At 39.5% G+C, this 125,959-nt stretch overlaps 2 protein-coding genes and 1 long non-coding RNA gene across 6 annotated transcripts; 1 reads left to right on the forward strand and 2 right to left on the reverse strand.

Moving 5' to 3' along the window:
- Window positions 1-9,989: 9,989 nt before the first annotated feature.
- On the reverse strand, window positions 9,990-15,406 carry LOC140518907 (uncharacterized). Its single transcript, XR_011972039.1, has 3 exons — window positions 15,312-15,406; window positions 13,596-13,718; window positions 9,990-10,266 (listed from the first exon to the last, which is right to left on the reverse strand). It is a non-coding gene; the product is annotated as an uncharacterized lncRNA (long non-coding RNA).
- Window positions 12,275-25,441, forward strand: TLDC2 (TBC/LysM-associated domain containing 2). 3 transcript variants are annotated; one of them, XM_072631454.1, is made up of 7 exons: window positions 12,275-12,480; window positions 14,846-14,945; window positions 17,703-17,840; window positions 18,233-18,385; window positions 20,076-20,171; window positions 22,237-22,310; window positions 23,272-25,441. In XM_072631454.1, the coding sequence occupies exons 2-7, from the start codon at window positions 14,913-14,915 to the stop codon at window positions 23,405-23,407; spliced, it is 630 nt and encodes a 209-aa protein (XP_072487555.1). In that variant the 5' UTR covers window positions 12,275-12,480; window positions 14,846-14,912; the 3' UTR covers window positions 23,408-25,441. The 3 variants fall into 3 exon arrangements, with proteins under 3 accessions (XP_072487555.1, XP_072487554.1, XP_072487556.1); XM_072631453.1 differs by lacking the exon at window positions 12,275-12,480 and having other exon boundaries at window positions 14,859-14,945; window positions 17,645-17,840; XM_072631455.1 differs by lacking the exon at window positions 12,275-12,480 and having other exon boundaries at window positions 14,859-14,945; window positions 17,645-17,840; window positions 23,985-25,441.
- SAMHD1 (SAM and HD domain containing deoxynucleoside triphosphate triphosphohydrolase 1) lies at window positions 24,584-76,844 on the reverse strand. Of its 2 annotated transcripts, XM_072631451.1 has the most exons (16): window positions 76,155-76,844; window positions 71,743-71,809; window positions 67,029-67,101; window positions 62,835-62,995; window positions 61,558-61,673; window positions 58,851-58,921; window positions 49,791-49,946; window positions 45,651-45,751; window positions 45,423-45,531; window positions 44,504-44,595; window positions 41,982-42,097; window positions 40,599-40,738; window positions 37,010-37,102; window positions 36,268-36,372; window positions 35,567-35,704; window positions 24,584-27,282 (listed from the first exon to the last, which is right to left on the reverse strand). In XM_072631451.1, exons 1-16 carry the CDS (start codon window positions 76,354-76,356, stop codon window positions 27,151-27,153), a joined length of 1,872 nt encoding a protein of 623 aa, XP_072487552.1. In that variant the 5' UTR covers window positions 76,357-76,844; the 3' UTR covers window positions 24,584-27,150. The 2 variants fall into 2 exon arrangements, with proteins under 2 accessions (XP_072487552.1, XP_072487553.1); XM_072631452.1 differs by lacking the exon at window positions 35,567-35,704.
- Between the last annotated feature and the right edge of the window lie 49,115 nt (window positions 76,845-125,959).

Consider the following 125,959-nt stretch of genomic DNA (forward strand, 5'->3'; position numbering starts at 1 on the left):
AAGCTCTAAAAACCTGATCTCACAATCAAAGCACTAAAGAGGTACAAAGTGCTATTCAAGATCTGATTAAGGAAAGTTTGTGTCCACTTAGGTAGGCGCAGGGAAGGCTTGATGGAAAAGATGCTATTTGAACTAACTAGATCTTGTGTCTTGAAGAATTTGTTCTGGGTCAGGGGAGATTCCATTAAACCAGGGGTGGAGAACCTACGTTAGACTGTAAATGCCTTAGGACAGCGACTGTCGTGTCCCTTTCTTTGTCTTTGCCAGAGTGTGGACCAAAGGTGTGGAGATGCGGGGCTTACCTGTGAGGGACAGGACAGGACAGGACAGGGAGGAAAAAGCACCAAAGAGACAAGAGCAATCCCAGGGCAGCTCCAGCAGGTGGCAGCAGCAGCTCAGTGGAGAAAGAGAGAGAGAGAAAGAGAGAGAGAGAGAGAGAGAGAGAGAGACAGACAGACAGACAGACAGAGACAGAGACAGAGAGACACAGAGAGAGATAGCGAGACAGACAGACAGAGACAGAGATAGAGAGACAGACAGAAAGAGACAGACAGACAGACAGAGGCACAGAGTGGCAGGGAGACAGAGAGAGACAGAGACAGAGAGAGGGAGAGGAGGGGAGAGGGAGAGGAGGGGAGAGGGTGAGGAGAGAGCAAGGGTGAGTGAGACAGAGGCAAAGAGACAGTGAGAGAGAAGAGAGGAGAGTCACACACCCAGAAATAGTAGCTGCAGAGGTGACATCTGTGACATGAAGCAGCAGTGAGACACAGATAGTTACATTGCCAGTGCTCGGACGAGAGCTAACATGGAAGTTTGGGAGAGAGCACATCTCTTTGAGCAGGTAGGTGGTGCTACAGAGTGCCAGGCTTAGAGTCAGGAAGACATCTTCCCGAGATCAGATCTGACTTCCAACAATACTAATTCAATAGAAGAATAGTAAGATCCTTCCATTATAACCTTAATTCTTCTTTCCAACCCCATGTAAGACTCTGACCTCACCTGGGAGCAACAGACAGGTCTTTAGAGATCACCTAATCTAAACCACTCCATTTTACAAATGACTGAGACCCAGATCCTTTCACCTAATTCATAATAATGAGATAATTTAAGTAAAGTTATTTGCAAACCTTAAGGCAGTATATAAATGCTTATTATTATCATACAGTACTTTGAAGTTTACAAAGTATGTTCCTCACAGCAGCCTTATGAAATAGATATCACAAATATTATTATCCCCATTTTCCATATAAGATACTAAAACTCAGAGAAGTCATGACTTTTAAAAGGTTTTTGAGTTTTGTTTTTTTCAACTAACAAGAATTTGTCTTCTCTTCTTCCCATCTCTCTGCCCAAGTTAAAAAGTGTATATATAATACACACACACACACACACACACACACACATATAAAGCCTTTGTAACAAATATAGAGTTTAGCAAAACTCAAAACCTATGTTTATTTTGACCATGTCCCATGTCAAGAACTCTGTCAGGAACTAGGAAACATGTTTCATCATCAGTCTTCTAGAATGATGAAGGGTTTGTTGAACTGATCAGGCTTCTTAAATATTAGCTGTTGTTCTTTATAATGTTGGTCTTGTATAATTGCTATCCAGTTTTCCCAAGTTTCTCTGGAATGGTCCTTTTCATCTTTTCTTATAATGCAATAATGTTCTATTATTTTTCATTCCATAATTTGTTCAGCTATTCTCCAGCTGATTTATTATCCCTATAGTTTCCAGTTCTTTGACATTACAAAAAAAAATTAGAAATTGAGGGGATGCTCTTTAACTTATATATTCATATATTGATATATATAATATCAATCTATATATAATTCTTATATATTGATATATGTTCATATATCAATGTGAATGTAATGGAACACTATTCTATCGTAAGAAATGATAAAGAGGATGGTTTCAGAAAATTCTGGGAAGACTCATATGAACTGACACAACGTGAAGTGAGCAGAACCAGGAGAACATTGTATACAGTAACAAAAACATTTCAATGATAATCACCTGTGCAAGACTTAGCTCCTCTAGTCAATATAATGACCTAAGACAGTTCCAAAGAACTCCCAAAGAAAAATGCTATCTACACCCAGAGAGAAAACTAATGAACTCTGAGTATAGATTGAAGCATACTTTTTTCAACTTATTTTTCTTGTTTTAATTTGCAACATGACTAATATGGAAATATGTTTTGCATGACTTTACATATATAACTGACAACAAATTGCTTACCTTTTCAATGGGTGGGGAAAGGGCTAGAAGGAGGGAGAGAACTGAGACTTCAAAAATTTCAAAAATGAATGTTAAAATAAATAATTAAAAAAATAAAAACAAAATTTAAAAATAGGTTCTCATTTTGTTTCTGATGTTTTGCTACATAGAGTGCCATTATGAAAAAATTGCTTGTATTATATGTATGATATGTATGTGTACATATTGTTAGGGAATTCTTCAAGCCAGAGATCTTCAGATCCCTTGAAGAAAAATTCTTCCCACCTTGGTCCATTTGACCAGAGGCGAATGAATCAAGAGGCAAGGCTAGATGATAAAATGTTTAATCAGTATTAGCTGCTAGGAAGCTTCCAGGTGGAGAGCAATGAACCCCAGGCAAAAACAACCTATCGTGTGAGGCTGCTCAGCGACTTTCCTTATTTGGGAAGTTGAACAATAAGGATGGGAAGTCAAATGATTGGGGTCTCAGGAATTACAAAGATCAGGTTTATTTCAGTGTAACAATGGATTTCTCTGAGGTTAGTCTTGTGAAAATATCCTGGTGAGGATAGGAAATCTCTAAGATAGTGGAGGCCTCCTTTAAGATCGAAATCCATAAGACTCATTCATTCTGTCCTTGACAGACTGAGAGTCTCTATTCATATAAACTTGGAGCTTTTTCTGGGGAGATGTTTCCCCTCAGATTCCCAGTCTGACTCCACCACACACACACACACACACACACACACCACATGCACGCACACACAACACACACACATGCACACACACGTATATGTGTGAAAAGATGTATATGTGTGTATTTCTACATTGATCTCCTTTGAGTATATACTTGGTAGCTGGATTGTTGTTTCAAAGATGAGGAAGTTTAGTATTATTTAGTTTTAGTTTAGTATTATTTCTTACATAAATACAAATTGCTTTCCAGAATAGTTGGACCAGTTCAGAATTCCATCAGCAGCGTCTAAGTGTTTCTGTTTTCCTCTCTCCAGCATTGACTGATAGACATGAAGTGAAGCCTTTGAGCTGTTTTAATTTTCATTTTTCTATTACAAATGCTTTGGAATATTTTCCCTATGTGACTATTGATTATTTATATTTCTCCTTTTGAAAACTGTTCATATCTTTTGACTACTTATTTATTGAGAAATGACTCCTGTTCTTATACACAGTGCCCCAAAAGTCTTGGTGTAATTTTAAGTTTAGCAGCTTAATAGTTTTAAGCTATTAATAGTGCTATCATAATATTTATAGTATATGCTATTAATGACTTAATAATCTTAAGATATTAAGCTTAATAGCTAAAAACTGCACTAAGACTTTTAGCTTCTTCTGCAGATACTGGACTTTTATCAGAGATATTTAACACAATTTCTCCCCTAAATTGATAGTTTCTTTTCTTATTGCATTGATTTTTAAAAAAGCTTTTAGATTTCTATCATTGTAATTGGTTACCTAATCTTTTTTTTATCACTTCTATTCCTTGCTTTGTTAAGAATTCTTCCTCTAATTAGAGTTCTGAAAGAAACTTCTTTCCAGTGACTGGTACATTTTAGGTGTTTAATAAATGATTATTAGTTGATGAATTCTCCCCTGACTTGTAATAATGTGACCATTTGTATTTAAGGCACACATCCATTTGGAGTTTTACTTTGGTATATAGGGTAAGATGCCAGTCTAAAATTAATTTCTTCAAGGTTGTCTTCTTGCTCTCCCACACAATTTTGTAGTATAGGGAGCCTTTTCCCTCAGTGTTCTGTGGTTTATGAGACATTGGGCAAATTAGTTCAATTGCTTGTGGATTTGGCACAACTAAGTTTGTTCCAAGGAGTTACTTTTGAGCCAATTGCAAATTTTTTTGATAATTACTAACTACTGATATTTACATAGTGCTAGAGTTTTGTCAAGGGCTATATTATCGTTTGATCTTCATAACCCTGAAAAGGGTAGAGGAAATATCGCAGGTGTTATTTTCCTCATTTTACAGAAGGGAAAACTGAGGATAAATTAATAGACTTGCCTATGGCCATATGGCTAGTAAGGGTCAGAGGCAGTGTTCTAACCTTCTATTCACTATATCATTCACTATGTCACTGTTCCTCAAACCCTCACCCCTATTTTTTCTACTACACATGGGTGTGCTGGAAGCAACTGAACAAGCTCATGGGAACCAATGATTAAATATTTAATGCAAACATTTACACTATGGAAATTAGTTCTTGGTTTATTATCCTGCTGATTGTCTAAACTCTAGAAAGAAACAGAGAAAATGTTAATAATGCAGATTAAACTTAAAAGTATGTCCTTCATACATTTTTTCTTTCGAGAGCCAGTTGTTAAACATTTACTATGAGAATCCACTACAAGAACTGTGACATAACATTTCTATAGCCTGAATTATTTCTTTTACTACAAGACTTGGAAGGTCACATATTATATGAGTTAATGGCAGAGCTAGGGCTAGGGCTAGGGCTAGGGTTCTCCCAAATTTCCTAATTTCTAGTCCAGTCTACACTGTAGTGCTCTGTCTTAAGGAGTCTTCCTAAATCTCCTGGAGTCCTGGACCTGCAGTCTTCCCAGCTAAGAACAGTGTTGACCACCCAGATGGAGTTGTGAGCTCCAGAGAAAAGCAACTGCTTTTCACAGAGCAGCTTACATTGTTTTGTAAGTTAGTTGACTTGAATTGCGAGTGTTTAGAACCCCAAGGTATCAGAGCTGAAAGGGATGGGGGTGGGGAATCTGCAGTCACATGTGGCTCAAGTGTGACTCTGGCTGAGTCCAAACTTCACAGAACAAATCCCCTTAATCAAAGGATTTGTTCTGCAAAACTTGGGCTGAGTCAAAAGGCCTCACTGAAGGACCTAGAAGGTCACATGTGGTTTTGAGACTGCAGGTTCCCCACCCCTGAAGACCACTCCTTTAGTTTTACAGAAGAAACTGAAGTCCAGAGAGAAGTGATGTCCAATGCCACTCAGGCTACTTTGTTTTAATTAATGACTGTAAGATGACATGTCACCTGCTTTGCCCTTTGTATCAACCTCATATCATCCCCTCCCAAAGAGCTGTCCTTTTTATATTAAAGAAAAAAATCAGTAAAACTAAGAACGTATGTCTAAAGTCTAATGTTCCATGCAGGGTTTTTCATCCATGGTCCCCCACCTCTGCAGGAAGCAGGGTGTAGTATCTTCTTGTATTTCCTTAGTGGGGTCAGACTTGGTCATGTACATGTTAAAACATTCAGCTTTGATTGTTTTATTATTATTCCTTCCATTGCTATGTTCATTACTTTTTTGGTCCTGCTTGCTTCACTTTGCATCAGTTCATTTAAGTCTTCAGTGTTTCTCCATAGTTATCATATTTGCTACCACAAAAAAATATTGCTATAAATTTTGTGGTGTATATGGGACCTTTCTTTTTGTCATGGTCACACAGTATATTAATAATCAGAGGGTCTTCAAACAAAACAAAATTTTTGCTGTAGCATCTTTGAAGTTATCTGGTCAAGCAGTCAATCAGTCAATAAGCATTCATTAAACACTTACTATATCCCAAGCTAAGTGTTGGGGATACAAAGAAAGACAAAAACAGTATTGCCTCAAGGAACTTACATTTTATTTTATTTTTTATTTATTTATTTTTAATTTTCAGCATTCATTTCCACAAGATTTTGAGTTCCAAATTTTCTCCCCATCTCTCCCCTCCACCCACCCCAAGACAGCATGCATTCTGATTGCCCCTTCCCCCAATCTGCCTTCCCTTCTAACATACCCCTCCCTTCTCTTATTCCTATCCCTTCTATTTTCTTGTAGGGCAAGATATATTTCTATACCCCATTGCCTGTATATCTTATTTCCCAGTTGCATGTCAAAATACTTCTCAACATTTGTTCCTAAAACTTTGAGTTCCAACTTCTTTCCCTTCCTCCCTCCCCACCCATCCCCACTGAGAAAGCAAGACTTCCATAGAAGTCATGCTGTGAAAGACTAACTTTATTTCCCTCCATCTTATCCTGACCCTCCCATTTATTCTATTCTCTCTTTTGACCCTATCCCTCCTCAAAAGTGTTTACTTCTAATTACCCCCTCTTCCCATGTGCCCTCCCTTCTACCATCTCCTTCCCCCTTCTCCCCTACTTTCCCATAGTGTAAGATAGATTTTCATACTCAATTGAGTGCGCATGTTATTCCCTCTTTAAGCCAAATGTGATGAGAGTAAGGTTCATTTTTTCCCTCTCATCTCCCTCCTCTTCTCTTCCACTGAAAAAGCTTTTTCTTGCCTCTTTTTTGTGAGAGATAATTTGTCCCATTTTATTTCTCCCTTTCTCCTCTCAATATATTCCTTTCTCACCCCTTAATTTTATTTTTTTGGATATCATCCCTTCCTATTCAACTCACCCAGTGCCCTCTGTCTATATGGATATAATCCCTCCAACTACCCAAATACTGAGAAAAGTCTCAATAGTTACAAATATTATCTTTCCATGTAGGAATGTAAACAGTTCCGCTTTAGTAAATCCCTTATGATTTCTCTTTCCTGTTTACCTTTTCATGCTTCTCTTGATTCTTGTATTTGAAAGTCAAATTTTCTATTCAGCTCTGGTCTTTTGATCAAGAATGCTGGAAAGTCCTCTATTTCATTGCGTGACCATTTTTTCTCCTGAAGTAATACACTCAGTTTTTCTGGGTAGGTGATTTGTGGTTTTAATCCTAGTTCTTTTGACTTCTGGAATATCATATTCCAAGCCCTGTGATCCCTTAGTGTAGAAGCTGCTAGATTTTGTGTTATCCTGATTGTATTTCCACAAGACTCAAATTGTTTCTTTCTGGTTGCTTTCAATATTTTCTCCTTGACCTGGGAGCTCAGGAATTTGGCTACAATATTCCTAGGAGTTTTCCTTTGAGGATCTTTTTCAAGAGGTCATTGGTGTATTCTTTCAATATTTATTTTACCCTCTGATTCTAGAATATCAGGGCAGTTTTCTTTGATAATTTCATGAAAGATGATCTCTAGGCTCTTTTTTGATCATGACTTTCAGATAGTCCCATAATTTTTAAATTGTCTCTTTTAGATCTATTTTCCAGGTCACTTGTTTTTTCAATGAAATATTCCATATTATTTGCTATTTTTCACTCCTTTGGTTTTGTTTTATAATTTCTTGATTTTTCATGAAGTCATTAACTTCCATCTGCTCCATTCTAATTTTTAAAGAACCATTTTCTTCAGTGAGCTTTTGGACCTCCTTTTCCATCTGGTCAATTCTGCTTTTTAGAGCATCCTTCTCTTCATTGGTTTTTTGGATCTTTTTTGTCATTTGAGTTAGTCTATTTTTTATTTTCTTCAGCATTTTTTTGGGACTCCTTCAGCAAGCAGTTGATTCATTTTTCATAATTTTTGTGCATCACTCTCTTTTCTCTTCCCAATTGTTGCTCAACTTCTCTTACTTGATTTTCAAAATCCTTTTTGAGCTCTTTCATGACCTGAGACCAATTCATATTTTTCTTGGAGGCTTTGGATGGAGGAGCTTTGACTTTGCTGTCTTCTGTTTGCATGTTTTGGGTTTTTTTTGTCACCAAAGTAAGATTCTATAGTCTAATTCTTTTTTCAGTTTTTGCTCATTTCCCCAGCCATTTACTTCACTTTTGAACTCTTTGTTAAGGTAGATTTCTGCTTTCACTGGGGGTGGGGGTTGTACTGTCAGCCACGGATTCCTCCACAGTCTGGGGGCCTAGAGTTCCAGAAACAGTCACTGCTGCTGCTCCTGCTGCTACTGTGGGTTCCTCTGCCCCCTTTCCCCTCCACTGCCCTGGGGCTGGGGCCAGACCACTCCACTGGTCCCACACTGGTCCCACAGGCTTTTTCCACTGACCTTCCAATTTATCTTCAGTGTTTTGGGGTTGTGAAATCTGGAAACCACAACAGGTACCTGAGATTCAGTCCCCCTGAAGCCTATTCAGGTCTCCTCTGTGCCGGCACAGACATTTGGCTGGGCTTGGTTGGGGGCAGTGCTCTAGAAAGTCTGTGCTGTTACTGCACTATCTTGGCTCCACATCAGGAACTTACATTTTAGTAGGGGATATAACCTAATTTTGTGTCCAACTCTTGTGACCCCATTTGGGGTTTTCTTGGCAGAGATACTGAAGTGGTTTGCCATTTCCTTCTCCAGCTCATTTTACAGATGAGGAATCTGAGGTAAACAGGCTTAAGTGACTAACCCAGGGTCATACAGATAGTGTCTGAGGCAAGATTTGAATTCGAGAAGATGTGTCTTCTTGACTCCAGACCCTGTGCTATACACACTGAGCCCTCTAGCTACAAGATACATATAGAGAAGATGGAAAATAGCTGGGTTAAGAGGAGGGAAGGCTTGAGAAAGGCCTCCGACAGAAGATGACATTAGAGCTGAAACCTGAGGAAGCCAGAGATTATGAGGCAGAGGTGAGGAGAGTCTAGTTTTCCTCTGTATTCTCCTGAAACTTCTAGGAAGTTAGTGGCAAATCCAGGACTGAACCCTGAGATCTGATTCCTAGTCCAAAGCATTTTCTGCTGAGCCCTGATACCTCTGAAGGATGGCAGAGAGAATGCCAAAGTGGAAGGGAGCTCAGAGGCCACTTTAGTCTAGACAGGGGTGGAGAACCTGTAGCTTTGAGGCCACAGGTGGCCCTCTAGGTCCTCAAGTGCGGCCCTGTGGCCCTTGATTTGAACAAATCAAGATTTGTTCTGTGAAGTTTGGGTTTGGTCAATGGGCCATACTTGAGGACCTAGAGAACCATGTGGGGCCTCGAGGCTACAGGCTCCCCACCCCTTGTCTAGAACCTCCATGTTACATATCAATGCAACCAAGAAACAGAAAAAGGAAGGGATTTATTCAAGGTCATGCAGAAAGTGAGTGACTGAACTAGAGACTCCAGGTCTTCTGACATCCAGTCCAGGCCACTTTACATTCCAGGGAAACAGCCTAGGACCACTGATTCAGCAACATCAAGAAGTTTCTAAAAGATGTTTTCTAGAAATGGAAATAAATGGGATAGCATGGGGTGGGGAGGGAAGAGGAGCATAGGGGCAGGTGCGTGATCCATGGGTTGTTTACAGACCAAACACCCATTGCAACAGCCATGTTATAACTGGCAACACAGCTTGTCACCCCACTGCTACTTCCATAATAGAGTCAGTTAAGATTTCCTGAGAGGGAACTCAGCCCTCCCTCTGGCCCTGCCTTATCTCTAGGCTTACCACCTCCCTGAAACCCACCTACTGGAGGCCTGGTCACTCACTGGGCAGAGGGTGAAGGGCTCCTGCTCCTTCCCCCTGGAACCCCAAAAAGGACTCTCAGGAGCAGGTCCTATGGTTGGTTCCTGGCTGCCAGGGAAGAAGTTTATTGGTCTTTCTTCCCCTGGATCTGCCAGCCCAGCTCTAGTTAGCCCCTCCTATTTTGTTCTGCGTGCACTTGGATCCATGCAGACCATTGGGGAAGAGGTCCTGTGAGGCTTAGCATACCTTGTACTTGACTCACCCTTCCTGGGTGAATAAGGAAGCTGGTTAGTTAATCATAACAATCCCTCCCTCATATCTACTCAATATTCTATACTTTTCAAAGCATTTTCAGACCCCTTATCTCCTTTGATCCTTACAACAACCTTGTGAGAAAGGGTCAGTCCGCCAACAAGCATTTATTAAGATCTTACCATGTACCAGGAATGGTGCCAAGTTCTGGGAATCAAATATGTGCAAAAAGAAAGATAGGGCAGGGAATCGTTTACTGTTGTGTTTTGTTTTGTTTTTAAACAGAAGTTCAGAGAGAGGATGTGTTTTTTCTGAGAGCACACAAGGTTAGAGGCAGAGCCCAGGTCAGGATTCTTTCGCCCTCCCTGTTGTTGGAAGCTTGAGGAAGGGACCTTTCTGCTTTCCCCCCCTGATGATGAAGATGTCTAATCCTCAGGCCTCCTTGTCCATGTTCTCACCTTATGCCAGTCCTCCAGTTTCAGGCCCCAAGTATCTTCAGGCTCTCCTCATAGTCCCCTTTGACTGTAAGGTATGTCATGTCAGTAACTCATGGCAGCTGATGATAATAATATATATTTACACTTTAAATATTGCTTTAAAGTTTGCCAAGCTCTTTATATCTAATTAGTCTATTTTATATGTATAAAATCTGATTTGAGCTTCACAACAGCCCTGTAAGGTAGGTGTTGTTTTTATACCCATTTTGTTGATAAGGAAACTGAGGCACAGGCAGGATAAGTGACTTGCCCAGAATCACACGTAAGTGTCTGAGGCTGGATCTGAACTCAAGGTCTTCCTGATTACAGACCTAGTACTCAATCCTCTGTGTCACCAGCTACCTCAAAGAGATGACCCTTTCCAGGTGTGATAATTAATATTTATATAACATTTTAAAGTTTACAAAACATGTTTCCCACAACAACCCTGTGAGGTAGGTGTTACAAGTTTTACTGTCTCATTTTAAAGATGAGGAAAATAAGGCCTTTGACCACATTTACATAGCTGATAAGTGCAAAACTAGGTGACAAATCTGTATCTCCTGAAACTCAAAAATCCTACACTTTCCACTATGCCAGGTTGCCTACCAGGGCAGCTAACACTTTATTAGTTTTTAATCTTATTTGTATTGGAGACTTTTTGTTTTCAACTCAGTCTAGTTTTCAAATATATCCTTCTCTTCTCTCTTATCCAGTAAGCCATCCCCAGTACAAGTATTGTTTCATCCCCAGGTAGATCAGAACCTTGGAGAAGGGGTTGGGAAAGCAGAGGAGAAAGAGAAAGATAAGAAGAAAAAGAAGAGATAGAGACAGACACAGAGACAGACAGAAAAAAATGGGAGAGAGAGTGAGTGTGAGAGAGAATGAGGAGGAGGAGGAGAAGGAAGAGGAAGAAGGAGAAGAAAAAGGAGAAGAAGGAGGAAGAGAAGGAGAAGAAGGAGGAGAAGAAGAATGAGGAGGAGGAGGAGGAGGAGGAAGAGGAAAAAGGAGAAGGAGAAGGAAGGAGAAGAAGGAGGAGGAGGAGGAGAAGAAGAAGCAGCCTGGAGGAACAGTGCCAGGGAGAAGCATTAGATGCCAGGGCAGGTCCTGCTACAGCTAAAGTCAATTTAGGCTAAACACAGAGCATGGTGATTTTTTAATTTCTTCCTCTCTGAAGGTACAGAGAGGTTTAACTTTTTAAAAAATTGTTTACCTGCTTATGTTTCAATGTGTACTTTGTGTCTCAAACTGGCAAATGAGTTATTTTGTCACAGCTAATAAGTATCCGAGGTAGAATTTGAACTCAGATCTTACCTGACTCCAAGTCCTATACTATAGCCACTATACCACCTAGTTGCCTCAAAGAGGTAATGCTTTCTGAATGTAATAATCATAATTTATATTTATATATGTAAGAGCAAGACTGATTGGTAATCCTGCTTGTCTGCTTACCAGCACAGTATAGCAACCACCCCTGATAGACTGGTAACAAATAAAAAGAAGGAAAAATAGTAGTTCAGAAAAACTAACTGATAAATAAAGATTGTCTCACAATATATGTTCTATTCCAAACCCATAGTCCGTCACCTCTGCCAAGAATGGAGGGGCCTTTTCTTCTTTAGGGCCAGGATGGTTATTTTAATCATACAGTTTTTAGCTTATTAACAGGAATTAAGGCCTTCGGTCAAAGAGAAGGTTCAAGGGTGGAATCTTAGACTTCTGGTAGATTTTGCTTTCCTGGGGGAAAGACGGGCTAGAGCCTAGTAGAATATATTATTCTTGAGGACAGGGCTTGTTTCATTCCTGTCTTTGTGTTCCATAACCTAGTACAGATCCTGGCACATAGTAATGGCTTATTAAGTGCTTACTGAATGGAGGCATGGATAAGTCGCTCCGAGACCCCCCTGGTTGCTCTTAGCCTGGGTGGGGGGAATATATTTGTATATGTTTATAGAGTTCAAGTTCGTTGTGTAAGGTGATGACTGCTTGAGCCTTTCCAGCTGGAACCAGAAGCTGCAGCAGGGGCTGGGCCTTGGAAAGGGCAGGCTAAGAATCTAAGCTAGTTCATATATGAGCCTTGGAAACGCACCAGGCTCTAAGGGCACAAAGGGGAGGAGAAGGGAGGAAGCCAGGCCATTCAAGTGAGGAAGTCAGTCTAGAAAAGCAACCTGCCCACCCTGAAGAACTGTCCTAACAAAGAAAACCTTTCCAGGGTCAAGACTTCTGGAGGCTGGAGGAAGAGGCTCAGAGGGCTTTGCGGGTGAGTGTCTCCTCTATAGAGTCATAATCTAACCCCATGGGAGCTTGGTCTTGAGTCTGCTGCTATCTACAAGCTGATTTTTGAGGAGATCTCGGGGTCCCTTGACCCAATGCCACCTTCAGGATGTCTGCGTGTCGTTCAACTCTAAATCCAGTGAACCTAAGATTCCAGATAGGGGAGAGTCTTCCTTTCCCCAGGAAGCCATCAGTACAACTGTGCAGACACGGTCATAGAAGGGTAATGGTGATGGGAGCAGGGTTAGCCACCATCTGGATATAAGCTATTATTATGATGAGTAAGACAATCTATAACATAAATTATATGTAATGATAATATAAATATTTAGAATAATATATTTAATATATTATACATAGAATTGCTATATAAATATATAACATGATATTATTATAATAATATAATGTAGTACTATAGAGATGCCACTTTATTAATAATAGCTGGTATTATTAAAATAGTAATAATAACAAGGCATTGTGTCATGGTACATAGAAAACTAGCCTTGAAATGTGTACACAACAGAAACAGAACTTGGGATTTCAGATTCAGGTGTGTGTGTGTGTGTATGTGTGTGTATGCATATGTGTATGTATGTATAAATATATATGTGTGTGTATATATATATGTATATGTATATATATTTATACTGGTTGTGTGATCCTGGGCAAATTACCTAACTTCTTGGGGTTCTTGTTGTTATTGTTCAGCCGTGTCTGACTCTTTGTGACCCCATTTGGGGTTTTCTTGGCAAAGATCCTGGTAGTGGTTTTATTTCTTTCTCCAGCTTATTTTAGATGAGGAAACTGAGACAAGCAGGGCTAAATGATTTGCTCAGAGTCACCCAGCTAGTAAGTGTCTGGGGCTGGATTTGACTCCAGGCTTATCACTCTATCCTCTGTGCCACCCAGCTGCCCCTCCTGTACTCTCGGCAGCTCTAAAGCTACACGTCATAGATAAAGTGTCAACCACATCCATAGGAGGGACTTTCTCATCCTGAAGTTCCCTATACCAGAGAAATCACAGTCCAATTCCTATCCATAATGACAATAAGAATTATAATCAATGGTAGTAATAAAATAAATGCTTTAAGGTATACTTACTTCAGTCAATGTGCCAAGAGGTTATGTAAGTGAAGGCCTCCGGCATGCATCTGGAGCTGTGAGAAGTGAACTAATTCAGGGCAAGGGTTAGCCCTAGGTATGTAGATTTGGGAACCATCTACACTGAGGGAAAGACAGCACAAATTCAATTTGTGACCACCATAAAGGAAGGCCTTACAATCAGAGGTTAGAGAAGGCTGAGGAAGGTGGTATTAAGGCTTAAGTTAGCAGCATAGGGATGGTATGAGAAATGATGAACTTCTCCAGGAAGGGGCATCTTGTTTAGTAGTGTTGAAACCCAGTAGGGCTATAGATGAAAAATAGAATGAGCTGGAAATTCAGTTTCTGCCCTCTATAAAGGAAGACTTTGGGAGGAGTTTGGTACTCTATCCTCCAGCCCTCTACTTAGCTGAAAAGCAAGGGGACAGCAGGGAAGGGGACATGATAGAGGAGTCCAGAGAAGGGAGAGCAATGCTGACCAGGGCAGGTCCCCACAAGAGTTCACTGATTGGAAGATGGTGAGCAAGAACACAGGTATCTTCCAGGAAGAGAGGGCTACTGGGAATAAGGTGAAGTCTCCAGAGTCAGGATTGGAAGGGAGGAGAGAAGGAAGTGTGGTAGGGGAGAAGTGGAGACAGAAAATGCAGACCATGCTTTGTAGGAACTTAGCAGGTAAGGGAAGGGTGGATGTGTGATGGTAGCCTGAGGGCATGACAAGGTCAAGGGAAGGCCATTTTTTTTTTTAAATTATTTTTTATTTTTTAATGTTTAACGGCCATTTTTTAAGGTAGGAGAAAACCTTGCTATGTTTGAAGGGGCCACTTGATGGGGTGACACTGAGGAAGAGACAGAAGGAAAAGATGACAGGGAGAGGATTTATGAGTTTACAGGGGAAAAAAACCAGGACTAAAAGTCAGGAAAATTGAGATGTCGTCCCAGCTTTGCTCTTAACTAGCTGGGAGTCTCTCTTCCCTCATGGTTTTCCCTCCATAAAATAAAGGGACTAGACTAGGTTCTTACTAAGGTTCAGATGTCAGTGAAGTTGCCACAGTGCCTAGGAAGCCAGAGTCCTGAGGGCAGGCTTCCTGAGGCATGAGGTCTGAGGCCTGTGCCCAACCCTGCCAGGATAGCAGGAGTGGGGCAGGGGTTGCCAATAACAGGGTGAGGCTGGGGAAGTCGCAAAGGGCATCTGGGCAAAGCTGAGAGTTCATCATTCACCAACCAGGTGCTTCCTTTCCTTTCTCCCTCAGATCCTTTCTGTCCCGCCCTAAGGGTGCCCATGAGATAGCCACAGCCAGCCTTGCTCCAGGCAGCAGGATGAGAGGGCTCCGATGCCGGTACACCCAGCTGGTAGGTGGTGACCCCCTCTCCTCGACTCCTCCCCAAGCCTCCACCTCCCTCCCCCCAGCTTTAAACTGTCTGTGCATATGCAGCTGCTCAGTGACTTGGGACTTGGGACTTGGGACTTGGGACAGCGCACCTGAGAGGGTGAAGCCTTTTCTGTTCCTCCTCACAAGGCCCAGCCTTGCCTGACTCTCCCTACCCTCAGCTGTCAGCGCCCCTGCCTTAACCTTGGCAAATATCCTTTAACCCTGCCATTGTCTGGCATGATTCCATAGAGATTGCAGTGGGTGAGGAGAAATCTGTTGGTATGATGCTCCCTGTCCTATTTGGGAGGGCGGGGAGGGGTGGGGGGGTCAAGACACTGAGCTATACCTGGGAAGTGTGGCTGTCCCCTATCGGGACAGTATCTACGAGATGGTATTCTTGCTGAAGCTCTATACTGTGCCCAGCCCCTGCCCTGGGCTGACACTGTAGGTGAGGTATGTGGGCCCATTGTGACTTGAGCTTGGCTTGGGGGAGGGGAAGAAAGTATCATCTGTTGCCAGAGGCCAGGTTAAGCAAGAGGAGCCTGGGAGGAGCTGTGAAGGGCTTTAGGGTAGGGAGCACGCTGGCAGGAGAGGCCCTGACTGATCCTCACTCCCAAGGTTGGGCCTTCTTCCCCTGAGCGGTGCTTAGAGCTCAACACACACACACATACACACACGTACACTCACACACATGCACACACACATGCACATACATGCACAGCACACACAACATACACAATGCACATCCACTTACACATACGCACATGTATACACATGCACACATGAGCATACACACATGCACTCACATACCTATACATACACACATGCACTCACACACCTATACACACACATGCATGGGCACACGCACATACATTAGAACAGGAAGGGACATTAGAGACCCTCTAGTTGGAGGGTTCTCAGTCTTTTTGGTGTTCTGGGCTCCTTTAGCAAACAGTAAAACCTACTGCAGCCTTCTCAGAATAATATTTCTAAATAAATAAAAAATGCATAGGATTACTAAGGAAACCAATTATACTGAAATTTCATTATCAAAATATTTTTCAGAAACAAAATTTGTGATATAGTCATCTCATGTGCCTCTCTATTAACACACAAATAATAATAGCTAACATTTACAAAGTTCTTTAAGGTCTGTAAAGAACTTTGTAAGCTTTCTGTAAACGTTATCTCACTTCACCTTCACAACAACCCTGTGAGGTAGGTGTTATCTCCATTTTACAGAAGAGAAAACTGAGGCATACAGAAGTGAAATGACTTACCCAGGATCACACAGCTAGTAAGTATCTGAGGTAGGATTGGAACTCAGATCTTTCCCATTCCAATTCTAGTTTTCTATTTACTGTACCATTTAACTGCCTTAAATGACAAGGTAATACATTTAAAATATAGGTAAATTAAAGGGTCTTACAACTATAGTAACTTCAAAGTAATGATATTTCAAGATATCTACAACAATTTTAATGTAATATAAAAATACCTAGGATTTTTCTTGGTGACATCACAGGTACTGCTAATACTCCTGCAGTTTGTGGCCTACATTCACAATGGAAGAAAATGCTAAATTGTTAGTGAAAATAAAGACGTAATTTTTTTTCCCCTTCCAAGTTCATGGACCCCCTGAAATCTATCTGTGGATCTTAGGTAAAGAGCCCCTAATCTAATCCAACTTCCTCATTTGATAGATGAGGAAACTGAGACCCAGAGAGGGAAAAAGAAATAAAATAGAAAGTGGTCTAGTCTGTATTTGAAATTAGTTGTCTGATTCTAAATCTAGGTCTCTTTCACGCTATGATGCATGAGCTTACATCTGGACACCTGTGTACACACACACACACACATACACACACATACACACATATATAGAAACATACACATACACACCCACAGACACACACACGCACACATACATAAACACATGAGTTATAAGGTCTTTGTTCCTGGCACCTGGATAGGAGGGACTGTGAGTAGATGTAAGGACAGGCATTCTGGATGTTCTGACACCTGTTTCTGCTCCCCCATCCTCCGAGCTGTGACCTGACCTCTACCCCAGGACAGGACAGACTCAGAAGGGCCAGGAGTACAGAAACCTTGATTGGAGGACCCCTAGCTGCCCAGAGGTCTCTGTCTCCTTACATCAGGACACCAGCCTTCGCCAGCCCAACTCCATGGGAAATGTCCCCATTTTCATCCCTAGGGAGTTAGGGAAATTTGTGTCCTTGGGACCAAAGAGTTGTTTTCCCCTCCCCAGAAGGAGGAGCTGAGCTGGAGGTAACTTGCTCCTGAGAAGAGAGCACTTCCTGGGTGCATGCGCGGCCGTAGTACTCAAAGGCCTCAGAAGATGATGTCATGGCCACCAGAATTGGGAGTGCACAGCTGAGGCTGCAAAGGGACATAGGAGGGGGGCTAAATGCTTGAGTGGAAATTTAGACCGTGTGGATTGGATTTCAGACCTGTCTATATTAGAGGCCCAGTTTTGCCACAAACTCCATATGTGTTATTAGGGAAATCTATACAATTTCCTCTCTATGCAATAAGGTTCAATAAGATGAGATGGTATCTAAAGTCTGTTCCAGATTCTATGTTTCTACAATTTAATGTATATCTTAGAGAGAAACAAGGGGGGCCACACCTAAGAAGGTCACCTTCTCCACTGCTCAGGCCCCTACAGCCCATGACTGAATCCACTGCTCTCCTGTCCACACTGTATCTCCCACAGCCTAGCCAGCCCGATGATCCACTGCCAGGAGAGGCTGAGGCCCAGACTGTGCCAACTGCTCAGGGACCAGGCATTGAGGAGGCTTGGGTCCCCACCCTGGAAGAGAGCAAAGTCCTTCACACAGAGGAATTCAGGCAGGTATGGATGGCTACTGAGTGGAACTTATGGACTTTGGATCTGAGCCTGAGACGGCTTTCTTTCTGGACAATGGCAGAGAGGCTAGCAGTAGGGAGATCTAGATTCTTCTCCTGGCTCTATTATTTCATTGATGTGGAAATAGGACTGGTTATTTCCCTGCCATGAACTCTTTCTATAAATGGTGATACTATATTGGCCCCATCTGTGTCACTAGTGGTTTAAAGGCTCTACGCTTTTCCATGGCTCTGTCCTGAGGCAGAGAACTGAAACCATAGGGCAAGTCTTCTCATCCTTAGTTATTATTACTGGCCTGAGTCCTCCTGGTCTCCCCATCCTTCCCTCACCTTGTCTGAGGAAGAACACCCCATTCATGCTCCTAGTTCTGTCTCCAGCTTCTTCCACACTTTCCGCTTCGGTTCACTGGCCACTCCTGGACTCTGGTTTACTGCACTGAAAGAGATGGTTTCAGCCTGAAGAGCCTGTATCGGAGGATGGAGGGCCAGAGCTCTCCCGTGCTACTGGTCCTCAGGGATAGGGATGGCCAGGTAAGTGGGGCCAAGTCTAATGGTGGGGGAGGGCTGGTTCAAGGCAAAGGCTTGAGTGCTGAAAGAGGTCGTGTTGGCACCTCCCTGCCCCAATGGGGCCCTAGGAGTTTCTCTTCTCTGGAGACAGTCTCTCTAGAAGCACATTCACCTGCATTCCCCAGAGGAAAGACACACAAAGAGCAGAGGAATGAGAATGCTCCCCCAAGAGGGCCCAAGGACAGGGTCCCCTCACCATATGCCAAGGTGCAGGCCCTATGGCTGAAGGTTCACATAGCTGGCCAGTCATGAGCTGAGTCAGACACTGGGAATCCCTAATAAAGAAATACTCATCCCTGTACTTCTCCCCCCTCAACTACCACAAAATATAGATGTCTGAATTCTGGTCCCCCAACAGTTTTATGATCTGGTCTTCCTCGAACATCTCCCTCTCTCTTTTTCTCTCTATCTCTTTCTGTCTCTGCCTCTCTGTCTCCTTCCCCTCTTCTCTCCTCTTTTGTTTCTCTGTTTCCTATCTCCCCTCCAGCAGGATTGGGGGAGTTGTCCTATAATTAATCCTTCCCAGCAACATCAGCTTTGATTCCCATCCCTACTCAGAACACCCACTTAGAAATTTTTGTGTCTGGGGCAAGTAAACAAATAGTACCTAGGAGAAGTGGCACTAGACATGCCATCACTTTGGCAATTTTCTTATCAGGGGCATTCGGAGACCCTGGGGAATTTGAAGTTGCTTCTGGGAAGGGGTTGGGATACAGAGCAGTCTGGAGTAGGGGAGAAGCTCACTCTAGCCTACCACATAAGAGCTTCCCATTTTAACTAATTGTTCTTGATAATAAGGTGCCAAGATCTGTTCTTCTATGCTGCTAAGAGATGCAATTTCAGGGCCTTCAAATTTGTCATCCTTGGGCAAAGCCCAAGTTGCCCTATTTAGTTATGGCCTTGTTTCTTCTAATCAGTCCATCAATAAGCATCTCTCTCTCTCTCCTTCCACTCTCCTCTCCTCTTCTGTTTCTCTTTTTCCTATCTCCCCTCCCTCTGCCCCCCCTTTCTTTTCAGGGTATATTTTTAATGAAATTTTTTTGAGCACCTCTCAAGAATCTACTGCCTGCTTAGCTCTGGGCTCACTCAGCTGCCCTGTTAGGAGGGAGAAAAGAGTGAACCATCTTTGTTCTTGGAGAGCTAGGTGGGGAGACAGAACTTGTCCACAGGAAACAATTAGAGAAAAAAGACAAGGCAGTATGGAATTTAAGGCTAAATGGCAGGTTTCAAACTCCAAATGTTGTAAATGTTCACTATGGACTGGAGCAGTTGGTGAAGGCTCCCCAGAGGAGAGACTACCCATCCTGGGCCTTGAAGGATGAGGACAATTTTAATAGAAGGAAGGGCATTTCAGGCTGGAAATCTGCATAGGTATAGGGATGCTCTATTTATGGGGTGATTGGCACTAGTTATAGATCCAGGACGTAGACCATCACTGAGAACCACACTTGAGTGGGGGAAGGGGCGGTGGTGATGATAGGGTGGTGGTGGTGGTGGTGGTGGTAGCGATGGTAGTAGTGATGGTCCTATGAAGACAAGGGTAGTTTGTTCCTTGGTGAAACTACAGAGAGCCAGAGAACTTCCTAAGGATACTCCCTCTTGTTCCCACAAGGCCTGTGACAGTTGCCAAGCATGCTTCTTCTTCCTGTTTCAGATATTTGGTGCCTTCTCCTCAACAGCCATCCGGGTCAGCAGCTGTTTTTATGGCACTGGAGAAACCTTCCTTTTCTCCTTCTCCCCACAGTTGAAGGTATGGTCTCCAGCCTGGAGCCAGGTCTGAGTGAACCTCTTGGGTTCCTCAGGCAGCACAACTCTGTCCCCACTGGGCACAACTTTTTTTTTTTTTTTTGAGGCAATCAGGATTAAGTGACTTGATCAGTGTTACACAGCTAGTAAGTATCTGAAGCTGGACTTGAACTCAGGTCCTCCTGTCTCCAGGGCAAATGTTCCAAGTTAATCCTTTATTGAGTCAACTATCCCTCTCTGTAATTTTTCCACTTCAGTTCTAATACTGTTCTTTAGGACCAAGCAGGATAAATCTGATCCTTCTTTCAGATAATGGTCCCTAAGATATTTGAACAGGGGTGCCTAAGTGGCACCATAGTGCACAGAGAGCTGGTCCTGAAGACTCCTGTTCCTGAGCTGAAATCTGGCCTCAGACACGTACCAGCTGTGTGACCCTGGAAGTCACTTAACCCTTTTTGCCTCAGTGTCTTCATCTATAAAATGATCTGGAGAAGGAAATGGCAAACACTCCAGTATCTCTGTCAGGAAAATCCCTAAATGGAGTCATGGAGAGTTGGACACAACTGAAAATGAATTGAACAAAGATATCTGAACACAGTAATCCTGAGAAGCAGTTTGTTTGCCATTAGCTTCATACATTTGTGAGTCTTAGGAAGTCATTTATTTTATCTCTGGTGCCATTCCCCACCCGTACCCCACTCCCAACTCTCCTAGCTAAGGTAAAAATGAGCTTTGGACTCAAGTCATCAAGAAATCTAGAATCAACGTCTGAAATATATCTTCCCTAGTAAAAGTTCTCGTTGGCACAAAATCAAGATTATTGCGGTAACCTCCTATAGATTTTCATGCTTCTTGCTACAAATACTTCTTATATCACCAAGCCTCTTATCTTATCCATCCCTGGTCCAGTCACTTTAGAAGAATCCAATTCTATTGTTTTAAAGATGATGAAACTGAGGCAGACTGATGGTGAAGTGTATAGAGTGCTGAGCCTGGAGTCAGTAAGACCTGAGTTCAGATCCTGCTTTAGACAATAGCTGTGTGACCCTAAGCAAGTCATCTGACTTTTGTCTGCCTCAGCTTCTTCACCCGTAAAATGGAGATAATACTTCCTACCTCACAAGGTTGTTGTAAAGATAAAAAGATAATATTTGGCTTTGCGGTCTTACAAATGCTGGCTGTGATTATGCTTATAATTATTGCCAAAATAACTTTGCAAGGCTCTGATGATGGGACACTCCTTGCTTGAAAAACAAACAAAAACAAAATAAACCTGCAGTTTCCCATTGCATCTATGGGTGAAATACAATTTCCTTAGCTTTGTCATTTAAGGCTTTTCACAATTTGGTTACCACCTAGCTTTCCAGCTAAATTCAAGCCACACCCTTTTGTGAACTCTATGTTACAGTAAAACTAAGCTATTTTTTGTTTAGTCACTTTTCAGTAATGTTTGACTCTTCTTAACCCCTTTTGGGGGTTTTCTTGGCAGAGATACTGGAGTGGTTTGCCATTTCCTCTCCAGCCCATTTCATAGATGAGGACATTGAGGCAAATGGGGTTTAAGTGAGTCGCTCAGGGTCATACAGCTAGGAAGTGTCTGAGACCAGATGTGAACTTAAGGAAGAGGAGTCTTCCTGACTCCAAGTCTGGCACCTTATCCACAGCGTCACTTAGCTGCCCCTATAATAGTCTGGCCATTAAAAAACAAAACAAAAAACCTTCTTGCACACCTTTGCTCTCTTTTAATCTGGCAAAAATGCTGTGAGATAGGCAGGGCAGAGATTATTCTTCTCATGTTTAAGATGAGAAAGCTGAGTCTCAGAGGAGGAAGTGACCAATTCAACATCACCCAGCTGGCAAATGACAGACCTGAGGTTTCGTGATCCTCAAGCTTTCCCCCCCACCACACCCTACTCTTCTCTCTCCCCATCACCTTCTCTTAGCTGGGATCAGGGAATGGAAAAATGGGAGAGTTCTGAATTCAGAGAATTCTGCCACCAAGTGGTGACCAGCAGTACTGCTAGATGCTCAGGTCCATATCACTAAAAATGTTTTTCTTCTTATTGCAGGTATTTAAGTGGACCGGAAGTAATACGTTCTTTGTGAAAGGAGACCTGGACTTGCTGGTAATGGGGAGTGGCAGGTATGCATTCCATAAGCCTTCCTGGGATTCAGGGGTCTCGTGTTCTCATCTCCTGCCTCTTTTAAGGGACATAGGTCTGGGACTCTCCCTCCTTAGAGCTTCTTTCCTGGTCAAACATGCAGTTAGAAATAAATCATTTTTTATAAGGTGCAATAACAGGGCAGTTTAGTACGTTTGGTCCTTTTCCCCTTTCCTGGTAGGGCAAACATTAGCACCACATGGCAGATATAAAGGCTGACTAGTGACTCCCTTCTCTAAGAGGGTAACACTCACCAAAGCAGCTGAGACCTCCCTCTAGACATAGGTAAGGCCAACTTGACCTACAGACTCAACAGACAAGATGTAAAGGGTGACAGGAATCTCCGACTCAAATGGGCCTCCTCCTATCTCTTTATTACTGATAGCTGAAGACTCAGCCATTACAGGGTCATTCCTTTGTAGAGTTAAGCATTGTCTATTAAAACATTGCAAATAAGAGGTAGGGTCTGAGTATAGAGATGTCAAATGTTTTTGACCTGTTGATCAGTTTCGCTGAACCGCTTTTTCCCCTTTAATTTTTTATTTAATATTTTCTAAAATAAAGGTTGGCTCTTTGGGAAGAAGAGGGAAAACAAACATTTGGGAAATGTAGGTGATGTAAAAACAAAACACAGCAATAAAGATTTATTTTAAAAAACCAAACATTGCAAATATGTCCTATAGGGTAAGCTCTCTAGTTCCTAAATTCACATGACTCAGCATATTTGATGGGTACATGACTTCTGGAGTGGCACCTGGCTGGCTGGCAGAAACAGGGAAAGGGTACAAGTAAGGGAGGTTCAGGGCCCTAAAACGTTTTCAACCAAATCAAAGCTTTGGCAGAGGATGACCCTAACTGTCAATCTGATATCTTTAACCCAAATGTGATTTGATGCTAAGAACCAGAAGCATTCCTGATGCTCAGGTTTCTTTTTGTCTCCAGTGGTCATTTTGGGCTGTGGTTGGATGGGGACCTGAACCATGGGGGAAGCCGCCCCTGTGATACCTTCAACAATGAAGTGCTGGCCAGCCAGGAAGAATTCTTCATACAGGATCTAGAGGCTTGGGCCTTGAGCTGATTTACCAAGACCGGCAAAGCCTGTTGTGACCTTCTCACTGGGGCCTTGCTCACTTCTCCTCCCCCAGGGTATCCGCATAAGGGGACAATTTAAGTTGTTGGCCTGACTTGCTTGGTTAGTTACATAAATTGCAGTTCCTTATCTATCAAAAGGCTTGTATAACTAGGGCAAGAATATGGGGGATAGATATTATCTTAAAACTATCTTCCAGTTGCAAATGACTGTTTGCTTTGAATAAACCTGGATCCCAGGCAATTCTCTTCAGAACTTCCAGATAATGTGCCATCAAATGGGGTCCAAATCCTACAGGCAAAGAGTATTTAAGTTCTTGATAAGGACTGCAACACACTGAGGGTCCAGGGAATTGGATATACCAGCCTTTCCCTTCCCTCAACACTACCTTATCCCTCCATTTTTTTCCTGGGATATTTACTATGGATATAGTGACTAGTTCATGGCTGGTGCACTCCTCTGCCCCAAACCACACAATGCTCAAATGCAGTTGTCTCTTAAGAGATGGCTTAGAAGGGCAGAGATCACACTCAGGTTCAATTATCTACCATATCTCTTTGTCCAGATTTTTCCAGCTCACCAGGGCTGGTCTAGCGTAGGGCTGCAAACTACCATATCAAATCCATGTCAGACTGAAATCAATGCCCTGGAGTAAACGCTCTGTTGGGGAAGTACCCTACAATGTGAAAGTGTCAAGAGGAATCAACATTCTGAGTGATTTCACATGCCTAGCCAAGTTATACCACCAAGCATAAGGACTCCTAAGGGAGATGGGAGGAAGACTTGAGACTCAATAAGGCCCCCGAGGAGGGGTGCAGCTCCTGTTGTTGTGTAGAAGTTGTTGGCCTTTGGACACAAGAAACAAGGGCGCTTTTCTCTCCTGGCCAGTACCTGCTTTCCCATCCTCCCATCCTTAAAAGACTGATCCCTTTCAAGGACGCTATTGCTTTCTGAAGCTGGGTCACAGAAATCAATAACAAAGATCCAGCTAAATGACTTCTGCACTCACAGGCTAAGGAGACTGGTGAGAGAGTGAAAAATTGTGGTCAAGATGAAACATGCCTCTTTTGTTCAATGACAGAAGGATCTCAGTTTAAGACAACGGGTCAAGTCTCCAATGGAGGATGACAAGCAGCCTGAAAGAAGTCCTGAGAGAGCAGGATGTTTGCTTGGAGATAAATTCACAAAGCTTTATTGCAGTATTTTTCCACACTTGTCACAGTCATCAATTTTTAAAAATGCAATGTTCTTATTAAGAAAATATTCTGTAATTCCAGCAGTGGAGACACCAAAGTCTGTTCATACACAAACATCAAAGATGTTTCTTAAGTCAAATTTGAACCTGATAACCAGAGCAGGGAGGCAAACATTATAAAATATAAAGTGCATCTGCCTTGACAGGACAAAAATGCAAACAGCAGACTTAGATCTTCTGCCCCACCTCCCCAATGTGTGCGCATTAATGATACAGTAGTAAGATAGAAAATTCCAGAGTCAAGCATGATTCAACAAGTGTTTTGCATAAATAAGACATTCTTCTCTTTTACACTCCTGCCCTTGATTCTGGATACATAATCTTAATAAAAAGCACTTATATAGCACAGTAATTCTGAGAACCTCCATTTTTTCTTTTTGCTAGCTCTCCCCCTCCCCCCATCTCATATCCTCTTGTCACTGAACAAAGTGATTTATCCAAGGTCACATAAGAAATCAGTGTTGTATAACATAAAAAGGAAAACGGGAGAAGTGATGGCAGGGGCTGCATGTTCTTATTCAGTTGATCAAATCAACCTAATGTCATCTATTCTGAGGGAAGATAATAATCCTCAAGTGATGTCTACTTGCCTTTTTTTTGGGGGGGAGGCAATTGGGGTTAAGTGACTTGCCCAGGGTCACACAACTAGCTTGAGGCTGCATTTGAACTCAGGTCCTCCTGATTCCACGGCCAGCGTTCTTTCCACTATGTCACCGAATTGCCCCATGTCCACTTGTTTTTGAAATATAATCCTATATTCACTTGGTGACTGTCTCCAATATCCTTCCAGTTTGACCCTAGAATCAGGAGCCCAAACACTCACTAGACTGAGAAAAGAAGGCTGCCCACCCAGGCCTTTGGAGGCAATTCACTTGAAGATCAAGGCCAGTGGATGATGTTGCATTATGATCTCATCCAATTTAACAAGCATTTTTAAAAGTGTTTTTTGTACATAATGCCCCATGTTAGGTACTGGGGGAGGTGTATAGATAAGAAGACATGGTCTCTCCTCCCAAGGACTTTATAATCTAGCAATTAAAATAACATAAACATGATGAGGTAACATGAGAGGTACATAAAGTGCCATAAAGAACCAAAAAAGGCAGAATGTTTCATGTGTGGGACCATAGAAGGTTTCATGAAGGTGGTTTTGGTCTTCAAAGGTGTGGAAGATTTTACCTCCCAAAGAACAGTCTGTAGATGTCTGGGGATGTGGCCTGCACTCCACTTTACCCTTGCCAGTCAAGCCTAGATAAGACAAGGTCTTGGACTAAGTAGACAGTATTAGCATGCACATAATCACGGCAAAGGATGAGCAGGGGTCCAGGGTTCTTTAATTATCCATTCCTACTCTGGGCACCTTGGGAAAAGGGAGGTTTTACACTGATCTAGGCCTGAAAGCCACCAAGGAAGTCACAAGGATGGCGGCAAAGTCTGGTCTTTTTGCTCAACAATATCTCGATGCGATCTATTTTGTTGAGGCAGTGGAAACTTACTCCCCGGTCACAGCAGTGCCTTGGAAAAGTTTTTTTTTTTTAATAGCAAAGCCTTCTTACAGTCTTGTTTGTTCAGAAATAAGAGTGAACGAAATCTGCCAAGAGAGAGGGAAGTATTTAGTTGAGGGTGTAGCTGCTATCAAGTGGCAATGTTGTCCTGTGTTAGAGCCCTTTCATGGTCTGCACAGGGACTGACCAGACACGGATCTACAAAGGTCATTTCACTCTGTCCACTGAGATCAGTTTGATTTGGAATAATGTGCCTTGAACCATATGCTTTTTCCCTAGAAACAACTTTTCTCCCAAGTGCTAACTCCAAGTATGCCTTGCCTCAGGTCTACAGAAGACTAGTAGGCATGCACTTACCTTGGAGGGCCAGGCTGGGCCCCATGACTCTATAGGATTCTACTGTTCTAACCAGGGATGGGCAGGCCAGCTTCAGTTTACCATCCCCCAATGAGGAGACAACACAGCAAGTCTATCAAGTCTGTCTCCCATAAATTTTTAAGACAGTTTCCTTCCCTCAGGAATTGAGCGTATTAAAGTGGTGCTTTTTTTTAAACAAAGAATTAAGAGTAGTAGATACCAAGCCAATTTTGAATTAGTAATAAAAAGGTTTATGCTTTTCCTGCAGTCTACAGATTATATACCTGATATAAGATTCTCCTGTCCCCTCATATAAAAAATGTTCTATTGCAACTAAAAACTTAAAATTGTCATGGAATTTGTTACAAATGTTGCTTGTAATAAAATTCCCTTATTTGAAGCTCTTAGGTCCCCAAGTTAATTTGGAGAAAAAGCCTGTGATTCATTTACATTCCGGTCAACTTCCAATTGAGAGATATGCAAAAACAGCTTTGTTTGAAGAAGCCAAGAAATAGATAGTAGATGTGTTTAAGCCTTCTTGCAGCATTGTGACTTGGGCAGATCCCTTCATAGCAAACATATAAGTGGACACAGTGAGAGACATTCTCATTCTACTAATCCTTATTCAAAAACAGTTTGGTTTTGGCTTTGGAACCCTCTCTTTTACGTTGTGGACCTTGGCATTCACGTTGAGAATTCCAACTTGCTTTCATAGGTGTTAGTGTTGGGGCCACAACATCACCATCCTATTTTCCAAGAAGAAAAAAAAACAACAAACACAGAAAAGATAGTTATACCATTTGATCTCAGAGTGAGGACAGATACAATTTTATTAGACTCAGAAAATGGCAGAGCAAAAGTAGAATCTGGAACTCAACTAACCCAGTGCCCTCCAATTTACAGGTTGGGAGCAAAAGGATCAGAGATGAAGCAGCTTGTCTACTTTGGCACCCTAGGAATATTGGCAAGTTAGTGGCAGAGTCCAGATGAGTACTTAGACCTCCAAGTCCCTTCCTCTCACTCACTGTGTTCAATTCCCTAAATTATGTGTATCATAGACGCACAATTGCCTGAGCTCAGTCCACCTTAGCACTGTCATGATAGCATGAGACCAAGAAGCCTTATCAAAATGGAAAGATTTAATTAAGCATTACTATCAAGCCTTACCATTCCCATTATCAAAGGGTGACTTTGATATAGGAAGATACTGTTGACCCACCAGCAAGGGTTCCCAATTTTATTTCTACTAAATGGGAGTGGGCTGCACTGTACCATTTTTATATCTGTGAGGTAATTAACTGGCTTAATACTATGGCCTGTGGGAGGGAACTGTTTTCCCACCAAGTGAACCACAGTGGAGAATCTTGGCTTCATTAGTATGGTGCTTAACCCAGACTGTTACCTAGTGCAGATTTCTACTCTATCCCTAAATTAATGATCCCTCCAAACAAAATATTGCTGGGACCTCCAGGAAGAGAACAGGGAGAACAAGCCCCACTACTTCCTTACTCAAGGAGCAGTACTAAGACTGGATATGTTTACTGAAAGGAGGTCTCTTCGAGATGTCTTAACATATGAGCCCTTGTTTGTGTCACATGAGAAAAGCAATCTTGCCATGTTTCATGATGACTAAGCACAGCCATCTACCTTTTAAGACATCTCCATGTCTATGGTGCATCATACCTTCTCATGCTGAAATTTGGTTATTCTGTGATTGGGCATGTCCAAAGTGGCCTGATTGTTTCTCACTCAAACCACCATGTAACTCTGGGGGTCTTCCTTTGTTATAGCTGATCAGATACCAAGACCCATCAAATTCTTCCTTAGAAAAATTCTTCACATAGATCCTTTCCTCTACAATATGGTTATCATTGCTCTAGTCTACAGTCTTCACAATATAGCACGACTACTTTAATGTCTTTCTTACTGGTCCCTAATTCCCAATCTTCCTTGGAGAAGTCTTCATTACTCAATGGACTCTCACCGCTTATAAAACAAAGCCCAAACTCCTTAGCTTCGCTTTCAGAGTTCCCTACAATCTCATTCTTCCCTACTTAGTCAACCTTAATTCCTACTACATTCCATTACTTCAATGAAATTGATTTTTACACAAATATGTTACATTCATTGTAGACTTTAAGACTTAGTCCATGTTCCTTCAAGGATACTATTCATGTATTAAGACTTAGCTCAGGCTCCACTATTTTCTTTTGTTTTAACTTCAAATTTAAAAAATATTCTATTAATTATCACAGCACTCACAAAATTACAAAAATAGTAATATGGGGTGGGGGCACGGATCCACGATGGTGGAGAAGGCAGTGACTTGCCTGAGCTCTCCCAAATTCCCCTCGAAACAACTTTAAAGTAATACCCCGAGATGAATTCTGGAGTAGCAGAACCAATAAGAGGACAGGGTGAAACAATTTTCTAGCCCAAGACAACTTGGAAGATTGACAGCAAATGTCTGTCTCACTAGGGTGAGAGTGGAGCATAGTTCAGTGCGAGTCACACCCTAGCAAGCCAGGAGCAGGTTTTGAGGATGACAGAATTGGCAGGGGCACTTGAATCAGCTGCAGTAGGTTCTGGAGCTCTCAGCTCAAAGACTGTAAGGAGGTCAAGACAAGAGGCCAGAAAGAGATTACAGGGAAGCTTTTGCCGGCAGTGGGTATAGGACTCTGTTGCACTGCCATACAAAGTTCCAGGTCACAGTCCCAGGAAGAGGAAGCTGAGTGCTAACACACTACAGTGTGTCACCACAGAGGAGCAAGGACACTGGTCACAGTTCCAGGGTTAAGAAGCATGCTTGCAATTGCTCACAGACCATAGCATAGGCCAGGAGAGCAGTGACCAAACTTCTCTTAAATCAAACTACCTTGGAAGAACTAAAAACTTACAGATGCTCAGAACTAGCTCTGAAAGTAGCAGCATGAAAATCCTGAAGCTTGAGACAGTGCCTCCTCCACCCCAGGAATAGAGTCCAACTTTCACATAAAGTTAAAAGTCAAGAAACAGGCTGGGGAAATGAGTAAAAAACAAAAAAAAGAATTTGACCACAAAAAGTTAACATGGTGATAGGGAAGATCAAAACACTCAGAAAAAAACAAAGTTAAAAAAGCTACATACAAAGAAAAATGTGAATTGGTCAAAGGCTCAAAAAAGAATTCCTGGGAGGGCTCCAAAAGGATTTTAAAAATCAAGTGAGAAAGTTAGAGGAAAAATTGGGAAAAGATATGAGAGTGATACAACAAAATCATGAAAAAAAGACTCAATAGCTTGGTAAAAGAGGCACCAAAAATACTGATGAAAGTAACATCTTAAAAAACAAAATAGTCCAAATGGTAAAAGAGAAACAAAAATTCACTTAAGACAGAAGAACTTTAAAAAAGCAGAACTGGCTAAATGGAAAAGGAGATACAAAAGCTCACTGAAGAATAATTTTTTAAAAATTATAATTGGTCAAGTAGAAGCTAATGACTCCACAAGATAGGAAGAAACAATCACAACAAAATCAAAAATCATAAAAAAAATAAGAAAATATGAAATAGCTCATTAGAAAAACAACTGACCTGGAAAACAGATTGAGAAGAGATAATTTAAAAATTATTATACTACCTGAAAGCCATAATTAAATTTTTTTAAAAAAGAGCCTAAACAAGATTTTTCAAGAAATTATCAAGGAAAACTGCCTTGATATCCTGGAATCAGAGGGCAAAACAGAAATAGAAAGAATCTATTGATCACCTCCTCAAAGAGATCCAAAAAATGAAACTTCCAGAAATATTAGAGCCAAATTCCAGAGCCATTATTATAGCCAAATTCTGGTCAAAGAGAAAGTACTGCAAGCAGTTAGAAAAAAACAATTCAAATACATGGAGCCACAGTCAGGATAACACAAAATTTAGCAGTTTCTACATTAAAGGATCAAAGGGCTGAGAACAGGATATTCCAGAAGACAAAGCAGCTAGAATAATAGCCAAGATTTACCTACCAAGAAAAACTAAGTATAATCCTTCAGAGGAAAAAAATGGGACATTTAATGAAATAATGCACTTTCAAGCATTCCTGATGAAAAGATGAGAGCTGAATTGAAAATGTGACTTTCAAATATGAGACTGAAGAGATACATAAAAAGAAATCATAAAGGATGGATTCAATCAGGTTAAACTGTTTACATTCCTACACAGGAAGATGATACTTGTAAGGCCTAAGAACTTTCTCATTATTAGGGCAGTTAGAAGCAGAATACATAGACAGAAGGTATATGGGTGTGAGCTGACTATGATGGAATGTTATATAAAAAATAATTTAAGAGGTGAGAAAGAGGAAATCCACTAAGAGAAGGGGAAAGGGAAAGGCAGAATGGTATAAAAAGGCTTTTAAAAAAGTAGAAAGGAAGATGGTCACAGAGTAGTGGTGGTAAACAACACTGGAAGTGCTGGAATTACCCTAGTTAGAATTGGATCAAAGAGGGAATAACATACACACTTAGTTGGGTATAGAAATCTATCTTACCCTACAGAGACACCGGAGGGGAAAGGGATATGAGGGAATGGTAGGGGAAAGGTAGAAAGTAGGACAGAATGGAGGAGACAGTAGATAGAAGCTAAACCATTTTGAGGAGGCACAGGGTGAAAGGAAAGAGAGAAGGATAAGAAGGGAAAATACAGGATGGAGGGAAATAACACAGTAATTATAACTGTGGAAAAATTTTTACAGCAAGTTTCTCTGACAAAGGCCTCATTTCTCAAATATATAATTGAGTCAAATTTATAAGAACACAAGTCATTCTCCAACTGATAAATGGTCAAAAGATATGAACAAGTAGTTTTCAGATGAAGAAGTCAAAAACATCTATAGTCATACAAAAATGATCTAAATCACTATAGAGAAATGTAAATTAAAATAACTGAGGTATCAGCTCACACCAATCAGACTGGCTCATATGACAGAAAAGGAAGATGACAAATGCTGAAGGGGATGTGGGAAAACTGGAACACTAAGGCACTGTCAGTAGAGTTGTGAACTGATTCAACCATTCTGGAGGGCAATTTGGAACTATGCGCAAAGGGTTACAAACTCTTTGACTCAACAATGCCACCACTACTTCTACATTCCAAAGAAATTAAGGAACAAAAAAAGGAAAAGGTCCTATAAGTACAATAATGTTTATAGCAGCTTTTTTAGTGATGGCAAAGAATTGGAAACTGAGGGGATGCCCATCAATTGAGAAATGGCTGAACAAGTTGTGGTATACGATTGTGAGGGAATACTGTTATGCTCTAAGAAACAATGAGCAGAACATTCTCAGAAAAACCTGAAAAGACTTACATGAACTGATGCAAAGTGAAGTGAGCAGAACCAGTAGTGTGTAGATAGTAACAGCAATATTGTATGAAAAACTTGGCTATACAATGATCTAAAATAATTTTGAAGGACTCATGATGAAAAATGTTATCCAACTCTAGAGAAAGAACTGATGAAGTCTGAATGCAAATTGAAGCAAACTTTAAAAATTTTCTTTCTTTTTTTGGTTGGGCAAGGGTCTATGTTTTCTTTCACAATAAAGCTAATACAGAAATATGCTTTGCATGACTACATATGTATAACCTGCCCTCTCAATAAGGGGATTGGGGAGGAAGGGAATTTGGAACTCAAAATGTTAAAAAGTGAATGTTAAATTTTTTTTTCACATGTAATTGGGAAAAGAGATAAATATTTTTTTAGAAAAGAAAAATGGTAATATGTATATGTTTGAGACTTTATTTCTTCAGTCTACAGAAGGTCTGTTTACTTATTTATGGAATTGCATACTGAATCAAAGACCCCTTGAGTAGCCAGGGGTCTGCAGCCTCCAGGTATGTCTTAGACCATACTTACATGCCTACTTAAAATAAATACATAAAACTTCCAATGATAAAAACTTTATTTTTTTTAACATTTATTTTCAAATTAAACTTTACTCTTTTCTAGATGGCCTGTATTACTCATTTTGTGACTCACAGTCACAAAGTGTAATATTACACGTTAATGTAATATGATGGAAAGATCAATGAATCAACTCAAGAGACCCCTATTGATATGGCTTGGAGCAAGCCACTTTTCTTCTCTGAAGTCAGTTTCTTCATCCTTTAACTGACCTGCTGTCAGTTTCAAATCACATCCTAGCCACTTCCTATGTGATACAAGGGAAGTCACTTAATATTTCAGATTCCTCATCTGTACAATGGAAATAATAATACTTACATTAAATTATGGGGTTATTTTGAGGAAACTGTCTCATAAACCATATATAGTTATTAGCATATCAGCACTTTAAAAAAATAGTATTTCACATCTATATGTAGAATTTCATTTCTAAATTTCTGAGTTGGGTATTGACAAGGTTGTTAATGGAAGAGAAGACAAAGCTTCATACAGGGAGTGAAGTTGAGTAGGCTTTAAAGACTATTTAAGAATTCAGTAGGCGAAGGGAGAAGTACGCAGAAACTCTGTATGAATAGGAAGACACGAAGCATATTTGGTGAAAAGGGAGTAGTCCAATTTGGCGAAAGACCACGTTGTAGGAAGATGACTGACAAGAGATAAGAAGAGAAAAAGCAGGCCAGCGCTAGAGTACAGAGAATCTTGAATGACAAGTAAAGGAACCTGAATTTCAATCAATAGGCAGTAAGGAACAGATGCCTTCTGGACAGAAAAATGGAATTAAAATGAAAAAAAAAATGAAAAAAAAATTTCTACAAACAAAACTAATGAAAAAAAGGAACCAATGAGAACCACTTATCTGGGGAAAAAAAAAACTTTGCAGTCAAGTTTCTCTGAAAAAGGCCTTATTTCCAAGATAACTCACTCAAGATACAGAACGAAATGTACATTTTTGGATGTGGCCAACATGGGAAATTTGTTTTGCTTACCTAAGTACATCTGTTACAAGGGTTTTTGGTTTTTTCTGTCTCCCCTGCCCCACACTGGGATTGAAGGGAGGGGCAAGAGGAAAAGAGAATAAAGGCTTGTTAAATGAAAAGTTTTTCTTAAAAACGAACAACCAAAGAAAAACAGCACAGCTGGATCAGAGTGTAACAATTCATCTGAAAGCACAAAGCACAGACTGGGCAGTGGGATTGAGTAATGGAGATGTAAAGACCTTTAGGAACTACTTCAATGAACTAGATGCACAGTGATGAAGGCCAGTGCTGAGGCAGCAGCCACGAGGACAGAGAAGAGGTGCCAGACTGGAGAGATGCTGTGCAGATGGATTTATCAGAACTGACTAATTATGGACGAGAGGTGAGAGAAAGGAAGAATCCAAGAGAACACCAAGGTTTCAGACGTGAAGAGTGATGTTACTGATGAACGTGAAATCAGGAAATGGTAAATATAACAGCAGAGATAATAAGCTTGATTTTGAAGATGTGGAAGGTCAGACACTGGGAAACAGGTAAATAGAGATGTGAGATTAAAGAAAATAGATTTGGGAATTATCTGAAGAACATCAGGAACCAAAGCAATAGAAGTGAAAGAGGCTGTTAGGGTTTAGAAGACAAAAGAAAAGAGGAACCAGAAGAGGAGATAAAGGAGAGTTCAGAGAAGCAGGAGAACCAGAGTACTGTATTTCTGAAGTGAGGATGAGAGAAGAGAAAGTATCTAGTGGGAAGGGCAGGCCAGTCAATCAACAAGCATTTATTCAGTGCCTACTATGTGCCAGGAATTGGCAACTGACTAGGCACCAGGTGGGGAGAAGGCTGAGTGAGAAAAAAGGGTCAAGTATGCGGACTCCTAGGATGCAACCCTAGGTAACTAGGATTATGATGTAAATGACAAAAATGGGGCAATTAGAAAGAGGGGAGAATTTAGGGGAAAAGATAAGTTTTGTTCTTAACATGCTGAGCTTGAGATGCCTATGGAACACATCTAGGTGAACATGTCCAGAGGCAGCTGCGGATTCCAGACAGAAGCTCATGAGAGATAAGAGCTAAATATATAGATATGGGAAATATCTGGAAAGAGATGTCAATTGAATCCATGTGAGCTACGGAGATTAAGAGAGAGGGTCCAGAACAGAAGACCCTTGGGGTGTACGTACACGTACACGTACACGTACACACACACACACACACACACACACACACACACACACACGACATGAGGAACTTGCAAAAATAAACAAGCAGGAAGTGATTCGCAAACAGCAAACAACAGCAAAATAAAACCTCAGGGAGGAGAGGGTACTTAGAAAGTCAGCAGTGTCGAACACTAAGATGTCAAGAAGGATAAGGACTGAGAAAAGGTTGTTGCTTTTATTGGTAACAAGATCACTGGTGACTTTGGGGAAAGCAGTTTTAGTGGCATGGCTGGGACAGAAGCCAGAATGCCATATGGGGTTAAGAAGTGAGTGGGAAGTTGAGGCCAGGAGTACAAACAACTTTTTCTAGGAATTTGGAAAAGGATGGAGTATGGGTTGGGTTGGAGAGGTTGTAATTTTAGTGTTTTAAATTATAGAGGTTTATAATAAGTGTTTTTATTTTTATTACAAACGTGACACTCTTGGCATGTCTGCAGGCAGGAGATGAGAAACTCAACAAAGTCAAATGTGACGAGTGGTTAAGGAGAATAAAGAATGAAAAAAAGGCACTAGATTTGATGATTAGGACCCTTCAAGAAGTCAGTTTCCAAAGACTGGTGAGGCAGAAGCCAAATCAAAGAAGGTGGAAGAGAAGGTAAGGAAAGATGTATCTAGCAAAGACAACTTTTAGTCTAGAAGTTTATCAGTGAAGAGGTTTAGAGATGGGCTTTTTGGTTGATGGTAGCTCATCATGTCTCCATTAGCACCCTCACTAAAGTAATACTCAGGTTTCTACATTTAAAAAACAAAAATTAAAAATTTTATATGTTTAAAAATGATAATCAAATTAATTTAATTTAAATAACAACTTTGTCAGATTCCAAAGGTAAGAGAAGAAGGTAAGAGAAAGACCCTGTCTTGGGACTTGTAGAAGGAAGTTACTTAAGAAAGAATAATAAACGACTTACTTGTGGTTTGGTGAAGTTTTTGTTTATGCACCACTGAACAAAATATTTACTGGCAGCATCTAAACTTTCCTTATCTGTTTTCTTACAGTATACTCGGATAAGCTGTTCAGCAAATTTTTCAGGTAGAAGCTGTGAAACCTTTTCAAAAGAAATATTCCATTGTTTCTTTCTTGAAAGAATCACAAAACAGACAAGATACCAAATCTCCCTGCCAACTATGCTCTCACTTTGATGTTGGTGTTCAGCCAATCAGTTGTGTCTGACTCTTTTGGGCCCCCCATGGACCCCATCACACCAATACTGTCCATGAGGTTTTCTTGTCAAAGATACTGGAGTGGTTTGCCATTTCCTACTACAGCAGATTAAGGCAAACAGAAGTTAAGTGATTTTCCCAAGGTCACATAGTTAGTAAGTACCTGAGGGTAGATTTAAACTCAGGTTTTCCTGACTCAAGGCACAGCACTCTAGCCACTGAGCCATCCAGCTGCCTCACACAGTATCACTAATGGTATTAAAAAAAAAACCACCCTACTTTTTCCTTTCTAAATATTATGTCCCACGATTAATAATAAAATATATCTCTATGAAAAGATGAAAAAAATTAAACTATTTTGATTTGCATTCAAAATGTCATAGAGAGGTGCACAGACTTGCCAGATGTCACACTAGCAAGTTTCTTTTTACCTAATTTGGGTGTTTACCTGATCCTTTGTAATCATGACTGCTTTACTTCGGTCACTCTTACAATAGAAACGAACATTATCAATAGGATTTTTGTCTTTCATCCCATAATCCATGTCAATAACCTTGACAGAATAAAAAAGAAAGAAGTTCAAAGTTACACACAGCAACAGGAATAATACTCTCTCAATTAACTGAGCTCAGTGCGGCAAGCCAAAGAATACCGCCCGTTGTATCACAAAAGCCAACAGAATAGCATGGCATAATTATAAACATAAACATAACACAGATATTCTGCTAAAAATGACCCAAAGGGATTTCTGTTTGTTTGTTTTAAGCCTGGTCAACAGGTTCCTAAAAGTGCAGTGGACACGACGGCTTGGTAGAGTAAGTATAAGTGTCCATCAATTCTACCATTTCCTTTGGCTATGAGATGAGAAGATATTTTCTCAAATACTGTCCTAGAGACGATGAACAATTTGTCATGAAAGTAAAGACAATTATTATAAACCCCTCTAAATGACAACCCATCCAGCCCAATCCACACTCTAAATATACTGCCTGGTATGGGCAGTAAAGCTTACAACCCTTTCATTTCAGGCAGAACAAAATTCAGTTATAAAATGGGAGGCTGGAACAGGTAAAAATGTCATACTTCTCCACTGTCTGACATGATGACAGGTGGACAATTGTAAGCAGCTTACAATTACACAAACTGTCTTGAGAAATGTTTGTTAATGTATCATAGTACCAGCAACTTACATCAACTATGAAATCTTCAGCCTTTAATTCAACTTTCAGGGCTATACCTTGTGGTATGGAAGCAGCAACATCTTTTGGAAGTTGATCACATCCCTCATAGGAAAGAAATTATTTTGAATGTATTATTTAGAAGACAACTCAACCTATAATAAATAGTTTATAAGACTAACAAGCACACTCACAGGTCTTTTGTCATAACTCTCCCACTTTGCCCCCCCGCCCACGCTCTACATCTGGTCTGGACTGTACTCCCTCAACCCTCTACCACATTAAAATCCCTCTCTTCCAAGAAATTTGGAATTATGAGAATAGAGTGACTAAAATATCTATACCCTTAGATGAAGAAATTCTGCTGCTTGGCATATACCCCCAAAAGAAAGACTTCAAATGCACAAAAATATTAAGACCAGTATTTTTTCACAGCGGCAGAAAAATGGAGACAAAGTAGAAGCCCACCAACTGGGGGATGATTAAACAAATGGTGATATATGAATGTAATACAACATTACTCTCCTATAAGAAACAATGAAAATAGTGAATAAGGAGAAATATGAAAAGACTTAAATGACATTGCTTGGATACAGACAATGTGGAAATTTGACTATAAATTTGTAATACTTTTCTGATGGAGGAGGGAGGCATAGGGAAAATGGGAAGATGAGGAGATACAGGGATAGGGAAGAAGAAAAAAAAGCAAAAGAGGGCATTGAGATATCTTTTTTTAAATGGAGAAAAAAGAACAGAAGGAAGGCAAAAAAGAAAAGTAAACAGAGAGGTCAGCTTTGAAAACTAAGTTTGATTGTATGATATACTCTCCGCTTAACAGAGCCTTGTAATTTCAAGTACAGTTCTATTTCTGTCCTACTATGTATATGCAATTCCCAGTCTATCTGGTATCTGTTAAAGTTCAGAACAAAAATAAATAAAAGGGGTTTTTTTTTGTTTTAAAGAAAAGACTTAAATGAAGGGGTGCAAAATGAAATGCACAGAACCAGGACAATACGTGCAATAACTACAATGTAAACAGAAAGAGCAATACACTATTTAAAGCTGAAAGCTATGAAATGAGGATAGGGTTAGGAAGATGTCATATGACACCTCCCCTCTGCAGAGGCGGGACCCAATCACCAGTTGAGTGCCCAACTTGTTAACATTAGAATTCTCCATCTGCCAGTTAGTTTGGCTGAACCTTTCTTTCTCTGGAAGACAATAGGAAAAGGGATACAGTGGAAAATGCAGATGATATAAAAAAATTAATAAAAATATATGTAAAAATCTCTTCTTTAAGGTCTTGTTCAGATGCTACTTCCTCCATAAAGCCATCTAAAATCAATCCCTCCTGCTCACCCCCCCATTCCTAGACCAAACTGGGCATGATCTTTCCTTCCCTAAATGTTTTAGAGCACTGTGAATGTCTCCCTTGCCCCTAAGGTTTCTTCTTCCCTTTTGATCTATTTTCTCAGACTTATTAGGGTATCTGTTCTATGAACTCCTAGAGGATGTAAGGTCATTAAAAAAAAAATCTTTGTAATTTCAACGCACCTTAACTGTAGTGGGCAGGAAATTTTTATGGAAATGAATTAGGCATAGTATCTCAAGATGTCCTAAGACACCATACAAGATAAAAAGGATAGTTACTTCTCTTGGCAGAGGCAGGAGCACACAACTGTTGCATATATAGTCAGATAAAATCACTGTACTAGCTGTTTTTAAGAGAGGGTTCAACTTGGGAAAGGAGGAAGGCACATTCAGAAATAACTGGGATGTAAAAGTCATCAATACATTTTTAAAAACAGATAATTGAGGGAACTGTGGGAATTGAGTGAACTTCAATGACTCGTCATCTTATGAATCAATTCTGGATCTGGTTCAGTTCCCTTATTATTCAATTATGGGTCTAGTCCAATTTCTGTCCTATGAGAAAACTGTATTCAATTATGATAATTGTGGGGGGAAATTTTTTATTGCATTGTTCGAACTTGGCCCTACATGGCTGGTATGCTGGATCACCTCTATCTGTTGCTTAGAGGCTCTTAATTAAGGACCTAGGTTATTTTGACCAGAAATCTATTCAGAATTGAAGGGCTAATCCAAGGAGTTTTCTCACAATTACACATCTTAAGCAATCCCTGCATTTTCTCTGAAAACTAGATCTGTACAGGTCAACCAGTTATTGTTTCCATGTTCCTTTGACTGTATACAGACACCTCTTTTTCTGATTTCAGAAAACTGAACCTATTCATTCTCCCTCTCCCAATCTGGAAAACTCCCCAATCTTTCCTTCAATTCTTAATCAATTCACCTAACTGTTTTCTTCTCATTAAGTAGTCTTATTTAATAGTCTTTAATACATAAGAATCTATCTCATTTTGTATTATTTGGGGTCTCTGCACTGACTGGGGAGTTCACTGACCCGTTTATTGTGCTGGTTTTTCTAGTAAACTATACAAATCAGAATCTTTCCCTCAGTTGTTGTTAATTTTCTGTTACATAACAAGCAAATGTGGCAAGGGAAGGAAGTTTCCTATGAAATGTAGGAATAAAAGAAACCTGGTGAAATGCAGGCCCAGCGCCTATGCAGCGAAGTATTAGTTACTGCATGAAGAAAAATAGGACAACAGATTATAAAGTCTTTTAAAACTGAGCGTGGGGATCTGGTAGCATAGCCCCCATGTTTCAAGATTTTGATTTACACAATGACTGGTGATATTGGACCACTTGTGAACTTCTGAAAGCTTCCACCAGCCATGACATTTAATTCAACTCAGATCTACCCGGCTGTTCCCCATGCAGAGAGAACAGTTTACTTAAGGTTTGTGATCACAGATGGTTGGAATAACCAAATAAAAACCAAGATGGCAGTGAAGGCTGAGGAGCTTAGCTTCAGACCTAGCTTGAAGAGAGCTGGGCTAAGATCTCACCAACAGCTTAAAATAGAGGAATAACAATATAAACCAGCTGTGACACAGATGTTTCATGACCTAGCTCACGATGCAAAGTTCAGAAGGGGAAAATGGCATTATAAATTCAGATTCTTCTTCAATATATTCTTACATGGACCTAAAAAGCCACAGAATAGACATAGAAAGGCATGAAAATTAAACAACAACAAAGAAAAAATTCTTATAGCATTTCAGAGAAAAATGTATTCAGTGACACTAGAGAATTCTGGCATCTACACATGGATTGGGCTGACCTTTGTTGGTACAAACCTAATAGCAAAACAAATTTTGGGAAAATCTGTCTCCAACTATTATGGTAGGCAGGGAGTCACTTCTGTTTAATTGAAAGAGAACTCTTTAAAGTCATCAGCTGGCAGAATGAAATGGGGACATTTAAACTGGAAAACACAGAAAGAGAATAGAACCAGACTGAGAAGGTTATCTAATTTAATATAGTTAAGATGTTCTTTGATCACATATTATCTGACACTAGAGACTTGGGATGGTAATAGCTACAGTAAGAGGACCACTATTAATTATCTATAAATCAGAAACATTGTCAAATTTAAAATTAAGGTTTGTGTGGGTAATTTGAAGGACTTTAAAGCATTCCACTAATGGTGAGAGTTACCACTATCTCCACTTACCACTCTAATCTTCTCTCCCCCTGTAGGCTGAGTCTCACCCACAAACTTGTATAGCTTACGACATTCAACTTTGTGTAAAATCTCTCGCGCCTCAGCCAATCTGGGATCACTAGAGTACAAAATCTCCAGAAAAATGTTATCTGCCAAAATCAAAACAACAATTCATATCCTACTGTAGAAAGCCCAACAACTCATCCAGATTTGTAGGAATGATGTATTAAGAAGGATTTTCTAGGAATTCCTAAAAATTGAAGCTTTGTGTTTTAACAACTGATGTTCAAATCAAGGTTCCTTAATTTATGCTCTACTGTTGGCACCAAAGCTCAGTGATGATACATTTCTCCTAAGTTTTATATGATGATACATTTCTCCTAAGTTTTATATGATGATGGTAGTGCCTATTATTCACATAGGTAGGAAGGAGCTAGGTCATGAAGGACTCTGAATGCCAAACAGAGCATTTTGCATTTGCTTCTGGAGGCAACAGGGAGCCGCTACAATTTACTGAGTTTGTAGTGAGGGGGGTAAATGGAGATAGAATGACATGATCAGACATTCATTTTAAGAAAATCTCTTTAGCAGCTCAATGGAGGATGGACTGGGGTGGAGAAAGACATGAAGCATGTGACAAGTGAGGTGATGAAAGCCTGCACCAGAGTGGTGGCAGTGTCACAAGAGAGAAGTTGGGTATATACTTGAGATGCTGCAAAGGTCTAAGATACAAGAGCTTCCGATATGGACCTAGTGATGGATTCTATGGCTGTTGTATAAATCAGCTGAACTAAGCTCAGGTATAGGCATCAATGGAAGCTTGGCTACCAAGTGATAAATTTTTTTGGCAACCAAAATAACTTTTAAAAAAATTTAATGAAAGCACACAAGGACATAGCACTTTAAGCCTTACAAAGAACTTAACATTTTATCTCACTTGACCTTTATAACCACCCTGGGAGATTGGTACTGTTATTTTTCCCATTTTACAGATGAGGAAACTGAGGCAGACTTAAGTTAAGTGACTTGCCCAGGGTCACACAGCTACTAAGTGTCTGAGAGAGAATTTAAACTCAGTTCTTCTTGACTAAAAGTCCAGTCTTCTATTCACTGTGACACTTAGCTGCCACAAAGATTAAATTACACATCTTCTGAAGTGGTGAAATAAAGTCCACAGGACTTATCACTTTTGACCGATGCATTATGGATTTAATAAGCTTTTATTGTTAGCCTGGGAATCTAATTACCACTTACAGTATTGTTTCTATAGCAAATCACTTTTTGAATCTGAAAAAAAATCAATTTAATCGTCAGAAGTATAAACTGGTTTCTAAGTTGGGGACTGATTGCCTCGATTGGATCTCGGTTGAATTAACACATTCTAGATCTCACCTGTAAGTTTAGCATAGGCTTCCATATCATCAATTGCTGTAGAAAGCTTGTACTTTTTCCCTTCAGCACCTTCTATTTGTATGTAGGGATCTGCTTTAAGGAAGGCATCTGTAATCCTGTTGAGAATGAATTTATACAATGTATGAAAGTGCCTCTTCTCCTTTCACTTCTGGGTGGAAGACTATGGATGTGGAACCTTATGCAGGTGTTGTCATATTATCACATACAGCTAATTTGTAAGCTGGTTTTACAGAACTTTCTTTTAAATCTCTGTTACAATGAAGGCTCACTGTGGGGGGAGATAAAGTTGGAAATGAATGTGACATGAAAGCAAAAAGCTTCAATAAAAAGAACTCTTCTTTCATCTGAATGCAGATTGAAACATACTGCTTTTTACTTTATTTTTTTGTTTTGTTTTTGTCTATTTTCTTTCATAACATGACTAACAGGGAAATATGTTTTGCATGAATGCGTAAGTATAACATATATCAAACTGTCTTCCTTCTCAAAGGGGAAGTGGAGAGGAGGGAGAGAATTTGGAACTCAAAATTAAAAAAAAAATCTAAATGTTAAAAATTGTTTTTACATGTAATTGGGAAAAAAATTAAAAAAAAAACTCATTTCAGTTCTTAAGTAACTTATTCCTACTCCTAGGGGCCCTTGTGCAGGAAGACTACTTTTTCTTAAGAAAGTCCCACGGTAAAAACGTGCCTCTAACACAGTAAGTAAGCAATTATCATCCTGCTAATCTTCCAGACTCATGTATGCAGGCCCAGGAAGCCTCCCAAACATCACAAAGCATCAAGGTCAAATAGGCAGGACAATTAGTTTGGTCATGACACAGGATGGGGAAAATGTAAAAACGGAGATCAATATGACCAAATTAACCATTAAGACCAAGGTCAAGGGGTCTGAGTGTTATGAGCCATAAGATCCACTAATGCCAATAGCCAAAATGTACTAAATGTCTGGAGTCAGATCAAATATACAGCCAGGTGTTAACCTCAGAGGAAGAAGAAAAGCTGTCAGCGGACCAAAGAAAGGATGTAAAACATTAAACTGATCAATTTTACTACTGGTAATCTTGGCAAAAAGGGTTGAAATTTAGTCTTAAAATTAATTTTTATTATTAATTTGGGGAGGTCAATTATACTGGCTCTATCTCCTATTCTGTTGCAGAAGGATCAATAACTTCCCTGCCGACAGAAGCTGGGCAATGGAAGCTATTCCTTCTCTGAATTAAGTATTGGTTAGCTCTACCTCACTAGTTTGATCTATTCTAGTATTCCAATAAACAACTATGTTTATTATGTTGTTTAAAAAAAAACTTCACTTGGACAAAACTAAACCAGACATCAAAAAAGTCTAACATGATGGGCACAGTCTCCTACCTTTGCAAAGATGCGATGGAGGGACCTTCCCACAGCTTTCTCTCTGGGGCCATATCTGATCATCATAATTTCATAACACTCAGTTTCAATTTTTTTCTTGTTCTTTCCATTTTCATGATTGCAGTCATTGTGCTTATTGTTTTCTTGGTTCTATTTATTTCACTTTGCATCAGTTTGTCTTCCTTCCATGTTTCTCTATATTCAAATTCATTTTTTTTTTTTTATAGCACAGTAACAGTCTATATTTCTATGCACCTCAACTTATGGGATGCCCCAATCAGGTGGGCATCTTTTGTTTTCTACTCTTTACAACTACAAAAAAATCCCATTATAAATATCTTGGGAGCATATAAGGGCTTGCTTTTTGTCACTGATCCCCTAGGAGTATATGCCTAACAATGAGACCTCTGGGTTATGAGGTCATTTTTATCTTTTCTTGGCACAGTTTCACGTTACTTTCCAGAATGGATAAACCAATTCATAGCTCCAGCAACAATGCAAGAATGTACCTGTTTTCACACAATCTCTCCAATATTGATTCTTTTCATCCTTTTCCATCTTTTTCCATTTGGTGGATGTGAGGTAAACTCTAAAGATTGTTTTACTTGCATTTCTCTTAGTTTGGGGGATTTAGAACACTTTTATATTGCTGTTAATAGGTTATAACTGCTCTTTTGAGAAATGTTTCTTTGTATTCTATGATCACTTACTTACTGGGGAATGGCTTTTGGTCTTACATATTTATTAGCATCTACATATCTTGGTAATGTATTAAACTCTTATCAAAGGTATTTCATACAAAGATTGTTCCCCTAGTTGACTTCCCTCTTGTTCTAGTTGCTGTAACTTTGTTCATGCTATCACTTTTCAATTCTAATCATCAAAGTTTACAGTTTTTATTTTGTGATTCCCCTCTATGCCTTGCTTGGTTAGGAATTTACCCCCCTGACACAGCTGTGCAAGGTAACTGATCAGACCGTAATTGCTTTATGGTGTGATAATAATAGCTATTTCATCTGGATGTTGTCAGAATCTCAGATAGGTCTCAAATAGAACATGTGCAACATTCAATTCACTTTGATAAATACATGATGAAAAATTTTGTGGGGAAGTGGTGAGCAAATTCCTTACATTGTTTCAATGATGTTGCCCACTTTGTGCTGGTAAGCTCTTCGGTGTAGGCAGTTGCGTGTATGGAACATGTCATACAGATTTCCAACTTCCTAGAGAATTGTGAAATAAATTTTAATTTATACAGTGTACAAGTATGGGAAATAGAAAAGGGATGAAGACTGGTATAAATAATGTGTATAAGCTTAACAAGAATACCACAAGATAGTAGAATTTGGAGCAAGAAGGGTTCTTAGAGGCGATCTAGTTCAGCACCTTCATTTAAAAAGCATGCTCTAAGAGGTAATGGCTGATCCAAAGTCACAAGTATGTAGCGGAGATCAGATCTGAACCTGGACCTTTTGATCTACACTACATAATGAATGAAATATATACCATCCAAATACCACTAATATAAGGATGGTAGGGCTGTGGTAGATCTGTGATATTCACTGATTTGGGCATAACTTTTTAATACTTATCCGCCAAGCTGACCTAAACACTCTGTTAATAACATAAAATAATACCTAAATAATTGTTCCAAGGTTTTATTATAGAACATTCCCAAGATAAACACATTCATACACACACACACATACATACGTATATATCTACATATAGCTATCCACACACACACACACACACACAAACACGTATGTGTATCTCACAAAGGCAAATTAAACAGTTATGGATGTAACTTCTCCTCACAGAGAGCATGCCAAATAAATGCAGCATAGTGAAAATAATCATTCATTAACAAAAGCTGGGAATACTTTCCAGCATTTTACTAATTGTTAAAAGGGCCTTTGCAGTGCTAAACAAAAGAGAAAATGACTGCAAATGCTTACAAAAAACAGAGCTACTCCCCTAACTCTCAGTTTTTAAATAGGAACAACCAAATTCCCTTCTTTCTTGACCACTTCTCTCTCAAACATCTTACCTTGTCTCTGGTGCAAATATGTTTCTTATTATCTACTACACACACACGGGCAAACTTAATAAAGCGCTTATAGTCGAAGTTATTTTGAATTCCAAGATGGTGACAATCCCTAAAAAGATTCCAAAGAAATGAAGCTGAAAAAAGTCAATAGGAAATGTGCAACTTAAACAATAACAATGAAGTTACTTGTCTAAGTTTGACAACTCTTGTGAAATGTTCAATGTGTACCTGGCAAAATAATCCCATTTATCCACATCAATGCCATTGCGTTTATTAGCCACTATTTCATAAAGAAAGTTTTTTCCTTCAGGTCGCCCCTTATACGGCCACTGGAAGAAAACCCAGGGAAGAGCAGGTTTAGTCTTAATCATGGATTTGTTACACTTACATGTATGGTAGCAAAGCAATGTTACAAAAGAGACAATTATTTACGTAAGAGCCTTTTTGATTTATGTTGCCATATTTTAAAATGCATGAAAGGTCTTTTCCACACAAGTTCCTTCTTTCCGCAACATCACCTCTTAGTCAAACTGTGAATAATGAGCACCAATATGCATAACTATAAGTGAAGATAGCCATTATTACCCACAGGAAGCATGGTGGTCAGTACTCTGCGTTGAAGGCTATGCAATCAACCAGATCAAATTTCTAAGACCAATCAGAAACTATGCTCTATTTCTAGGGAATGCATTAGAACAATCTCAATACCTGTCGTACCTAAAGATTTATTTCAAGTGAGTCATATGGTATCATTAGAAAAGGGATCCTTAACCTTTTGGATGTCATGGATCCCTCTGGAAGTCTGAAAAAATTATGGATTCCTTTTCAGAATAACACTTTAAAATGCATAAAATAAAATACATGGATAACATAGGAAACAAATTTTACTGAAATATAATTGTCAAAATAAGTGTCAAAAATAATTGTCAAAAAAAAAGTTCACGGATCCCTTTGGGGTCCATGGACCCCAGGTTAAGAAACTCTATAAGCACTAAGGAATTAAGAATTTAGAAACAATCTTTGAGGATTATGAAGCTTTTCACAGGCAGAAAACTGAGATTGTAGGGGGAGGGAGGACAGACAACCACAGATGCTGTTTTTAATAACATCTCTGTTTAAAGGTAGGGACGTTAGAAGAAAAGGAAGGACACAAGAAGAGAAAAGCCAACTAAGTCTATTCAATGAGACTTTCCTGTTCATGACTTAAGACACAGGATGAAGTACATATAGTAAGAACTTCTTATGAGGGAAGTAGTGATCCCAAGTTAACTCTCCATTTTTTCTCAAGAGGGAGTCCCCAGTTAACTGTTTTTCTCTCCTTCTCAGCTCCTGCCCTTATGCTAGGGGACTTTAGCATCCATGATGATTTTCCATCAGATACTCTACCCACCTCCCAGTTCCTCAGCCTCCTAATATTCCATGACCAGCTCTTCCATTTGGCCCAGTCACACAGAGGGATGAGCTAACTCTTCATCTCCTCATCATTCACAAGTGTTCTACTTCTTGGATAAAAAAGCACTGGTATTTCTCTATCTACTTGTAATTTCCTATCATTCTTGCCTTAACCCCCAAAACTATTCCATTTACTCACCATGCCCTCTAATCCTTTCATTCCTCACTATTTTCTCAGGCCATTATCCTGTATCTGATATCATTTTCCTTCCTAATCTCAAACCTATCTTTAATGTGTTGTATGCCACGCTGTCCTCTCTTCTCAAATTCTTTGCACCATATCTTATTGCCACTCATGTATTGTCAGACCCCAATTCTGATCACTCCACTATACCTCCTTTCCTACTCAAATGCGACTGATGAATTAAGTCGTCACTGAGGTGACTGGGTCCACTAAAAACTGATATTGTAGAACATCAACTCTTCCCTCCCTGATTCTCCCAGAAGTTTTTCCAAACTTCTTTTCTCCTCAAACTTTTCATACCTTTCTGTCTTCTAATTTTCTCTAATGAAGATCCTGACTCATACCCTACTGACTTAAAGTATACATTCTCTTAGACCCAGCAATGCCACTAAGGGATAAAGTAAATGCTTGAGGGAAATTGAAAAATGACAACTGAAAATACAAGGGCAAAACTACTTGCCTCTGCTTTTGTTTCTATTATTCTTACCGAAGAGCACGACCTTTAAAAAGTCTAGAACAAAAATGATTAACAGAAAACTGAAGTACCAGACTAGGAAGAGAGCCCCAAGCTGCCCTTAATCAAAAGATGAAGTGAGATAATGTGAGTACGATGCTTCACTATTAAGCCTGAAGTACTCCATAAATGCCAGCAGTTTCTATTAAATATCACCTCACTGAATATACAGTCACTTGGGCCAGGGGAACTGCATCCAAGAGTCACATAAAAATTTTGGGATATGACTACTGAACCTGTCAATGGCATTTAAACAACTATGGAAACTAGAGAGGAGCTTCAGGACTGGTGGTGGGTAAATGATGCAATTTTGAAAAAGAAGAAAGCAGGATCTTCAAATTCTAATCTGAGTCTGACATTAATTTTTAGAAAGAGAATTATTAAGGGGAAGTGATGAGAACCATGAACTATAAGAGGAATTCATTAAAAAACTGTGTTGAGTAGCCAAACCAACTTCAAATTTTTTTGGGGGGAATGGGATTACTAGACAGGGCTAACCAATGTAATATGATAGACACAAAGTACTTGGATTTTAGGAAAATACTTGACAAAATCTCTCATAGTATCTTTGTGGACAAGGTGGACAGAGGTGGACTAGATAACAGAATAGTAGAATGAGAACAGTTAGTCTATTGAACACCACTGGACCCAAGAAGATGGATAAGTGTTATTTTGGAGGGATGTTTCTAGTGGCATATCACAGAACTCTGTCCTTGGCTGTATTCTAATCAATATTTTTAGCTAATGACTTGAAGATAAAGGGAAAATCTACCACAAAAAGCCCCCTCTCCATTTTCTTAAGCCTTTCACCCAATCCCTAGGTCATGTAGTAAGACGAAATTCAGTAAGGATAAGCACAAACCCCAGTACTGCATAAGAATGCAGGGGGTGGCAGGTATAGCTATACAACAGTTCATGGGAAAAAAAGTCTGGAAATTTAAATGAATATGAGTCAATGGTATAGTATAATTGGGCTGAATTAACATAAGTGTCCAGGACAAGAAAGTTGATGCTCCCTTTATGCTCTGCTTTAGTCAGACCTTTTCTGGAATATTGTGTTTGGTTCTGTGAATCATATTTTAGGAAAAAAATTGGTAAGCTAAAATTCATCCAAGAAGATGACCATCAGGATGATAGACTTGAAACCATGCTATATTAGGATCAGTTGAAAGAATAGGAAATGTTTGATGTGGACAAGTCTCTCTGCTTTTGGTTTTATTCTACTGTATTTTTTTTAGGGGAAAGGGTAAATCGACATGACAATCATTTTTAAATATTAAAGGATAATGTTGAAGGATAATGAAGAAGGTTAAACTCAATTTTGCTTGACACAAAGGGCAGAACTAGGACCTACGGGCAGAAGTTTCACGGCAGTAGAGTTCAGTTCCGTAGAGTTCAGTTCCATAGAAGAAAAAGCTTCTGAGTAATTAAAATATCCACACAAGTGGAATGCATTGCTTTTTGAGGTTAAGGTCACTATTAAGTCTTCAATGGATGTTTTGTATGACACTTCTTAGGAAAAGAAGGGGCAGTGAAACATTTCATACGGTGAATTAATGCTTTAGGTTGGTTTTGGACTAGCCAACTCTGAGGACAAACAAAAGAATATCATCTCTGAAGACTGGCCGCTCCTCAACAGCAGCTCCAAAACTCTCAAGCAACAACAGCATCCCTGGATTCTGACTGGGGAACAAAGCTGCTTTGAAAGGGAAAGTTCTCACTTGGACACAGAAACTCCCAGGACATATTTTAAAAATCACTCTCAAGAAAAAAAGCTTATCTCCAAAGACTTTGGAGGCTCTCCAAATGCTTCCCTCTTTTAGCCTCTTACAGTTTCAAACCTTTTTCTATAAAAGCACCATGATTGAAAATCAAAGATCGAGAGCTAAAAGGAACATTGTGGGGAACTGAGTGGGGCTCTGAAGAATAAACACTCCTTTTATGGCCCCAGAGTCTAATCTATCACCTTTATAATTAAACATTCCTTCAAAACAGCCCAATAGAAGAATTTTTACTTTAAAGAAAGAAGATAACTTACAGGTAGAATTTTCCAATTAATTTTATAGCTGTCCTTAAGTATCAACTTGGGATCCAACTACACTTTGGAGTGCTTCTAAACTATAAACTCAATACTTAAAAAACTGGTAAAAGTAGTAGATAAGAAAACAGCCACTCATTTGAGATATATCAGGCAATTCAAACTAAACAGCTAACTCACCGAAGAATTCTCTACTGAAGAATCAAGAGGTCCCGCAATTTGTTCTTTGATAAAACATATATCTTCTTCTGGGATAAGTCCATACTTCTTCATTACAGTTTCAATTCCATTGGCATTGACCAGATGCTCAAACATCTTGACTGAAGCTATTTCATGCTTAAAAATAAGAACAGAAGGAACTTGCTTATTTGATCTGTAACTGCCTAAGTTGCAGTCCTTTGTCTCAGAACTTAGTTTAGAAATTGAGCTAGCGGGGGCGGAGCCAAGATGGCGGAGTAGAAACACACAAATACGCTAGCTCCGAACCCACAGCCCATGAAATATCTGTAGTATAGAGCCGCCAATAAATTCGGGAGCAGGAGAAGCCACATAATAGTGGAGCGGATAAGATTTCTGTTCCAGAGGGACCTGCAAACCTCTCGCAAAAGGTCCATTGCGCTGCGGAAGTGGAGCCCAGCCCAGCCCTGCACCGCCCGGCACCGAGAGGAACAGACCCGAGCGGGATCTCCAGCGGCCCGTGGGTCCCTCCACCCTGACGGGGGTCGGTGAAAGGGTCTCTTTGGTGGGTCGAGAGGGGAGTGGGGTGCCCCCATACTCAGGCCCCCTCGGGAGGCAACAGCAGCGGGAGCAGACTGGGGCTCCCCAAGCAGGCAGGAGCCCGGATCCATTGTTGAAGGTCTCTGCGTAAACCCCCTGAGGGAACTGAGCCTGAGAGGCAGCTCTGCCCCCACCTGAGCACCTGAACATAATCTCACACTGAATAGCAGCCCTGCCTCCGCCCAAAGCCCTGAGGCTGGGAAGCAGCATTTGAGTCTCAGACCCCAAGCCCTGGCTGGGAGCATCCGGAGGCAAAGTGGGTGTGAGGAGAATATTCAGAGCTCAAGTCACTGGCTGGGAAAATGCCCAGAAAAGGGAAAAAAACCAAGACTATAGAGGGTTACTTTCTTGGTGAGCAGGTTTCTCCTCCCCTCCCTTCTGATGAGGAAAAGCGGTGCTCACCATCAGGGGAAGACACGGAAGTCAGTGCTTCTATATCCCAGCCCACTCAATGGGATCAGTTCTGGAAAAAGGTCATAAAGAGCCCCCAAAATTTTCAAAATCATGTTAGAGAGGCGGAGGAAAAACTGGGAAGAGCAATAAAAGACTTGCAAGCTAAGTATGAACAACAAATCAGCACCCTGCTAAAGGAGACCCAAAAAAATGCGGAAGAAAATAACACCCTGAAAAATAGGCTAACTCAATTGGCAAAGGAGGTTCAAGAAGCCAATGAGGAGAAGAATGCTTTCAAAAGCAGAATTAACTAAATGGAAAAGGAGATTCAAAAGCTCACTGAAGAAAATAGTTATTTCAAAGAAATTGAGCTAGCGGGTTAGGAGTTAAGTTTGGAAATCCAGTTATCTTCTTAATCACTTTTCTATTCTTGCCTCAAGGAATTGTGCAGTCTTTGGGGATTGTGGGTGGGCACCACCACCAAGCTATCCTTCAAGGATGTCTTGTTTGTTATCCAAAGAAATCTGGTCCACTATCTTTAACCTTGCAGGTGGACTAAAAGAATGAACATTTCTCAGTCACAGGAGGGAAGGAAGTGCTTGTTGCTGGCCCCTCATCCCTAACTTCTTATCAATCACATTGTTCTCCATGCCTCAATTATCTAACCAATCATGTTGTCCTTGACCCCACGGTGTCACCAACCCTATAACCAATTATATTTTTTTCCTCCTCTACCTGTTCTATTCTTGTTCTAATCTTATTAAAAGAAGCTGAGTCTCCATCACAGGGTCTTTGTCTAAACTATGCCAGCCATGGACCCATTTTACTGGCAGATGTTGTTCAGTTGTTTTCCAGTTTTGTCTGACTCTCTGTGACCCCATCTGGGGTTTTTCTGGCAGAGATACTAGAGTGATTTGCTCATTTTACAGATGAGGAAACTGAGGCAAACAGGGTTAAGTGACTAACCCAGGGTCACACAGCTATTAAATGTCTGAGGCCAGATTTGAACTCAGGTCTTCTTGACTCCAAGCCCAACACTTTATCTACTATGCCACCTAGCTGTCACTCCATTAGCATGTAGCACTCCTGTTAATAAAATGTTACCTTGCTCAGAGAAAACATGCCTCAGTCTACCTTTGTTGAATTTCACTTATAAAGATCCCTGATGATCATGATTGAAACTATTCTTGGTTTCAAGGGACCATGAAATTTCAGGGTTTACTATGCCTCATATCAAGTGAGCATGACATGTCATGTTCTTAGCAGGTTCTTAAATACAACCTTATAGGAACATCAAAAAAAAAGTCATCGATTAATCAAACTTTTACCAGTACACAAAATTCTCCACAAGTCAGTACATTCAAACTTGGTGACAGAGGTAGTAACACATTTCCCAGAGATGAACACTAACAGCAGAGCCCTGGCAACAAGTCTTGAGGGACCAGGCCTTCCAGACAGGCCTCAGTCTTCTAGACCAACCATGAACTAAAGACTAAAAGGCTCAGCACCTTGTCCTCTCCTGTTCTGTGTCCAGGGGATGATAATTAAATCAGCATCTTAGCTGGACCTGGGACAGAGTCACCCTTGCTACTGGAAGGGTGGGGCAATCTATTGCCCTATGTTAATCTGAATTCTGTAATTCATAATCTAAAGCTACCTAGAAGAAAACCTCCTTTCCCTACTACCACTTGCTACTTCCCAGTCTGTCTCCTAGAATTTCTGTCCTACCATAACCAAAATGACCTTCAAATTCCACACTTGTTCCATCTTCCCACAATCATGGGAACCTGGATCTCTTCAAAAACAAAACAAAATAAAATAAAACAAAACAAAACAACTGGTTAGTCCCTTCAGTGCCAAAGTGCTTTCTCTCATGCTCATTACCTATGTAATTTTGGACAAATTACAACCTCCATGGGTTTCAATTTCCTCATCTGTAAAATGAAAGCGTATGACTCAAGGGCCTCTTGAGGTTGCTTTCAGCTCTAAAACCATGATTATATGAGCCTATAAACTCAATGGGCTAAGAGAAAGAGTAAATACACTCATTGCTTCTCACTTTGATTTAAAACATCCACCCACTCTTTCCCTTCCCTGCAACACTCAGTAACTCTCCTCCTTTTTGAGTGATACCGTCTATCTAGAATCATCATCTTAACCAGACCCTGGTGAAAATTAGCTACCAGAAGCTAGAACGCTCACTCTTCTCACTTTCTCAAGGAGTTCAGTACCTGGCTCATGTCTTCTTTGGGAGAGGATGTCCCTACTCTTACATTTGGAAACTTCAATAGACATACTCATGCCCCCACAAATACCCAGACCAGACAGTTCAGTCCTCTCCTTAATCAATAATGATTAAGCACCTACTGTTTTCCAGGGATTGTGCAAAGTATCAGGGATAGAAATACAAAAGGGAATTAATTCCGTCCCAAAAGCAGCTTAAATTTTTCCTGGGAGATACAAAATGTTCAAAGAGGAGTTAATACAGAAGCTCTATCCTAATACCTGGGGTAAGTAGGAGGTGGTGCTGGAGCTCAGCCATGAAAATAGTCAGAAGTTCCAAGTATGAAAGTGAGGAGGACAGGATATGAGGCTCAGGAGATGGTCTGTGTCAGGGATGGGGAACCTGCTGCCTCAAGCTCAAATGTGGCCCTCTAGGTCCTTAAGAGTGGCCCTTTGACTGAATCCAAACTTCACAAAACAATAAAAGGATCTGTTCTGTAAAACTTGGACTCAGTCAAAGGGCCACACCCAAGGAACTAGAAGGCCACATGTGGCTTCCAGGCCACAGGTTCCCCATCCCTGTGGTCTGTACAAAGATGAGAAGATAGAGGATGGCATGTGACGGAGGAGGAACAGCAGGCAGGCCCATCTGACTGCACTGTGGAGTACCACAAGGGGAGTAATCCTCCTAGAAGGACAAGCTGGAACCAGACTGTGAAGGGCTTTAAATGCCCTGTACAGAAGTTTCTATTTTATTCTAGGGGCAGTGGGAATCAAAGGAAGCTCGGCTCCCATAATATACCTTCAGCCAGCCTCAGTAATAAAAAGAGAGATGATAACATCCTTAATCTCATCATCACCCCTATATGCTCTAAGTCTACAACTCTCAACTGTGAAATTCTTCTATATGAACGGAACTTCTCATCCCTCTATCTCCACCTCCACTTCACTCCTTTCTGGCCCTGTGACTCACAGCAAAACAGGTAAATCTTTGTCTACTTCAGTTTCCTCAACTGCAAAGTATAGATACTAACAGCACCTACCTCACAGGGTTGTTGTGAGGATCATGGGATAATATGTGCTAAGCTTTTAGCACAGTGCTTCAGACATAGTAGGAGCTTAATAGAAACTTCCTTCCTTTCCCTTCTCCCTGCAAACCTATTCTCTGTCCTCACTCTAACTTCCAGAGGTTCTTAATCTTTTTTGTGGCATGGGAACTTTTGGGCAGTCTTGTGAAACCTCTACCCCTCTTCTCAGAAGAACATTTTTAAATTTATAAAATAAAATACTTATAATTACAAAGAAAACCAAATATAGACTGGCAGCTAGATGGTGTGGTGGACAGAACATGGGGCCTGGAGTCAAACACTTGCTAGCTGTGTGAACCTGAGCAAGCTACTTCACCCTGTTTGCCTCAGTTTCCTCATTTGTAAAATGAGATGGAAAACCACTTGTTATCTTTGCCATGAAAACTCCAGTTATGAAGAATCAGAAATGACTAAGAAACAACTGAATGAACAATGAAATCATACTGAAATACAGTTATCAAAATGTTACCTCAAGCTAAGAACCTTTGGTCTAGTTCCTCTACTGAAACTTGTACCCTCTCTAACCTTCCCTGGCCAACCAGGGCATTATCCTGCTCTAGCTGCACTCTCCTCCTTTTTCAATATTGATTTTAAAATGAATCCATCCCACTGTCCCTGTCCTTTGTTCCAAGTCTCTTGCCCTTCTGTTCTACTATTATTGCTCTTCCAGGCCCTCCCCACCCCCAGCCCCCAACCCTAGCTCAGGATCACTCTCAGCACCTTGTTTTATCTGAGCTGCAGGACGAAGTCATACAAACAGAGTGGAATGAGTTCACTATAAATTTATGTTACTTCATCTCAATTCACCTCATTACTACAAAGCAACCCTGGTAATCTTCCCTAATTGACTCCCACAGCATCTATACCAAATTTTCTCTTCTCTCAAGTTATTCTTTCAGAGAAAATCCTATTTTCACCTGAAATTCCCTCAAAGTCTTCTCTCACTCTCTTCTCCCAGATCCAGTCTAAAAAGAAAAAATAGCCCTTCTCTTTGTCAGTACCAAATTCCTTTACTTTTCTTTAATCCCTTCCCCTCCCATATCTTCCAAGAGTTTGGCCCTTCTGTCACATTTTCTCTCTGTCTCACTCACACACACACATTCCTTTAATCTCTCGCCGCCTACAAACAAGTCCAAAACCCTCCACACATCTTAAACAGACCAACCCCAAAACCTTTGCATCATGAAACTGCCCAAGCTATTAGTCTACTTTTCTTTCATGGCCTAACTCCTATAAAAACCACATACATATATTTCCTGCCTCCATTTTCTCATCTCTAACTTCCTTCTCACTCCCTTGTAATCTTGTCTTGCCCTCACTATTTGACTGAAACTGCTCTCTTCAAAGTTATCGATAAGATCTTAAGTGCACAACTAACACTGCATTAACAAAAAAACAAAAACAGCCTTATTAATAGTACTTCTCCAACTCTTGCTGGCTGGCATGAGGGCAGCCCTGGATTCTCAAAGCCTATGCAAATTAAACCAAACCTCTGGGACACTCCAGCAAATTGAAAGAGCTTTAAGTGTAGACCTAAGCAATGGACTGTGTCTGTCATGGGATGGCCAGCCTAGCTAAATTTGGAGAGTCTTTTTACCACATATCCCCATCTGCTAATGCATGAAGAAGTTAACATTTGCAGAGATGGGAGGCATAGTCATATCTTAAACTAAAATCATCAAAGTTCTTCTGAAATAATGAGTATTGCTAAATACTGTCACAAAATAAACAATAGCTTTACTAATATAATAGCTATGATTAGTATTGCACTTTAAAGATTTGTAAAGTGCTTTATAAATATCTGATTTTATTCTCACAACAAATAGGTAGGTGCTATTATTATCCCAATTTTTCACAAATCTGAGGTAGACAGAAGTTATGTGACTTGCCCAGGGTCACAAAGCTACCAAGTCTCTGAAACTGGAGTTGAACTCCAGATTCGGTGCTGTAATCCTTGTCACCTAGCCGCAAATGGACAAAATATGGCAGTGCTGGTATACTGAACAGAGGGCTGGCCTCAGAGCCAGGAAGACCAGAATTCCTGTCCTGCCTCTGACACAAAATGGGTGTGTGACTTTAGGCAAGTCATTTAATTTCTAAGTGCCCCTGCTGACTCTCTAGGGACTCCAAGATGCAGAATGGTTCTGCTGATCTGTGCTGGTAGAGAGAGTTTACGAACTAGAAGTTCTCTATACTGATAAAACCAATCTTGGCCCCCCCCTCCCCCCCCAAAAATCGAGTGTGCATACCATAGGTGGGTATTTAACAGTATCATACATGGAATAGGTGCTTAATAAATAACTGTTGAATGAAGGAATTTATTATGGAAAAGTCATTATTTTAAATGTATATGTTTAAACTTTCTAGTCTGTTACTGAAATGTTTACTTTGGAAAATAGTAAACTAATGGAGTTTTAGGAAATCTTTGCTTTAGTCAGCTAGAATCTTACAAATAGAACAATGTCTTGGTGAAGGAAAAGGTTTGCCCAAAGGGTCACTAGAACTGGAAGGTGAAGGTCAATCAAAATTGAATGTATAAAATAAATAAGTCAGACAAAGTCAGTAATAAAGGGAGATCTTAGAAGCATTAGGATTACTTATGAGCATCAAATATATTTTGCAGGAAAAAAACCCCAGAACTTGATCGCTCACTTTATTCATCACATTTCACTCCAAATATCTTTGAAAAAATAAAATCACCAATTCAGAGACAAGAAGGAAGGGAAGTTTGAGATCACAGTCCAAACACTTCATTTTGTTCTTGAGGGAACTGAAGCCCAGAGGTGTCAAGGAACTTGCCTGAAGTTGCACAGCTACCCAGTGGAAAAGTCTTTTCTAGGGTCTTTTCCCCAAAATCCATCTTTAAAGGAGAAAGATTTAGCTCTTCTTAGCAATACAATGATCCAAGACAACTCTGAAGGACATATGATGAAGAATGCTATCCTTTCCCAGAGAAAGAACTGATGGTGTCAGAATACAGACTAAAGCATACTTTTTTTAACTTTATTTTTCTTAAGGTTTTTTTGTCTGTGTTTTCTTTTACAATATGACTATTATGGATATATTTTGCATGACTACACATGTATAACCTATATAGAATGGCTTTTCTTCTCAATGATGGGGAGTGGGGAGGGGGGAAAGGGAGAGAATTTGGAACCCAAAGTTTTAAAAATGAATGTTAAAAACTGTTTTTACATGTAACTGGGTAAAAATAAAATACTAAATAAAATATATAAATAAAGGAGAAAGATTTGCTACCACTCGTGCAAAAGGATATGCACAGGTGCGCAGGTAATTCTAAAAGTAGTTCTAAAATTCTATTAAGCTAGAAAAGCCCTCTGAGGTCAGCCTGGGACCCTTCCTCACCTGAGTTCCAACACCGCACCTATGGGTTTTCACAGGATCACTGACTTACAGGTGGAAGGGACTCCGAGCTCATCTCATCCAACTCTCTTGTTGGACTTTACCCCAAAGGATGATGAGGAAAGTGAGGCCATACAGAAGTTATGTAACTTACTTAGGGTCACACAGCTGAGAAGTGGCAGAGCCAGGACTGGGCCCCAGGTCCTGACTCCACATCTGGTGCTCCTTCTACTCTAACAAACTGCTATAACTGATCTGCCTTCCAATGAACTGACAGAACCACATTTTTAATTCTTTTCTACACTTACCATATTCTTATTTGAGAAAGGTAGTATGGTAGAGGGGAGAGGGTACTGAACTTAGAGTCAGAAGACCTGGGTTCAAGTTCTGACTTAGATATCAACTAGAGATATAGTAGTAGAAAAGTCATTTGACTTTTTTCAGTTTCAGCTTCCTCATCTGTAGAATGGAGAGAATACTTGAACTACGTTCCTGTCTACCTCATAGGGCTGTCCTGGGGAAAGCACTCTGTAAGCCTGAATGTGCTAGATAAATGTGAATTATCACTAACTTAATGTTACAGTCAATTGTGCACGTTTCATCTGCCCTACTAGATTTTACTTCTATAATCAAACAAACTGGAAAACTACTATATGGCACGTGAATATCATAAAATATTTCTGAGTTATAAGAAATGAAAATATGACTACAGAGAAGCACAGGAAGAAACAGGAACTGATGAGAAGTAAAGAGAACCAGGAAAACAATATACAAAATGGTGACAACAATGAAAACACACAAAACCTGGCCCCAAAAAAAGAGACAGGAGAAAATAGCACCTCCTGCTCCTTTTCAGAGGTAGGAGACTCAATGTGAGACACTGCCTATGTCAGATTTCTTTGCCATGGTGGTTAGTTTTTCTCTACTATTTTCCCCTTCTTTTGTTATAAGAGACATGGGATGCATGGAGAAATACAGGTGATATAAAAACAACAATGTAGCTGACTATTTAAAATACTGCAAGATAAATTCTTATATGAAGCAAAAGCTTGATCTCCTAATTAATGAGTTCCTAGCTCAGACCCCCTGGGCCTATGCTCACTTCACTTCACTCCAGGGTCCACTCCTCACTCTCTGGACTGTTCAACTCCTTTACACCCTATACACCAAGGAGGAATGCTGCCCAGGAGGCCTGCTCCTCCTCTCTCTCCATGTCTTCAGGGTCCACTTCACATGCTGTTTTCCCTCATTAGAACATAAGCTCTGTAAGGGTAAGAATCATCTTTTTTGCTCGTATTTGTATCCCCAGGACTCCGTGCATTGCCTGGCACAGAATAAGTACTTAATAAATGCTTCATCGGTTTATTCTATATGAAAACACGACCATATCATATACCTTCCAATTCAACTCTGGGCGAGCAAGGGGTATAAATCTTCCATCATACATGTGCGAAAATGGTCCATGACCTTAAAAAAGAGAATAAAAAATAGTGGTTCAGACATTTCATTTTTCCCATTCCTCTTCATCCAAACTGAATTGATTTCAATCCTTCAAAACATCTATGGCTCAATGATTTGGAACTATGCCCAAAGGGCTACAAAAATGTGTATACCCTTGGACCCACCAATATCACTTCCAAGGTTGTATCCCAAAGAGATCGTAAAAATGGGAAAAGGTCCCCCATGTACAAAAGTATTTACAGCAGCTCTCTTTGTGGTGGCCAAGAACTGGAAATCAAGGGGATGCCCATCAATTGGGGAATGGATGAACAAGTTGTGGTATATGAATGTAATGGAATACTACTGTGCTATAAGAAATGATGAACAGGAAGACTTCAGAGAGACCTGGAAGGACTGATATGAACTGATGCTGAGCGAAATGAGCATAACCAGGAGAACACTGTACACAGTAACAACCACAGTTGTTTCTAATAGACTTAGCCCTTTATAGCAATGCAAGGACCTAAAACATTCCCAAAGGACTTGAAGCAAAATGCCATCCAGAGAAAGAACTATGGAGTCAGAATACAGAATGAAGCAGACTATTTTTCTCCTGTGTTAAGTTTTGTTTTTTCTCATGGTTTCTCCCATTCATTTTAATTCTTCTGTATATAATTCATATGACTAATGTGAAAATGTGTTTAATAAGAATGTATGTGTAGAATCCATAAAAGACTGCATGCCATCTCGCAGAGGGGGGAGGAGAAAATTTAAGACTTATGAGTGACTGTTGAAAACTGAAAACATATAAATTAATTAAAAAAAAGATCAGCATTTCAACAACATACATCACATCTTCTCAAGTTGTTGTGACCAAAATACTTCATCAATTAAGGGTCAACTTTTTAAAAAACAAAAAATTTTTGTCAATTACATGTAAAAATAAATTTTAACAATTGATTTTTAAAATTTTGAGTTCCAAATTCTTTCTTTCCGTTCCATCACCTGTCTTGAGAAGGCAAGCAATTTAATACAGACTATATATGTGTAGTCCTACAAAACATATTTCCATATTACAAAGGAAAATAAACAAAAAAATAAAAACAAATTTTAAAAAAGTATACTTTGATCTGCATTCAGATTCCATTAGTTCTTCCACTGAAGGTAGGTAGTATTTTTCATTGTAAGTTCTTTGGAATTGTCTTAAGTCACTGTGTTGACTGGAGTAACTAAGTCTTTCACAGTTGGTCATGGTACAATATTGCTGTTGATGGGTACAATGTTCTCCTAGTTCTACTCGTTTCACTTTATATCATATAAGTCTCCCCAGACTTTTCTGAAAACATTCTCTCCTCATTTCTTATAGCACAATAGTATTCAATAACAATCATATATAACAACGTGTCCAGCCATTCCCCAACTAATGGGCATTCCTTCAATTTTCAATTCTTTGCCACTCAAAAAAGAGCTACTATAAATATTTTTGTACACAGAGGATCTTTTCATTTTTCTCTGATCTCTTAGACCTACCTGATGGTCTGTATTGCTGGGTCAAAGGGTATGCACAATTTTATGACTCTGGGTAGGGTTCCGAATCATGCTCCAGAATGGTTGGACCAGTTCACAACTCCACCAATAGTACATCAGTGTATCTCTTTGCCCACATCCCCTCCCGCATTTGTCATTTTCCTTTTCTGTCATATTAGTCAATCTGATAGGTGTGAGGTGGTATGTCAGTTGTTTTAATTTGCATTTTTTCAATTATTAGTGATTTAGAGCATTTTTTCCTATGACTACTGATTGGTTTGATTTCTTCTTCCAAAAACTGCCTCTTCATATCCTTTTAACATTTATCAACTGGGGGAATGATTTATATTCTTATAAATCTGACTTAGTTCTCTACATATTTGAGAAATGAGGAATGGCCAACTTTCTAGTGGTAATCAATCCCAAACTTACCTAGCCTGGTAAATAGGCTAGGGACACAGTCTGTGGACTGTGAGACATTCCCTTCCTATCATCTAAGGAACATACAGGAAAAAGTGTAAGCTATGCTCACCAAAGAACTAGATTTCCTCAAAAGTCAAATATCTATGGTCCCTTCCAGCTCTAGTGATTACCTAACTTCAAAAATAGCTGCAAGAATATTTTGAGTTTCCAACAGGATTACTAATATTACAAATAGGAAATGTAACAAGTCCTTTTTTTTCAGTCTTAAAGGCTGTTGTTTAGCCTTACACCCACATGAATTACTAAGAAATGCCATCTCTCCCTACCCCCAACCTGAGAATCTTCCTGTTCAAAAAATCTCAGGTATTCTGAACATAAGAAAGATGGATTCAGGAAGGTTAAAAGGCAAAGGATCAAAATATCCACTGGGTCATACTGATCAGAAGACTTTCATAATCTAATTGACCCTTTAATACAGCATACTAGGCGACAGGACTTGACAATGGGAGCTATCCCATGGACTCTAGAATTACAGAGGGAAACTGTGACATATTTTATATGCTAATAGTCACTGAGGTACTATAAAGAGAACTCAGGATTGCTGCTGTATTCCAGACTCCTCAGTTGGTTGGTTTTTAAAAATAAAAGAAAAATATATCCTCAAATAGTTATATACATCAGGTCAATTCCTTTGGCTTCTTGCATATGTTTACCTAGATCATGACAGAGCCCAGCAATCTGAACACAAAGCATATCCCTCTCAGTTATCTGTAGTTCAGGCTGTTTTTCTTGCAGTTCACGGACCAGACATCCTGCTAGATACCCGACACTGTAAAGCAAGAAGAAAATAAAATCTCAATTTGGGAGCTATTCTGTTTCTTCAATCAAGAATATACTTTTCCTACATATAATTCTTTATGTCTTTTGACCTGTTATAGGCCATGCTTCTCCCTACATACCACTGTGACAGTCAAGGACCTTAAGTAATCACAAGGAAGATATTCCTTGTTTCAAATTACTCCTCTCTTCAGGTCCCAAAGAACAGTAATCAAACCTGTTATATTTGCTTCTATTTCGGTAGAGCAGAGGTTCTTATCCTGAGTCCTTGAATTTTTTGATAATTATAGTTCACTACAATAGGTTTTCTGTAACACTATGTATTTTATGTATTTAAAAATATTCTTTTGAGGAGTTTACAGGCTTCACTACACTGCTTAAGGGTTCCATAACACACACACACACACACACACACACACACACGGTTAAGAATCTTCTGTTTCATAGTAACCTTAAAATTCTAGTCAAACTCAGTTATCTGAACAACTGTAAAGGAGCACATACAAGGGTAATCCAAAAAAGGACACTTTTATGTATAATTTTTTATATTCACAATTCAATATGGCTTATATGAGATTCTCTAATAATTCACATGACATCATATAATAAAGTTATAATGGAAAGAACTGTCTCAAAAGAAAAATTGCAAACTATCTACATTTCTTGCCACTCAGGAGCATTCCCTCCAGGCTATGGAGAAAAAGACAAATTCTAACTTTAATGTTACTGCTCTAATCTTGTCAAATAGGTATTTTTCCTAAAACATCATTTAGTAGTTTAGTTTCAAAAGTTCAATCTATACAAGAATAAGACAATAGGAAAATTGAAGGACTTAATATTTATAGCCTATAATGTCAATAAGAAGGTAAAAGATAGAGGGTCCTTGAAATACCCTGAAGATAAATTTTAAACTGTTTCACCAGCCCAATCTTCACCCTCAGGAGGTACACAAGCAGGAAATAAATCACACTATGACAATGTTTAACAAGGCTAGAAGGACCAACACAACACAATAATATGTACAATAAAGAAAACAATTAAACTACTAAGACAGATAATCACGGTGAGCCTTCACTATAAATCCTTTGTAATGGAGACACTTAAAGAGTGACTCATTTCTAATACTGTGTGTAGGTGAATATTTCTTCCTTACCCTAGAGAATGCTCAAATCGGTTGTGTGAAGCACCCGGAAAAACATAATAAGAGCCTCCCAGCTGTTTAATATATCGAAGACGTTGAAACTGAGGTGTGTCAATGATTCGGATAAGAAGAGGGTGAAGATCTATGTGGCCATGGACAGGATCATTAAATATCTGGAAAATGATGATTATTACTTTATCTGAAGCTATCAGTAGAACATGAAAACAATGTACAGGTTAAAGGTAGCAACACATTCTTTTAAATTCCATGTAACTATGCCTACTCCAACCGGAAGACCAAAGCTATTTAGGTATTTAAGATACTATATAAGCCAATCAATACTTCCAAGTAATATAATTACACAGTTCTGGGCTACAAGTCCATTCATTACAAATCAGATTTAACAGAAAGTTCATTTGCTTCATATCCTTTGACTACCTTGATTGACTAGCCTCAATAGGATAACCTTGAACACCAAGTAAAACTGAGCTTCTCATTTGGATCATTTGTACCTTTCAGTAAAGTCATCACATTGAATCAAAAAATTACAAAATCAGTGTTGAACATCAATATCAAAGACCCAAGTACATTCAAACAAAATATGACATTCCAGTTAAATTTGCATAGTTAATGTAAAAATATAAGATGAAATGATGGAAAGTGCTATCCACATCCAGAGAAAGGGCTATGGAGTCTGAATGCAGATCGAAGCATACTATTTTCTCTTTAAAAAAATTTTTTTTTCTTTCTTGTGGTTTTTCCCTTTTGTTCTGATTCTTCTTTCAAAACATGACTAATGTGGAAATATGTTTAACATACCTGTACATGTATAGTCTATATCATATTGCTTGCTATCTTGGGGAATGGGAAGGGAGGAAAGGAGGGAGAAAAAATTTGGAACTCAAAATCTTTTAAAAGTGAATACTGAAAACTATCTTTACATGCAATGGGAAAAAATAAAATACTATTAAGTGAGAAAAAAAAAGACAATCAGCTTCAAGGGTAATAACAACACTTCAAATGAACCAGTTAATAAATATTTCTAATGGAAAAAAAATACAATATGAAAGGTGCCAAAAGCTGCCATTGGTTTTAATGACAATTGAGGCAGAAGAGATCAGAAATTTTCTTAAGTCACCTACATATATAGATATGGTTGTGACATCAACAGTGGCAACAAAAGTGATTCTGTTTATATATGAGATTAACATTATGTGTTGTCTTCTACTATTACAATGTAAACTCCCTGAAGGTAGGGTCCATCTTGCTTACTTAAATTTCTGTCCCTGGCTCTTCGTATGATCAGTAAGCTCACTTTTTCTGGCTCTCTATTTCTAAATGTATAAGCCCAGGTCTGAGTGCATGATTTCAAATTAACAGTGTAAGAAGTGGTACTGAGGAGGTTATGTAATGTGCTCAGTCACACAACTAGTACGTGTCAGAGCCGGGACTCAAAGCCATGTCATGAGACTCTGAGGACAGAATCATGTTGTCTCTGAGATACAATGTGGAGAATTTAAAGTGTACACAATCACAAGGATTTCAGTTTAAGGAGTCTGAACAAGTGAGCATGCCTAAATGGTGACTGTGAAATGGGTGAGGAATGTGTGGGGATTGGTTGAAGATATCACAACTGTTTAAAGAAATGGTTGCCTGAGTAACAAATCAGAATTCTAATCACAACTTTAACATTAGGACTTACTTCAAATACCAATGCTTGAGGGTCAGCATTGACCAAACAACTGATTGCATCCAAGCATAACTTTTTGATCATACAACTGATCCACAATAATGATATAGAATGGCATCCTTGCATAAATTTCCTTAGTTATTCCATAAAAGCTAAGACTGGGCTCACAGGAGCTCACTGACTATCACCACTTCATCAAATGCTGCCAATGACAACTGGCAGCTATGAGTACATGGGAGTAAAAATGTTATACGTGAAGAGTCAGAGTGGCACAACCAGTACAGCCACTTTACCCCAGGGCCTGGACGGATTTCTTCCACGGTTCAAACTCAGGACAAACTAAGGCACCACGCTCCTCCCCTCAACCTGTCTCTCATGCCCTATTCTGGCACGACTGTGGAAGACCCCAAAAATGCTAATCTCTCTGGCACTACCAGAAAACAGCTAAATTTTAAAGAAACCAGTGACCTCTCTGAGGACAACCAAGCAGAACCTGATTTGGATGAGATAACAAACACAATTACAGAGTGCATTACTGTCAACCCAGATATGGCCAATAACAAATTCATGGACAAGAGGGTAGGAATCAAGGGGGCTTGACTTTTCACGTTGTATTGGGAAAACCAAAAGGACAGAATGTGGAGTGGAGTTTGAAATACTGGGGGCCCAACAGATGTATCAGTCACTGTTGCGTGAGGTTCAAGAGCTAATTACTGAGATGGAGAAGACAAAAGAAACCATTAAAAGAGTCAGCTGCTGAGATGCTGACTCCTGAGTTTCTGGCTAAACAGCTAGCTGTCCAGAAGCAGTGGCCAGTTAACTCCTATCTAACCTGATCCCAGCAGCAACCTCACTGACCAACCATTCTCCACTCCAGTTAGAAGTGGCAAAGAGTAGCACAAGAGTTGGTGCAGGGCACGAGAAGGCAACTCTCCTCTCCTACACCCTCCAATGCCAGTGGCCAGGTACTTAGGAAACCATATTACCATCCTGAGCAGCACAAGTTTCTCCAAGCTGTCAAGGCTGCAGAGCCTGTGAGAAAACTTTCAAAGCTAGAGGGAATGTTATAGTGTGATCCTTAGCATCCTTTAATTTGTGGGTCTGTGAAGATACTGTCTAATGGAGATTGTCACCTATGGCAGAAAAAGGTGAGTACCCTGGCCAGGATTCTGTAGAGACCAAACAGAAGCCTGACTACAGAGTGTCCTGGGAAAAGTGAATGTGATTGCTAAGCACAAAGCTGCTCTCAAGGATGCAGACACACAAAGCAAGGAACATCCATCATATAAGACAGCTCACTGCTCAGTCCCATTGCTTCTACACTTCCTGAGCTGGGACACAGACCTGTGACAACAAGCAGCCATGTGAGCAAGCTTTGGCACTTGGGCCAGCCCTGACACATCGGGATTATCACCCAACATAGGACTAACTGCTAGTGCTTCCAAGGGCAACTGTCCTACTGGCAGTAAACTATGTAGCAGAACCTGGTTAGAGTAGAAGGAACCTGTCAGCTGAGGCTGTGATGGAGACACTAGAAAAGGGAACAGAAGTGCAGCGGGGAACAAGGGGAAGTATCCCCTTTAAGCTTCTGCAGATGGCGAAATGAAAACAAACACTTTCCTGGTCCATACCTAATACAGCTTTCCCATGGGGGTTGGGGATTAGAGACACAGCTCTTTTGTGACTAATTGTACAAACATTTCATTAAAAACTGTAGTGCTATTAAAAAAAGTCTAGGACTCAGGTGTGGGGAACCTGTGGTCCTCTAGGCCCTCAAGTACAGCCCTTTGACTGAATCCAAACTTCACAGAACAAATCCCCTTGTTTGGAGTCAGTCAAAGAGCCATACCTGAATACCTAGAGGCCACATATGGCCTCATGGCCAAAGATTCCCCACCCCTGGGCTAGACTGACTCCAGGCTCAGCACTTTCTCTACTGTACCACCTAGCTACCCATGATTGCACATAAAACTCCAAATCTCTGGTACAGTTTCCTTTCTTTAAAATGTAATAAAAGCTACATTCAACATTTAGAATGTATCTGCTAAAAAGTACTGTTCATCCACAAAGCTGAGATATAGCAAGGCAGTCCCAATACTTTAGTCTCTCTCTTTCAAAAAAGCAAAACAAATCCCAAACTCCATTCTCTCTCCACTGGAGAAGGATTAGGAAATTTCAATAAACACTAATAAGTCAGAACCCTGAAAAGCTAGTTTTCCTCTTTCTAAACTTGGAGGTTTGAATGGGGTAGAAAATGGAAAGAAAACTTTATTTTTTTCTACGGCAAATTAATGGCATATTCTACTGTACAATGTTTAAATTAAAATTTACTAAAAACCCAAACTTTCTTTTAAAAAATTACCTGTGATGTAGGTTATATTGAATGATAATCTTATTTCAGTAACATATTTTACATTCTGATAATGAATCAAACATGCAATGGGTAAACAGAAACTGAGGTCCTCCAAATGGAAAATAATATTAAGATCTAACATTAATAACTAACTCCCATTTACCTTCATTGCATCATCATGGTTTTGATTCAGTTCATGGATACAATCCAGCATTTTCCGTCTGTCTTCTAAAGACCTGAGAGAGTCACCAAACACCAAAAAAACATGTCATAATTTGCTTAATAAAGTTTGTGATACTGATTTGTGAATGATTTTTAAAAATCAAGTCAATTACCTACAAATCATTAAGAACTATTAACAATTTAGAAATCACTTCAATAAATCTCCCAAGCAAATGTGTTTCTAAGTATACTTACAGGACAGCCACCTGGTTGGTCTTTTCAGCCATCTGAAAGCTAAACTGACAAAATGCTATATTTCTTTTGTGTCCCCTAATACATTTTGTTGTTGTTGGCCAGTTCTTTTTCAGTTGTGTCTGACTCTTCGTGACCCCATTTGGGATTTTCTTGGCAAAGATACTGGAGTAGTCTGATCTTTCCTTCTCCAGATCATTTCACAGATGAAGAAACTGAGGGAAACAGGGTTCAGTGACTTGCCTAGGGTCACATGGAATAAGAGTCTTCCAGACCCCCAGGCCTGGCACTCTATCCATGGTATCAGCCAGCTGCCCCCTAATGCACTTAGTCCACAGTAAATACCAGCTGACTATGGTGATATGAATCTTTCCTAATGCAACTCAGCATTAAGGACTGTGGCTGAGTGAATCCTAGGATTTAAACTCTCTCCAACTGACTGGCATCCCTTGGTCCTAGGACTGCTCACTCTGCTGAAGCAGTTTCAATCCTGATACACTGAACAATTAATACATAAACAGTCACCTCACTGTACATGGATGGTTCAAAATCCTTCCAAGCCTCGTGTATTTATCAGAGGCCTGGCCCTTCTTAGTATCTGAGGGTATTTCAACAATAATCCCACTGAAAACCAACACTTGTCACAAGAAGGTACTAGTTCTCTTTTGGATTAGTTTTGTTGCAGGGCAGCTAGGTGGTGCAACGGATAAAGCACCAGTGCAGGAGTCAGGAGGACCTGAGTTCAAATCTCACCTCAGACACTTGACACTCATTAGCTGTGTGACCTTGGGCAAGTCACTTAACCCCAATTGCCTCATTCTGGGTCATCTCCAGTCATCCTGATGAATATCTGGTCACTGGATTCAGATGACTCTGGAGGAGAAGTGAGGCTGGTGACCTGCACAGCCCTCCCTCACTCAAAACAAAGTCAAGTGCAAGTCACTCATCATTTCTCTGATGGCATGGTCTTCTTCTGCAACGAAAGATGAACACACGCAGTTCTGTTGCAGGAACTTCTCCCACCCTGGCAGATAAGGAGATCTGCCTAATCTTAAAGACTTAATCATAACAGAGTCTGAGCAGGGCAGAAGTCTGGGGGAAAAGGAGTGCTCTGGAAAGGACAGGATGGATGGAATGGGATGGGATGGGATGGGATGACTGAGAAGTTACTAGACTTGCCCATAGATTATTCAATGAGGGTCAGATTTGTTGTCATTAAATCATTTCAGGTTCTTTGTGACCCCACTTGTGGTTTTCTTGGTAAAGATACTGGAGTGGTTTGCCCCTTCTCCAGCTCATTTTACAGATGAGGTAACTGAGGCAAATAGGGTTAAGTGACTTGATCAGGGTCATGCAACAACTAAGTGTCTGCCATCAGATTTGAACCCAGGGAGATGAGTCTCAGGAAGAATCAGTGTTCTATCCACTGACCCACTTAGCTGCCCCCCCCCAATATTTCCTTTTTTCATGACCCATACAAGGATGACATCCATTACCTTGGTGTCCTCCAAATAAGAGGAGCACTACCATGCTCTGAGCTAACTAGCCGCTGCTCAGTTTCAGAAGCAGGATACAAACCTAGGCTTTCCTGACTCTAAACAAGCTTTCTATTCTCTACACCAAGGTGTCTTTTTGCTGAAGTTGCTGGCATTTTTAAAAATATTTTTTGGTGGTTATTGGAGGAAAAGAACATACTATAGGCTACTTTATAATAATACCACCCTCTCACATTTACATCACATTTTAAGGTTACAAAGTACTTTCTTTCCACGCAACAACATTGTAAAGGTAACCAGCATAATTATTATCACTAGCTTTGTACAAGAGGATACTGAGTGAAAAAAGATAAAGTGATTTGCATCGAGGTCACATAGCTAGTGTCAGAGCCTAGATTCAAATCTAGATCTCTAACTTTCTCTTTTCCCTATGCCATTTCCCCCCCTTTATCTGTGCTGACCATTTTAGTAACAGAAATAGAAACTATTTATGAGAAATCACTGATAAGATAATAATGACTTACCACTTGTTTTTTGGCAAGTTTTAATTTGACCATTCTCTCCAACACCCCAAAGAAGTACTATTCTACTAGACTCTAGTGTGGAATATTAGCACTGGAAAAAAATCTTTATTTTAACAAAAAATGGAACTGATACGCAGATAGGACTCTCTCAGTTCTTAGTTCCTACTTGTCTGACTGCTGCTCAGTAAAGTCATTAATAACCTTCTTTCCTCCTAGCTTTAAAGTCTTCTTATACTTTACTCCCACATACTCTTCTAGTGACACTGGGTTCCTTTTGTAGTTCCTTGACCAAGACCCTCCATTTCCCTGATTCTGGGCATTTTCATGGGCTGTGTTCTATATCTGGAATTTTCTCTCCTCTTCTCCACTTCCTTCAAGCCTCAGCTCAAACCTCACTTTATACAAGAAGTTTTCCCCAAGAACCCTTAAGGCTGGTACCTTCCCTCCTTTGACTCTCTCCAATTTATTCTATACACAGCTTGTGTTGTAGATGGCTGTTTACATGCTGGCTCCCTCATTAGATGGTTAGCTCCTTGACAGGAAGGATTGTCTTTTACCTTTCTCTTTGTATCACTACATTTAGCTTAATGCCTGGCACACGTAGGAGCTTAATGAATATTTTTGACTGATTACTAAATGAATGAATGTTCATCCTACTCCCAAACTATAGGTTCCGTCTTAGACCCTCTTCTCTATCACTGTCTGGGTGATTCCATTGGGTTCAATAATCATGCAGATGGGTCCTAGATCTACACATCCAGCTACGGGCCCTCTCCTGAGCCTCAGTTCTTCAGCATAACACTCAGTTGTGTATTGGACATTTCTAGCTGGATGTCTCTCTCACAGGCATGTCAGATTCAATATATTCAAAACTTGTTGGCGTCCTCCTGTCAAGGCTACCTGTACTCTTCTGAACTTACCTGTTCTATTCATGGCATCCCAGTCTATCTAGTTATCTAGGCTTGAAATTCTCAAGTCATCCCTAACTCCTCACTTTCCCTCACTCAACAAATGCAATCAGCAGCCAAGGTTCACAGATACTACCTCTTCACCGTTCGCAATTTTATCCCCATTCTCTGCATTCACATAGCTAACACCTCAAAAGAAGGACTCATCACCTTTCACCTGAATAATGGTCACAGCCTTCTAAATGGTCTCCATCCCTCATCTCTCTTCTCTCCAATACATTCTCCAAACAACTGCCAAAGTAATAGACAGTCCTAAAATTTAGGTCTGACCATGTTACTCAAACTCCAGTGGCTCTCTATTACCTCTAAGATCAAATACAGATTCCTTTATTAGGCCTGTAAAGCCCTTCGTGACTGGGACCCAAACTATCCAGCCTTATCATATATCACTTCTTTTACACACCCTTTCCTCCAGCCAAACTAAACTCCTATCTCTTCCTCACACATAAAACTCCATCTCCCATCTCTGTGTTTTGGAATGAGCTGCCCCATATCTAGAAGGACTTTCCTCCTCATCTCCACTTCTTAGTATCCCTATCAGAGTTCAGTTTAAACACTACCTCTTAAATGAGGCCCTTCCTGATCCTCCCAGGAGATGCCAGTGACTCTCCTCCATGTTTACTCTATATTTATTTTGTAGGCACTTCTGTGTTTTCTCCCTGTGAGCACACAGACTACATCATTGTTTTCCCTTTCTGTTTCCGGTGGCTGGCACACAATAAATGCTTGTTGACTGCCTGGTTGAAAATCCCTTGATTGTCAGTCTAGTAATTTTTCCACAGAACCATAAAGTGGAGTAAATGTGAAATACTGAGTCCTTAACAAGATTTTATACCCCAAGATTACCAGCCCTGGAGGATCCTGGCTAACTTCAAACCCTGAAGAAACTGCTTAAGAAGCACCTTTGAATAGAACACCAATGACAGCTTATGGGACAGACTTAAAAGAGATTAGCTGTTGATCCTAGGATAAAATTATACCAACTTTAATTGAACCTTGCTAATGACACTTGGTTTTCTTTTTTCAAAAATGAAATTACCAGGAAATTACTGACTTTTCAAAACATGAAGATTTAAAATGAACTGCTAACCAGGAGACAGGGAGTCTCCAAGTATTTAAAATATGTTTGTAAATATTCTTTCCTATCACCTTTGTTCATAATCTGGTGCTCTCTCAAATAAGTCAAGAGGGAGAAGCTGGTCACTAAAAGAACATTTACTGCATAGCAAAATTCTTCAACTAAGAAGGACCAAATCTCAAATATATTGAATGTCACTTTCCCACTGACAAATTTCTTCCATGTAAAAAGGGAGGTTTCTGTAAAGACAACATTAATACGATCTTTGTCTTTTATCCTTGTCTAAAAATTAATCAAAAATTAAAAATTCAAATAGCAATCTAAAAAAGAAGAAAATATTAAAACAGAATTATCTTAAGTGTTTTTTTATACACTTCAATGTGAGCAATAGTCTTACCTTACTCCAAGTTCTTCAAGACGTGATTCATTAAGGTGGGGCAGCTGAGAGCCTCTGATTTTGTTTTCTATGAAAAAATTTTTAAAGATCAATACCAATATGTTTTATCTTTATATATTTATTAAGTTATGTGTACTTCAAATGTAATTTTCTGAAAATTCACTACTATATGATTTGTGTAAAATACTTGCAAGAAAGTTTATCTGTAAAACCCATCTGTGATTACAAATACAAAATAACTTAAAGAATGCTGTGTTTTTGGTTTTGCCAGTAAAAGGTAAGAGTATATCACATTTATCTGTCGGTACTTTACAGATTAATGTGGTTTTTTTTTTTTAAAGGTAGGAACAGAAAAGCATGCCACAATCCTGACTTCTGGATTCCTGACTTTCTACTTTGGCAATTCAATCAAGTCTTATACTGAATCTTGTCTGCTTCCCTTTAAAAAAAAAACTTTAAAAATTAATTATTGCCTTTTTTTTTTTTACAGCAGTTATTTCCACTTAACATTCCCTGGCCTTTTCTTGTTACAAATCAAAAATTTTAAGCAATGACCAGCAACAAAATAAACCTATCTAATACCTCCAACTAATATTGAATTCCATTTATCTATAATCCTCTACTTTTTTTGGGTAATGATTTTACTTGCTAATTTGAATGGCCACATTCTTTATTAAGTTTCACCTAAAAATTAGGTCTCTACATTTAAATTCTTATAGATGTTTTAAATTTTACTTTTATCTTTTTTTGTCACTCAAGTTCTCTGCTCAATGAGCGATCAAAAAACACTAGACATAGCTGGAAACCTTATTCAGATACTCCAAAGAAAAGTAACTATTTACATAGTTAAATCACTTCTGCACTACTGCTAATAGGAAAATGTGGGGAATTGCTTTAATTTGAAGAAATTAAAATAATGAATCTGATCTGTTTTATGACTCCTACTTCTGTTCTCCTCAATCCCTTCTATATTTTCCCCTTTTTCCTTTCCCCTACTGTCTTCAGTGAATTTGAATTAAGCAAAGTATGACTGCTACATTTAAAACATAAACTACAGTCAAAATGGTTTCTGTCATTACAACCCTTTTAAAAAATCACTTCATGTTTCTCAAAATATTCCTTACTGGGGTGAAAATGTCTACCCTGTGTAGTAGGTTAAAGGTGACAGACACTTCAGGAAAAGTCATGCAGTAGGATTTAAGCTATAAACTGTGGAAATCCATTCTCCCCCACAGCTCCCACTGTAATACATTTTGATTTTGCTTCATTTCAAGGAACTAAAAAGTTGGAAACTTTTAAATATTGGGAAAGAATTGACCATTTTTTACTTTTCATTTTTAACATTTAAGAAAACTATTCTAAGCATGTTCAGTAATAGTCAGAAGTAATGAGCAGATATTCTAGAAACCAGTTCACAAATTTCTCTGCATTTATGTTACATGTGTATGTTTAAGTCCTTCACCTTTCCGAGAAAGAAATATATATCATCACTTTCCCTCAAGTATCATTCATTACAATTTGTAAGACTTTGATTTTTTTTTTTTACAACTATGGTTTACACTTTTGTGGTCACTGTAGCTTGCCACACCCTGAAGGCAGCAAGACAATTTGAAGGGGGCCAGATGGGGTTATTACAATATTAAAGGAAAGAAATAATTAAGTGCTAAACCAAAGTGATAAGTAACAATGGAATGGGGAAGAGAGAAGGGAAAACAGATACAGAAATACTGTAGTGGTAAAGACAGGATTTAGAACTAATTGAAGTTTCATGCCTGAAAGAATGGTTAACACCATCAAGTTCAATAGGGGCACTAGAAGGCTGGTTGGTCAGATTTTCGAGAGAAGATGGTGTTTTAGACATGCTGAGTTTGAAATGGCATGGGAACCTCCAGGTAAAGGTGATAAGCAAATATGTGGAAAAGCAACCTTGGTGCTCAGGGCAATGGTAAGACAAAGCACAAAGATCTGAGAATCATCCACATTACTAAACAAAGCCACTAAAATGAGAAAGTATAGAGAGAAGAAATGGAGCTTTACTTTAAACATTTTATAATAAATCATGAGACTAAAATAGTTTCCCTGAGTGAGGTGACAGAGCTTTCTCCTTTCCTCCCCCTCCCCCCACCACTTGGTAAGGACCTGTGCCCCTCACTGAATACCTCTCTAATGTACTTTATCCAGTAACTTTGTACATAACATTATCTGTGTTGCTATGTTACCCTTCTACAATACCAATAAGATCCCTAAGCCTTACCTAAACTTCTATCTCCTCCAGACACAGTGGCCAGTACAAGTAAACGTAGCTATGATGTATATACCATATACATAGCAACTTATGCACTTCAAGTCAACAAATACTTAATGAGTGACTGTGTGCCAAGTACAAGGGGGTCCTACAAAAGGCAATTAACAGCCCCTATTCTCAAGGTGCTCCCAGTCTAGTGGAGGAGACAATATACAAATGACTGGGTATAAACTGACATATACAGGATTAACTAGAGATATCTCCCTAGCACTAAAAGCAATCAGTAAAGGCTTCTTGCAGCTTACATATTATCAGCTCATTACTGTAAGGTACTCATTTCCAGAAAACTCACCCAAGGAATTACAGAAAAGTACAGTGAAAGAAACAACCTTGGGGAAAGGAGTGGGGGAGTGTAATAACTTAAGAACCAACCCACAGCTGTAACTGCTCCCAGAGTTCCTAGCCCCTACAAAAGGTATGAGAAGAGGAAAAGGAACTGAAGATATGGGTTGGTTTGGCTTTCTCCTTGCCCCCCTCTCCAGGCCCCCAGTCATTCTAGCTATTTTTAGGGCCCCATCACAGGAAGGACTCTTTCTTGGCCATGCAAAGATAAGAGTTGCAAATCATAACCAGCCAACACCAACTTCCACTTCTGGTAGCTGTAAAATACATGTTACACTTTCATACCTAACTTCAAAAAACTGAGTAGACCGCAAAGCTTGTTGACAATGAACTTATTTATTCAAAAATGGTTAAACAAGATGCTGGACTTAGCCTGCATGTTTCAGCCAAGATTGTTACAACAGGGGCCTCAGCCTGGCTATGGGTTAGATGAAAGCTAAAGATAGAAGGAAAGAAGGAAACAGGATATCTCAAAAGAAAAACAAGTGTATGTGATGAATGGAAACTAGGGAGGAAGGAGAAACAAACACCTATTAAAGTTCAACATCATCTGATGTGGCATAATCTTAGACTGCTAGGAAACCGCAACAGGAAAGATACCAGCTTGGGGCTCAGCAAAAAAAGACTGGGAGTGAAACCTAGGGTTTTTTCTTTCCAAGCAATTTCGTCAGCACTTTGAGTCTGCCAATAATATGCCCATCCAGAGTCAAAAAACTTGATGCTCAGGTTGTAAACAAGTCCTTTTGACCATAAAACTTGTCACCACTTATTATTTACCAATAAGGCAGGTGACTCGATTCTCACCTTTCAGAAGCTTAGGAGGGCATAGCTTTGTGCAACATTAGCAATGACAATGTATCACAATCCCAAGAGAAAAATGCCCAAACTAACTCTTTTCTCATCCTAATAAATAATAATAATAATTAATTAGGTCACTAGGTTGGCCCCACCCTCGGAGGAGCACACCTCTCAGCCAAGCCACCTCGGTGACCCCAGCACCACCACCACCTCTTATTGTATGCTGGGTCTGGTCCAACACACCTTAATAGTTACTATGTATAGCCCCCCTCCCACCCTCTCACCCCAATCCTTTTCGGTTCCTCGGTCTCCTTACTAACTTCTGAAGGCGGCCCAACTCCAAATTCGCCTGCTCCCTCCAATCTCCCATCTTAAAACAAATTAGGTCCCCCTCCTCCGAGGGGGAGTCTCTGCCCACTCAGTTCGGGCACTGTGGGCACCGTGGGGAGGGGCTAAGCAGGTGCCACAGAGTAGGATGAGGGATCCGGTGAAGGGCTCCCTAGTGAGAGTCAAGTGAAGGGATGGTGATGGGACAGGAGGAAAAGAAGGGTCAGTGGGGGTGCTGATGGGGTGAAGGAACAAGTCCTGGAGGTCCGCGGGGAGTCTGTCACGGGCAGCGGGAGGGCTCCGGGGGAGCAGCCGCCGGGAAGGATGGGGTGTGAGTGGGGAGGGGGATCGCTGACCAGGTCACTGGGGAGTCACCGCGGAGGTGGCCGGAGGGACGGTGTGGGGTGGGGCAGAGGGCGGGGGGTCCCCGGGGGAGCAGGTGGTTACAGGCGGGTTAGCTGACCAAGTCACCGGGGAGTCCCAGGGTCCGGGGGGAGGGGGGTAGCTGATGAAGTCAAGGGGAAGTATCCCTGCAGGGACGCCGGGGGGGAGGAGGAGAAGGGCGGCTGGGGAGCCGGGGGCCGGGCCGGTCCTGCCGGGGTCGGGCGCACCCCCGCGCACCCCCATCCTCGCCCGCTACCTCGGAAGCAGCTGAGCAGCGCGGCGTTGCTGACGCCGTGGCGGCTGAGGAAGGCGCACAGGCGCTCGGGGCTCCAGCTCTGGGGATCCGCATCGTCCTCGGGCTCCGCGCCCGCAGGCCCGGCCGGCGCCGCGCCGCGCTCCCGAGGCGGGCTGGGAGTCCTGCAGCGGGCACGCTTGGGGGGCATCCCGAGCTTCCTCATGGCCTCTTCGGAGAGGCGGCCGCCCGCGGAGCTCCAGGAGCCGGCGGCAGAGCTAGCCGCGCAGGCGCACAGCGGCTCCGGCCGGCGAGAGCCCCGCCCTCGCCTCCCTCCGCGGCAGGCCGGAGCAGGAGAGCGCCCCTGCGGCCCGGAGGGCGGGAGCGCGGTGACGGGAACGGCCGCTGTTCTGGCCGGGGGCAGAGCCCCGGGAGAAGTGCGCCGCCCTGGAGTCTTCTCGGGAGCCGCGCGGGACCCGCGTATACAGAGAATCCTCCTTTACGGCTTCATCTGCCTACAGGGCACTTAGCAAGAAAATGAGTGGGGCGGAGTGCTGGGAGCGGGCGAAGCCTGGTCTCCTCTGGGAACAGCTGGATATATAGAGGGCGCGGTGACCGCCCACTCTCTAGCTGTTGCCCTCCCTAAATATTCTGCCCTCCCACCAGTCCACAAATGGCATGACCATCCTCGTGGGTGGCTGAGACCGAAACTGAGGAAATTGATGAATGGAGAAGCAAGGGTATTTGAAAGGACATCAATAAGTAATTTGAAGTCCCCTAGTAAGATGAGATGAGGGGTGCTAGAATAGAGAGGCAGGCTGCGAGCCATGGACTGAACTTGAGAAAGCAGGGGGAAGGAGCTGGAGGCTGGGGAAGAAACAAAAAACATTGCCCATTGATGAATGAGGCTGCACTTTTCCGGAGGAACTCGCACAATTATAATCTAAGTGCCATCCTGGGTTCAGGTTAGGGTTAAGCTTTAGGAGGTGAATTCAGAGTTGGTTAAAGAGTCTATTCCTCTGGTCAGTTTCATCTCCCAGAGGAAGCTACATGAGTCCACACTTACCGTACTGTCTTAAGGTGAAGACCCAGACCCAGACCCAGACCCAGGAGGGAAAGACCTCAAGGTTGCTGGCTACTCTCCCCAGACCTGCACAATTCCAATAAATGGCAATTTTAAGTTTTGTTTTCCTTATTGTGACTCTCAGTCCTGTTGCTTTCGTTTCCCAGATTCTACAATTCATTGTTCTGTTGCTTCCTGGTTGGAACAAAGATATTTTTCACTGCTACTGACTGCCTCCAGAGCTACGATCTGAATCCTGTTGCTCCAGCTCAAGCACCATTTCCTCAGCAAAATATCACTATTCTAAGAGAATGAGACAATCTTGGCCAGTATACCTCCAGGCTAATCAATACATTTTAAGGTCTTTTGAGTTAGTAAATTACATCTGACTGAGACAGAAACAGGCTGCTTAATTGGACAATAGTTGAGAACCTGTTCAAACATAAATTCCCTCTTTCTCATTCTAGGTTGAACTGGAGTGACTGAAGTCTATTCCCCTTTACCCTACAGGCCTTAAGCTGGGTTCCTTTCTTTCTGCATAACTGCTATAAAGGAACATCTTTTTGATTCTCGCCTTTCTCAAAGATGCACATATACTCTTTGGAAACTGGTCCAAAATACCCTGAAACTCTGTAAGACTCAAGAAAACCCTAGAGACATCTGAGGGAAAGGGAAAAAGCTGGAGGCCGCCGCCTGAGGGCCCAGTCTGTACCCACTTGCCTCCTAGGGCTATTGCTAGAAGGGCCCTTTGTAACACCAATAGAAAAGGAAGATTATTGTCATTGTTAGGCGAGTAGGAAAGAGGTGTGGAAGTGGTCAGAATGAATGAATAAAAAGCATTTATTAATTGCAGGGAATACTATGGGAAAATATAAGTGAATTAAAAACAAAGATATTTTGCTGATTCACATGAGGTCTCTCCTTTGCTGAGCTTTGGGAATAGGAATACAAAAGACAAATAGTCCTTGCCCTTGGAGTTTACATTCTAATTGGAGAAGACTACATCACCTGAGAGTAATGGCCTGGGAAGAGTATTTTGGTTTGGATTCCTAAGGAGCTATATGGGAGATGGTTGAGTGTTGCTTCTCAGAAGCAAGATTAGGATTGATTTGATTAATAGCTACCTACTTGTGTGACCTTGGGGCATTTACTTCCCTTCTCTGGGCATGCCTCATTTTCTTTCTTTGTCAAAGGACAATTCCATCTTTGGTTTTGGTTTCTCATTTCTTCTTCCATACTACTGTGTGGAATGGCTCAGGTCCCTACATAAATCAATTACTCAGAGGCCTCTCAAAGTGATGACAGAAAGTTTATTTACTAGATTCTCGAGAATCAGGACAGTCCTACAGCAGTTCACCTGGAGTAGGAAAGCTGAAGACAAAGAAAAGGCAGTGATTTATATAGACCATAACGCAAGTCCCTCACCCCCCACTGACCATTATTCTCATTAGCTGAGAATATGATCTTACATTCTAGACACGAAATCTAACCAATCCCTTTTGAAATGAAGACATTGAAGAATTAGGTAAACTTTATCCAATCATTGAGACCCTGATGTACTACACAGTTTTATATCCTTATGTGGAATTATTCTGCTCTAAAAATATAGTAACCTTGAGCCTCTCAGTCTTATCTCACCCCTGGGAGAAGAATTACAATCTGAGAAGTCCTCACTAAACCTATCCCACTCACTACCACCTAAGCTGCCTGAGAGCATGCATGCGTGTATGTGTGTGTGTGTGTGTGTGTGTGTGTGTATTTCTTTGAAATTTAGAGATGAATAAATGAACTAGAGAAGACTTTAGGTTTTGATGTGGATATAAAAGGCACCCTAGGGGTTAAAAAGAAAATTAAGGGTTGCTTTTCCAGTACTTTGAGGCCCCTCCTGGGGGTGGGGATCCTCATTCTGTAGCCCATCCTGTAATTCAAGAACATCCTGTAGTTCTTTTCCCCTTATCTTGAAATACCATAAAACTTCCCCTTATCCTAAACCATAAAATTCCTGTCTCCCTCATCTTGTGTCATAAAATTTCCACAGGAGAGTATTTATATTATAAAACCCTAAAACTACATGAACATCCTGAACATCTCTATATAAGCTTAGCGCCCCCAAATACCAGTACCTTTTATTCAGACCCATTGCTGTAATAAAGGTCCGTGTGCTTTTCATGTTAATAAAGCTCCCAATGACTAAAAGAGAATGTCTAAATGAATTCTTTCACACTAGAACCCCACTCACTTGAATCTGACCTCAACAGTGTCACTTACAAGTGACATTTTCTTAGGAATCAATCATACCATGTCTTGATGTGGATACAAAGATATCTTAAAGGTTGAGCTGCCTTTTCCCTGGTTCATCCTCTAAAGATTCCCTAAAGTCTCTTGATACAAAGGCACCCTAAGGGTTGAGTTGCTCTTTCCCTGGCTCCTTAAGGTCTCCCCTTATCTTGGAATACCATAAAACTTCCGCCTTATCCTAGACTATGGAATTCCTTGTCTCTCCTCCCCCATCCCCTTGTCCCCCTTATCCTGTCCTTATAAAACAAGCCCCTGTGCCTCTGTAAATTGCTAGTCCTTCTTCCAAGGCTAGCCCGCTGCTTTTGCATCAATAAAGCTCCCTTTGTCTACGGAGGTCTAAGTGAATACTTTCAAATTTGAGTCAGCTCTTCCATCTCTCTCTTCAACAGCCCTATTTTAGAGTCTCCTAGACAATGAAACTCCTAATGATGAGGTTTAGGGGTGATAATGTTTAATATAAAATTTTGGAATAATCTCTTTGTTCTCTCTGAAGTAAACTCAGAGAATGCCTCTTCCTATGTCAGCAAAAGCCAGCCAAAGCTGACTCTGCATTCCTTGGAGACCTTTAACCTATGACACATCTTGAATAATGGGACTTCCCTTTGTATCTTATTATCTATAGACACATACTATGTTATGGCATATTAATGGTAAAGAAAATATAGACATCTTAGGTCGTAATTTCTATTGAACATTGTTTACTCTTTCCTGTGTCCGTTATCTGTTTAGGGCAGGAAGCCTGCCACTCACTAGTGGTGGGATTTCCTTCCTTGTCACCGAGACATATGTTTACCCAGCTTGGAATCTCAACATTTGACTGACATTGCTTTGTTAATTGTCCTGTCTTGCTGAATTTATGATTTGTTCAACTAGGAGAGTTCCTTTCTCACGGCAAAATGTATATAAGCCAGAAGATTTCTGCACTGGGTAGCCAGGACATTTCTGGCTCCATAATGCATTATGTTACTGTTTTCTTTAATAGGGAATTGATCAATTAATTAATTAAATCATAAAATGTATGCATTTAGCCATGTTGCCTTTTCTTTCAAAGTTTTCAGGTCAACAGGGGTGTCGGGGACCCCAAAATACCGACAGTCCAGGTCCTGCTCGAATGAATTCGATTCAAGCCTTCTCAAAGCTGTTGACCTGAAAACTTGGTTAAAGAAAAGGCAACAGGCTACATTTTATGATTTAATTAATTAATTAATCAATTCCCTATTAAAGAAAACGGTAACATAATGCATTATGGAGCCAAAAAAATATTCTGGCTACCGATGCAAAGAATTGGGTAGCCTTAAATCTGTTTTAGGACAAAGAAGTGTTCTATGTCCTTCAGATTTATGGTCTCCATAAGTGATTAACTAGACCATTAGAAAGGAATTTCTTAATTGCATAGGTTGTAAATACAATAAGATAACAGTTTGACAAAGTTTTACATAGAAATTACCACCCAAGACGTCTGTGTTTTTTTTACCATTGAGTGGAATAGGTTTAGTGAAGACTTCTCAGATTGTAATTCTTCTCCCAGGGGTGAGATAAGACTGAGAGGCTCAAGGTTACTATATTTTTAGAACAGAATAATTCCACATAAGGATATAAAACTGTGTAGTACATCAGGGTCTCAATGATTGGATAAAGTTTACCTAATTCTTCAATGTCTTCATTTCAAAAGGGATTGGTTAGATTTCGTGTCTAGAATGTAAGATCATATTCTCAGCTAATGAGAATAATGGTCAGTGGTGGGGGAGGGACTTGTGTTAGGGTCTATATAAATCACTGCTTTTTCTTTGTCTTCGGCTTTTTCCTGGTAGAGGAATTGCCCGATTCTAGAGAATCTAATAAATAAACTTTCTGTCATCACTTTGAGAGGCCTCTGAGTAATTGATTTAAGTAAGGATCTGAGCCATCCCACACACCGTTAACATGCCATAACATAGGATATGTCTACAAATATTAAGATATGGAAAACGTCCCATTATTCAAGATAGTGTCTTAGGTTAAAGATCTCTTAAGGAATGTTAAGTCAGCCCTGGCTGGCTTTTGTTGACATAGGAAGAGGCATTCTCTGAGTTTGCTTCAGAGAGAACAAAGAAATTATTCCAAAATTTTATATTAAATATTATCAAAGCCAAAGAAAACAAAGTTTATTAAAGATTCACCTTACTGGGTTGACTCTTTAAGGAGCCTAAGCATTTGTAACTCTTGTATTCACAAGCAGGCCAGATAGAATCCCAGTTAGATAGAATCTGAGCTGGATTGAATCTGAGCCCCTTCATGGAGGCAACATGGACCTTAAATACAGAAAAGACTGTAGGAGGGATCTGGGGGTGGTCTGGTAGTCTAGGGTGATGGGAGGAGGGGTTTAGGGAGGGTCTTGAGGAGAAGTCCAAGGAGGGAGTGATTGGTCAAGGGTTGGAAACTGCTGGAGGCAATCAGGAGATATCAGACAGTGGAGGGCCTGGGTCAGAAGCAGGTGTCACCAGGTAGTCTGGGGTCCCAGGAATGGTCTCCATAGATCAAACCCAGGGAGGATCCTGATGGGTGTGGCTGGTAATAGGATCAAAGGGAGGAATATCAAAAGAATGCTAAATAGAAGATAGGGAGTATCTGGCCTGAAAGAAATGGAAGGGGAATCCAAAGAGCCCCCCACAAAGGCCAGACTTTCTGGGGGCCCTTCAGACTAATGAGACAAAAGACCTCCTGATCCAAGGGGAAAAGGTCTTGGCTTGGGCATGTACCCTGTCACTAATGCTAGAACCCACCTAACAGTGAGATTTCAGTCTTGCTCCTTCTGCCCTAAATCATCTCTCCTACTCACTGGCTAGTACCTGAAATTCTTTCCAAAGAGAGCATTTCATGGAGAAACCAAGCTTCAAAAGGTAAACTAGCTTGAAAGGGTGAAAATAGGAAATTGAGGTCTGAAAATCACATGAAGGACCAAATGATTAGATTGAACATTTTTTGAAAGCAGGTAGACCCCAAAGTGTTCAATGAATGCTTATTCATGTGTTCATTCCTTCCACATGTATGAAGACTACTGTGTGTAAGACCTACAGACATTAATTTGACAGGTTTCTGCCTTCTGGTGCCCAAATAAGGTTTTTGGTTTTTTAAGTTAGACCTCTGATTTTATTTATTTAGGGAGCTCTTTGTGAAGATATATTCACTTTTTCAAAATATATCAGCACCTGCTGAGCATTAGAGTCTTGGAATACTGCCTGGATCACTAATATATTAATTGATTTGCCAAGGGTCACTCAACTACTGTGTCACTGGCTGAACCTGAAACCAGGTTTTGAATCCACTTATACCATGATACTTCTTTTCCAAATAATTACAGGACAGAATGGATTGTTAAGTAGGTGATGGCATAGAGGAGAACAAACTCCTAGAACTTATAAGAGGGAGTAGTAACCAAGGGCAGGGAGAGAGAAACAGCAACTGAGGCTACATAGAGCAAGTGATAGTTGAACTGGCTCTTGAAAGACTAGTAGAGAGGGGCAGAGGCAAGATGGTGGAGAAAAGGCAGCGATTCCTCTGCACTCTCCCCCAAACCCTTCCAAACACCTTTAAATAATGCTATAAAACAATTCCTGGAGCAGCAAAACCCACAAAATGACAGGGTAAAGTAATTTTCCAGCCAAAGACAACTTGAAAGGTCAATAGGAAAGGTCTGTGGCACCTGGATGAGAGTAGAGCATAGTCCAGCTCAGGAGATGCAAGCACAGCCCCAGCCCTAGCAAATCAAGAACAGGCCCTGGGAGCCACTGAATCAGCAGCAGTAGTGTCTGCTTCTTGAGCTCTCAGTCCAGAGATAAGGGGGTTGAACAACTGGTCAGAAGGAGATTACAGGGGTCTCTTTGCTGGCACTGAGGCAAGAATCTGTTGTTTTGCCCATACTTAGATCTGGGTCACAGTCCTTGGTGGCAGCACCAGGGCAAGGAGGAGCACTAGCACACCAGAGCTTGTGGCTACAGTGGAGCAGGGAGCCTCTTTATAGTCCCAGGGCAGAAAAGAGTGCTTGTGGTTACTCACAGACCAGAGCACAGGCAAGGAGAGTAGTGAGCACACCTCTCCTTAAATCATACCACTTTGGAAGAATTGAAAACTTACAGGTCCCTAGAAGTACCTCTGAAAACAGCTGCACAAAACCCCTGAAGCATGGGACAAGTGCCCCTTCCAACCTGGAAGCAGAGTCCTACTTTAACAAAGAATTAAAAGTCAAGTAATAGCCTGGGAAGATGAGCAAACAACAGAAAAAAAAATCTCTCTATAGAAAGTTACTATGGTGGCAAAGAAGATCAAAACATACTCAAAAGAAGTGAAAAGTGAAAAGTGAAAAGTTAAAGCCTCCAAGAAAAATATGAATTGGTTTCAGGCCATGAAAGAGCTCAAAAAGAATGTTGAAAATCAAGAAAGAGAGGCAGAAGAAAAATTGGGACAAGAAATGATAATAATATGAGAAAATCATGAAAAAATGAGTCAACAGCTTGGTAAAGGAGCACCGAAAAAATACTGAAGAAAATAAAAACTTAAAAAACAGAATAGGTCAAATGGTAAAAGAGGTACAAAAAGCCAATGAAGAGAAGAATGCCTTAAAAAGTAGAACTGATCAAATGGAAAAAGAGACACAAAAATTCACTGAAGAAAAGAACTCCTTAAACAGTACAATTGGCCAAATGGAAAAAGAGGTGCAAAAGCTCATTGAGGAAAATAATTCCTTAAAAACTAGAATTGAGCAAATGGAAGCCAATGATTTTATGAGAAATTAAGAAACAATAAAATAGAATCAAAACAATGAAAAAATTGAAGACAATATGAAATATCTCTTTGGAAAAACAACTGAATGGGAAAATAGATTCAGTAGAGATCATTTAAAAATTATTGGACTCCCTAAAAGTCATGATTAAAAAAAAGGATCTAGACATCATCTTTCAAAAAATTACCTAGGAAAGCTGCCCTAGATTCTAGAATCAGAGGGTAAAATAGGAATTGAAAGAATCTACCCACCACCTCTTGAAAGAGATCCCAAAATTAAAACTCCCAAGAATATTATGGCCAAATTTCAGAGCTTCCAGGCCAAGGAGAAAATATTGCAAGCAGTCAGAAAGAAATAATTCAACTATTGTGGAAACACAATCAGGATAAGACAAGATTTAGCAGCTTTAAAGGATTTGAAGGCTTGAAATATGATATTCTGGGAGACAAAGGAACTAGAACTAAAACCAAGAATCACCTACCCAGCAAAACTGAGTGTAATCCTTCAGGAGAAAAAATGGAATTTCAATGAAATAGAAGACTTTCAAGCATTCTTGAAGAAACGACAAGAGCTGAATAGAAAATTTGACTTTCAAATATAAGACTCAAGAGAAGTAGGAAGAAAACCACTTCAATGATTATATGCTGCATCTATCTAAGATTGATGGAGTGATGGGCCAAGTTTGTAGACTGGCCATCAAGCTGCATATTATATTCTGAATGGTGGACATTTTTTATCTACTTCATTTTACTTGCATAGAGAGAATTAAATTGGAGTCTTCTGAGTAATTATGGATCTCATTTAGAAGTCTCTGCAGTGTTTTACACTAGAAAGAAAACACAATATCAATTACAAATAAGAGCATCTAGAAAATCACACAATCTAGGGGAAATCCTTCCATTTGTACTCTGATTTAGACATCTTTTATGACTGTGGTGAAAGACTTTGGTAAGGGTATATATCCCTATTCTATGCCTCATTTATTATTAATTATCAGTGTTAACTAACAAAGTTATCTATGTTGTTTTATCTTTCAAAAAATCTTGTATGATATTAGTACAAGTTATTAAAGTTTAAAACTGCACTAAGATTTGGTAGACATCCTGTATGTATAGAAGACACATTCTAAGAAGAGAGTTGAAAGTGATTTTAAAAATAATTAACAAGTAATATTTGTAATGTTAATTATGTTAATGAGAGTTAAAGGTCTTCCCCATCCATTAATGGGGCTGCCCATTAAAGGAAGCTTGATTAGGGGAGATTTGTTTTGTAGGAAGGCCCACACCTTTTGTTAATCTCTAATGATGCACTGGTTCTCAAGGACTGTGATGCCCTCTGGCTCTGAAAAGTGTATATATACTCTGAGGTGAGGTTTTGTTTTGGGGCTTACTCATTGGAAGTGTTTGTCGAGATAAGACTCTGGGTAACTGCTAAGGAGTCTCCTGACTTTGAGAACCCTGATGTTGGTGCTTCTCTCTCTAGTAACTATGTATGTATATAATGGTCAGACAGTTGAATCTGTCTGTTGATCTGTGATATATGTATTGCTTATGGTCAGACAGTTGGAAACCCTGTCTGTTGGTCTTTATTTCTCTGTTTGTATTTTCTCTGAAGTTCAGGGCGCTGACTTTTTCTCCTGAACTAAGTGAATGATATATGCATTTGATTAAAGTAGATTGTTGACCCCTCAAAAGTTGATTTTCTTTCAGAAAAGCAGATCTAAGAACCTGTACAGTAGGCTCTCCTGTGTATGCTGGGGCTGTTGCTATTACAATATTCTAAGTGAGATCTTGTATTCTCTATAAATTTCAGGCAATTATGTAAGAGTAGAGATGTTGAATACTGTAAGACATCATTAGAATATCCTCCATACACATGTGGATTATTCCCTATAATATTTTTTAATGGAAAAGCAGGCATATGGTTAAATATTATTGTTATTTTTACAAATTACATCAATCTCTTGAGAATAATAAAAGCCATGATTCTATCTAAATATTTGGGAACCACTCCATTTCTACTTCTTCACATAGTACATTGAGGACAGCGTTGTTAGAGTCTAAATATACAAGGATTTTTATATGCACATTTTGACAGACTTTCCATTTTTCATGTTTGTTGTCCTAATTTCAATCATCAATGCTCTTGGTATGATCTGCTTAATTGATTTAAATTAAATTAAATTAATTTAATTAAACTTGTCAAGTTTTCTGTAAACACATTTTCCTTATCCTGCTTTTCATTATTTGTGAAGTGATTGCATATACAAATTTCCACCATCATCTTCCATAGATTTCACAGAAAAGTTTCCATTCTAAACTTGTGCTCTCCTTGGGTGCATTTCTTTACTTGGCAATGATAACAAGTATTTATTGGATGTGGTTATTTCTAGAATACATCAGTCTCCTTTTGTGAAGACTGACATCAGTAAAACTTTCTTAGGAAATGGTTAAAAAAAAAAAAAGACTAGTAGGATTTTAGCTGGTGAAAGTTAAAGCCAGATGTGAACTTTTAGGAAGAGGAAACAAAAGTCAGAAGGCTGATTCACCAGATTGGGAGTTGTGACACAATTGTAATTGGAAGGAAAGAAGAACTTTAGCCCATTTCACTGTTTTGCTCTGGGGCTTCAGGGCCTCTTACATTTACTTTCTTCCTCTTTAAAAAAAAAAAATTTATTATCTGGAAGGGTAAAGAAGGAAATGCAATGCAAAAATATAGATGATTTAAAAACAAAAAATGTTTTGGTGATTTATGTGAATTCTCTTTTAACACTGACACTAATATGCTTAGTAATGAATCAAGGGGCAGCTGATACCTTTGGTTTCTTGACATTTTCAAAATTTTTCCCAGTATCCTTTTCATACCTCTTCCCTGAGGGCCATTATATATAGCAATTTTTTTAAAAAAAGCAACAAAGCTTAACTATACATCAAAAAGGTCTGAAAATATGTCCAAAGTGCCACAGCTGTGTGCTTCTATAAAACAGTAGAGTGGGGATGTCTTGTTATCTCTTTTTTTGTACCATGCTTATTCTTTGTAGCTTTATAATATTCTTTTAAAAAATATTTTGTGTTTGTTCTTTCCATTTACATCGTTGTAGTTATTATGTATATTGTTTTCTTGGCTCTTCTTACTTCACTCTTCATCAGTTCGTGTAGATCTTTCCACGCTTCTCTGCGTTTATCATGTTTGTTGTTTTTTAAAGCACAGCAAGCACTTCCCTTCTTATTCCAGATCAAGTGAAATTAATAAGCATTTATTAAGGGACAGACTCTTGCTCAGCACTGGGGATACAAAGAAAAAAAAGAAATAATCTCAGAGGAAGACATTAAAATTAAGGATGAGCAGGAAAGGCATCTTGTAGAAGGTAGAATTTTAGCTGTGATTTAAAGAAAGCCAGATGCGTTAATTTTGTTTGTACAGAAACAAATGTAATAAAAATCATCCATTTTATCTCTTGAAATTGCTTCTATCTCCTGTTTGGTTAAGGATAAATCACCTACTGATAGTTGTGAAACATACAATCTATTTCTAATTTTTTCATCTCATGATTTCTTAATATAAAGTCATATATCTGCTTAAAATTTATTGCGGAATATGGTGTAAGGTGTTGGCACAAGTTAATTTCTGCCAGACTTCTTTCCAGTTTTCATAGCAGTTTTTATTAAATAGAATTTTTTCTAAGTTGTATTTTCTGGTTTATCAAATACTAGGTTATTGAATTCCATTGTTTCTGATTCTCCCCTATCTAGTCTATTCCATTGGTCTACATCTCTATTTTTTTAAGGAATACAAAACAGATTTTTTTATTAATTTATTTGCTTTCAGTTTTCTACAATCTAAACTTGTAGTCTTAGATTTTCTCCCCTTCCCTCTGCCCTCCCTCCCTGAGATAGTATGCAATCTTATATGAGTTCTACACATATATTCTTATTAATCACATTTTCACGTTAGTCATGTTGCATAGAAGAATTAAAATGAATGGGAGAAAACATGAGAAAAACCCAAACAAAACAAAACATAACACAAAAGAAAATATTCTGCTTCATTCTGCATTCCAATTCCAATTCCATTCTTTCTCTGGACCAAAATGGTGTTGATGATTTCTGATTTATTATATAGTTTAAGGTCTGCTATTGCCCCTTCATCCCCACCCCACTTCTTTATTTCCTTTGATATTTAAATTAATTAATTTGTGAAATTATGAAATAGAGGCAAGCATACCAGGTTCTTTTGGTACTAGCCAGGAAAGACCATGATGGCATCAGGGAAACAGGGTGACAATCACACCTTAATAACTACAGTGAATATAGGGGCAAACAGCACAGAAAGTACAAGGACAAGTAGTGAAAGATGAAGGGACAGGGAATGGGATGGTGAAGCAGCATGAGGAAGAAGATGAGGATAAAAAGAAGCAAAAAGTATTACTCACATAATGATGGATTAGAGCTGTGAGGACTCAGGAGCATGGAGCCCATGGAGATGGAAGTGTGGAAAGGGGGCAAAAAGTATAAGGAGTTTGAGGTCTCATTTTTATAGGCTTTTTTGGGGGGAACAGACTAACTCCTATCCAGGCCACCTTGGAGTTGGTTCATTAACATAGGCAAATCATTTCAAAGTTCTCAGTAAAACTTTGAAGTTAATATGTCCACATCATCTCAAGTTTATCAGTACCATTTGGTGATCTGCTGGTCTTTACTGCGGACATGGGGAATTGTGCAATTTGTCTGGGATTTACATGTCACATAATCAAAAGGCCCTGATGGCAGAAGCTAGATGACTCCCCCTGATTCAGCACATATAGCCAGGATGTGAATTTTGGTTAATTCTGTACATGATACAATTTGTAAATTATGCTCCTTTGATCTTTGGGACATTTTATATATGACGTCCAGGTTTCCTTGTTCAATCTTATTTTCTGCTATTGCCACTTAATATGGGCTTCTTATTATAGTGATGGGGAAGAGGTGCCAAGGAGACCAGAATAAGATACAGTTTTAACACAATATTCTAGAACTTTTGTTTCTTCAAATGAATTTTTATCATTACTGAGTTGTGTAAAATGTCCTTTTGATAGTTTGGTTGACATAGCATTAAAACTATAAATTAAATTAGGTAGTGTTGTCATTTTTATTATGTTGACATGACCCAACCATGAGCATTAACTATTCCTCTAGATGTTTGAGGTGTTCTTTGTTCAAAGGAGCAGTTTGTAATTAAATATATGTAAGTATTATGTGTACTTTGGTAGGGTAGCTTGTTCTTATTTTATGCATTTTGCAGTTATTTTGAATTGCATTTTCTTTTCATTATTTGCTCTTGGATTTTGTTTTTATATAGACATGTTTTTACTTTTTCTGTGTTTATCTTATAGCCTGCAACCTTGCTGAAGTTCTTAATCATCTTAATATCTTTGCTGATTCCTTATGATTTTGTAACTAAACTACCATGTCATCAGCAAATAGGGATAGTTTTTTCTCCTCTTTACCTATCATTTTGTCTTTAGTGTCCAGGTTTCCCCACATACCCTCCAACATTTATTATTTTCCTTTTCTGTCACATTAGTCAATCTGTTAAGTGTAAAGTGGTACTTTAGAGTTGTTTTAATTTGCATTTCTCTAATCAATAGTGATTTAGAACATTTTTTTATAAGACTACACTTTCATTTCTTCATTTGAAAACTCCCTATTCACATCCTTTGATCATTTATCAATTGTAGAATGCCTTGTACTCTTATAAATTTGACACATTTCTCTATATATTTGGGAAGTGAGGGCTTTATCAGAGGCACTTCCTGTAAAAATTGTTTCCCAGCTTTCTGCTTTCTTTCTAATTTTGGTTGCAAATTTGATATAATCAAAATTGTCTGTTTTATACCTACTAATGCTCTGTATCTCTTGTTTGGTCATAAATTCTTCCCTTCTTCATAGATCTGACAGGCAAACTGTGCCTTGCTCTCTTACTTTGCTTGTGGTATTACCCTTGATATTTAAATCATGTACCCATTTTTATCTTATTTTGGTATAAAGTGTAAGATATGGGTCTGTAAGTAATTTCTGCCATATTGTTTTCCAGTTTTCTCAGCAGTTCTTGTTAAATGGTCAGTTATTGTCCCCAAAAGCTGGAGTTTTTGGGTTTATCAAACACTACATTACTATGATCATTTACTTCTGAGTCTTGAGTACCTAATCTATTCCATTCTATTTCTTAGCCAGTACCAGATAGTTTGATAATTACCACTTTATAATATAGTTTGAGATTTGGTATAGCTAAGCCATCTTCCTTTGAGATGAGTTTGTTTAGCAGTCCTGGTGACTTTGCACAGCCCTCCCTCACTTAAATCCAATTTACTTGCATGTGATAGCATCATCTCCCTGATGTCATGGTCTTCCTTGAGAATAAAGAACAGACTGTTGGGGTACAGGCTCTGGAAACACCCTTGAACTTTCTTTGAATCTTCCGACTTGATCTGGTGTGAACCTGAGGCTATCACCTGGCCTTCCATGGTAGCCTACACCCAATCTCTTTACATTCTAGGTTACCACCAGCTATTTCCCACCCTTGATCCTATCTGGACCCCATTCCTATCAAGATCCTCCCTAGACCCCTCCACCAGTCACCCTGGACTACTTGGTCACTCCTAGATTTCTCTCATAGTCTTTCTGCATATAAGATCCATCTTGTTTCCATCAGAGTGCTCAGATTCAATTTGGAGGCTTGCATTAGTAATACAAATGTTCAGATTCCTTAAGTCTGACCAAGATGGAGGATTTTTAATAAACCTTTTTCTTTGGTTGAAAAAAAACTTGGGTCAAATTCATTTGGGCAGGACCCATGTGTTACCATTTCAGGATCCCAACACTCCTAAACCTCAACAGAACAATAACAATTTAACTGTCCTATTTAGAAGATACCATAAGTTTTAGCTCTAGTTTTTCCTGCTGTTTGTTTAGCTCTATATTTTTCCTTTTGTTTGCCTTTCTGATAGAGTTGTACAAAACTGAGAGACCTTAGAGTTTCCAGCCTCTATTGTATTACTGTTTGTCTTAAGTCTTCTTGTAATTAAGTTAATTTTTCCTTTATGTATTACGATACTAAGGAATTTGGAACATGGAAATTTAATATTGCTATTGGCTTGTGCGTGGTTCTTCTCAGCACTATCTAGTTTCTTTGTTTATCTCTCTTTATGTTGCGAGTGTTTGTTTTTTGCTTTGTCTAATAATGTGGTTACAACTTTTGTTTGTTTTTGAATTCTTCTCACGCTCAGTAAATTTGTTCCAACCTCTAATCTTTATTCTGCAGATGTCTTTGCTTTTTAGGTATGTTTCTTGTAAGATTGTGGAGTTTCGTTTTCTTCTCCAACTGTCATTTTATTCTATTTTGTCTGATTGCTTAATTCAGTCACATTTAAAGTTATGAATTAGGTTTGTATTTTCCTCCATTTGTCTCTGATATTGGGTATTTTCCGAAGGAGGATATGTTATTTCTCTTCCTCTGTAAAAATAATACTTTTTTTCTTAGCTATTTTTGCTTAATCTGCTTGAAGGCTATCATATTCCCCTCACCATCAAGTTCCCCTTTCCCTTTTCCTACTTTTAGAATTTTGCTTAACTTATTAATTCCTTTTTCTTTCTTTCTTTTATCTCATTATCCCATTCTTCCTTTCTTTTTTTCTCTCAGCTAAGTAAGTTATTCTTACTCTTCCCATCAATTTGTTTTATTTTTAAAATCTTCTCCCTTTGTAAAAAAGGAATTTACTTTCCATGTTCCTTTCATTATTTCTCTTCCCTTTCTGTGTATTCTAGAATTTTGTTCTTAAATCATGGCCCGCACACTTAGCTATTCCTTCTTCAGTCTCTATTTTCTTCATGGAAGCAAAACTTCTACAGTGACTATTTTGGGTTCCTTCTTCCAAACAGTTTTTCTTCTATTCCTTTGTAGATCTTGTATTTTTGACTTTCCATGTTTTTCTCGGAGATTTATAATCCTGAAGTTATCTGTATCTATCCGTCAACCTGAAATAAAGAATACTACCAAAGAAGCAAAAGAATAGGATCTTTAATGAAGGCAAGGGAATTACAATTTGGGGCCACCACACAGCACCAAAGTACTGGAGGACCCCAAAAGGGCAGAGGGCAGCAGGGTTAAATAAGTTTCAACAGGGAGGTAGTCTCATGGGAACACTGCCTTAAGAAGCTATTACATAAGTTGTTTGGCTTACCACCAGAAGTCCATAGAAAAGACTGGGGGAGATAACTTCTGGTCTGGATGGAGGCTCCTTTCTTTTTTTACAAATGGTTTTGAGAGTTCTCCTTTCAACTGGTTTCATTTGCCCTCAGGCAATTTGAAGCCCTGGGATCAGCCAAGGTCAGTTCATAGTCAGTAGTATTCAATGCATCCCATCTTCAAGATCAATATTTTTACTTACACAGAGATCATATTTTTAAAAAATGTTATCATTTCTTACTTCTCCTGCTTAATGGATAGGCCTCTGAGCCTGGAATCATGAAGACCTGAGTTAAAATCCAGCCTTAGACAACTGAAACTGTATGAACCTGGGCAAGTTATCTAACCTCTGTCTGCCTCAATTTCCTCATCTGTAAAATGACAAAAATAATATCACCTACTTCACAGAGTTATTGTGAGGATCAAATGAAATACTATTTGTAAAGCATTTAGCACAGTACCTGGCACACAGTAGGTGCTTCATCAATGCTTGTTTCGGTCTTTCTTCTCCTTCCAAATTGACCTTCACTGCTGGATATTTGCATTCCCCATCAGTTGTTTGGGGCAGCTAGGTGGTGAAATAGATGATTGGACTCCTATTTTACCCCAATCAGTATTAATCAGCTAGTGATTTTATAGGGGTGGTGGTTGGTAGTAATTATCAATATATCAATATATTATACCTATAATCAATATACATTTAGTCAACCAAACAATATACATTTAGTCTTAATCAATTAATATATAATACCTGTTATCAATATACATATAGTTAATCAATTAACACATTAAACTTACCTATATATTTAGTTAATCAACTAATCAGGAATAATCAAAAAGGATATATTCTTTTTTTATAAAAAATACCCCAGACTCTAATAAAAAGCTTCAGATCTTTCATGAGAGGTCCCAAACCTTATATTGTATAAATAGAAAGTCACTTAATAAGAAATTTGTTTTCCTTAATCATCGGAAGCCAACTAGAGGACTGCCATGGTTTCCTATTGCTGAGCAGAGGACCAAGTGCTATGTGATAGATGTGACTCAATTACATGGAAAGTGTCTCAGTCATTGCAATGCCCCTCCACCTTTCATTATTTCCTTATTTCCCAACATGAGGAGATGACTGTGAGCATTTGGTCAATGAGTGACCCTGGTAGCCTTCCTTTCTACCCTTCCATAGGTTTATGCAGATGTTTTGACTTTAGCTCATCAGCTCAACCCCAAGAGCCTTCTCTTCAATTTTGGTAGGATCTCTTCTGGAAGATCGGTTAAGGTCTGCTTGCAAATTCTGTCTGTCAACCAATGGGATTCTGTATTTTGTGCAGACCCTCTTGAAGGGTCAAGGCACAGGGGTAGCCTCAAGTCCACATACGGCCCTCTAGGTCCTCAAGTGAGGCACTTTGATTTCAAACTTCACAGAATAAATCCTCTTAATGAAAGGATTTGTTCTGTAAAACTTGGACTCAGTCAAAAGGTCACACCCAAGGATCTAGGAGGCCACATGTGGCTTTGAGGCCACAGGTTTCCCACCCCTGGAAGAGCAAAGGTTATCCACCAATAAGACTCTGTGTTTTTGACCTGTTCTACCTGTATTGTCTTGGTAGCAAGCACTACAAAAGTAAGGCGCTGTAGGAAGGGGGTATCTCAGATCCTGAGGAAAACCTGAGGTCTCCATATTAAAGAGGGCCAGGTTATTTATTGATTATTGACTTAGAGTTCTGCCTCAGTTGTTTATCTGGAAGATTGAACTTTTTTTGGCCTACAGTGATACAGTGGATAGAGCATTGGTTTTGGAACCAGGAAGACTCATCTTCATGAGTTCAAATCTGGTCTCAGACTTTTACTAGCTATGTGACCCTGGGCAAGTCATTTGACTTTGTTGGCAGTTTCCTCACCTGTAAAATGAGCTGGAAAAGGAAATAGCAAACCACTCCAGTGTCTTTGCCAAGAAAACCTCAAATGTGGTCACAAAGAATCAGACACAACTGAAACAATACAACAATAAATCAGGTTTTTTTGTTTTTTTCTTTGGTGAGATTTGCCACCAGGAATTCAAGCTTTTTTATTTCTCCAATTATTTCTGCTGTGCAGGCCACAAATTCTGCTTTCAGAGTTCTTAATTCTCTCTTGAACCATTTGGGAACATCCTACTAAGGTTCCATGCTTTCTTGGGAATCCACAGAGTTCTATGCCTCTTTAGGTCTTGATTCATTTTCCTTTTGTCTTGCAATACTTATTCAAAAATGTTTTGAGTTGTTTAGATGATTCCCTTTTGTTATTAATATCTTTCCTGTTGTTTTATCAGCTTGTGCTTAAGATTGTTAAACTGAGCTTGCTTACCCCTGACATCTTTCATACCTTCAGTCATTTTCCTCCCCTCTCCTCTCCTTCCTCCTGTCCTGTCCTATCCTTTGTCCTCTCCCAAAACCATAAACCTACTACACTCTGAACCTGGGACTCCAAGGGGCCCCTGCCAAGGGCTCCTGGACCCCCCTAGCTTTAGAGTGATTATCAATAGTAACTGTTGCTGTTTCCCACCCAACCTGATGTCTTTCTGTTTCTTGCCCTCATTAAAGGGGCCATGCCCTGGCTACTTCTTAAACAGGCCTATTCAATGAATGGGTGTTACCTCACCCTAAGTGAGTATCTGCAAAGACCTTGACCTAAAGGGTTCAAGGTATCCAAGTGCATCTTGGGTCATCTCTAGTCATCCTGATGAATATCTGGTCACTGAATTCAGATGGCTCTGGAGGAGAAGTGAGGCTGGTGATCTTGCACAGTCCTCTCTCACTCAAAACAAAGTCAAGTGCAAGTCATGTCATCATTTCTGTGATGGCATGGTCTTCTTCAAAAAGGAAGGATGCACACGATCCTTGTATTGCCTTTTTGCTTACTTTCTGATCTTTTCCCCTTAAAATTATCCCAGTACCCTCTCATCCTACAGCTATGCTTTTCACCAGCCTCTATTTCTCTGCCCAAGGTGACTTCTGGGGGGACAGTCCTTGCCACAGCTAGATGTTAGTTCCCTTTTCTTCAGACCTTTCACTTCCCTCTCTTCCTTAGTTTCTGAGTGAGCAAGCTCCACATATTTCTACAATTTCAGTTTTGCCGCCCAGGGTAGGTTTGAGGCATGTAATAAACCTATGAGATAGGTTGTGCAGGGTACGGTATGACTATGTTAGGGATTAGGAATTATCTTTCTTTGCTGTTAATTCTTTGAGTTCTTGGTGTATTAGACCATGGAAACAGCTACAGTGCTTTACCTCTTGTGCAGAATTCTTATTTTGGATTTGGAGTATTTTTTTATATTGTTAATAGTTTTCAATTCCTCTTATTTTTTTTACCTTGCTAACCACTTCCCTTATCCAAGTTATAGTCAATTTTGTTCGTGCAAAAATTTTGCAGTTTCCCAGAATCAACATTATCTGTTTTATCTTTTGTGAGAGGAATCTCTATTTCTTATTTGCTTAAATTTTTACCCCCTAACCATAGCTGTGAAAGGTGCCTGATCCTATTCTCTTCTAATTTATTTAAAGGTCATGCAGGCCTTTTGAGTTTATTCTGGTTTATGGAGTGCAATGTACCAACAAGCCTAATTTCTTTCAGACTGCTTTCAAATTTTTTCATCAGTTCTTGTCAAGTAGGGAATTTGTTTGTAGTAATTTATGTTCTAGAATTTATTGAACGCTGGGTTATTAAATTCAATTATTTCTTACTCTTCTTTTCTAATCTGCTCTATTGATCTACTTTTCTATTTTTTAAACAGTACCAAGTAGTTTTGATAACATAACAAAGCAGCAATGCTATTTTCCCCCCATTAGTTCCCTTGATGTTCTAGATTTTTTTTTGTTTCTCCAAATAAATTTCATTATATTATCTAGTTCTGTAAAGTATCACTTCGATAGTCTGGTATAGCACAAATTTGGTAATTTAATTTTGATAGCATTGTCATTTTCACGATATTGCCAGGATTCTGCCATAAGCACTGAATATTCCACCAGTTTTTTTTAAAAATGCTATTTATTTCTTTAAGGAGCATTTTGCAATTGTATATTATTCAGGTATATAGTTATTTTGAATGAGATTTCCCATTCTATATAAAGTACTTCAGTGCTTATCAAGTGTTATTCATAGGTTATTTCAATTTGATAATAATCCCATAGGTTTAATTATCCCTGTTTTGCTCAGGAGGAAATAAAGCAATTTGCCCAGAGTGGTATAGCTAATCAGCTTCAGAGGCATAATTGGAACCTGTTCTTCCTGATTCCCACTCCAACACTATCCGCTTAGCTACTGATATAATAATCTATTAACTCCTGACCCTGTAGATTTCAGCCATGGAACGCCAGTGTGTCTCGCAGTTGTTTGGCTTAAAATTTTTTTAGCAAAGGGCCAGTTAGCCAGAGGAAGTCTGACCATATCACCTCCCTACTCAGGAAATTCCGGAGTCTTCTTATTATCTTATTATCTCTTGAATAAAATATGAGTTCCTCCTTTTGGCATTTAAATTTCATCCTAATCTGCCCCCTTCCTAGCTTTCCAAGTCTTCTTATAAGTTACTCCCCTTCTTGAACTTGGCCTACTCAGTGCTCTGAGTGCAGAAAGATCAGTCTGCTGTCTTCATATCTTTATCCTTTCTGTCACCTTTGGCTTGAACGCATTCTTTCCTCGCCTTTACCCCCATCCCCTGGAATCCCCACTTTCCTTCAGCTTCTACAAGAAGCCTTTCCCAATTCCCCTAGCTGCTAGGGCACTCCTTCCAAAATACCTTGTGTTCATTTTGTATATGTTATGGGGGCAAGGGAAAGGGGCAGGAATTGGTCAAGATGTTTCTGATCACTTCATATCTCACACAGCTTCCCAGTTCAGTTAGTATAATTCAGTTAGTATAGTTCAGTTAGCCAGCTCATATTGGCGAGTTCTTTTAATCATGGTTTGATATATTTTCTTGCCATATTTTTACTTTCTTAAGGAAAGTGACCAAGAATATGCTAATAACATAAATTAAATGTAAAAGTATGTGCTATATCCATTTTTTCCCAGAGATCTAATTATGAAACCATTTACCAATACAACTCTGGTATAATTTCAGAAATGGGTAGATAAAAAGCAATAACAGATATTAATGAAATATTATTTTACCCAATTATCCCCACTTTTTGCAGTAAGGGTGTGAGAGTAATAGTGAGCAGGGTCCTTCAGCCTTTCTTACTCCCTCCCCCACTACTTCCTCATTGCCTGGATCAGGGATGGGGAACTTGGGGCCCTGAGGATACATGTGGCCCTGTAGGTTCTCAAGTGCAGCCCTTTGACTGAATATGATGGGGTGGGTGGGTGCCTGTGCTAGGACCCCAATTCCAGAATCACATTTTTCCCTTGCCTCAAAACTATCTTCCCAGCTTCTCCCCAGCTCAAGGACACTATGCCTAGCAATTACTCATGAGAGGATCTCAGCCAAATACTTGTCTCTGTCCTTGGTACAGTAACAAGCTGCACCTGTAAGAATTCCACTGGATTATCTATATCACCTTCCTACCTCATTATATACATTCTGGCTTCCTCATTATGTATACCTAGGCTTTAGACATATGTATACTTCTTACATCTATCCTGTTAAACAAGACATCTATGGGTGGCAGACTAGGCATTCCTCAGTTAGCCCTGACTGTTAGTTGACTTAGTGACATAGAAGGCCTAAAAACCACACTTCCCTGTGGCCCCAACTTGGGCTTTTCCTGGCAAACTCTGGGTAAAACACTTGAGCAGTAGATACAAAAAGTGTATTTTCCTTTAAGAAGTGACCACTCATTAACCACTCCCTAATCTCTCCCCATATCACCTAGTTAACTATTTGGCACATGTTTTATTATAGTTTATCCTATACGGACTTTAACTGTACCCCTTCAAGTTCACAGGTTCCTTAAGAACTTTTGACTACTGAAAAGTATAAAAATAAATCTTTACTAACTTGACTTAAAGAATGGTTGAGTCCGTGAATTCTTTCTTGCTGATTCTGTCTAGTACTCTGGTTCTTGAGGGGTCCCTGATCTCCCCTCAAACCGAATCAAATTCAAATTTCACAGATTTGTTCTTTTGTGAAGTTTGGATTCAGTCAAAGGGTGGAACATGTGGCCTCCAGGCTGCAGGTTCCCCACCCCTGGCCCTAGATGAATTTCCTAGGATAAACATGAGACTTTCTGTTCTAGGAAGTTACAATGAATCTATAAATCTCTTCTTTCTTTTTCTCAAAACACCTCAGTTTTAAATCTATCTCATTCTTCTTTCCAAAAACAGTCTCCTCAGTCACCTCCTCTGAACAGGGTTGCATTAATTTTCTGAGCAGTTTGACCAGCTAAGGCCAATTTGTTGTGGCTGAGTCATCTTTCAGTCATGACCTACTCTTAGTCACCCCATTTGGGGTTTCTAGGCAAAGATACTGGAGTGGTTTGCCATTTCCTTCCTCAGCTCATTTTACAGATGAGGAAACTGAAACCAAACGGTTTATGTGACTTGTCCGGGAATCACACAGCTAGCAAGTTTATGAGGCAGATAAGTCAATATGAATCAGAGACAGAGGTTTTACTACACTCAGGAGTAATAGTTGATGAAAGTGCCATTCATAATTTGGCTAATATTATTTTTTATTAAATATTGTTAAATAACCTGCGGGTAGTCTGAACTTCCCCTTCCCACTTTACTCCCTTTCCCCACTCCCCTCCTCTGGAAGATAAATTTTGATGTCTGAAAGTTACCTAGTTAACTTTGGATTTACTGGCTAGATTTCTTTCTCAAAGACCAAGTCTTAAACCCAATTCACTATGGATCTTTTAGACTGGACCACAATAGGTCCCTACCCAAGTGTTGAGCCCTCCTGGCTCTTGGTGAATGTCAATAATAATTATTTCTCTTTTGACCACCAAACCTGAGGGTCTTCCCCTCCTGGATTGATTGTTTTTTATTAAAGTGGCCATCTCTTGACTTACTTCTTAAAGAGGCCTGTTCACTGAAAGGGCATTGCCTCACTCAAAGTGAAAGCCTGAAAGGATCTTAGCTTAAAAGGGCCAAGGTCTCCCACTACACCTGGGCCATCTCAAGTCGTCCTGATCTATATATCTGACCATGGGACCCAGATGGCTCTAGAGGAGAAAGTGAGGCTGGTGACCTTGCACAGCCTTCCCTCATTCAAATCAAAGTCAACTGCAAGTCATGTCATCATCTTGATGTCATGGTCCTCTTCAAGAACAAAGGACAAACTACAATAATATTTATACAGTACATGAGAGAAAGAAAAAACTTGACTGCTTGTTATTGTGCAGCTGGTTATACAAATGAAAAAAGTATGTGCTAATTAAAGACAATGTATATCATTAACTGCAAGAGATAAAGAATGGGTGTATCCTGGTTGGTATAGTCATTCATACTAAATTAAACCTGCCATGGCTAGATTAGGAAGAAAGGCATTCCAGGGATTATTTGTCTTCCTTTTATTTCTTTTTGGGCAATTAAATCTTATTATGGCAATTAGTACAGCAAAGAAAACACTGAAGGGAACCAGATGTTGTGGTTGGTCCTGCAGGTCCTGAAGGGGTTGTACACAGCCAAATGAGAGCTACAGAACAAGACGGAGTCAATTATGCTATCCCAGAAATTCACTGTCAACAACAGTTTCCCATTCCCAGTCAGCCACACTGCTCCTAGTATGCTGATGCCGACTCCTGCTGGCAGCTATCTCTACCCAGCTCAGCCTTTCCATATTTTTGCCTTTCTCTGTATCCCCAGTGCTTATCACAGTGCTTGGTACGCAGTTAGCACTTAATAAAAGCTTACTGACTGATTCTTTCCCAGGAGCTAGATTCCTTCTTAATTGGGAGGTAAGATTGGCAAGCTTACTTCCTTTTGGGACAGCCAGGAGATATTGCCAATTTTCATCCAGCCAATGTCAAGCTCCCCTTCCAATTCAATCAAGGTTCATACTTCCCAAAGGGATAAGAGAACTAAACATGTTTTTTTGTATCTAACATATTAACACCTCATTACGTCTTGTTATCAGCCCCTTACTTTCTGAAATTATATCAAAGGAGAGAAGGAAATGGAACAAAGTAATCAATTGGTCAGGAAGCATACCCTTTCCTGGCTTCATATGTATGTGATCATATATATATATACATACACATATATGCACATACATATATATATATATATATACATACGTTTTACATACTCACACAAATATATGTGTGTGTGTGTGTGTGTGTGTGTGTGTGTGTGTGTGTACTGCCACTAAGACAAAAACTGTTTTGCTTTGTTTCCGTGTCCCAGCTTTTAACATAGCACCTGACACGTAATAAGTCCGTGCTGGTTAATTGGGATAACCAAAAGAATCCTATGCTGAGAGTTGGGTGGTGGGGATGGGATGAGCTTCTGAGTCTGGCACTTTCATGTTATTTATAGGATCATAGAATCTGAGCTGAAAGTAACCTTTAGAGGCCATCTCATCCAACCCTCTCATTTGACAGGTGAGGAAATCAAGGCCCGTAGAGATAAAGTGATTGGTATAGGCAGTAAGTGGCAGAAGTGGGATTCATTTTTTTGTCTCATGGAGTCATTGCTTTCTGTTCAGCCTGTTCAAAGTTTAAGAGCTCCATTCTTAGGTAAGACTTTCCATACTGTCCTAAGCTATAGATTCTCTTTTTGACTCTTTCTTTCCTAACCATCATTTCCTTCAATATTTCATTTTCATTTTGTTTCTTTTTTCCCACATACTCTTTTAGTCCATAGGGTATTTTACTTTATTTTTCGCTTTTTTGTGTGTGTTTTGTTTCATGCTACACTAGTTTTTCCTCTAAGGCTTTATATGGATTTTTAAAGTTCGTATAACTTTTTTTCTTCTGGACTTGCTTTGAGTTTCTCTCATTCCAATGTTTTTTGCTATTGTGTCCAGTATGTTCTTCTGTTCACTCATATCTTCAGCCTGTTTCTGGATAGGGCTTTGTGTTTACATCAGACTTTTCTTACTTCTATACTTTTGCATGGTGTGGGTAGGCCCTGATTAGTCCTAAATGCAGTGGTTAATATTAGGCCTGACTTTTGTAGAAATTACTGGGTTTTAGCTCAGTGACCTTGTGCCTCAACTTAGGTTTAGCCTTGGATCCTTCTCTGACTCCTACCTATTACCATTCTGAGCCCAGATTTTGTTCTGTACCTTGCTGTGAGCCTGATATGTCCTGTCTAGGTGTTGATGAGGGTGCTCATAGCAGCGCTCCTGGAAAGCCCTCCAAACTTTCTGTCTTTCCCAGGGATTAGCTATCCCTGAATCCCTGACCCTTTCTCTTGCTGTACCTCAGTTTCCCCACATGTATCCACCTCACAGGGTTGTTTTAGAAAAACTACTTGTAAACCATTAAGTGGGTCTAGTGGATAGAGTGCACTGGACTTAGCTTCAGAAAGACCCGAATTCCCATCCTGACAGTCACTAGCTGTGTGGTCCTGAGCAAGTTATTGAAGTTCTCTAAGTCTTAGTTTCCTCAACTGTAAAATGGAGATAATAATAGGACCTACCTTACAGGGCTGTTGTAAGAATCAAGTGAGAGAATAATTGTAAAGCATTTAGCATAATGCCAGGCACATAGTGGGTGCTATATCAATATTAGCTATTATTATTTCTAGAATATTTTGAAAACTTTAAGGCACTACATAAACGCTAGCTATTATTACATGCTATCTATAAAGCTGAGAGAACTGTTACTACTACTATAAAGCTTTGAACTTTAGAGATTAGCAACAGATGCAGCTGCTGGTTTCTCAGGAAACCCTTCTCTGTAACCTTCCATGTCCTGGAGTATAGAAAGAGGTCTGATTAATTTTACTGTTGAGGAGGGGGCTGTGCTTGGAAGCTAAAGACCATTTTAAAGCTGTTACACAGGCTATTAGAATGGAATGAGCTCTCCTATTATTATGATTATTAACCCTCCTAGAAAAATATGTGTGTGTGTGGGGGTGGGCAGAGCCAAGATGGCAGAATAAAAGCAGAGACTTCCCTGAACTCTCCCCCAAAGCCCTCCAAATACTTGTAAAAAATGATTCTGAACAAATTCTAGAGCTACAGAACTCACAAAATGACAGACCAAGACAACCTGGAAAGTTGACAGAAAGGGTCTATTGCACCAGGCAGGGAGTAGAGTACAGTCCAGCATGGCACAGACGGGTCAGAGCAGGCCTCAGGGGACTGAATCATTGGGAACTGTGGCAATTTCCAAACTTCTCAACCCACAAACACCAAAAAGGTCAGTGGGAAAACTCTGTGGGACCTGGGTAAAGGAGGAGCTGGTTGGCCCCAACCCCAGCATGGTGGGGGTGGTGGCCATGGCAACAGCAGAAACTGCTTCTGAAGCTCTGGGCCCACAGATGGTAGGGGATAGAGAGGCTGATACAAAATCCCTGAAGCCTGGGACAGTACACCCACCCCCACCCCCAATGAAAGCAGAGTCCTACCTTGACAAAGAGTTGGAAAGTAAAGTGTTTGTCTGGGAAGATGAGTAAACATTGTAAAAGAACTCAGACTACAGAATGTTACTTTGGTGACAAGGAAGAGCAGTGCATACAACCAGAGGACAGCAGAGTCAAAGCTCCAATATCAAAAGCCTCCAAGAGGAATAAGAATTGGTTGCAGGCCATGGAGGAGCTCAAAAAGAATTTTGAAAATCAAGTAAGAAAAGTAGAGGAAAAATTGGGAAGAGAAATGAGAGTCATTCAAGAAAATGATGAAAATCGCGTCAACAGCTTGCTAAAGGAGACTCCAAAAAATACTGAAGAAAATAGCACCTTAAAAAATAGACTAACCCAAATGGCCAAAGAAGTCCAAAAAGCCAGTGAGGAGAAGAATGCCTTAAAAAGCAGAACTGGCCAAATGGGAAAGGAGGTCCAAAAATTCACTGAAAAAAATAGTTCCTTCAAAATTAGAATGGAACAAATGGAAGCTAATGATTTTATGAAAAAATCAAGAAATTATAAAATGTAACCAAAAGAATGAAAAAATGAAAAAATAGAAGATGTGAAATATCTCACTGATCTGAAAAATAGGTCCAGGAGAGATAATTTAAAAATTATTTGAGTACCTGAAAGTCATGATCAAAAAAGAGCCTACACATCATCTTTCAAGAAATTATCATGGAAAACTGCCCTGATATTCTAGAACCAGAGGGTAAAATAGAAATTGAAAGAATCCACAGATTGCCTCTGGAAAGAAATCCTAAAAGGAAAACTCCTAGGAATATTATAGCCAAATTCCAGAATTCCCAGGTCAAGGAGAAAATATTACAAGCAACCAGAAAGAAACAATTTGAATATTGTAGAAATACAATCAGGATAACACAAGATCTAGCAGCTTCTACATTAAGGAATTGAAGGGCTTGGAATGTGATATTCTGACTAGGATTAAAACCAAGACTCACCTATCCAGCAAAACTGAGTATAATCCTTCAGGGTAAAAAATAGACTTTCAGTGAAATACAGGACTTTCAAGCATTCTTGATGAAAAGACCAGAGCTGAATAGAAAATTAGACTTTCAAATACAAGAATCAAGAGAAGCATGAAAAAATAAACAGGAAAGAGAAATCATAAGAGACTTACTAAAGTTGAACTGTTTACATTCCCACATGGAAAGAAGATATTAGTAACGTCTGAGACCTTTCTCAGTATTAGGGTAGTTGGAGGAGATAGATAGACAGACAGACAGACAGACAGATAGATAGATAGATAGATAGATAGATAGATAGATAGATAGATAGATAGATAGATGGATAGATAGATAGCATAGGGTGAATTGAATATGAAGAGATGATATCTAAAAAATAAAATTAAGGAATCAGAGATTAATATATTGGGAGGAGAAAGAGAGAGATAGAATGGGGTAAATTATCTCATAGAAAAGAGAAAAGAAAAAGGTTTCAGAGTGGAGGGGAAGAGGAGAAGAGGTAGGAAGGAATGAGTGAATCTTACTCTCATTGGATTTGGCTTAAGGAGGGAATAACCTACACACTTAATTGGTTATCTTACCCTACAGGAAACTAGGGGAGAAGGGGATAAAGAGGGGATGATAGAAGGGAGGACAGATTGGGGAAGGAGGTAATCAGAAGTAAACACTTTAAAAAAGGGACAGGGCCAAAGGAGAAAATAGAATTAGTGAGGGGAGGGGAGGATAGGATGGAGGGAGACATAGTCTTTCACGACATGGCTATTATGGAAGCATTTGGCATAACTATACATGTATAACCTAAACTCCATTTGCTCCCTATCAACTCTAGGATCAAATATAAAATCCTTTGTCTGACAAAGCCCTTATTAAGTTGCCTTTCCCTTTATCTTTCCTGTCTTCTTATACCTTACATAGCCTCACACATTTGGCAATCCAGTGATACGGGCTTTGCTTCTGTTCCTTTCACAAAACACTCCATCTTCACTGCTGTTAGTATCTGGCCTCATGGCTCAGGTTAAAGCAAAAATCTGGGTTAGAGAATGTCTAGAAAAGTAGTATTCAGGAACCTGAAAAATCAAGACCTTTATTATTATGGGACATAACAAACAGGCAAACGAAAGTATATATGCACATACTACATGGCAATATAACCTGTAAGAAACTCACCCCAGTACAATGGTGAGGGGGATATGTCCAGGGAGGAAACATACTCAACGTTGAGGTTCAGATGACAAAATTATGTACCCTAAGAATAGATCTGATTGAGAACAGGTAATCAGTACTAGATATGGCAGGAGGCATTCCTAATCATGAGCCAGATATGGTGGGGAAATTCTCAGGGTCACTTACAGGGATACCAGGCTTGGGCAAAGCTCAGGTAAGGGTAGTTTCTTTGTAGAAACCACAAACTGATGGGGAAGATCTAATATTAATTATCTAAGGCAGCAGAAGATGAGAACCAGTATCAGACTGCTGCAGCTGGTCAAGATGTTGTTCAGTCATGTCCGATTCTTCTTCATGACCCCATTTGGGATTTTCTTGGCAAAGCTATTGGAGTAGTTTGTATTTCCTTCTCTAGCTCATTTTACAGATGAAGAAACTGAGGCAAATAGGGTTAAGTGATAGTTGCCCGGAGTCACACAGCTAGTAAGTGTCTGTGGCTAGATTTGAACTCAGGTTTTCCTGACTCCAGGCCTAGCATCCTTATCCACTGCATCATCTAATTAGTTTTCCCTGCAGCAGAATTTCGTCCCATTAAGTGCAATGTTGGACCTCAACGGACCACTAGATGGCGCAGTGGATAAAGAGCTGTACTTTGGAATGCTGAAGTTTGAATCCTACCTCAGACACTCAATAGCTTTGAGATTCTGGGCAAGTCAATTAACCTCAGTGTCCTCATCTGTAAAATGGAAATAATGATAGCACCTTCCTCATAGGGGTGTTATGATAGGATCAAATGAAATAGCACATGTAAAGAGTTTTACAAATCTTAAAACTCTACATAAATTCTAGTTTCTACTACTCCTACTATTACTACTACTACTACTACCACCACTACTACTACTACTACTACTATTCTACTACTACTACTACTAGCACTACTACTACTACTACTATTACTACTACTACAACAACCCTCCCATTTTTGCACAGAAGGGAGGGCCTCTGTCTTCTTAATCAGACTTAGTCATTAAGTTTCATTTTTTGTTTCAGTTTTTGTTCTTTCTGTTGACGGGTTGCTAGAGGCAATGTGCTGTTTTTGGTTACTAGGCAGGGTCATCTGAGTGATTAAGAGGCCCACAAACTAAACTGATTTACAATTCCTTTCGAATGGTTTAGTAGCTTGTCAGATCATCCTTCTTTTCTTTCCAAAGCCCAGTCTCTAGCCAGCGACTTTCTCAACTATTCCCCTGGTGCTGCTGAACACCCACGTAGAGTTAAGTCATACAACTTTGCTGATTGGGTCCACTATAAATGTATGTTATCTACTCTTAACTGTCTTTGGTGTATGGAAAACCAGGGTTCAAGTCCCATCTCTGGTTGTGTGGCCTTAGGCAAGTCACTTAACCTCTTAGTTCACTCTCTGAGACTATAAACCGCCTAGAAGTTACTGATTTGCATTGGAAAAGGGAGTTTTCCTGAGACTTCTCTTATACTGTGAAATCACAGGTCTAATTCTGAATGGGCCAAAATGAATTTCAACTAAGTCCTTAACTATATATGGGCCCTTTTGCTCTTCCTTAATTGATTGCCTGTCATACTCCTCACGGTATCCATTCCAAACTTTCTCTTCTCAACTCACCTATACTACTGCCTGTCCTTAATTAACTAAGAGGAAAGCTAGCTAACCTCATATGTCCCTGCAAAGATTTAGAAAATCTCTTATGAAGGCATCTTCAAGTAAGGATACTGAGAAGCTAAAGCACCATCAGTTACTGAACCTCTGAACTTGAGCAAGTCAAATGCTTGTCTTCTCAGTGGGTGAGGGACAGGTGGGAAGGAGAGGAAGAATTAGGTACTGAAATTTTAAAAAATAAAAAATAATTTGTTAAAAAAATCTTTCATGAGTTTTCTTTTCTCTATGCTTTACTTCAATATAATCTCCCATTCTTTTTTTTGTTCTAATTTCAGAGAAAGGGGCAGCCCTTCTTGCCAACACCAACTCTTTACTTGTGCCATTGATCCTCTCCCCTCTAATTTCCTTTCTCTTCACTTTTTTCAGTCTTTCCTTACTTTCTATCTCATTCTCTACTTCTTTTAGACATGTTTGGATCTACTCTATCCTTAAGAAACCATTGTTTTTTAAAAATTCACTTTAAAGTTTGAATTCTTCTCTTCCTCAATCCTCTTCCCTAACCATTGAGAAGGCAGGATAAACAAAATCTATTACAAGTATGTATAGTCATGCAAAACTAATTTCCTCATTAGCCATGTTATTCCAGCTCCTCCCAGAAACAAAAACAACAAGAAAGAGAAGAAAATAGGATTCAATCTGTGTTCTGAGTCCATTAATACCTTGTCTATAGGTGGATAATATGTTTCATCATGAGTCCTTTGGAATTGTGGTTGGTCATTGTGCTGATCAGAGTTACTGAGTGTTTCACAGCTATTATCTTTACAATAGTGCTGTAATTATATAAATTATTCTCCAGTTTTGTTCACTTCACCTTGCATCAGTTAATATAAGTCTTCCCAGGTTTTTCTGAAACCATCTTCTTCATCATTTCTTATATAGCACAATACTTGTCTATCACATTTACATATTATAATTTGTTTATCCATTTCCCAATTGATGGATATTCTCTCAGTTTTCAATTCTTTGCCACTACAAAAAGAGCTGTGTGTTTTACGTAGATATTTACATATGTATATATTTTAAAATTTATATATTATATATATGTATGTATATATACTGTACATAGATGTGTGAATATACATATATGTGTGTGTATATATATACATATATATAGTACACATTGATCTTTTTGGGATATAGACAAAGTAATGGTATCAAAGGTATGCAAAATTTAATAGCTTTTTGAACATAATTCCAAATTGCTTTCCAGAATGGTAGGATTAGTTCACAGTTCCAATAGTGCATTAGTATACCTATTTTCCCACAGCCTTTTCAGCATTTGTAAAAGAGACCATTGCTTCATCTTATCATCTCCTTAAGCCATTTTCTTATATAATTTTCCCTTTCATAATCAGACTTCTAGAAAAAAATTATTTGCATTCCCTGCCTCTATTTTCTCACCTCTCTTCTCAGTCTCTTACAATCTGATTTCTTTTCCCACTGCTTCTGGAACTGTTCTTTCCAAGGTCATCAGTGATCTCTTCATTGTTAAATCCATTGGACCTTTTTCAGCTCTCGTCCTTTTTGACCTCTCTGTAATGTTTGACACTGCCAATTACCTCCTTCCCTGGGTTTTATTGACATTGTTCTATTGAAGTTTTCCTCCTACTGTCTGTTACTTCACAATTTTCTTTGCATGATTGCCATCTATGTACCCCCTCCTATGCGCCCAAAGGCTCAGTCCTGGACCCTCTTCTTTTTCTTTATAAATTTTCTTTTTCAGTGTTCTCATTAAGTTTCATGGATTAATTTATCATCTCTGTGAAGAATGATTTCCAAATCTACATATCCTCTCCCCCTTCTGAGTGTCATTTACTCTGAGGAACTTTCATTTTTCTGTGGGTAGAGGAGTGGTCTGCCTAAGAACCAAATCCATATAAGTAGATCCCCATCTCTCTTTATAGAATATCTCTTTCCTCCCATGGGAATGTTCTTCAAGTGGGACCTCCTCCTGCCACCGAAACAAAAACTTCCCTTTTCTTTCTGTATATTGAAGCCTTTTTGCCTCTTCACCCAGTCTCCTGAAGGATCTCTTCTTTCTGAGGGGACTATAGGAGTTATTTTCTCTTCATTGTTAACCTTTGACTTGTTTAAGGCACATCACAGATTCCTCTCTATTTTCTCCCTCCCTGTCTGCACTTTAGTTCCACAAAAAAAACCCCAAACCAAAACAAAACAAAAAACCGTAGATTCACCTGTAGGTAGGGTATTGTGAGGTTTAGTCCCTACTATCTCTTCTATTTGACTTCAGCTTTCATCCTTGTCTCCTTGCGTATTTTTAGAAAGAAATCTCATCATGGTCTCTCTGTTGTATCTTTGTTGCTGTTGTCCTTGGTTGCTATATTTGTTTAACTTTCTGGTGTTTTGGTCAGCTAGTAAGCATTTATTTAGCACCTATTATGGACCAAGCCTAATGCCAAGTACTGGGGATACAAAAAGAGGCAAAAGACAGTTCCTGTCCTCAAAAAGCTCAAAATATAACGGGGGAGATAACAGGCAAACATATATGTACAAACAAGTTATATAGAGGATAAATAGGAAAGACAAGGAAGGTCCTGGAATTAAGAGGGTTGGGGAAAGACTTCTGTAGAAGATGAGATTTTAGTTGGAATTTGAAGGAGTCCGAGAAATCAAGAAGCAGAGATGACAATGGAGAGCATTCCAAGCCTGGAGGACTGCCAGAAAAAAATGCCGGGAGTCAAGTCATAGAGCTTTTCATTTGTAGAACAAAAAGGAAGCCAGTGACTTATTATGTACCAGGCGCTATGCCAAATGCTTTACAGTTATTATTACAATGTTTATCTCCTTTGATCCTGCAATAATGCTGCAAAATAGGTGCCATTATTATCCATATTTCACAATTGAGGAAACTGAGGTAAACAGGGTTAAGTGACTTGTCCAGGGCCACACAGCTAGTAAGTGTCTGAGACTGTGTTTGAACTCAGGTCTTCCTGCTTCCACATCCTGATCTCTATCCACTGAACCACCTAGCTCCCTCTCTGATTCTATATTCCTCCCAAATTGGTCTCCTTACTTCCAGTCTCTCTGCTTTCTAATCAATCCTCATTACAATTATCAAACTGTTATGCCTAAAACCCAGATCTGTTACTTCTAGGATAAAATATCAAATTCTCAGCTTGGCCTTTAAAGTCCTCGGCATTATAGCTTTCACCATTTTTCTTTCATGTTAGCTGTCTTTCTGCATTCTCCATTTTCAGTCAGACTGGCCTGTTAATGGTTACTTGTGAATGATAGTCCATCTCCTGACTCTAGGACTTTGTACAGGTGGTTGGTTCCCCATACCCAGGATGCACTTCCTTCTCACCCAGCCTCATAGCTAGTAAGCCTAATAGCTGGGATTTGAACCCAGTTTCAGTTCAGAGAAATGTTCTTATAATTTATCTATTCCCCAGGGCCAAAATTATTTATTATAGCAATCAAATGGTGTCTTCCTTTTTGCATTCTTTTCACTTATCTTATTGTTTTCATTATGTATATTGTTTTTAGATTCTGTGTATTTTACCCTGCATTCATTCATACAGCTTTCCCCATTTCTCATGGCATAATGATATTCCATTAAATTCATAGACCATAGTTTGTTCAATCATTCCCCAACTTACAGACAATGATGGGCACTTATATTTCCAGCTATTTGTTACCACAAAAAAAGAATGAATGAGAAAACATTTGCTAAGCGCTTATTTTATTCTGTAAATATTTTGGTTTCATATTCTGCCCTTTAGCTTTGTTGGATGCTGTTACTTGAGTTTTCAGAGATAGTGGGAGGACAAATAAGGAGGGAGAGTTGAAGAAGATAGAGATGAACAGAGGCTGTTTGGTACCAGAAAAAGAGAGGGAGTGTGTGTGCGTGTGTGTGTGTGTGTGTGTATGTGTGTGTGTGTCTGTTAATTTTCTGACACTGAATAACTCTTCTCTGCACCATGTCATAAGGCCTGGTACTGGAGACACAGTGGTGTTATTGTCTGAGGATAGAAGAAGGATATTAAAGTAGAACTGACTGATGAATTTAAAAAGATCAGTGGGAGATGGCTTCTCTTCCTCCTGGATGATGGTGCAGCAAGGGGTGGCCTTGTTCACAGGTATGCGGGGTCTTAGAAGCTGGGTTTTCTAGGTCAGTTAACTCAATTGTAAAATGGGAATGATAGTACGTGTTGTTGTTGTTGTTAAACTATAGGCTTATGAAGCTCAGGATTGGTGGAGAGTTCTTTGAATAATCGGGATGAAGTCACCAGCAAAATTTGGAGAAAGTTAAGAGTAACTTATTGCAAAGGAGCAGTATTGACCCGAAAGCTGGCAATTGCAATTTATCTATTTCAGATACTGTCAGAACCATAATGATATTCACTCCACTTTTAGGACAGTTGGATTATAGTCAGGGTGAAATGGGTTGCTGCAGACAACGTAAGAAAAGGACTGTTGAGTTCTCTGAAGGCTTGAGCACATGAAAATGGGGAAGGGTGACAGAGAATTCCCTGAATAAAAGACAGTGTAGTTGTTCAGTTATCTCAGTCGTGTCTGACTCATCGTGACCCTATTTGGGTTTTTTTTGGCAAAGGTATTGAATTAGTTGGCCATTTCCTCTCCAGGTGATGTTACAGATGGGGAAACTGGGGCAAACAGGGTCACCAAGTGACTGCCATTTCCTTCTCTATCTTATTTTATAGATAAGTAACTGAGGCAGACAGGGTTAGGTGACTTCTGCTAGTAAGTGTCTGAGGCCAGATTTGAACTCAGGAAGATGAGTCTTCTTGACTCCAGACCTAGCACTCTATCTACTGCACTGCCCAGCTGCCCCAGAACAAAAAAGACAAACTTTAACCCACTGAGAGACAAATAATAGCCCCAGAAAACAATGAAACACACTGCCCTTTCGTCAGCAAAGGGAAGCAACATGGACAGAATGCTATATGGTTAGACTTGGTCACTGCCTTTGTTACATGGTAGGGTTCAATTTGAGGGAGGGGTAGCTGTCATATTTCCAGACATGACTATGCTGTTAAAACTAAAGGCATTAATAAAAGGTAGTCATTCCCTTCTTTCTGAGAATCCTAGAGAAGGGGACATGGCAGAAGGTGGAACTTGGTGGCAGGAAATTTCTCAGAGTCCATTGGGTAAGGTTAGAGGAAGACTTCTCATAGATCCATATCTACCAAATGGAACTCCTTGGGCTAACCAGACTTCAGTCAGGAGCTCTGTGGAAAAAAGATGCTAGACTCATATGCAGTCCATAGAGTGTTTCTTTAAAAAAAAAAGTTTGATCATCTGCATAATTTGGGTAAAGTAAGCTTTTTCCAAACCCTCAGTCCATAGGGGTTGGACTAGATGTCTTCTGAGGTTCAAATCAAGAATTCTGTGATCTTAGTTCATGCAACACAGATTACATGTGACATTAGACAAATCTCTTTCCCTCTTGGCCTCAATTTCCTCCTCTGTTAAATGAGAAGTTTGGACAAATCTTTTCCAGATCTAAAATCTGGTCTGTATTGATCCTTTGCTGTGCTCCCTGCTCTGGCATAGAAAGAGATCCTAATAATGAGCTCTCATGGGACCTTGGGGGCCTAGTAGACTCAGGACACCAAGAGCAATGTTACACAGCCCAGGTAAGGTTGTAAGACTTTAGGATTTGGTTTTGCACTAACACTAAAATTTCCTGACCTTGGTGTAGCGGGACTCTGGACTCCCTCTCCTACAGGGAGACTGGCTACATCTCCACCTCAACATTCTAGACTATCTAGCATTCTAGAGTATCTCGAGTCTGGGGTGTTTCTTCTCTAATGACATCAGCTCAAGCTCCCATTCTAGTGTATTGTCCCTTAATGTTAACTGCCAGGGATTAGTACTTAGTTTCATTTAGCCAATTAATATCAATTAGCTTTTCCAAAGGTATATATACATCTAGAAACATTTCCCACCCCCCCATACTTGGAGATACATACTTCCTTATACCTTCTTAGTTCCAGGGGATAGTGAACTCAGACTTAATGCAGTTCCTACGTAGCTCTGGTCTTCCAAGGTCACATCCAAATGCAACTTGGTTGATAGATAGATGAGTTAGCATCTTTACTCCTTCTCAGTTGGGTCAAACTTCCCTCCTGACTGTCTAACTTCTAGGAAATCTAGGCATGAACTCTGGCTCCCAAACTTCTGATGACTCATTCTCCTGATCTTTCAAATCTCTGAAGATCATAACCATCTCCAATTGCCTTCTCTTAAAAGCAAGAAATAATACAGCAGAGAAATAAGCAACATCAGGGCCATGTGCTCTCAGTTTCATGGCAGTTCTAAGTAAGAGCTGGTCCAAGACCCTACCCTCACCTAGAGGCCCACACCTCCTCTTTGCTCAAACACCAGCCAGGTTGGAAAGAACTAGACACAGACTCTAGAGGCTTAGTGTCTTTTGAATGTACCCAGTACCAGCTCAATAGCCAATCAAAAAATCTTCTCTTCTCCATATGGTTAGCTGATTGGAATCAGTTATAGAATGTCTATATGTGCTCCAAATTGGGGAACAAGCCCTCTTCATTACACATTCTTCTGCTTTCCTAGGGGCAATCTCCCCAGATGCTTCCAAGTGGGAACTGCATTAATCTAACATGTCGCACATGCCCACCAGCACCCAGATCATAGGATTTGCAATCTGAGAGAGCCCTTTGCCATCTAATCTAATTACTTTATTTTACAGGTAAGGAAACAGGCCCAGCAAAGGGAAGGGGCTTACCAGGGTCATGCAGACTGTGAATAGCAGTTAGTATCTGAACTCAGGCCCCTGACTCCAAATCTAGTGCTTTTCTTACAGTTTCATAATACTGTTAGGCTCCTTTATGGGACTGCTCTACTTTCTCTTCTAAACTGATTTATTGCCCTAAGATGTCATCTGCTTCTCTGGTTTACCTTCTTTTTCCCCTCTCTGGAACTCAGGAACAGGCCAGCTTAGTTTCTCTAATGATTATAAAAAGTTATTATCTGGCAATAGGAATAGACAATTTACTAGCTGAGTGACCCTGGGCAAGTCACTTTATCTCTGTTTGTCTAATCCACTGGAGAAGGAAATGACAAACCACTCCAGGATTTGCCAAGAAAACCCAATGAGGGTCACAAAGAGTCTGACGTGAATGAAAAACAATAGGAAGTGTGGCTTCCAACTCCTAATCTGTTTCTGTCATGATGCTGCCTCCTACCTGCCAATTATAGTAGATAGAAAGCAGTGATGTCCAGTGTTATAGGTTCTTTTTCCTCTTCCTTCTCTTCTTCCTCCTTTTCTTTATCATTTATAACAGTTGGCATTTATATAGCCCCTACTATGTGCCAGGCACTTTACAAATATTGTATCATAAGGTCCTTACCACATCCTTAGAAGATGGGTGCTATTATTTTCCTCCTTTTACAGCTGTGGAAAATGAGGCAGTGAGATATTAAGTGACTTGCCTAGCATCACAGCTAGTAAGTATCTGGGGCTAGATTTGAATGCAGGTCTTCCTGACTCCAGGGTCCAGAGCTCTATCCCCTGTGCCACCAGCTATGGTGAATAAAAGCTTTTAAGTCTGTAATGTCTGTGAATGAATGCTGTCGGTGGAAAAACTTCTATTATATCCATCAGCTTTAATAATAATAATAACTCCTAATTATACTACTTAGTACCTGAGTGACTCTAAGCAAGTTATTTTACTAATTTGTGCTGTAGTTCTCTCATTTAAAGTGACGGGGTAGAAGTAGATGATATAACATTCTTCTCAGGTCTACATCCTATTATGAAATCATCATTGCAATGTGACGTTCCTCCCGCACTCCCTCCACCCAGAAATTTTGGATTGTCTGGTTTGAATATCACCTTCCTTAAGCTGTAGAAAGACAGACTAGCACTGTATTAACAAAGACATACAATATCTGAATTTCCCACCAGGTAGCAGGCTACTCAAGTCACCAGCCTCATTGAGTCTTTTCCAGTTGTGTCCAACATTTTGCAACCCCATTTGAGGTTTTCTTGGCAAAGATAGTGGAGTGGTTTACCATTTCCTTCTCCAGTTCATTTTACAGATGAGGAAACTGTGGTCTTTTAAGTTACTTTTTCTTTTCCTCCAAGGGCTCTCTTTATTTATTTGTTAATTTTTAATGTTGCCTTTCGTTTTTTCCATCACATTAATTTCTGAATATGCCCCTTATCTCTCTCTTACCCACAGAGCCCTGCTGTTTCCCAAAAATTAAAAAAGAAAAATCAGTTCCTCAAGAAGAACTCACATATTGACCACAGCTTCATAGTAAAGGCATCATCCCTACTCATGGTTCTCCATCTCTCCAATAGAAGGAGGGAGGTTCATTTTATTCTCTTCCTTATAATGATACAGTGTTCAATTTCATTTTATTGGTGTTTCCATTCACATTTTTTTGTGGTCCTTGTGCATATTATTTTTTCTGTTTCTGTCTTTTTCATTCTTTATCAGTTCATATATATAGTCCACGTTTCTCTGAATTTCCTATGGTGCACTAATGTCTCATTATTTTGAGTACCATAAATTGTTTAGTCATTCTCCAGTCAGTTTGTTTCCCATCGCACAAAGAGTATGACAATTAATATTTGAGGCTTACTATTTTTTTAGTACTTAACAGAGAACTTTGCATATCATAGGGTCTTAATAAATGCTGGTTAACTGACTTGCTGTATATGGCACTTTAAGTATTCTTGGGGTATGTGCCATAATAGGATGTAACAAGATTAATGGATTTGGAAATCTTAATCACTTTTTAGCAAAATGCCAAATTGATTTCCAGAGTGGCTAGAACAGTTCCCAAATCAGCCAACAGTGTATAGTTGCTCCTATCTATCCTGTTACTTTTTCTTGAGATGCTCAGGTAGCTTTCCTCTCTGATAATCTTTCAATTTAGACTAGAGAGAGGGTTCTTAATCCTTTGTGTGTATCATGGACCCCTTTGACATTCTGGTGAAACCTATGAACCTTCTTGGAGCATTTAGGGTTTTAAAAATCAAAATCAGTTGAAGTTAGTGAAAATAAACATGTAATTTTTCTTTCCCATCCAGGTTCATGGACCCTTGAAATCTATCCATGGACCCCAGGTTAAGATGTCCATTCTCAGGGATGAAATGGAATATTGCTCAAAATATTAAAATATTTTTGTTGGCTGTGTCTAACTCATGAGTCCCCAGTCCATTTGGGTTCTGCTCTCTTAATTATTTTCATTGATTCAGAAACCTAGTGTGAAATGTCAAAACCCCCCACAAAAACCTAGTCCAAATGCTCCTATTGGAGACATTTGCTTTTAACCTTCTCCAAATGTTCTCCCTGTTGCCCTCTAAGACTTTAGGGTATGGGAAGCCCCACCCAAACTTTCTGATAGTACGTGGAGGAGCCAAATGGAAGAAGGGTTTTCCATTCATTCATCAGACTCAAAAACTGATAGGAAAATGTACTTCTCCAGCTCACCACTCTAATGGGATTCACAGGCACTAAGAGTCTCAGTAATTCTGAATCTTTTCTCTTCGGGGCTGGCTCCCAATTGCCTTGCCCTTATGGTGCCATGTGCTGGCTTCTGGTCAGTTCTGGTCACAGTAAACCTCTACATTTGCTCCCTGGTCACCAGCTACTCCTTCTCTCATGAAATCCTGAATCACAAGGGCAGCAGAAGGAAGACCTTAAGGAAAAAGAGTATGCTGCAGAATACAGATAGTGTCCCCCTCACCTATTGTACATCTTCTTGCCCCAAAGTGTGATCCATGCCTGGCAGCTTACACTTTCTTCTCTTCATCTTAGACAATCAAGCACTTTTATTTTCCAGTGACATGTCTCACAAATTCTGCTCCTTCTGTCTCCTTCTGTGAAAGACATCCCACAAAAATCTTTGCCTCCCAAGAGAGATTTAGAAACCACAGCTACAATAATAAAAATCACCCATATTTAGAAAGTGTTTTATTAATAAGAAGAATAATGGCTAGCCTTCCTATAGTGCTTTAAGATTCGCAAAACTTTTTCTTTATAACCACCTCTAGGAGGAAGGTAAAACAAGCAATCACCTTCATTTTACAGAAGTACAGTGATTTTTGGTGACTAGACCAAGGTTACACAATAAGTGTTGGAGCTAATATATTTTTCTCACATAGCATTAACAGTGATTCCCCTTGTCAGCCCTATTATCCCTTCAGTCCAAGTCTTTGTCTTTCATGGGAACTCTAGGTAATCTTTGGCAGGAGATCTGGGTACAGCCTGTCCCCAGCTTACTAATGGGTTGTGTTTGGAAAGTTAATTTGTAAATCAGTTGTTTGGCACTTTTCCAAGGAAACTATATAAATGGTAGGTAGGTTCCAGAACGGCCCACAAAAGCCTGTTTAAACAGTGATGCAGGTGAACTTCTCTGCTAGGGTTCTTCTCAGACGCCTAATGTAGCATGAAGGTCACCCTGGGTTCTCAAAGGTCAGACCAGCTGTAAGAGGGCTTACTGAGATGAAACAGCTTTTGATATGAGTTTGTCAATAATCTGGCAGAATACCAGCCTTCCCAGGTTCACCAAAAGGTTATTTACAGGGGGGTGGGGAGGGCCAGGGTAGCTCATGAAGATCATTGAAGTCTTAATAAAATTGCTCTTTCTGCCATTTCAGAAATTTCCCCTTCTCCCATTATGAAAACCTAAATCTTTTAAAGTATTAAAATAAGTAGGTGAACTCCTAGTACTAATACTACTAGTTTGAGAATACTAGTCCTGGGAATTAGAAACCAACAGATCTTAGACTAGAAGGAACCTCAGAAATCATCTAGTCCAATGAGAAGCTGTGAAAAATACAGGAGGGTAGGCTTTTTTGCTCACCTCCCTAAGTAAAAGAGTTATATACTCTAAATTTACTTAACTTCCTTCTCCTGTAAAAAAACCCAACCATTTCTTCAATCCAACCCTTTGATTAAACAACAAAAGGAAGTCCGATTGAACTAATTCATGTTGTTACGAATGACAGAAATTTTTTTAAAAATTAGAAAAGAATACTTCCATTTACACAACAGATCACATAAAAGAGAATTCTATATCAAACCATGACTTTCCATTTCAAATTATTTGCTTTAAAAAAAAGTATAAATTTTCAACTTGTACTTCCTTATGAACTTCTTTTCTACTCTTTTATGTGCATTTAAAAAAAAAACTTTCAGTGGTCCATTTTTTTACATCATTATTGCTAACCCCAAACCTCTCTGACCCCTCCCCGCTTAATCAAGAGAAAAAAAGGGGGAGGAAACCCTTGTGATAAATAAATATAGCTACATAATATGAATCCATACAGTTTCCATGTGCAAAAATATATATATCTCTGCACCTTGTCTATCACTTCTCTGTTAGACGTAATTAACTTTCTTTAGCGCAGATTCTCTGGAGATATGATTGGTCATTTGATGAAGATGATGATTTCAAATACCTAGGAAGACTTGTATGAGCTGATGCAAAGTACAACAGAACCAAGGCAGCATTTATACAGTAATAGTAATATTGTAAAGATAATCAACTTTGAAAGACTTAGTAACTCTGATCTACTCATGACCAACCATAATTTCAAAGAACTCATGATGAAACAAGGCTCTCCACTTCCGGATAAAGGGCTCAGAGTGCAGACGGAAACATATTTTCTTCTATTTCTTTCTTTCCCTTCCTTTTATTGGGCAGAGGGGAGAACATACCTAATGCAAAAAATTGTTTTGCATGATTTTACATATTTGTAATAGATTTTATTATTTTTTTTTCCTTTTCAATGGATGGGAGAGTTAGATAATTTGAAACTGAAGATAAAATTGAATTAAAAATAAATTATATTTTAAAAAAAGAACTTGCTTGGGAGACAAAAGACATTGAGGACCCGCTCCTGTTCCAGAGCTGCAAGTTGGCAAGTTGGCCCGGCCTTGTGTATATGTGTGCCTTGTAACTATTTGAACTCTAAGTTTGTGTCAACTTAGAGAGATTTAGAAATAGCAGCTACAATAATAAATGCCAGGCCTAGAGGCCTGTGGGCTACCCGAGTCTTCTTACCTCACCTCCCGAGGTCTTCGGTTGGACAAACCGGATGCTCGTATGAGAGAAAGGACGTTCCAGAGTCGAACAAGGGTTGAGCTTTATTTCAGGGTCTAGTTACAAGTGCAGGGGATTCTTCCTTAGGAGGGATAGAAGAATCTCCCAAGGAGGCAAAGATCTTACAATAAGAGATTGGAAGTAGAAGTACAAGCGGGGAGAGAGGGGGAGGGGAGAGAAGGAGAAGAAGAAAAGCGGAGCCTTGTGTCCTCTTTGGCTCCTCACGTGCTAAGAGAGCTTTCAGGCTTCCCTGATCCTACTTAACTCTCCAGTCACATAGTTTGCATCTGAATACCGTGCTGTTAGATAACAATAGTGTGCCCAGATCAGGGACAATCTCGAGGGCGGGGAGATCTCTCTCCCATCAAGTTTCTCACGGGAAGAGGCGGAAATACACGAGATAGCTCAGTTCACCTCGATTCCCAGCCGTTTCCTGGGGGGGTCTCGTGAGAGCTCTAAGATTTAGAAGTTCCCACCTTTACCCGCCCGAGACTGTCCACACGGAATTGAGCTTCCAACCCCAACAAATAAAAATAACTCATATTTAGAAAGTGTTTTATTAATAAGAAAAATAATGGCTAGCCTTCCTATAGCCCTGGCCTTTGGGTACATTTTTGGGAGAATGTGCTACTGACTGATGTTGAGAAAATGCTTTGTAATTACTCTTATTTCTATGCTATTTGAGTAAATGCCCTTGCAAAAGAACTGAGTCTAATTGCCAAGGGGGAAGCATATAAGGGAAGACTTGCAAGCTAATGTTTAGGAGAATAACCCCTCACAGAATTACCCTTAGAACCAAGCTACTAGTGGCAAGATGAGTTGGATGAGTGAAACTTGAGGGTTCTTTCCTTGACCTGTTTTCCAGGTCAGTTGGTTTTGGTATTAGATAATTTACATTTTCTTCTATTTAAAAAAATAAAGCTTTTGATTTTGGTCTAATGTTTCTTGTCATTTCATAAAGACATTGATTTCTATTTGAGCTATTCTAGTTTTCAAAGAGTCTATTTCTTAAGTAAGATTTACTCTTTTCTAAGCTACGTATTCATCTTCTAATTCTTTCCTCAAGAACTTTTTTTTTTGCATTTCTTGCTTCATTTCTTTTGTTTTCATATAATCCTTGTAGAAAATTCATCTCTCTCCACCCCTTGAGTCTCTACTTGCAGTTATTATGGGGTTAGATTAAAATGATTTTTTATAGTAGTTGCAATGGTTTGTTTTTTTTTTTTTATAGTAGTTAAAAGGATTTTTGATAGTGGTTGCACCAGGAAGGAAATGGAGAGGGTATAAAGCTTCCATCACAATCAGCAGTGGGATCAGGATCATGAATGACCCCTACATTTTCAGCCTTGAGAAAAAGGGAGACATAGTCAAAAAGGGAACCAAAAATTTCACTTGATACCAGTTGGATCAATGCCAAGATCAGAAAAACTGTCATAGACCATGAGACACTGACAAGAGGATGCAAAAAAGCAGTCAAGGGTCAGATCTTGTACCTCTATAAGGAGACAAAACACTACCCAGAGAATTCGGGAAATTCCTGGTCCACAAGCTCCAAGAGCTAGACATGCTCCTGATGCCCAGCAAGTCATGCTGGGTAGCAATTGCTCACAACCTAAGGTCATTGCAGGGGGAGCAGCTCAGCAGACTATTAAGATCTTTAGTCCAACTATGCCCAAAAGGATATAAAAATGTACATACCCTTTGATCCAGCAATCCCTCTTCTAGGGTTGTATCCCAAAGAGATCATAAAAATGGAAAAAGGACCCATATGTACAAAAATATTTATAGCAGCTCTTTCTTTGGTGGTCAAGAATTAGAAATTGAGGGGATGCCCATCAGCTGGGGAATGACTGAACAAGTTGTGGTATATGAATGTAATGAAATACTACTGTGCTATAAGAAATGACCAGCAGGTAGACTTCAGGAAAATCTGGAAAGACTTATATGAACTGATGCAGAGTGAAGTGAGCAGAACCAAGAGAACATTGTACACAGTAACAACAACATTATTTGATGATCAACTATGATAGACTTAGTTCTCCTCAGCAATACAATGATCCAAGACAATTCCAAAAGATTCATGATGGAAAATGCTGTCCATATCCAGACAAAGAACTGTGGACTTTGAATGCAGATCAAAGCATACTATCTTAACTTTCTTTGTTTTTTTTCTTTCTTGTGGTTTTCCCCTTTTGTTCTGATTCTTCTTTCACAACACGACTAATGTGGAAATATGTTGAACATGATTATACATGAATAACCTATGTCAGATTGCTTATTCTCTTAGAGAGGGATGAGGGGAGGAAAGAAGGGAGGGAAGGAGGAAAATTTGAACTCAAAATCTTATAAAAATGAATGTTGAAAATTTTCTTTATGTGTAATTGGAAAAAATGAAATATTATTAAGAGGGGAGAAAAGATCGTCAATCCAACTGCTCGACTGAGGAATAAAGAAAATGATGAAATTGCTGTCATTTGAGTTAAATCAGACTTCAGACTGTGGTGAAAAAAGTGGGGCAGGGGTAGGAGGGAACATAGTAGAGAATTGTGTACAGAGGGCAAGATGTCAAAGTCAAATTTCCGGAAACTGAGATATCTTGCAGTCACTGAAGCAAGGGAAATGATCAAGCAGTTGAGGAAGAAAGACATGTAATCCCTCACTTCAAGGTTAATGGAGAATAGTTTCTAATATTGAGTCCTTATGCTTAGCTTGACTTCATGTAAATGTCAGAGCATTTGTGTTTTTAAAAGAGGATATTTGTTAATTTACATAGATCACTTCATTTCATCACCAACATGACCAACTACCTACTACGTGAGAAACATCATTCTATGTGCTTGGGATAGAAAAGATTTCTACAAATAACAACTGTTCCAAACCTTTTCCTCTGTCCATGTAACCAAATGACCTAGCCACCCATTTCACTAAGAAAATTGAGGCCAGCTAACATGAGCTGTTCCTTATTTCTCATAACTTCTCAGTGCCATTACCTACTCTTTTTGGCTAAAAAAAAGAATTATAGCCAATTCTTATGCAAGTTAATCTTCCACCGGGACTCTTGATATTCAGGTTTCCTTAATTCTAAAAAACCCTGTTCTTGATTCTTCATTCTTACTCACTTGCTGTCCCAGCTTTCTTTTCCTCTTCCCTGATGAATTCTGTTAAAAAAAAAAAAAGTTGTGTGAGTAGAAAAGCCAAGAGCAGGTATCAAGTATAATCAGGAAAATATAGAGAGGAGTTTGCAGAAAAGGAGAAAAAAGTTGTTTACACCCAAATTCCTAATGTCTCCACTTTATCACTACCTGCTTTTTTCTCCTATCCTTTACAATCTGGCTTCTGTCCTTACCACTCTACTGAAACTGCTTGCAGAGGTCACTAGTCACCTCCTAACTGTCAAATCACAATGGCCCAAATCCAGAGCCTATGATACAGACAGCACCTGCATACCTTCGATATCTCTCAGTTATGCCTGCTTCTCCTTTGAACTCTTTCAGCCCTGTAGTGTCCCAGTCATCTTCCACCTTCAGCTCTACAGGTTTTGTCACTATGAATGGCCCCCACATTCCACCCCTTCCCACTTTCTTTCAAATAATCTCTCCTCTTTGGAGTTCAGAGTCACAACAGTATCTCTGGCATTTTCTTCTGGTATTTTCCTACCTTGTCAACATTTTTTATTTTTTAAAGTATATTTATATTGATATTTTTTGTTTTCGCAACACCAATCTTCCATGATGTATTTCTCACCTTTCCCTTTCCTAGTGCCATCCTATATAACAAAGAATAAAAGTGGGGATAGCAAAACTATCCAACATACGTAAAGAGATTGAGATCTGTAATATTCCACATCCATAGTCTCCCACTTCTACATAGAGAGGGAGATACATATATATATAATATGTATGGATGTATATATGAATACACATATGTGTATATATATATATAGTATATAGTGGATTATACATAATTGCATTGTATAAATGGTATATGTGTATACATATATATGTGTACGTATGTATATATTGATAATATGTGACCAAGCTTGGTCATTGTAATTAGAAGTATTCAGTTACAGTTAGCTGATCTTTTTCTAACCCATTCATTGGCTCATTATCCTCTTCCTTATCCCTTAATGTGATTGTTCCCCAAGGGTCTGTCCTTGACCCTCTCCTCTCTCTGCATCCTTCCTTGGCAATATCATTCATTTCTATGGTGGCTTCATCTATCATCTCTAAGTAGATGATTCCCAAATATTTTTGGCCCTGACCTCTCTTCTTAGATGGAGACTCAGATCTTCTCTACCTGTCTCCAGGATATCTTTTCCATCAGCAAGCTCACACTTAAAATATCCAAAACTGATCTCATTATGTTTTTCCCTAGGCCTGCTCCTCCTTCTGACTTCACTGCTTCTATCTGTGGTAACAACACAGTTCCTCTGGTCTCCCATATTAGAAACCATGGATTTATTTGCACTCTTCCCTCTCCTCTCCTCTCATACCAATTAGTTACCAAGTCCTAACAGTAACAAATATTAAATGTTTCCTATAGAGAAGGTGCTGGGAATAGAAAGACCAAAAAAAAAGTTCCTACCCTCAAGGGGCTTATATTCTTCTAAGGGGATGCAACATGAACACCTGGTAAGTGTTTTACAGTAGAGGGAGTGAAAAAGGTAAAGGAGAGATCAGATAAAGTTCTAGCTAGTATGGTGTCATGGACAAAGCATTCTACTTGGAGTCAGGAAGAACTGGGTTTCTATTCCATCTCAGCCACTTATTAGCTATGTGACTGAGCAAATTACTTATTCTCAAAGTGCCTCAGTTTTCACATCTGTAAAATGAAAGTATTGAACTTGATGGCCTCTTAAGCCTCTTCCCAGTGAGGAAAGGGAGAGCACCAATAGCTGGAAAAATCAGGGAAAGATTCACAGGGGAGATGGTGCCTAGACTGAGCCTTAAAAGAAAATATGGATTCTGAAAGGCTGAGATGGGGAGGGAGTCCATTTTAGGCAGAAGAGATGGTTTTTAAAAAAATTATATTTTATGTTTTCCCAGTTACATGTAAAGACAATTCCTAACATTCATTTAAAAATATTTTGAGTTCCAAATTTTCTCTCTCCTTCTCTTACCTCCCTTTTCCTTGAGACAGTAAGTAATATGTTATGAGTTATACATGTTCAATCATGCAACACATATGACCATATTAAGCGTATTGTGAAAGAAGACACAGACTCAAAGGGAAAAAACCTCACAAAAAAATACAGAAAGTGAAAAATAGTATGCTTCAATCTGCATTCAGTCTCCATTAGTTCTTTTTCTGGAGGTGGATAACATTCTTCTTCACGAGTCCTTTGGAATTGTCTAACATCATTTTATTCTGAGAATAACTAAGCCATTCACAATTGTTCATCATACAGTATTGTTGTTACTATGTACAATGGTTCTACTTACTTCACTTTGTATCAGTACATATAAGTCTTTCCAGTTTTTTCTGAAACCAGCCTGCTCATTGTTTCTTATGGCACAATAATATTCCATTACAATTGTTTATCACAGCTTGTTCAGCCATTCGCCAATTGATGGACATCCCCTCAATTTCCAATTCTTTGCCACCACAAAAAGAGCTGCTATAAATATTTTTGTACATGTGGGCCATTTCCCTTTTTTTTGTGATATCTTTGGGATACAGACAGAGGAATGGTATTGCTGGATCAAAGGGTATGCACAATTTTATAGCCCACGGGCATAGTTCTAAATTGCAGGAGAGATGGTTTATGCAAATATATGGAGGCAAAAGAAGATGGTATATAGAGTTCAGGGAATAACTAATAGTGCAGTTTGACTAGGAAATAGAATGCATGAAGGAATATTGTGATATAAGGATGGAGAGGTAGGTTAGAGTAAGACTGTAGAGGACTTTGAAAGCTGGCTAAGAAATATTTCATTCTATAGACAATAAGATTTCCCTAAATCCACTAAAAGTTTTTGAGCAGAGGAATGAAATGGCTAAATGTGTGCGTTAGAAAGATGATTTTGGCTGAAATTTGGAAGGGATTAGTGGCAGAGAGACCAATGAGAAGACTATTATAATCATCCAAGTGAAAGGTGATGAAGACCCTATGATGGTGGTCATGTGAATGGAGAAAATGGGATAGATATAAGAGCCATTGTGAAGGCATAATTTGTAAGATTTGGTAATGATTGGATGTAGGAGTTGGAGGAAAGGGAAGAGTTAAGGATGGTGCTGATGTAATGAACCTGGTGACTAGGAAGACAGTGATGCTTTCAATAGAAATAGGAAGATAGAAGAAGGGAAGGGTCTGGTGGGGGATGGGCATTGAGAAAATGAGTTTCATTTTGGATGTGTTGAATTTGGGGGATATCCAGGTGGAAAGGTCTAGCACACAGTTGGAAATGATGAATAGAAGTTCAGAGGAAAGATGAGGGCTGGATATCTAGATTTGGGGATCACCTGCATACAGGTTATAATTAAACTTATGGAAGTTTATGAGGAAATCAAGGGAAAGAGTATAGGAAAAAGTACCTTCCAGCTTTGTTTCTGACTTTCTGGATTTCATAATTATATCTCTATTGTTGTCTCATCCTTGAAGTTCCTTCAGGTCCTGGGACCTCCTTGTCCTGTAACATCCTCTGCTCAACCTGGAGTACCTGTCTGCAAGAACTAAGGTCAGCCTGTCCTCATTATCCTTTCCTATTCCTAACTTGCTTCTCTTCAAAATCACTGTCCTCTTCTGACTTTTCAGCCCACTTTTGTGTATGGTCTCCCCCACTCCTCGTAGAATGAAAGCTCCTTGGGGCCAGGGATTTTCTTTTCTTTTTGCTTATACAGTCAATCTTCATTATTCATGGATTCTGTATTTGTGAATTACTCTAGTCACTACAATTTATTTGTAACTTCAAAATCAATACTTGAGGCACTTTTCTGATCATTTTTGGACATGTCCAGAGTGGGGAAAAGTTTGAGTCACCCTATGCACAAGTTCCCAGTTGAGGCTGAGCAAGGCAATGCTCTGTCTTCTTGTTTTGGCTCTCATTCAGTAAACACATGTCCTTTTTTCCA

This window comes from Notamacropus eugenii, chromosome 1, assembly GCF_028372415.1.
Source record: "Notamacropus eugenii isolate mMacEug1 chromosome 1, mMacEug1.pri_v2, whole genome shotgun sequence".
Lineage (NCBI taxonomy): Eukaryota > Metazoa > Chordata > Mammalia > Diprotodontia > Macropodidae > Notamacropus > Notamacropus eugenii.

Excerpts from the sequence above, each read along its gene's own strand:
- TLDC2 (XM_072631453.1), top strand. The coding sequence starts at position 17,658 with ATGACTGAATCCACTGCTCTCCTGTCCACACTGTATCTCCCACAGCCT. Across the intron at positions 17,841-18,232 it reads ACACAGAGGAATTCAGGCAG|CTTCTTCCACACTTTCCGCT; the intron begins GTATGGATGGCT and ends TTCTGTCTCCAG. Across the intron at positions 22,311-23,271 it reads CTGGTAATGGGGAGTGGCAG|TGGTCATTTTGGGCTGTGGT; the intron begins GTATGCATTCCA and ends TTTTGTCTCCAG.
- SAMHD1 (XM_072631451.1), bottom strand. The coding sequence starts at position 76,356 with ATGAGGAAGCTCGGGATGCCCCCCAAGCGTGCCCGCTGCAGGACTCCC. Across the intron at positions 61,674-62,834 it reads CGATTTGAGCATTCTCTAGG|TGTCGGGTATCTAGCAGGAT; the intron begins GTAAGGAAGAAA and ends CTTGCTTTACAG. Across the intron at positions 35,705-36,267 it reads TCATGATTACAAAGGATCAG|GTTTCACAGCTTCTACCTGA; the intron begins GTAAACACCCAA and ends TCTTTTGAAAAG.